We start from the raw sequence: 140,974 nt of genomic DNA on the forward strand, positions 1-140,974 counted from the left end.
AAAGTGTGGACATACATGAAAGATGCTTAGCAGGTGATAAGAAAGTCATATTTGTCTGCAATAATATTGCTGAAACTGCATGTGGTACTTTTAATGTTAATGGATGAAACAGTACAATAGGAGCACTAACTTCTACTGCCATAGAAGCAGCAATCACAGCTCTCACACAGTGAGGCAAGGCGCACGCCACACTATCAAGCTTGGAAGAGAAATATGCTATCGGTCTCATTTTATCACCATGTTGTTGAACTAGTACCGAGGTCATAAAATGACCTTTACAATCCACCATCTGGACAAAAGGTTTTGTATAGTCCGGTAAAGCAAGCGCAGCACTTGACACGAGGGCCTGCTTTATTTCACATAATGCTTTTTCTGCTTCCTCTGTCCATTCCAAAGAGGAAGACATTTTCAGATCTTTTTCATACATTAGTTTGTTTAAAGGAGCCACAATTTCTGCATAATTAGGCACCCATTTCCGACAATAGTTAGTTAACCCCAGAAAAGACATCATCTGTTTTTTTGTTCGTGGTTTAGGTGTTTGGAGAATTGTTGTTTTTCTATCCTCCATTATGGTCCGCCCTCCTGCACTTAAATTATGACCCAAATATTTTACTTGTTCTTTACACAGTTGGAGTTTATTTTTATTGACCTTGTGACCTTCCTCCGCTAGATGTTTTAGAAGTGCTAAGGTGTCTTGTTTACAGATTTCCATGTTTGGAGATGCTAATAAAACATCATCTACATACAACAAGACTTGGCTCCCTCCTGGGGGTTGAAAAGTTGACATGCTTGCACTCATCACCTGAGAATAGATTGTAGGGCTTTCACAGTAGCCCTGGGGCAGTCTGGTGTATGTGTACCTGTTCCCTTCAAAAGTAAAAGCAAACCAAAATTGACTCTCCTTATCTACTGGTATTGAGAAAAAAAAGCATTACTGATGTCTACGACTGTGAATACTTTTGCATCTGATCTAAGAGAGTTTAACAACGTGTGTGGATCAGGTACACAAGCTGCCCTCTGAATGACGGCACTGTTCACTGCTTGTAAATCTTGAACCATGCGCCATCCAACAGACGGTGGGTGTTTTTTAACAGGAAATATAGGAGTGTTACACGGAGAATTTTCACACTGTACTATGACTCCTGCTTCAATAAGGTCTTCAATCACTGGTTTTATACCCTCCTGTGCATCTGGTTTTAAAGGGTATTGCTTGACTTTTGGTCTAAACTCTGTTTTGGGTCTAATTTGCACTGGCAAGGCTCCCTTTACAAGACCCACGTCCGTGGGCCCTTTTGACCATAATTTATCAGGAACGTCCTTTAAGAGAACTTCCTCTTCTTCTGTAAGTAGCATTTGTCAGTGTTGTTTGGGGTGCAAATGTTGCCCGTTTTGCACCCTGCTGTCCAGAACAATGCTTTTCTAGTTAACCCAGTGGAAGCACTAGTTTCTATGTTTGAGGAAGTAGCCACCCAATCGGTAGCTGCTTCTCCTTCCTCAACAAGATTACCTAATTGCTTCCACTGTTCACCTCTTTGTTTAAACAGAGACACGTGCGGGGAGGTCCACGTTCTGTCTAAAGATTTTAATTCATCAGGGAGAGCGACAGCTACAACGGCGGTGTGTTTTGTGTCCGAGTATAGATAAGTCACTGTGATCTTAGCTGGAGTGACCTTGTTGAGTCTGTCTTAGTAGTTCTTATCAGACCCAGGCATATTCTTGTACCAAAGAGTTACGTGTCCCCAGGAATGTTTTTTCTACATGTTGTTCTGCATGCACCAGTGTCGCAAAGGAAATCTACAGGTCTACTATTTATGAAAAGAGTTATTTTCTGGTCTTACACTGTCCATAGATAATAAATCCTGAAGATTTAATTGTACCTCTTCTCTTTTTAATGCTAATTCTAACCAAAATTTAACATCATCATACCCTTCTTTGCGCATTTTCTTTGGGTTTGACTTTGTTTTTTTTTATTTTTTTAAATAAAATTTGGTCCAGTTTTTCCGACTCCTAGGGAATCCTATAAACTGGAGATCTGTTCAGTAGGCCAGCAATTAAAAATACCTGTAGTGGTAACCTCCACTTCTACTCTTTCGAGTGGGAGGTTCTTTGCCTCTGCATCCAAGACAGGTTTGCTGGTTACAATCCTACTGTTTTATATGAGATAAAACACCAAGTGGTATTTATACCTCCAATCACACTCACAGTCACACTTTCCACGGAATTTAAGCGCCTGTTTCTCGCAGGACTCCGCCATCCTTTTTCCACGGAACTTAAGCGTTTATTTCTCGCAGGACTCCGCCGTCCTTTTTCCAATTATAATTTAGTGAGAACTCAATTTAACGTTATTTTTAATTGTTAATTCTATGTTGAATCGTGTTTTTACAAATAAAATTTGATTTATTGAGTAATTTTATTTCTCTGAAATGTATTATCCAAATAAAATTTGATAGATCAATTTTATTTATTATTATTTATTACCTAATGGATTAATTTTTTGTTTACAACAGGACCGCACCAGGCTCCGTCCACCTATTTCCACGAAATTTTGCGCAAGGACTTCGTTCGTCCTTCACGGATTTTGTGCACTATCTTTTACCTGTTAGGGTCTAGAATTCACAGGGTTTTCTTATTCGCGCAATGACCCCCAGTCATTCGCCACACTTTTTCTATTCGCGCAATGACCCCCAGTCATTCGCCACACTTTTTAACCAAGAATCCACTCACCCTCCGTCTTTCCCTCGGAGTCTTCAACCTTCAGATCCCAGCAGGCAGGCCGAGCGCCAGCCCTTGAACAGGTTCTCATAAGTTTCCACTAGGAAACCTGCCGTGCGCACGGTCTTTACTGGGGTCCACCATACCTGCTGGAATCCTTCCGGTATATTGACCTCCGGCTCTCGAAGGACCAAGTTAATGTCAGGTTCAAACACCTAATCAAAGACAAAAATTAATTAAACACAAGAAAGACAAGAGAGATGGATTCTTTGTACTCGCGAGGAGAACAGACAGAGATGTGCTTTCAGTTACAATCTCCTACTGCTCTGAAATCACATATGCCTGCTCCTCTCTTTTATTGCATTTAGGATCCCTATCACATTGGGCGCTGCAACTCTCAAAGGGCGGGGAAAACAAATCATCACATAGTTGCAGCGCTAATGACAATCACTATCTAGACACATGTTATCTACACACTAGATTCTTCTGTTCCAGGCACAGCGTCGAGCAGACAAGTTGTATGTCTTCACGGCGACGGCTTTGTTGCTATCTAATAGGTCAAGGAGAGCAGAGTTTCCGGCCGGGCCGCAAACTCTGCTGGAAGCGGTTGTCACTGCTTTCTCTCAGGAAGGCCTCAGGAAGGAATCAAAGTTATTCAATACACAGAAACATTCTTTGTACTAAAATTAAAATGAAGTAAAAGCATATAAGTAAAGCATTATAAAGATATAACTATAAGACTACATGAACAACAAATAATTTGATAATACCAATAATACAATTTACCCAACAATCAGCTTCATCATGTAGTCATAACACCTTTAAGTTGAAAGTGAAAATTTGCTGACATGTTAAGGAGGTAAGCAATTTGGCAAGCAGAAGTCCTTGATGATGAAATAGATGTCCAGATGTCTATTTCCTCGATAGTCCGGCGAACTTAAGAGCAAATGTCTCAGACGGAGAAAATGCATAAAACGAAGCAAAAACCTGATGCAGCAACAGAAAGACCAACAACAACCTCCTATTGAACATTCAGACTTTTTGGACCAAAACAAAGAGCTTAGCTAAGAGGATGACCAATACGGACAAAAGAAACAAAGATGTTCAAGAAAACAAACAAAACCCCTGGAGCATTTTTACTGAGAAGACAATGAGCGCCACAGGGCAGAGGTGTGCTAGTTAGCCTCTGCTAACCAGAAAGCAGGAAGCCATTTTTGAGACGAGGAACCTGACTTGGCAAACATTGCGAGGACACAGAACGGCGTGGGGCACAAAGTTTCGTAGCACAAGGAAGAACATCAAGGTTAGAGGTGAGACACATCTAGAAATATTCATGTAAAAAAAAAAAGAAAAATCCACAGAATGAGTCCTTCTGCTTTGGAACATAAGAAGTGATTTCTTACGCTGAAGACAAAAAGCGATTGCAAGGAGGCCCGTCTGGTGTAGTGAAGAATAAAACTGAAAAACAGGCAGACAGTGAATAGGAATGCACCTCCTTTTGTGTTTTTCTAAGTTGTTTTTTCCCCAGTCCCAGGAAAAACCTGCAAGGACCAGAAACAGGACAATAGCGCTACATGTATGCAGCTGAAATACGAGTCTGCAGCACTGAGAATAGAAATGCTTCTAAATTATTCAACAAAACACACACTTCATTGTTCGCTTCATCAAATCTTATAGCACAGTGGATACAATAGCTAAACTCGAGCAGTGAAATAATGTGTTGCTATTACTAACGTGAATCCCTCAGGAAGAAGTCTCCACACAGTAGTGAAAGCAGAATGAGGAGATCTGCCACCATGAAGCACGGTGGTGGTAGGGTCATGCTGGAGGGGGAATTTTTTTAGCAGCTTATCAGACTTGATGGGTGGGGCTAAGTACAGTCGTACAAAATCTGTGGTAGAAAGGCGTTTATTTCAAAATACGTAATGCAATTGATCTGGATGATGTAATTAACACTTCAAACTTTTTAGATAATTCTCATGCACTATCGCCCAAACATCGACAGGCCTTGTAAGCAAAAAAAGAAACAAAGACAACAGAAAAATGTTGCTTCAACTTGCATTTTTACTTGTCTCGTTGAAAACACAACAAATTAAAGTGAATATAAGACCAAGAACCAGAACCAGAACAAATCTTGAGAGTTACAAGAGCGTAAATAAAAGGCAAACTTTAAGATGATCAAAGTGACCTAAGAAATGTTTTATCGGCTGCTGAGCTTGGCGTCCATCATGTAGTCTTCTTCGTGCCCTCGGCTCCCAGTGAGGTTGTGATGGATACAGTAGCATGGAGAGGGAGAACACAGTGGGAGGAGAACAGGAGACAGAAGGGGAGGAGATTCACACTCGTCAGAAAACAGGCACTCATGCCTTCTCCCCAATTTTCTCTCTCTCTCTCTCTCTCTTTCCCCCTCCTTCTCTCCCCGCCCTCTGTTAGTGTCGCTCTCTCACCTCTTTCCTCCCATACAGAGAAGTCAGCTGGTGCATCAGTATCCAGCTCATCCAGCGTCCGCTTCCTCCTCCTCCCCCGACTCAGCTGATACTTCTCCTGCCTCCGCCGCATCTTTTCTCTCCTCCTTCTCCTCCTCACTCACCATGGTGAACAGATAACCAGTTGGCCGCTGCTTGTCAGACCATGGGTGCCTGCCTCTGCAAAGGTCACAAAGGTCAGTGTCAGAGCCCACCTGTTTGTGTGTGAACATGCGAGGATTTGCAGGACAAGTTGGTGGATTTAAACATGAGGACCGCAGGTGAAGTTGTACGTTAAGTTTGCGAGAGTTTTGCCGAAATCCGACCGAGACGGAGAGTGTTACGGGACCGATTGCTTTGAAATGAGAAAAGCCCGCTCTATAACCAGCAGTCTGAAAAAGCCGTCATGTTCGGCCCCATGACAGCTTTTCTTTCTCAAAGCAGTCTGTAAACTTGAGCGCAGCAGGTTGATGACTGAGGGGGAAAAACAGCGAGAGCCTCATCTGACTGTCATCCCAGATTTGTCAGGACTTGAAGATGTGACTCGAGTTGCAATTTTCTCTTGCAGGAAAAAAAAAAAGGAGCGTTTTTTATTTATTTATTTTTTTTTACTGCTCGACTGTAATGGTTGGAAACGTTTAAGAAGAAACAGGAGTAATGTAACCGTGTTATCCAGAGATGATCAAAATTTAAAACTCGTTTGAATGCCGCCTAACATTCAGGATTACAATCTCCGGCATTATTTTCGGGTGGATTTTCTGTGAGCTGAAAAAAACAAAATAAAATGACTAATGTTTTAATTAGAAAGCACCCCTTTCAAAGAAGGTGGAAGGTTTTGAGCGCAGATGCGCTTTGGAGGCTGCAGACAAACAGATAAGAAGAGCACAGCAGGAGAAAGTGTGTGAGAGAGAGAGTGTGAGTCAGGGTGTGATGTAAATCTACAGAGACAAAGGATTGGTTGTGGAATAATGAAGGCAATTTCTTGACCTGCAGAACGAGGCTGGAGATCAGAGGGCGTGTGTGTGTGTGCGTGTGTGTCTGCTGACCTTTTTAATGATGTCAATTCTCCATAGCACTGGCCGCCACTTCATTTCCTCTTGTCATTCACATGAGCCTCATCGCCATCAATTATGAAGCAAAGAGGCAGAGCGTGAACCGATGCAACGCTAAATATGCAGAGGGGCCTCGGTTAAATGGCACTAAGGGGATTTAAAGCTCTCTCTCTCTCACACACACAGAGCCTCTTCCATTATGTGTGAGCCTCACCTGACCCCTGGTCACATATACGTCTATCCAACACCAGTTGTTTATTTGTGATTCCCCACAGAACTCCACCTACCATCATCATCGCTGCACCAGACTGAGGAAGGCCAGTCGGCTCCCATCAAGGTACGACTTGTCTGTGTCTGCGTACAGCTAATATCACGCTTTGTTAGTGTTCACAAATGTACAAGTCTTGCTGTTTATCACACGTCAGATCTAAAAGAAATTGATTTTATGGGGTGTGCTGTGGAGATGCAGGGGGTTAGCATGCACCACATTTGGAGGCCTTAGTCCTTGGATGTCGCGGGTTCGACTCCTGGTCCCGGCAACCTTTGCTGCATGTCTTCCCCCCTCTCCTCGCCCTTCTTCCTGTCTGCCTACTGTTGCAAAAATACGAGCCACAAGCACCGCAAAAATTCTTCGGAGAAAAAAGCAATTGATTTTATCCTAAGAATGAGTTATACTTTTCAGATGAGCTCACTGCCCCCCAAAAGAAGACCAGATTTCTATTTATTTTTGTTATGTTTTTGTTTACTGCTATCCCCATTAGCGTCAGCGGCCTGCTGCATCAGCTATTCTTCCTGGGATCAGTTTACGTAAAAAAAAAAAAGACAGATCATGCTTACAAAAACTCACATTAGAGATGAAGTCTTAAAATAACACATTCTATTTCCACACAGTCTTGAGTTTCAGACAGGAAAATAGACTCCCACCTCAGTTTAGCTTACAAAGGTTATTTTGCTGCGTATTCCTTTTGGGTACCGCTGAAGGCAGCACCGGTGCCACCAGTATTAAATGAACAATTAAACAAGTAAGTAAAGAAAACGTAGCCTCAGGCATCACATTTTGGTTTTCCAGATCGCATGTAAACACATGAAGGAAATTCTCTCTCACAGGCCGTTTGTCAGAAAAGAGAGGAGGGGAGATGTATTTAAGCTGTTTGGAGAGGGAGGAGATTCCCAGCTACAATCAAACATGATCGCCAACCAATCAGAGAAGGGCAAACCTACATTGGTCAAACAGAGAAAAGAGAATAATCAATCTGTAATAAAAACCGCTGATTATGCTCTAATATAGACAAACAAATCCAGACCTTGCACTTTCTTAAAATCCGTGAAGTCTTTGCAGTCAGCTCAAGAACATTCAATCAGAGTTAATCATTTAGGAAAAGCATTTCATCTCTATGCTCTGATTGCACCTACTCGGGTGTTGGGATAGAGCCTTCTGTCGTTAGCACCTGATTCAGGTTGAATGCGAATGCCGAAGGACTTCTGGCTGTTAACTTCATTAACATTCCTGTTTGCCTGAAAGAAAATAACGCAGCAAATGCGTGGGTCGAATTGTTAAAAGGGAGGGGAGATGCGAACGTTCTTCTTCTGGCTCTTGTTTTCATTTACAAAGTTTGCTGTTGCTTTGTGCCGAATCCTAATTTCTCCATTTACGTACAGATTTATACACCCACACAGTCCCTCGAGTCTCCGTAGTGATGTTGTTGTCCGTGGCTCGAGCTCACAAACACGAACAAATCAGAGGCGAAGTAGGGTTCAGGATCTTTCCCCAGGATACATCAATGTGCACCGTGAAGAACCCGTTTCACAGCTGCATTACTTTGTGTCGATAAGAAAACAGTCCAATTATGAAATAGAGGAAAAATAATACATGATTTTCAGAGCTGAAGACCGAGAACTGCTCAACCGCTTTGCTGTGATACCCCTAAAGAAAATCCAGTGCAGCTATTTTCAATCAAAAGTCTTCAAATTGGCAAATAAAGCCCTGATGTGTGACTTCTCTTTGGAAGAGTGGTAAAAAGGCAAGTAAGAGCAGATGAGAGCAAGATTTCACTTTGTGGCTTGCATTCAAAATAAAGGATGGAAAACTATGGCTAACACCTGACCATGAACGCACCACCACTTTTTGTATTATGGTGTGGGGTTGGATATGTTTTTATTTTATTTTATTTTATTTTTTTGAAGAAATAGGGGAAATTAGTCAGAGTTGATGGAAAGATGGGAGAAAAACCTGATTCTTCCATAAACTCCAGACTAGGGCAGAGGTTCACTTTCCAAAAAAGCAAAACAGAAAAAACACAAGTATAGAGCTAAATGGAAGGGTTAGAGCTACTTTTGTAGGAATGGTCCATTTACAAAGCTACAAAGTCCAGACCTATATCCGTTCAGGAACGTATGAAGTACAGACCAAAGGTTTGGACACAGCTTCTAATTGAATTCAATCAGAAGCTGTGTCCAAACTTTTGGTCTTTACTAAAAATGAATGCTTACAGCAGTTTGAGTGAAGTTAAGCTATTTAGCAAAGAAGAAATAAAAACCATTTGATTCTCTATGTGTGTGAAGCTGGAGGGAGAAAAGCAGTGCTTTGCCAATAACGATGGGCATTTCTTGTATCGTTTATCACTTATCGTGATACGTTTCTTATCATGATAAGAATTCTGATTCATTGTTGTCGTGAACATTCCAATTCATTTTGTTTAAGAAAAACCCAACACGGTTCTGGATGGTAATTTTTTACTATTTTCTCCTATGTTTGTTCAATGAGAGCATTGATAAATACCAATACATTTGAAAATACTATTAACTGCAGTGACTGTATTCACAGTATTTGTGTTTGTAGGGATGTGACTGAGATCACAGTCTGTTACTCAAAAGATAAACAAATAAGTTGGTATCACAATAAAACTGTAAGTCCATATTTCTCACCTTTATTCGTCAAATGGCTCTTATAAAGAACTTATTCCAAATTCAGTTCAGGATGAAATGAATCAATTCGATGTTGAGAGTTAAACTCACAGCTCCAGCTTCAATTGTCTCTTGTTTATCAATTATACCATGTAAATATTTAGGGAAAAAATGTCACTCAACAATTAGCATATTGATTAGCATATTAGCATAGCATCCTGATTGGGTATTTGTAAGCTCTGCTTTGCCAGCATATTTACTTTTCTATCTGTCTCTCTCTTGCCTCACGTGGTGCAGGATGGTCAGAATCCTTCCAACGGCACAGTGGCAGATAAATCCAGTCGCTATGACATTGCAGAGCTGGCTACATCCTCTCTGATAGGTGAGAAACACAAAGACAAACATGTCTGATTCATGTTGTGCGCTGTCTTGTAAATCAATACCGGGGAAGTAACCACAAGAGGTTGGAAATGCAATTTTCCTCCTTCCTTAATCTTTTTCTCTTACTCACCCAAACACACACTAATATCCATCTTCAATTGGATCTTCTGTCTTTGCCTCCGTGTCTCACTTCCTGATCTCATGTTATTACATCCTCTTCCTCCCCGCCCCCCCCATCTACACAGCGTCTCTCGCCCTCCAGGTGGCTCGTTATTTTTGTTAATGTGTTATGCTTTGATGAACTTTTCCAAGCGGAAGCTCCTTTGTTAGACTGACAGAGTAATTATCAGCGGCATGAGAACCTCATGAATATGTTAGATGAGTACATCCAGGCGCACGGCTGAGACGATGACAGATTCAATCCAATAAACTGCGTTTAAAAGGCTTTTTAACATTTACTCAGACATCATCAGCCCTCACGAACTGCTGCTGCGCTTTCAGGTGAGGCGTGACGGCTGCTGTCAAGCAACATGGCTGCTAAAAGCACATCGCGCAGCTTTAATACAAAACGACGATGTTAGTGTTTTCATGCACTTTTTTTCACTTTTATTCCACTCGCTATGCAAAATCATTGTCTCATGTGTGAAGAACTATTTCTACAACTACAGCTTTTCACATTACAAGTGCAAACTTCATCTATTTCGTTGGGATTTTGTATGAGAGGCCAAAGCAAAGTAAAACGTAATTGTGAATTAGAGGGACAGTGACACGTCTGTAATTTTATTTAATTGGTAAAATCTGAAGAGTGTAAAAGTTAATAGTATCCAATGCTTTCTATGAAAGAAAAGCCTCCACATGGCATGATGCTGCCACCGCCATGTTTCACAACAGGGACGGTGATATAACATCACGTTTCCCTGATATGTTGCGCCTATTTGTTGCTTTTCTAAGTCTGAATTCATCTGAGGTCATTTCTCGTTTATTCCCCACATCGAGGTTTGCTATTAACTACAAAAGTTTTTATTTTACAGGGTGTTTTTAGTTGTAGTTGTATGGTTATATTAGTTGAAATAATCGGTGTGTTACAATGAAAATTAAATGTTTACCCACAAGCGTAAATGTTGTGTCGTCTTTGAAAGTCACATTTTAGTGTAAAGCAAAACCAGGTTCTAATATCTTCCACTATAAGCGCTTCAAAGTCACATTTGCCATTTAAGTTTGAGGATCTTGCTGGATTTTTTTTTACATTTTAGTCTTCCTCATTTACTTAATTGTCTAAACCTCAAACAAACCCGCCATCACTTTTACCACCTTCGTTTTTCCCCTTGAACATTTGATTGAATGCCAAAGTCATACAGGTGCAGCTTCTGCATGTTTTGCTTGTTTGTAAACATATATCCACCTAATGTAATATGCAACTAATTTTACAAATGCCCCAGCTTATAACTATTTCAGTTCACTTCATTGAACTTCTGACCTGTATTTACTGCAGTGGCTTTGATAAACGAGTCAGTGAAACATTTCTGTACGATCATTCTTAACGTAGCTGGACTACAGTAGAACCAGACATTACCAGTCCTGATCAAAACCACATTTTTTAAGTCTAACTGTAACATTTAGCCTGTATGGTTGTCAAATATTTGTTGCTTGCTTACTTTCAGCCAAAACGGGTTCATGCCCATACCATCACATTTTTAATTGCTGATTTTAAGAGATAAGAAGTGAATATTGTAATATTGTCAGAAATGTTATGTTGTCTTTCTTACAGTTACATTTCAGCAGTCCTGTACTCTAGATTATTAACATCAATAATAAGCTATAAATGATAACTGCATGGTGTCTGTAGTAGGGTTATTTTTGTTGATGTGACATTTAATGCTGTCCTAGTGGAACAGGCAAGCAAAGGCCTAGTTAATGTAATTGTTGCGTTTGAGCTGGTTTACATCTCAGGCTGTGTGTCCGGTGGTGTTTAGAGTCCACTTAGTGATAATATTTGCTGAACACGTTACCCCTCGTCTCAGATCAAGGCTGATTAAAAACCGTGACCTTCACAGCACTTTGCTCAAGGCAGCTAAGCTAAATGAAATCAAATTCTCTTTAGACATTCAAGACAGCTTCTGACTGCAATACTAGTGCGCCATATACAATCCCACACACACACACACACACACACACACACGCACGCACACACACACACACACACACACAGTTGCATAGCTTCAATCGTCTTTGAAGCTTTCTGCAATGATTTCTGGATAATATTAGCTGGAAATATTAATAACATTGTTATTATTCGTAACAATTTTGAGCACATATTGGTGATAATGAACTCTCTGCATTTTAGGAAAAGCTTTAAAACCATCAAGTATTTTTATTTTATTTTTTTCTAGTTGTGCAGTGTGGTTTCTGAAAACAGGGAGAAAATTTTGTTTTTTTCACTTTGCCATTTATTTACAAGGCTTGTGAACCATTTGGGCTGCAGGATGCTGATACAAATATGTAACCTGTAGATATCAAGTTCTCTTTCAATATGTATCAAGGCATAAAAATATTTATGAAAATTCAGGTTAGAAAATTTTAAATATAGTGTTTACACTACAACACTTTCTTTTCAACTGCATATAGTCATGCAGCTCAGGAATGGTACATCGATTTCATTTCGATTTCAAGGCAGTTGGCAAAAAAAACGTATGACTTTAGTTTGGAACAAAACCACCAAATGTTGGCAATGTAGAAGCTCAAGAATCAGGCTGAATCTGAACTCATAAGGTAAAGATTTACATGCTGATTCATCCAGTTAAAAGGAGGAAGTAAGGACAAGGGTCTGAGCAGAGTATCTCGGAGGTCTAACAGACGGCTCCCACAAAATGTAATAAAAAAAAAAAAGTATTTTCCTGCCAGTATTTAAATAGATGTTTTAATGTGATGGTTTAGCTCCACTACAATACTGTAAATGTTATTTAGAGGAATTGACAATTTACAATTTCAATTAAATACATTTAAATAAGTAATTATTTGTTCAATGGAACGTGTAATTAGTGATTTAATTGTTTGTTTCATTTTGTCCCTCTTGGCCCTTCATACACCAGACATAGGTTCTAAAATCATTACTGCAAACATAGCAGCATCGTGTTCCCCATTTAGCTATGAATTCCTCTCCACAGGACTCAATTTTCTTGAGAGTCGAACTAATTCTGCAGAGTTTCAACATGAGAGATTCATTTATCATTCATCACAAGCGGGCTCACACCAATCGGTCCTCTTGAGACTAAACGTCGGGGAAAACGGCATATCTCCAACAACATAATAATGCAATAAGGTTTTTGTAAGGACTTTTCAGCCATATTCTTATGAAACGGTTAACAAATAAGCTGATTATGCAGTGCTGTTGACAAAATACCAGCTTTTTGAAAATCGCACTCGACACCTGTGAGCTGATTAACGTCTTTGTAGAGAGATTGCAAATCAGGTGTTTGCAATCATCTCGCATCCATTAAGTTGATGAGCACAGAGCACCGTTATGCTTAAGCCTAATTTTGACATGTGGAGATGCTTGTTTGTGCTTCACTTCTTAGCAGATGGAGAGCATCTTCAAGTCTGTTTTCTGTCTATGAAACAAACAAAAACAAATAAAAAAGAAAAGAAAAAAAAAAACGAGGAAAACGTGGGGTCCTTTTCTGGTGCGTTCACGTTGCCAACACTGACGCAAGCAGATATTTTCCCCACTTTGTTTTCACTCAACACCCCTAACGGAGCCGTCGCCGCGTGAAAGCGGGGTGAGGCAGCTGTGGGTAACACAACGCGCAGCAAAGCATGCTGTGAAAGCTGCAGGTATTGAGCTCAAACGAAAACAAAGTGGCTGTGATGTTTATCTCAGCTTCCCAGCACCGAGGCAACCAGCCTCCTTTTTTTAAGTTGTCTATTTCCTGCCATTACACTGCTGACATTTTTCCTCCCGTTTCCCCATCGATTCATCTGTTCTGTCTCTTATTTGACCTTTTGTCTTTTCAGCCTTTGCAATGTTTCCCCTCTGATATGGCTTTAATTTTCTCCTCTGAAATATGAGCAAGGCGTACTGTCACGTTCACTTCCACTCTTCATTTCCCCGAGACCTTTCTGCCCTTGTCTCCTGTGATTACATGAACCGATGGCTTCTTGTTGTTTTGTCCAGAGATTTCAGCAGGTCATGAATAACACACGTTTTATGTTTAATTGAAAAAGCAATGACGACGCTTCTGTTATATTTGTTTGTTAATCTTGTAAAGGTGGTTCTTCTTGGAAATATTTCATGACATTTATTTCCTCTATGCGGAGAAAAGAAGTGATGTGAACGAGTGACAAGGAAATAATTTGCTAGTCCAAATGTTTGTTTGTTTTTGTTTTGTTTTGTTTTTTTACAAAAAAAAAAGCTACAAGAAAATAAAGCAGCTTTTTTTTTGTCTTTAGTGAACAACTATTACATGCAGTGAATGTTTTTATTCCTTCCGATGTATAAAATGATAAAATATTGGGAAGGAAGAATTAGAAACCATCCTGACACTTTGGGCAACAGTATCACTCAGCTAGCCTGCGTTTAGCGTATCCATGGTAACTGACTGCTGCTTTGTCCGTTGGATGGACTCAGTTTCCACCATTTTTTTTTTTATTCAGTTCACTACACCATGTTGAGGTGGACATTTATTGTATTGATTACTATTTATCGGTACCGATTTCTTTTCATGATGAAAATTTGGGATTATTTTTCCCACAATAAATTTGAATTAGTGATTAAAAAAAACTTCTGTATTATCAGGATTGTGATTTTTACTATTTTCTCATTAAATTAGTTTGTTCATTAAGGACATCAATAAATACCAATAAATTTGAAAATATAACTAAATGCCATTACTGCGCAGCTTAGTGACACAAATCAGACCTTTTTTTGTCCTAATAGAGCAGTGTTTGTGTTTGTGGGGCCTTGGTTGCTGGGACACAGTTACCTAAAAAAGCAGCAATAAATAGTTATTATTGTCACTTTTATCAACATCGCAATAGTATCAAAAAATATGACGACGAAGCGTTAGGTCCGTACTGCCCACCCTGACACCCTGATATAAGAGTTGACTGACAGCCATAATTGGCAGCGTATTAGCAGTTTACACTGGTAATTATTTTGGTTTTGTTAAATAAACCTTAACAGAAATACTCTGTGGTGTTTCCCTGCAGATTAGATTTGACCCCAGGTTGCTAAAAACAAAAAAATGCTTAAATGGTAGCTCTCTAGGCAAACATTTGTATCTATTTGGTCTAAGGCGTTTTGACACGCACAAAATTAAAATCTGCCAACAAGTTGAGCTCGAACTCCACTAACAATCACACCCAGCTACATCCACAAATGACATATGAAATCAGACAAAGTTGCAACATGTTGCACAGAGATAAACATACACATGTCCTTTCTGTAACAGGAGACTCTGCTGCAAAATTGGATGATGCGGTTCTGTAAATAACATGTACAGTACAGACCAAAGGTTTGGACACACCTTCTAATTAGAAAGTGTATCCAAACCTTTGGTCTGTCCTGTACATGTTGCATTCAACTCTGTTATGTTTGAATAAGTGTCAAAACAGCATCTTATTGAGAATGGATTCTAAATTGTAAAAAAAAAAAAAAAAAAAAAAATGGGCAAAAGTTTTGTTTTCACTTTTATTCATGTATTCACAATGCGTCTTATACACACTTCATTTAGGAAACTGCTGCATTGTTGTTGTTTTTTGTTGCCAGTCTTAAGTTAATATTTATCATGCTATGCCATCATTTTTTCCCCTCTAAATTGTAAAAGTGAAATGAACACAGCATAACCCAACTGCAGCAGAAAAAGTCTTCCCCTTCTGCTTCACCTCCCTCATCAAATTATCCACTTTGCTCCTCTTCTTGGCCAGCCTATCCTTTTATCTAATAAATGCTATGAAGACGCATTTCTTCTTCTCTTCCTCTCTTTGTTTAGGCCTGGTGGCCACGATAAAGGAGCACATCACCAAGCCCACAGCGATGGCCCAAGGGCGAGTCGCTCACCTGATCGAGTGGAAAGGTTGGGGTGGATGCGGCGAGGGTGGAGGAAACAGGGCCGGGTGGAGCGGAGGCTGGAGCAAAGGAGGCGGCGGATGGGGGGCCATGGGGACGGAGCTGCAGGAGGATGAGCAGTTTTACTCCCAAATGACAGATGAAATCAAGGAGGCCCGATTTGCTGCAGGTGAAGCAAACGGATGGGTTTAATTTAGGTAAAAACAAATGGTGGTGGCAGGGGGATGGGGGGAAATGGGGGCTCTGACCTCTCTGGCATTGTCTCTGTTTGATTACCCCAGGCCACAAAGATCAATAACCCTAACGGCTCCCAAGGACAGTGGCTTAAATCTACTGCGCTTATTGAATTTTCTCTAATTTGTGACGTCTCTTAGACCTTTTGAGAAACGACGATGGGGGTGACTCATGAGAAAACCGATAGAAAACATGTTTATGTTTTTGTTTCCCAGGCGTGGCGGAACAGTTCGCCCTGGCCGAGGCGGCGATGAGCATGTGGTCCATGAGCGACAACGTGGAGCAGCCGTCCACCAGCTCACAAGGTTGGTGAGTCACCACAGCTTTTAAGCCCTGAGAGGTTTTATCAGGAGACCCTGCAAAGTTCACAGAATACAAATGAAGCAACAGATTAAAAAAACAAACAAAAAACAATCACAGGTCATTTCTTCTCTAATGGCTTTGGCTGATTACAATCACAAGCTCGTTACTTGAAGGCTTCCATTTTCTCTAATAGATTTTTGAGGGAAAAGATTTTCAAGTGGATCGGAGGGTGAAAGAGTCTTTAAAAGCATAACTGGATTGAGTGAAAACGAAACACACCAGCTGAAAATGTCACAAACGTTGCAATTTTGGACCCCAGTTGAATCTCCACTGGACTATCTGCTGTGAAAAACACTTAGAGTCGTTGATGGGTTCTACTTTAGGAGCAAGACAGAACCTTCTTTTAAAAAAATGTATTAATTACTTAAAAACTTAATTTTGTATTTATTCAAGTTATCTTTACCTGGTGCTAAAATTAGTTTGATCTGAAACATTGAAGTGTAAAAAAAATTGTATTTGTTTTCATTACTCAAAGTGCCGTTTGAGATTGCAGCCACGTGCTGTGCCACGAAGCGGTTGGCGCTTCTAATGCAAGCAATTTACTTGCAAATGTAAATCATTTGAACAACCTGAGAAGCTCCAGCTGTGATTGTCTTCACCACTTATTTGATCTTTTTATGCATTTTTTGACCGACTCACTGACATTGCCGTCGTTTTTCAGCGGCAGAGCGCCACTTCCTGTGCAAGTATTTGCTGGACGGAGGAAGCGTCGGCGTGCCCCAGCACCTGTACAGCATTCACACCCAGACTTACGGCGACAGCGATGCAACCAGCCTGTTTCGCCCACCGCTGGCCAACTCGACGCTTCCCCCAGCTCTCGGCGCTCAGCGGGACGCCGATCGTCCCTTTGAGGACAGGAGCGTGGCGATGGCGGAAGCCGCCGTCCGCCACGTCGACAGCAGCTCTCTGTCTGAGGACGACGTTTTTTACAACTAGGCTTGGAAACAAAAGACGCTGGTCACCACAGTGGAAACAAACATCCATGAGATTCAGTGAGGTCTCGAGCCTCGTCCACCAGCAATGATTGTTCTGCAAGACATTTCTAGAAGCGAAACTCTTCGAAATGCATCAAAGGGAAGGATTTAAAGGCCTGACTATAAATACTATTTTTTACATAACTGAGGGTAGGCCTATTCTTCGTGTGAATGTACAGTTCAAATGTGACATTTTAGTTTTTTATTCTATGTAGAAAACAACTGGAGCTGAGCTGTAAAGAGTCGGTGTAAATATGTTGTTATAAAGCGTTGGTTTTAACATATATGGGACAAATATGGCTGCCTGGTTTTGTTGGTCATTTTATTTCTCCTGAGTTCAGTTAAATTCGGTTCATTTCTACAGTGCCAATTCACAACAAATGTCACTACAAAAACATTTAAAGAATCACTTTAATCACACACAGATTCCCATCCCAGTTATCAAAAATTACATTATCTAAGAAAATCCAACAAATTTCATCGAGTCATTGACTTTACAGCAATCCCTGACAATGAAGCAACAATGGAGAGGAAAATTCCCCTTTAACAGGAAGAAACCTCTAGCAGAACCAGAACTACTGCGGCTTAGAAAAGACGGAGAAGAGAAGCACGAGAAACAGGTGAACTTATGTAGGATTATTTTCAATGTTCATGAAAGAATAAAGATAATATAGCAGGGCAGGGAAAACAATGAGTTCAGTCCTCACAGTTGAAGGACTAAAGAGCTGACCTTGAATAAGTGAGAATAACAGAAAAAAGAAAACTCTGTCCTCTAAGATTTCTCAACTGAAAAAAAGTCCTCCATCCAATTATCTGTCTGAGTCAGAAACATGATTAGCTATAATTCACACTTTTCCTTCTGAAAGCCCCAGGTGCAGCGAGGAGAAACGCCAAGGTTTAGGAAACACAGCGAGGGAAAAGAGCCGCTCACGCATCATTGGTGTGTGTTTCTGTACGAACGTCAGCAACCTGTGCTTGTTACAGAGAGTCAGACAGAAAGAGAAAGAGAGGGGTACGCTGAAAGGAGCGGTTGGTGCGACCTGTCATCGCAATCTTTCAAGGGACGTCTTTACAAAATGACGCTGTGCTTCCATCGTGGCTGCTTCCCCCCTGTTGTTAGAGGAGATCAGACGGTAGATGCACTTGAACAAATGGTTTCCAGTGACTCACCGCAGCCCCTCAGCAAAGTACAGAAGTAATGATGGTCTATTTCCCCTCTGCATCACAACATGTGGGGTTATTTAGGAAGCAGACATGACACTGAGAGGCAAAGGAAATATGTGCATAAAAATATTTCAGGAAAACATTGTGAAAACGTTTTAAATGATCTTTAGCATTTTTTTTTTAAATTCAGATGAGAACTTTTCCTGAAATCTTTAAAATAGTCTTGATCCACAACTTTTCCAGGCATCTTGAGGGTTTTCAAGCTTTTCCACAGACTCGTCTGCAGACTGCGTGAACGTCGCTGGATCGGTTCAGAGTTGGAAAAGCTCATGTTATCGTGAAGGCAATTCTGACACCGCTATGTTACCTCGCAAACTGAAACATCTCGAAAATGATATGAGGTCTCTGCACCCTCACAGCTACATTCAGCCAAATAAACAGAGGAACAGTCCACAGCAGAGCATACCTCTATTATGTTACAACCAAGTCCTTCAGTGCATTTCAATGGGATTTTATGCAAAATACCAAAGTAAAAAGCGCATAATTGTGAGAAATAATATATATATAATATACTTTATAAGAAAAGCTCTGTTATGCAATGTTCCATCACACAAATGTGTAGCACAACAGCAAACACCGAGTGAGACTTGGTTATCAGAAGAAGAAAACAAAGCACAGATTCACCGTGGCAACTGGTGTATAAGCTACTGAAATATCCTCGGTGTTCACGTCTGCTGAATATTATCACCACCTATTTATCTCATTACCATGTCAAAAAGCACAGATCGGTGAACGATGTTGTGCGCTCTCTCTTTTCTGGACCCATCACCACTGATTACAATTAAAGGCAAAAAAAAACAAAAAAAAGCTTTAATGAATATTTACCATCGGAGTCGACAGTTAATTACAGTTTTGTTGATGTGCAAACATTGTTACACTGTGATAGCCTTATCGGATGTGGGCTTTGCTGCATGTTAATCAGAGAGAGATGCTATTCGTGTGGGGTTACATTTTATGACAGGAAGTGATGATCCCATGTTGACGCTGCTTAGATTTCTTTGGCCAAACCTTCCAAAATTAGTTTCATCTGCAAAACAAAAAAAAGAGAGAAATAGTTGCAAAACTTTCACCGACTATTTGCTCCCGGATGATAAATGTGTCAGAGTATTTGTGGGGAACAGTAAAGATTCACATGTTCCTCAGTAGTTTGTACCTCTGACCATGTGATCTGTCCCACCAGCTTTCCTCTCTCAGCCACAAATATGGTCTGAGCTGGAGAAACGCTCAGCATGTTGTAGGCCTGAAATGGAAGAAAAAGAAACTACAGATTTAAAAAAAAGGCCATTAATTCTTAATATTTCTTTCCATCCCACCCCAAAGAGTAGAAATTGTTTAACTTATTAACAAGTGTTTCTGTGTTTCAGGTTAGTGATTTATGATTGTAGCAGTGTTTCCGAAGACAGACGTTCACTCTAAAAAATATCAAGACTATATTGTCCTTTTCCTCACGGATTTCAGACTAAAATGAGGTTGTTTTCGTCCAGCTCCTGAATACAATTACTCGTCTTTGTGTCATGCTGTTGGTCCTCAGAGTCCAGAGGGAAACGTGTGCCTCGTGCTAAAAGCTGCGCTGGGCTTTATCAATCTGCTGCGCAAAGATGTTTCTGTTGCTCAAAGCCAGCTGCCCGCCTGGACTGAAACATGAAACACTGCAAAAAAACCCCTGCAGATTCTGGCAATGATTCTCAGAAGGCTCTCTTAGAGTGCCACACTCACAGCGTTTTCATGTAACTCTGAATCAAGACCAAGTCAAAATGGCTTTGTATCAACATGAGAAAGGACAAACACTTGCAGTTGATGCCAAATATTCACACAGTGAATAAAATATTAGGAGGTATTTTTGGTTTCAGTTCACTTGATATTTGTTAAAAAAAATATATATAGGAGCTTGTTTTAAGTTAATAATTCCTTATTATTTATGAATAAGTACTAGCTACATTGGAATATTTACCACTTATGAGGAGACATTTGTCCCATTTTATAAGGATAACATAAGAACGACAACGTTCTGGCCATCACAAAACCCCGATTTGGTACCTGGTAATCCAGGTCAAAAAGTATTTGCAAACATTTCCAGATGCAACAGGAAAAGCTGCATCTGATTTCATGTCAGAGTGAGAGAAAATGTCACGTTTCTTTTTGCGCATCTTAAAATCGAAACTCGCCAGTAAAGTACTAGGAATCCAGGATTTAAAAAGCAAAGTTTGACTTATAGTTTTGGGTTTAGTGACAGGGGACAAAAGCATGACTGTACAGCACACTCGAACAAAGAAAGCTTTGAGGAATACAGGGAGATGCCGCTTGCATTATGTACTTTCTCTATCCTCTGCTGCTTTATGGCAATTTTCTGCTGTATGCACAGAGTTTCCATAAATGACTTGCTGTTGCTGCGTCTGTAACCTCACACTTTTATCCAAATGCTCTATATACGCTGAGTTTTTCATTTTGTTGTCCAAATCTGCAGTAAGTGTTCACGTGAACTCACATCCCACAGTTCCAGCAACGTTAAAAATAGAAATGCAAGCGCATTTTGTTTCTCGGCTTGATAAACGGGGACAATACTTGAAATCACGAGACGAACTGAAGAAGTCATTTAAAACGCATTCTGGTCATTTGTCACCATCTGATCACCAATCTGGGCCAGTCAAGGATCAGATCGACTCATTTTCTGGTGCGTAGCGACTGTTCAGAAGACGCCTAGCAGATACTTATGGTCTACTTCAACACAGCTGTTACTCAGTCTGTCCTATTCACATCCAGTGTGTGGTTCTGCTCAGATACAAGACATGACAGGACCAGACGGCAACAAGGAATCAGGTCTGAGGAGACGATCATCTGGGCTGACAATTCCCCCCCTTCCAGGATTTGCACGGGACCCCACACATCCTGGACACAAACTGTTTGGATTTATACCTCTTGATCAGAGCTACAGATTGCGATTTGCTGAAACAAACCACTATATAGAGACTGTTTCTTCGCTAAATTTGTCTCTGTGATGAGCACTTACGAATCCCAGAGTACACAGATTGATAATACAACACCCAACACTCTTCTTTAGTAAGAAAACTGTGCATATATACATATTTATGGGAAGAAAAAAATGTTTTCCCCAGCAGTTTTATCTATTTACACACCAAACTTCAATGAAGTTAGAAAATGGAGTAAAATGAGAGGATTTGCAAATCCCTGTCAACCCATATCCAAAGATTCTTGGCCCTAATAGTCTGTGAACTGAAGTTATACACCAAGAAATAACAGGAAAACATTCCACCTACAAAGCTTCAAAAATTAGTCCTCTGTTCCCAAACGCTTATTAAGTGTTACAGGAAAAGTGATGTAGCTCAGTGCTAAACATGCCTCAGTCTTTGTAGTGTATTCTATTAAATATAAGCTGAAAAGGATTTTCTAATTAACTTATTCTGTTTTATCCAAGTTTTACACAATGTCATAACTTCATTGGAATTGGGATTGTAATATGTTTTTGCATGTTTACAATGTAAACGTTCAAAATCCTACTAAGTATTTTTGTCTATTTCTACTGCAAATGTTGAAATAAGGCAAAGCTAACTTACAAGACTCTTCTCATCAAGATTTAGGAGCTTGTTTTTAGTCAATAATTTGTTAAAATTGATCAAATGTACTGGTTCCAATGGCAGATTTTTCCACTCATTACAAATTATTTTGCTAATTTTAAAAGTGAAATTATCTGCCAGTGAAACTAATGCTTTTTATTATTGACTTAAAATAAACTCCTGTACCTTGCTGACAACTTACGTTTAAGTCAGTTTTGTCTACTTAGGTGTACTAAGATAGAAACTAGAAACTAGACAAAAATACTTGGTAAGATTTTGTGTTTTTGTGGCATAAAGGTGGAATCCCAGACTCAGTCTGAAGTTGATTTAGTGTGTTGTGCATCTCCTTACCTCCTGCACTGTGTTGTGAGGCGACACCACGACTGAGTTTGGATGGATGCTGCATACCTCGTCCAGTCGTCCCTCCATGCGCTGCGCAAAAGCAATAATCGTTCAATTTGTGAAGTAGGATTCAGCCTCAGCTGTTCTCACTGACCTCTTAAAAGTCTCTTTTCATATATTCTTAAGCTTAATCCTTGACCAAAGCTGTGGCGCAATTATTTGATAAGCAGCGTTTCTTTGTGAACAGATGTTGCCTTCAGATGGATGTGAGCTGTAATAAAATGAGTTTTTACACCAGACTGTCTGTACATCATGCTTCCGTCCTCCATTTTTTTCTTTTTTCACCCAAGGGGATTTTAAAGACAAGGTCTGTTTTCTAAACAGCTCCTCTACGCTTTGCAGCAATCCCTGTGTTTGGATGCCCCGGTTTACCTGAGTCTGACAGCGATGCAGGAACAGCAGCAGCTCCGACCGCAGAACGGAGCCCAGAAAAACCTGCGACTCTGACAAAACAAAGCAGAACCAAGAGAGGTAACATTTTCTTCATAGGTGGTGTAAAAGTAAAAGTAAGGCAATCAGTATTTTGATGGTTCTAAAGTTCCAGACATAAAATTGGCCCCATTTGATTGCTGCTGAAAGGCTCAGAAGTCTATTTTCACAAAATTGTCTTCTCTGTGAGGACTTTCACTCTGCTGAACTGCTTCAGTCAATCTCACAGAGTAATAGTGACTTTCACAACACTTTCTAAAGAACGCTGCAGATTTTGTGTATGTCAGCCACCACACGTCTCCTGTCTTTGCTTTCTGTGGGTGTGGTCTGAGTCAGTAGAGTGTGTGTAGATCACAGCTCTTTGCGTACCGTGTGTGTCCACCACAGGGATTCGTGCTTCACTGCTGTTGCTGACAGCAGACTGAACCTCTGCTGGCCCAGCTGCTTTCTGAAGCTGCACTGATTTCACCCCCATAACCTGCCCCAGTGGTGTGGACGGAAGCCTAAAAGGACACAAATTACATAAAGCCTCAGACAAAACCATCTAGGGATGCTACAAGTGTACAATCAGACAGGGAAACAGAATATGTCTTCCAAACGTTAATTTGACTGAATTCAGATTTTGACACAACTCAGCTATAACAGCATATAACATATCTTATATTATATATTTATGTTTTTTTTTTTCCTTAAATAAAGAATAATGTGTAGAAAATATAAGACAAATAGAGGAACGGGGGCAGGCAGGATTAAGAGTAAGTTTATACTTCTGCATGCCTCCTTTTCAAACAACTTGCTATTAAAAAATTATACTATTTTTCAATGGTATTTGAATTGTGAAAATGTTTGGAATAAATAAACTACACGGTGCTACATTTTTCCTGTAAACTTCAAGTTAGAGGCCTCTATCTATCTATATACGTAATAAATATATTATAAATCAGTGAAGATGTGAAATTAAATTCTTACTGTGAAATACATTTATTATTTCTGTTATTACAAAAGTTTGCTTTTTAAAGAAACTTGTTCAGTGGTTTCTGCAGTGGTTCAAAGTGAATGAAATTATCTACAAAGTTTCAGGATGTTTGTGCTCTTCTCTGGTTAATTAAAGTCCAATTTCATTTTGAAATTGCTTATTCAACACAACTACCCATTTAGAGGTTGGATTTTTTTAAATCAATAAAAGTACTCTTTCAAAGCAGATTTAATGCAAAAACAATTTAGTTTATAACAATGTTTGATGTTTGGTTTACACAATCAATTTTTTTTAATCTTAATTTGTTATTGATTGATTAATTGCTGTGAGACATGCTGGGACTTTGAGAGTACAAATTTGGGAACATTTTATTCAATAGTAATGTCTGAACACATTTCACTTTTATTATTACCTATCTCTCCTTCAGTTAACAAACCAAACTCCAATGAAATTTATTTAAAAGAAAATACTTTGGAGCTTGTCATTAAATGAAAAAGCAAGCATGCATTACTGCTACTACTATTAATAACAATATTATTATTACTATTAGATTATTATAATTATAATTATTATTATATTATTATTATTATTATCATCATTATTATTATTATTTATGTTATTTGTATTTTTCTAGACATTCATGGACAGAATACATAAAATCAATTAAAAAATACAATAATAAAATAATCGCTTGACCCATGTGAAAGTCAGAGCACCTATCCTTTCACAGGCAGTAATAAACAACAAATCTGCTGGCGTCAATCTAAAACATTTTGACAGCATTTGCTGTTAGTAAAGTCTGAAAATAATGCAGAAGAAATTAAACAAATCCTCATCTCAACCTCTCCTCAGCCAATAATCCAGATCCTAGTTGGCTCTCAAAGTTTAAAATTGAGGTAATTAAGGTTAAATTTGTCGTTATTCCATAATTTCCCCTTTGGTTCTCCTTACTGTGGACACGCCTTCTTCAACGAGGGCAGGTGCGGGAGCTTCTTACTGATAGAAAGGCCATCGTAGAAAGACGGGCGGTTCCTAGCGCGTGCCAGGGCGTTGGCCAGCAGAGTGGACAGGAGGACAGGGAGAGCGTGGGTGAACTGCCCTGTTAACTCCACGGCCAGCAGGGCCGGGGACAGAGTGTGGGTGACAGCACCAGAGAAGGCAGCTGCACCTGCGAGGCAGAATCAGTGATCAAATTAACTGCTTATCAATGTTCAATGCAGCTTCCGCACCAGGATTGCAAGATTTGAGTTGAACTGTTGGCTACATTAAAATAATGCATGCAATTTTATGCATCCATAAAATCCATTTAAGTCTACAAACATACAAAAATAGAGGATAAATTAGATTTTTCAAATCTAATTATCAAATTTTTAAATCTGCTTGAAGCAGAAGATATATTTAACATGTTAAATATACAACATTAAGAATGGAAATGAACATACTTAATGATTGGCTGACTGTCTTGGGTTGAAAGTTCGATACTTAATACACAGTCTTGGCAATGCGGGTAAATAATTCTTGGCCACTTTGACTATGTTTGTCAAGCTAACAAGCATATTTTTCTATTTCTGAATAAAATTGGATCAAACGAATTCACCCCTCTAAATGAGTAAGTTTGTATTTTTCTTAACTGAGCTTCTGGGAGCTTGTTATAGGCAATCGTTTCCATAGCTGTCAAAGGAAGATGTCACATCGTACTTGTTAAAATTGTAATCAGTCCACAGAGTGGTGGAAGCTAATAAGGCTGTTGGAGTCATGCGGTCAGATTCATAAGAGGCTGATCTGCAAAGTCGACTGATGTTACAGAATGATTCAGTCTGAGTATCTTGTTAGATTCCACCTTAATGAGGATTTAGTTACATTCCAAAAAACTCACAGTGTCATGACATTTTTAATCTGCAGGTAAGAGAACTATTGACGATAACATCTCAGAATATCACATAAAAAAAAAAATAAAAGTCAGACAGACAGACAGATATAGGCTATAGATCTAATTTATTCTTAGTGACATTAAAAATGTCTGTTTTCCATTGGCTAATATTTACTAAATTATCATATATTACTACTTTTGTCCATTTCTAGTTATTTCAGTGACAACTGTGGGTTTTTCAGTCAAAAACAGAGAGGTAGCAACAATTTTGTCCTCACACGTATATCAGGAGCAAAGAAATATAGATGATATGGTTTTCCACCTGCAAGAGCATAGCCTCCAGGATTTACAGATGTCCACTGTTGTCCTGAAACATCTCTACCGGTGCTAATGTAGGCAACTCCCTCACCAAACAGACGACCCATAGTTGCACCTGAGGAAGAACAAAAAAGCTCTCTGAGATTTTACACACACAGAATATCTGAGGAGTTTGTACCCACCAGTTCCTGGTATCAACATAAACCAATGTTTTCAAAAGTTTGATTCAAATTCCACTTTTTATCTAAGACTACACATAGTTCCAAAACCTACTGCGTTTTTAAAGGTTTTCTGTCATTTTTACAGAAGTCAGTGGATTTTTCTCTGGCTGCATTAGACACAAATTAATACAGATTAATCCCTCCCCCACCTGTTGCTGCACGCTTCCAGTCAGATATTTGAATGAAGGCCAGGAGGCCTCATTCAAATATAAAGCCTTCTTAGTCTAACATCATGTCATCCCCTTTCAAAAATAATGGCCAAAAGTGACTTTTTTTCTTTTTTTTTTTAATCAAAAGATGATTTAAGCAAAAGAAAAACTAAATAAAATAAAATCTCTTTGGCAAAAAATGACATAGGCCAATAAGACCACTTTACAATAGGGCTCCCCTTCTTAATCTCTAAAGCCTTTATCAGTCAAAAATAATTTATTATGCTTTAATTAAGGATGAGAAGGAGAAAACAAATCTGCCTGTTTCTTGCCAGACAGTGAATCAAGTTTGTTCATATATATATCTTATCTATGGTTGTAATTCTAAACATATTACACTAATTTGTAAGCACCATTAACATTCATAAACATGTTTCTAGCATATAGTCTCCTTCTCAGGCTCAATTAATGCATAATAAACAGTTACTAATGGTTTTTGTAGCGTTTATAGATGAACGCATAACATATCTGCAAACTCTTTAGAGGAGCCTTATTGTAAAGTGGTACCCATTATTTTAGGAAAGTGACAATAAGCATTCGAAAATTACTGCTGATTTTGTGGCCGTTTCTGCTCTACATGTTGCTTCATTTCAGAATCCCAATTTCATGTTGACGCAGTGATACCGAGAAACAAGTATTTTCACGCAAGGCTGTCGTAGCGAGAGGATCTCAGTCTTAATTGGACTTAAATTTGAATATGACCCTTTTTTTGGAGGGAGGAGGGGAGGTGGAAGTGGGATTTCAAGCATGAACATTTTATTTAGGTTGTGTCCCGTCACTCACCACAGGCAAACACAGGCATGAAGTATCCCGCTGGCAGAGGCAGCGTGCAGGCCAGGACCAACATCCACATCTCCGAATCAACAACAGAGGAACAAGACGGTTAAATCCTTTCAGCTCTGCCGACACCTGCGCCGATGATGAATCACTCGCAACTTGCATGCATGGAAGTGTGTGTGCCAACTCAGTTTTTGCTCTCATGAATACTGAATCTGTCTCATTTCCATTTGGATGCAGTGCGAAGGAGGAGATCGTAGTAAACAAATCCCGAACAAACTGAACTCAAGTGTGTGTTGAATGTATGATTGAGAGGGCGTCTGAAATTCCTCGAAAGGAACCAATTTCTACAGTCGAAACATTTCCTTTGCATGAATGCATGAAAAGGAGTGAGTAAAATCAAACCTTGCATCCGCAGCAATGGCGTCTAAATATTATGTGTCGGACAACATTTCTGCCTGAAAGGTTAAAATGGCTTTTGTTTGCATTTTCTATTGTGAAAATGTTAATGCCTTTATGCCTTTGAGGAGTTGGAAGGCCGGTAGAAAAGAGCAGATCCATAATTGACCTTTAGATTATTCATACCTTCATGAGCAGAAAGAAAGCCAAGGACAGGAAAATGAGGGCGCCTGACGAGCCCCACTCCAGCGTCTCCAGCTCCAGTCGCACAGATGCATTGTGGGACTGAGAGCTCCATTGTCTGCTGTCCAGGAGGGAAGTGAGGAGCTGCTTTGTGGTGCACTGATACACAGATAAGTGACATTAAGATTACAGTCTGGCCTCAACCAACGCTGGTGTGAAACAAACAAACCCATGAGGAAGATGGTGCTTATTTTTCCCTGAGATTTCTTTGGGCTGTAAACTAAAATTAATTTGGGGTGCATCCTCCTCAGATCAGCTGCTTCATGCTGTCCATGTTCAAAAGATTATACATCACACAAACACCAGTCATTGATCATTTTTGAAAATGTTTTACAAATAAAAATCTGAGAAGAGAGGGATGCACATGGATTCAGCCCGCTTCACTCTTTAAAATCCAATTGTCACCTATTAGTAGATAGGATCCACTCGTGTGGTTTTTCACCTCATTGAAACTCCAGCTGGTCAGAAGTTTGTTAGAAAACAAACAGGAAATGGAAAGAGTCACGAAGACCAGGGAACACATTTGGTGAGGAGGCTGAATAAACATGTACCCCACACTTTTATCTGTAAAACAAACTTGAAAAGCACGTATCCTTCTCTAGGTATAGAAAAATCAAAGATTTTAAACAATTTACCCATAACAACCAATAAATCCAGCTCATTGATTGTGTGGCTCAGCTTTTAAATGCTTTTGAGTCTCACCTTAGAGGCCAGGTATTGACCTGCAGAGTGGGGAAACGTCAGCGATGCCAGGAAGAAAACAACAAGACCAGAGTACAGACCCTTCCTGCAGAGAGGTTTTCACACAACACAGACATTTGGTCCTTTTATCTCTTCCACTGTGAATCATTTAGAGGCTCTGTGTGTCCTAGAAAATGAGCTAGTTAATGAAAAATAAATTAATAGTGTCATTATGATGCTTTTAAAAGACAGTGCAGGTGACTCATCGCTGCCTCACAGTCACATTGTAAAGAAGACCCACTCTGTTGTCAGCATCGTAGAGAAGACCCGATTTGTTTTGGTGAACTTTAGGATCCAGCGGTGGCAGAAGAGGTAGCAGCAGCTCACAGCTCCGCACAGCAGCCTGTTTTCAGACAGCGACACAGTGCAGAATGAGAAACCTGGGAGTCATTTTCATTCAGGCAGCAGACATAGATCGGAAGTCATTAGACCTGGGGAAGGGTTGCAGAGGAGGCCAGGAAATGATATAAAAGAGAGGGGGAAATAAAAACTAGAACTGCTAATTAAAACTGAAGGAAAACACAGAGGACTTTACTCTCCATGCGACTGATATTAATATTAAAATCAAATGTCAGTTTTTATTAGGCGACCAAAGACAAACTGAGGTTTTGTTTAGCTAAGCAGAAGCTGTCATAGTCAACTAACCCCAGTAAAGCAAACAGCAGGATCTCCAGTGGGAAGAAAGGTGAAGCGGTGGGGAAATTGGTTTTGAACAACGCCTGAAGAGTCTCTGCAGACACAAAGCAAATTGGAATCAACAGTTGGGAAAAGATCTAATATTCACTCACATTATTGCACTGATGTATTAACAAAATTTACAGTTGGCCCAAATGTATTAGATAGGTTTTTTTTCCAGCTAGTTGACACTGCAAGTTATTCGATTATTTACAACACTCCTGACAAGGGAACATGTTAAAGTGTTTGTTTCATTTACCTGTAGATCAGACCTTGATCTTTGAAATAGACGACTTTTCTGTGCTCCGTTAAAGGAATAGTTTTTGGATTTTTGGATGCTACCCACCTGGTTGTCGGTAATGTCTTAGATAATACAATCATATATTCGGAGTATAAAGATAAACTGCAAAATCTACTGGTCATTTTTCCCCAGTTGCCCCGACTCCTTTTTCTTTCCAGTTTAAATGAACTTTTTACAGTTCTACTTTGTGTTCATTCTTTGTCTGACCCCTCCATTGTTTCACCAGTTTGCTTCCTGTGGTTCTTTCTGTCCTTTCCCCAGCCATCAATCGTTCATTTTTCCTCATTAAATACACCTTCACAATGATTCAATGATAAACCTTCTGCTTGCACTTGGACCTTATTCAGTAGCACAATGTAACACGACTGAAAACGTATCGCTTTCTACTTCCCTTTCTTGCTTGAATGATTGTTTGTACATAACTTTCCTGAAACAAATACGGTAACAGTTTAAAAGGTTACAAAAAAATAAATTTGCATTTCCATTAAGTTTCAACTTCCAAGAACAACTAAACAGGATTTATACGCAAAAAAGACACAGACTCATTTACTGCTTATGCAGCTTTTAACCTTAAAATAACAGAACCTTGGTTCAAACACTTAGAAAAGTGTAATCAAATTTGCTTTCTGTACTATAATCCCGTTGAACCCAGATAACACTGACGTTGCGTTTCGACTGACAGACCCTTCACCTCCATCTCTGCTCCATATTGACAGCAGGTGGAAGGTCAGAGCCCCGCAGGCAGCTGAGAAGAAACATGGGCAGTAATGCCTCAGGGCAAAGTGAGAGCTCATCACCTCCACGCTGAACAGCACACCTGCACCACAAATGGACAAAAAGATGTTACAAACATGTACATGTACAAAAAAATTATATAGGCACCCTTCTGACAAAATTTCATCGAGAAATTAAATTGATGAGTGATTGATGACCCAATTTTAATTTCCTGTAACATGTTTGCCGCCCCTCGCCCATCCGGTCACGACATTCGGGGGGGATCACGTCGAGGTCTGGCGTCGTCACCTCTCACGAACGTCTCCCGGTCGTCACCCGTCTCGCGTCGTCACGCCTCAGGAACGTCTCACATCACGAACGTCTCGCCATCACCCGTCTCGCCACCCGTCTCACTCTCCCTGGGTTGGATGGGTTGGGCTTAACTGGGGGTGGCTTAACTGGGTCCTGACATCCAGGTTCCTCCTATTTGCCGTAGCATTTATTTACCAATCTCAAGTCGTGACAGCAGTTGCCGTTTGCAGAACCATTCCTACCACAGTCTTTGCATACAACAAATCTTCAACTAGGAGCCTCCTATAACTGGAGAGGGAATATGCAAGTAGTAGGAGCATTCAAACTGACCCAATGTCTCTCATGGTATGAAGTAGGCAAATAGTTCAAAGGATCTTGCCTAAGGACCCAGAAAGAATAGCAAAATTTGGTTTCGACCTGGATTTGAACCAAACCGTCACGGGTGAAAGACTGTTGACTTATCCATTGAACTATCCAGTCAGCTACATAAATAGCTTTCTGTAGTGTAGTGATTATCATGTTGCTTAATAGGCAAAAGGTCTCTGGTTCGAAACCAGACAGATATAGTTTATGATTTTTTTTCAGAATATGGACTGGGAAAAAAAAAAGAGTCTTCCATATCGTACACTGATTACAAGCCAATTGACATACATGAAGATATTTTTGGAAGCAAGGCACCTTCCAATATTTCAGTAGTTTCTATGGTGTAATGGTTATATTATATTATATCATATTGTATCATATTATATCATATTGTTGTTTATACTTCTCAGAAGTTGGAGTGAGAAAGCAAGAATCTTCCACTTTGGTCATTGTTTGTTTGCATGTCAACTTAAATGAAGGCATTTTTGAAAACAAGGCATCTTCCAATAATTCAGTAGGTTCTATGGTGTAATGGTTAGCACTCTGGACTCTGAATCCAGGAATCTGAGTTCAAGTCTCAGTAGAACCTTTACTCTTTTCTCCTGAATTCTTTAATGTATTTTTGGATTTAAGGATGAGTTTATGGACTATAAAGTTAAATTAGGCACAAGTATAAGTCTGTCCTATTACCCACCAACTCACTGGGTTCTTTGGGTTCTTAACCAGAATCTGTGGTTTAACTTTTAAACGTTGTACCATGCCGATAGATGACATCAATGTTTTACAAATTTCGAACCCTCTACTGGGAATTTTCCAAAGTGGAGTAGTTTCTGTAGTGTAGTGGTTATCACGTTTGCTTAACACGCAAAAGGTCTCTGGTTCGAAACCAGACAGAAACACAACTTGTCTGTTATTGTTTTCAGAAGTTGGAGTGAGAAAACAAGAATCTTCCACTTTGGTCATCGTTTGTTTGCCTGTCAACTTAAATGAAGGCATTTTTGAAAACAAGGCATCTTCCAATAATTCAGTAGGTTCTATGGTGTAATGGTTAGCACTCTGGACTCTGAATCCAGGAATCTGAGTTCAAGTCTCAGTAGAACCTTTACTCTTTTCTCCTGATTTCTTTAATGTATTTCAGGATGAGTTTATGGAATATAAAGTTAAATTAGGCACAAGTATAAGTCTGTCCTTTTATTCACCAACTCACTGGGTTCTTTGGGTTCTTAACCAGAATCTGTGGTTTAACTTTTAGACGTTGTACCATGCCGATGAAATCAATGTTTTCCAAATTTCGAACCCTCTACTGGGAATTTTCCAAAGTGGAGTAGTTTCTGTAGTGTAGTGGTTATCACGTTTGCTTAACACGCAAAAGGTCTCTGGTTCGAAACCAGACAGAAACACAACTTGTCTGTTATTGTTTTCAGAAGTTGGAGTGAGAAAGCAAGAATCTTCCACTTTGGTCATTGTTTGTTTGTCAACTTAAATGAAGGCATTTTTGAAAACAAGGCATCTTCCAATAATTCAGTAGGTTCTATGGTGTAATGGTTAGCACTCTGGACTCTGAATCCAGGAATCTGAGTTCAAGTCTCAGTAGAACCTTTACTCCTTTCTCATGAATTCTTCAATATATTTTTGGATTTCAGGATGAGTTTATGGACTATAATGTTAAATTAGACACAAGTATAAGTCTGTCCTATTATCCACCAACTCACTGGGTTCTTTGGGTTCTTAACTAGAATCTGTGGTTTAACTTTTAGACGTTATACCATGCCGATGAAATCAATGTTTTACAAATTTCGAACCCTCTACTGGGAACTTTCCAAAGTGGAATAGTTTCTGTAGTGTAGTGGTTATCACGTTTGCTTTACACGCAAAAGGTCTCTGGTTCGAAACCAGACAGAAACACAACTTGTCTGTTATTGTTTTCAGAAGTTGGAGTGAGAAAGCAAGAATCTTCCACTTTGGTCATTGTTTGTTTGCCTGTCAACTTAAATGAAGGCATTTTTGAAAACAAGGCATCTTCCAATAATTCAGTAGGTTCTATGGTGTAATGGTTAGCACTCTGGACTCTGAATCCAGGAATCTGAGTTCAAGTCTCAGTAGAACCTTTACTCTTTTCTCCTGAATTCTTCAATATATTTTTGGATTTAAGGATGAGTTTATGGACTATAATGTTAAATTAGGCACAAGTATAAGTCTGTCCTATTATCCACCAACTCACTGGGTTCTTTGGGTTCTTAACTAGAATCTGTGGTTGATGGGTATTTTTAGTTGGTGTAATTTAGTGGCATAAGTTTTTTGTTAGGTCTTTGCTGACCTTTTAGTAATTGCAGTTTTCCCTTTAGGTTTCCCAACCTAAAAGGTCTCTGTGGACCCTAAGAGGATCTAGCAGTGGTCCTGCTGTACAGGACTTTTCAGAGTTTAGGACAAACTGAAAGAATTTGTCTAATATTGAACATAAAAGCCTCCAAGACTTTCTTTTCTGGCTAGATAATATGTGAAAAGGGTTAGTAAGAAAGCAAGTTTTCATTGCAATAACAGTGTATAACAACAGTATGTGTGATACACTTATCTTTTGATGTCTCCTTTCTGTCTCATTTCTCCCTCCTCCTCTTGGTTCTGGCGTCGCTGGGGTGCAATCCTCCCTCCCCCTTTAACTCACTCTGCAGTTTCTGGTGTTGGATCTTGAGTTGTCCAGACTGTCCCTCTGTCAATGTCCAAACATTTCACAAATGAAACAAGCATCAAATAGTTCAATTTGTTGTCTTCGTCTCTGAAGCACATTATCTTTCCCTTCTCCACGCTGATATCAGGGAGTAGATCAGCGGAGATTGTAAGAGTTCAGTTGCATTTTAGTGTCTGGAGGTGATGGAACTCTTCTTTGTCTTCTTGATCGCTGTCAGAAGCTGGTGATGAGGGAGGGACTTCATCTGATCCATTGCAGGACAGCTTTGAGTTGAGGTCAGAGGTCAGATGCACCGCAGCGAGGCTCAGACAGAGGAAAAGGAAAGAAGCAAATAGGAGTCAATGAGGGTTTATCTTTCTTTTTGTGTTTTTTATTTCTAAATATCTCATGTATATCTTTTCTCTCTTTTGATTTTATAGTTTTAGCCACTTATTACCCAACATTATTTATATTTTATAATTCTAAATCATTTAGAACACATATAAACATGAAACATGTTAAACCTGTAATCTCTTTATATTCTTTGCCATGTTAGATTTTAAAATGTAGACTGTAAGTTAATTTAATTAACTTAGGTCGAGTGAACATCTTATCAGAGACCAGTGAATTACTTAAGTTTGTTGATCCTTAATGCTGAAGCTGTGAAGCCAGCGAGCAGCCCTCCTCTCATTTTGGAATTTAAGTGAGATATGAGGCTGGATAAAGTCCAGGTCGGTACCATACTCTGATCGCTGACCCCTCCAGACATACAGCCAAAGGATCATAGCACCAAGTTGGTGTTTTAACCTTTTGTAATTATGCTACCCAGTAATCTATGCAGTATAAAACATTGTTCTCTGAGAAGAAATGTTTTTCCCTTTTTTTTATTGTTTCATTTAATTTCTCATCAAGTTGTTTTTGCACCTGTCAAAATTCATTTACTTAAACTTCCCTCTTTAGGAAAGTCATAACTCCTTTTCAAATCGTAGACGAAAGTTGTCCACATCTTCGCCAACTTTTTGTTTAATTCCTGACAGATGACTATAATTTGCCCTTTTACTGGGTTCTTTGGGTTCTTAACCAGAATCTGTGGTTTAACTTTTAGACGTTGTACCATGCCGATAGATGACATCAATGTTTTACAAATTTCGAACCCTCTACTGGGAACTTTCCAAAGTGGTGTAGTTTCTGTAGTGTAGTGGTTATCACGTTTGCTTTACACGCAAAAGGTCTCTGGTTCGAAACCAGACAGAAACACAACTTGTCTGTTATTCTTTTCAGAAGTTGGAGTGAGAAAGCAAGAATCTTCCACTTTGGTCATTGTTTGTTTGTCAACTTAAATGAAGGCATTTTTGAAAACAAGGCATCTTCCAATAATTCAGTAGGTTCTATGGTGTAATGGTTAGCACTCTGGACTTTGAATCCAGGAATCTGAGTTCAAGTCTCAGTAGAACCTTTACTCTTTTCTCATGAATTCTTCAATATATTTTTGGATTTCAGGATGAGTTTATGGACTATAAAGTTAAATTAGGCACAAGTATGAGTTTGTCCTTTTATTCACCAACTCACTGGGTTCTTTCGGTTCGTAACTAGAATCTGTGGTTTAACTTTTAGACGTTGTACCATGCCGATGAAATCAATGTTTTACAAATTTCGAACCCTCTACTGGGAATTTTCCAAAGTGGAATAGTTTCTGTAGTGTAGTGGTTATCACGTTTGCTTAACACGCAAAAGGTCTCTGGTTCGAAACCAGACAGAAACACAACTTGTCTGTTATTGTTTTCAGAAGTTGGAGTGAGAAAGCAAGAATCTTCCACTTTGGTCATTGTTTGTTTGCCTGTCAACTTAAATGAAGGCATTTTTGAAAACAAGGCATCTTCCAATAATTCAGTAGGTTCTATGGTGTAATGGTTAGCACTCTGGACTCTGAATCCAGGAATCTGAGTTCAAGTCTCAGTAGAACCTTTACTCTTTTCTCCTGATTTCTTTAATGTATTTTTGGATTTAAGGATGAGTTTATGTACTTTAAAGTTAAATTAGGCACAAGTATAAGTTTGTCCTTTTATTCACCAACTCACTGGGTTCATTGGGTTCTTAACCAGAATCTGTGGTTTAACTTTTAGACGTTGTACCATGCCGATGAAATCAATGTTTTACAAATTTCGAACCCTCTACTGGGAATTTTCCAAAGTGGAATAGTTTCTGTAGTGTAGTGGTTATCACGTTTGCTTTACACGCAAAAGGTCTCTGGTTCGAAACCAGACAGAAACACAACTTGTCTGTTATTGTTTTCAGAAGTTGGAGTGAGAAAGCAAGAATCTTCCACTTTGGTCATTGTTTGTTTGCCTGTCAACTTAAATGAAGGCATTTTTGAAAACAAGGCATCTTCCAATTAATCAGTAGGTTCTATGGTGTAATGGTTAGCACTCTGGACTTTGAATCCAGGAATCTGAGTTCAAGTCTCAGTAGAACCTTTACTCTTTTCTCATGAATTCTTCAATATATTTCAGGATGAGTTTATGGAATATAAAGTTAAATTAGGCACAAGTATAAGTCTGTCCTTTTATTCACCAACTCACTGGGTTCTTTGGGTTCTTAACCAGAATCTGTGGTTTAACTTTTAGACGTTGTACCATGCCGATAGATGACATCAATGTTTTACAAATTTTGAACCCTCTACTGGGAATTTTTTGGCGTGAAGGAATTTCTGTAGTGTAGTGGTTATCACGTTTGCTTTACACGCAAAAGGTCTCTGGTTCGAAACCAGACAGAAACACAACTTGTCTGTTATTGTTTTCAGAAGTTGGAGTGAGAAAGCAAGAATCTTCCACTTTGGTCATTGTTTGTTTGCCTGTCAACTTAAATGAAGGCATTTTTGAAAACAAGGCATCTTCCAATAATTCAGTAGGTTCTATGGTGTAATGGTTAGCACTCTGGACTCTGAATCCAGGAATCTGAGTTCAAGTCTCAGTAGAACCTTTACTCTTTTCTCATGAATTCTTCAATATATTTTTGGATTTCAGGGTGAGTGTATGGACTATAAAGTTAAATTAGGCACAAGTATAAGTCTGTCCTATTATTCACCAACTCACTGGGTTCATTGGGTCATTAATCACTCATCAATCATGCTCTCGATTAAATTTTGTCCGAAGTGTGCCTATATAGTTTTTTCAGGTATTACAACACAACCTATTTTAATGTTAGTTGTATCATGGCAGTGTTTTTTCTCTCACACTCTGGTGTTAAGAATCGGTCTGAAGGACAAAAACACGAGTAAACAGACAACGAGGGAAAAAATGTTGAAAGAGTGGATTTAGAAAAATACCTTCTCTTACTTGTAGGGAAGAAGTATAAAAGTAGTATATTTTCCCTCATTTTCTATAAGTATATTTTATGCATAAAGCAAGGTTTTCTTGTTGCGTATTAAGATTTGCTTTATCAATATTCTGAGTCCTCGGGTACTCTTTCAAAATTTTTTGATGTCTTGTGGCTGTTTGTCCTAACATCATTATCAGATGATCGGCTTTTGTTGTGTGCAACATGGTTCTCTGCCCAGGGCGCCACCATGCCATGGCACACTCGTTCAAAAAGAGCAAATGTTTTTAATTGATTACTTGCATATGTGAATGGAGATGGGGCGCCCCCTTGTGTTTTTACAGTGTAAGCAGAAAAAAGTTGCATTTATCATTCACAGCATTTAGACAACGTGAGACAAAACTCTGCACCAAAATAAATAACACTTTGACAGGTGAGACCTGAACCTGAGTGATCTGCTATGAATAGAGATTCTTTGAAACATATTTCCAAGTTTTTTCTAAACTTTTATCGGCACTGAAAAAAAGGAAATGGAGCTCCAAATTTAAAAATATATATGTCAATTTGCCACACATAATTAAATTAAGTTTGCTAAACTTATTTTATTTATGTTTTGCTTACCATGATCACTTCATGAACTTAATATATTTACTTGGATAAACTTAATTTGATCACTTTACAAAATTTACAATTTTTAAGTTGGATCACCTGGGTTTTTTTTCAATATGTCTTTTTTTTTTAAGCAAAACAAATAAATAAAATTCTCATTTTGTTTTCACATTGGGACTACCTTACAATGAGACTTGCTTCAAAGCTGTGAAGTGGATAACAGTGTAGTTACACCTGATTGTGTATTGTTACTTCACTGATTACAGAATATGTAAAAATGTAAAGCCAACAACAAAAAACAAGTGTACTGCACACAGTAGCAAGGGCTCAGATACCTTTCCTGCAAGAACCATCATACTTTCAGATTGATACGGTGTGTGTTGCTTTATTTTGAACTCAATACATTTTTCTAGAAAGACTAAATAGATGAGCAAATGCTACGCCAATGGAAAAAAAAGAGACAATTTATTAAAGAATCTGTTTTAAAATGGAACTTTAGGAATCATTTTAAGCAGCATGTGTTCACTGATCTATGCAAAATACCAAAGACAGAATCTGAGACATAAAGTATGTATTTAGAAGAAATTATTCACTACACACAGTTAAGACACTGTGTGTAATCCTCCAGAAGCAAAATAAATGTAAGAGGCATTAAACGTATATGAAGTAAACCAATGCAGCACATGCATTAAATATGCTCTTCACATCAGTTTATCTCACCGCTGATGGGCGCTCCAAAACAGCTTGCTACTCCAACCGCAGCAGCTACAACCATCATCTCTGTTCCTGCCTGCTGGAGATCATACAACACTTGTTGTGGTGAGTAGTTCTCATTCAGACCTCCACATTTACACAAACTAAATGCAGATGATATTGCAGAAAACCATAACTTTTATTGGTGAAATATTGAGAAAAAAAGTGGTGGGAAATCCTAAATGATGTGCGGATATACAAATCATATGGACTTACCAGGTGTACATACAGACTTACATAAAATGAAACTTATAGGATTTAAACATTTGAACACATAAGCTTGTTTTACCTTCTTTTTGCCTTGCACGAGTCTGCAAAGCCTGTCCAAATAGGCTCCTAACATGGTGGAAAGATGCACAAATGGACCCTGAATTTAAGAGGTTAAGAGGCAGAAAGTTGCTTGAGTACATCTATATTCTGATTGCTGTGTAATGAAATTGTTGCTCCAAGTCGTTACTTACAACTTTGCCAAGGGAAACAGTGCTGCCTGCAGCCAGTGTGCAGGTAAGACCCAGAAACTTAGTGAACATATTAGTGAGAGACAAGTAATGAGGCAGTTCAATGCCAGACAGCATGGTTCTCACCTCTGGTATACCGGAGCCTGGGCACAAATAATATAATGGAACCAAAAGGCAGAATAATGATCAAAAAGGTCCCACTAAGGGATAAAACAGATTTAGCCTAAAATAATACTTCAGCTATTCTGAGAAAGGCAGGGACATCAAAGACAGTTAAAGAGGCTGTAACTAGCTTTGTAGAATATTTAGTTTGCTGATGTAAAGACGTTTCCCCAAATTCCATGTCATAGTCTTTCACTGGAATAGAAAGATAAAGAAGGAACTACTTAATTTTGCCGAGATATGCTATATTGTCAAAAGTATTTGCCCACCTGCCTTGACTCACATATGAGCTTAAGTGACATCCCATTCCTAGTCCATAGTGTTCAGTGTGACTTTGGTCCACCCTTTGCAGATGGAACAGCTTCAACACAAAGCAGTCAGACAAGAACAGTTCTCCTTACATCCGCCAAACCCAGACTCGTCCATCAGATTGCCAGATGGAGAAGCGTGATTCGTTGCTCCAGAGAATGCTCCTCCACTGCTCTGGAGTCCAGACACGGTGTACTTTACATCACTGCACCCAACTTGGTGATGTATGGTTTGGATGCAGGTGGTCACCATGGAAACCCATTCCATTAAGCTCTGCTCACTGTTCTTGAGCTAATCTGAAGGCCACATAAACATTGGAGGTCTGCAGTGATTGACTCTGCAGAAAGTTGGCTATCTCTTCACACTATGTCCTCGCTCTGTCAGGTTACCACTTTGTGGCTGAGTTGCTGTCGTTCTCAAAAACTTCAATTTTCTCATAATACAGCTGACCATTGACTGCGGAATATTTAAGAGCGAGGAAATTTTACGACTGAATTTGTTGCACAGGTTCCTATCACAGTTCAACGTGGGAATTCACTGAGGTCCAGAGAGCGACCCATTCTTTCACAAATGTTGGTAAAAATAGTCTGCATGACTTGGTGCTTAATTTTACACACCTGTGACCATGGAAGCGATTGGAACACCTGATTCAGATTATTTGGATGAGTGAGCAAATACTTTTGACAATGTTGTGTATAACAACATAAACACTAACGTTTCAGCAACAAAGCCAGATTTTCTGGGATTACATGAAGCCATGAAAGATTTTGTCTGAAATCATCTTAGATTTTGGTTTGTTTGTTTTTTACCTCAGTGATATTTAATTTTGATCAGGAATAGATATTTCTAAAAGAAGCCAAATGGCAGGGAAAATATGCTTATTTTTCTTCTATTCATGTTTTCCAAGGCAACACTTATGGTGACCCTAACCCTGTGAATATGTTCATGGCGAAATCCCTAAAGGGAGTTCCATCAGAAATATAGGCAATGTATAGTAATTGCTTGTGAACAAACCTGTGGAGAAGGGACAGATGTTGTGGGAGAAAGTTGAGGCAAAAGCACAGATGCATGCTGGGTATAGTGTCCAGCAGAGGAACTGCAACAGAATGTGGCCTTCCAGCTTCTCATAAAGCCACAGATGAGCTGAGGATGTAACAAAAGAGCACATAGTCATCCTCCTCTGCATTTCCATTTTGCATTTGTTCAATATTCAATAAATATTCCTCCTTGTTAGATTGCCTTCCTCACCAATGAAGTCCAACCACAAATCAGGACTTTATGGAATAGTGTCAAGGAGAAACTTGTTGTCGAGATAAGGATTTTCAAAATACTGTTTCAGTTTACCACAGGTCAAGCAGGGACACGTTAAATGTGAAACAAACTTTCCTGGTCAGATGAGACCAAATATGGACTGTTTGAACACCATTCAAAACACTTTGCGTAAAGGATAATTGACACTGAATACATCATTCCCAAAGTGAAACATGATTCTTGTAGCATTATAATGTCTGGAGGCTTTTCCTCAGTAGGGACAGGGATGTCAATGATGTTTTATGGAAAGAGGGATGGAGCTAAATACCAGAAAATCTTGGAAGTTAACCTTGTGGAGGCCACAAAAGACTTAAGACTCTAAATCCAACAGGACAATGGCCCTGAACAGAACCACAGCACTGCAATTAATATTTTTGTTGTAAAAAAAAAATGTATTGAAAACCATTTAAGCTTATCCTCCTACCTCACAATTGTGTATTGCTTTGTGTTGATTTGTCACATAAATTTCCAACAAAATACCTTCAGGCTTGCATTTGTAACAGAAAAATGTGAATATTTTTGAGTTGTTTACCTCGTAGCAGCTTCGCTACACTGAAGTCCATGAGGAAACTTAGGACAGCTGCCAAAATGCCCATAGCGGCGAATCCATACCACTGAATCCCACAGACACTTTCCAAACAATCTCTCAGTTTTAACAGCTGCTCTTTAAAGACAAAAAGTCATGTGACATGTGACAAATCAAAACGCCTTTAATATCTGGGCCACACAAAGATTTCATTTCTATTTGGAAAATTTCTCTCTAACTTCTTGATTTGCATTATAAGGCAGTTGCAGACTGACATTTAGGGAGAGGACGACACGAGAGCAAGCAGAACAGAATGACTGACGAGACTTTTTCCCAGTTCTTCAATAAATGTTAATGCAGAAAGATGAGCGTTAGAGGCAAATTACCACTGTAATAGCAAAAAAGTAAAAGAAAAATAGAGGAAAGGAGATTCATGCAAGGATGCACTCTTGTTAGCAAGTAAAATTGTGAAAAGAATCGTTCGTGGTCAGAATCCTTAACTTTGTTATACTTGTGCATTATTTCTGAAAACATGATTAACCTCTTTTGACCTCTAGTCTGTTAGGAAAGTACACACTGACAAATCAAAAAATATTATTTCTCATCTTCATAAGTTCGATGCATATTGACTAACTTGTATTTGAACTTATCAATAGTAAAAATGAAATATTACAGACACTTTTCCAGATTGTTAGTCTTTGAACTAAAGATTTGCTCGTTTTTCACATCACTAACCTTTCACATTTGCACGGGTTCCCTTGTACGGCTTCCATGAGTCCAGCAGAAGTGGCGTTATATTATGGGATGCTTCGGAGTTATTTTCTTGCTTCTGGACATTATCTTCCTCCTCTGTTTCTATCTCCAGTGACTTGTCAAAGCTCTTCATGTTGCCCTGAAATATAGTAAAATGCAGCAATAAAAATCAGAAACATATATTCTACATGAGAGTGAAATATGAGTTCAGGAGGCAGGTAGACTTACCTTCAGCTTGGAAGTGCTGAGTTCTGTCACTGAAGTTGTAAACAGAAGTGTGTGTGGTGTAGCTAGGTGTGTGTCTGGGTTGTGACTGACCTCCATTAAGGTGTTTGCATACATGCGATGGAGCAGTCATGCTTGAAAGCGTAGCTAATATTAACTCTTTGCAGGAATATTTGAAGGTGACCTTCATTTAAATGCAGGAACATAGTCTGCTTGTACAGTTTTTCACAGAATTTTATTGGCTCCATCACTCTGCGATTTTTACTTATGTAGAATGTTATATTATAATTCCATCCATTACAGAAAAATAAATGTTTTGCAATCCTCCTTGTTTAACACAGTTATGTTTTGCTTTTTGGATCGTTCGAATAAATAGAATATAGCATGTGTTTGTTCATTCATTTATTCACTTTTGATTATTAAATTGAGAAATGTGACTAAACATCCATCTGCTCTGTCTGCATATTTGTCTTCATTTATAAGCTGAATGCTTTATATATATATATATATATATATATATATATATATATATATATATATATATATATATATATATATATATATATATATATATATATATATATATATATATATATATATATATATACATATAATTTATTCCAACACTTTTGAAAACACAGTCTTGGACATAAAGTATTATGCCTGGGCTTTTCCTAAAGTTATGGTTTCAAATACTTTTTTCTAAGAATAACCCCAATCCTGTAATTGTTTCACACTTCATAGGAAATCAAAGTTCAGCCTCAGTAACCTGTGGAAGGTCAATGTAATCATTGTTCACATCATTTGTCTTTTTTTAATGAGCTCCTGGCTAATGTTTATCTTCTATTTATTCCATGTATGCTTTCAATTAGCACTTGTGTTATTTTTAGAGCCTTGAAATCAGCATGCTGTGAGCACCAGCCCTCTCACATCCATATATACAAATACAGAGAGAGAAAGAGAGAGAGAGAGAGCTCTTCTCAGTGTAAAACTTGTTTCCATGGAAGCAGCACACAGAGTGTGATGAAAAAAGTAGTTTCTCTGCTGAAAAAGAGAATGTAAATCCAATTCATTTTGAAACATCTTTCAGTCTATATATATATATATATATATATATATATATATATATATATATATATATATATATATATATATATATATATATATATATATATATATATATATATATATATATATATATATATATATATATATATATATATATATATATATATATATATATATAAAGAAAGAAAAGTAAAAAAGTTTGAAATTTAAATACAAACTGTACCTATGATCAACCAAGCTTTTTCTGAAAGAGGGTATCAAATGGCATTTAAAGAAAAAAAAGTAAAATGGTACCACAATTTATAAGTTGAAGTTAACTATTCATTGCATTATAACAAGTATATGTGCCGTTTAAAACTGTTCATGAACTGAACTGCAACTGAGTGTCTAAGAGGGGCCAGAGGGAGCTTCTGGCTCTGTAGCTCCCCTAGTGGTGACTAAAGGACATGCAGACTTTACACTAGCATCAGAAAAGAACATATTTTGTCATAAGTAAAGTCACTCAATTTGCTTATACCAGCAGTTTGATTTGGGGTATGACGTAGATAAAGGGCAGGGTAAGCCAAAAGTTATTAATACCCCTGGTAAGTTTAGTTTGTAAGTGATTTGTTTTGTTTTAAAACCTTTTTCTGTTGATAGAAAGAAAAATGAGCATCTGGTGAATGGTTTGAGTGCTATAATGTCAATAAATGGTTTTCCATTGTAATGGAAAACCACATAAATAACTTTGTTATTGCTTTCATTTCATTGTTTCGTTACAGTAAGAGAGACGGCGGTCTCACTTTCTAACAGAAACAAACTTCCAAAAACTTCTTAAATAGAAAAAAAAATTGTTAAATAAAAAATAAAGAAAGAAAGAAAAAAACAAAAGAACTTGAATCTCATGTTGCTGTTTCTGTTTAGTATCAGTGCTGCATCGCAGCTAGCTGCAACAGGAAGCTAGAAAAGAAGCAGTTTGAAGCTCAAATGAGGTGTTGAGTAATTTGGGGCTTTCATTCCATCTCTTGCTTTTATTTCAGGACTTGCAGACCATTTTGGTAGATAATTACTGGTGGATGACCATATATTGATTTGCTGTTGCTGTCTTACAGCAAAGAAGCTGTTTACACAGTGACTATATAAAATTGGGTTTTGGTTACAGAGGCATAATGCAACCCTGTATAAACTCTTGACTACATGGATCAAAAAACAGGGAGCAGGTGGTGGTCCAAACGAGTAAACAGCATGATGAAAAGCAACAGTGCTTGAAACATCACTTGTTTGGTGAAGGAGATAACATTATTTTGGAGCCCTGTGATGTTTCAGCTTCTTATTGTTTTTTTTTTTCTTTGTACTTTTTCCAAGAGAAGCAATTCGACTGCAAATTATTGCAATTTAAAGGGAAGATAAATCACATCTGACAGTGTTTTTAAGCTCCTTTTCCTGAGCTGCAAGGCCAGACATGCGGGAGTTGGAGAGTGAAGGTGACATCAAAGCAGCTTGCAAGGACAAAGTGGTAAATGTAAAGCACAAAGTCATTTGTAGTTTGCTCAACTCAGTGTTTAATTTGAAGCTGAAGCTGCCGCTAATCAAGAATACACTACATTATTGATTTCATGCAACAACATGCACAATGTGAGGACTATTTTTAATAGAAAACAGAGCAGTGAGACATATTCATGTTATTTCAATCCTACTCAGTTCCGTTTGCAATCTGCCAGAGCTTCTTGATTAGATGGTTGTCAGTCTAGTCTAGGTTAGATTTTGCTTTTCATCCTCTGGATCAGATTTTTGGATAACTTTTATTTGCAGTACAGTGGACCCCTGTATGGAGCTAAATAGGGGCCATAAAAATTGTTCGAAAGAAACTTTTAACAAACTTTTTGCTCAGGACTTGGAATCATTATATGCTCTGTTTTATATTGGTGAAGCGCTCAAACCTTCACCAATGACAGCTTATCTAGGGTGACCATATTTTCATTTGGGAAAACCAGGACACCTTTCAGCAGAGGGGGGGGGACACCACGACACGTTGGACGGGGTCCTGCAAAAAACAGGACATTTCCTCACTTTCTAAAAATAACCCGGGACAGGACGTGAAATACGGACATGTCCCGGGAAATACGGACGTTTGGTCACCCTAAGCTTATCCAGACTCAAATATATGGTTCACCAACTCTGCCCAGATGTGTTCTTGGCTTGTCGTAGATGGTTGAATCTCTGGTCACAGAGGTACTCAACTCAATGGGCCATAATGAAAAGGGTAAAAATGGGCGTTTGGAAGAAGATTTTAATTTCTTGAATGAAATAATTAAAAAACTCTTTACAAGCATTTTGAGATAAAACTCTAGTACGGAATATGTAAAGTTGTCAAAAATATTAAGGATCATGTAAGTTTACTAAAACCTACTTAAAGTCAGTCTCCGTTGACATTATGAAAACACGTCTTTGTCATTGAGTATTTTCTCCCAGTGTATTATAAGCCTGGCAGGCCACCAGGCTTTATTTGTGCCCCCACCAGGCTAGTTTTCTGGGGGAAAATTTGCATAAGCACAAAGGAATGCATATACAGACACACACTTATAGCTTGAATATCTGATAACTGGATCAGGGTGTCTATTATATATCTTCCTTTTACTTAGTTGCTTTCTCATAAATGTTATTTTCTCTCCTTTTTTCCCCCCCAGAAACAATTGCTGGCCACATTTCAGCTTTATGTTTTTACTTAAAGTGATGATTTGGATCATTTCTCAGAAAAAACAAAACAAAATAAAACGTCCATCTGTTTAGTGTTAAACCTGATTACAGAATAAATAACCTGGCATCAGCCATGCAGTTTATGTTTATTTCCACTCACTCCAAGATACACAATCTTAACGCCTTCAGGTGGCAATCACACTGGCTGCCTAGATAAGACGAACCTTTTTTATTAAAGGTGTAATGATTTCCAGAGCTTGGCAACACACGCCTCTTGCACATTATGATTTAAAGCTTCCTTGAATCAGGCCAGTTGCTATGATACAATCTTTTCTGGCTTTCCCTCCAATTGCTCTTTTCTTCACTTCAACAGGACAGGAGTTCTTGTGAAAAGTTGAGAAACTCATATTTTGGGACAGTTAATATTTGTGATTTTAATTCAATTTGCGTGTTTTCACATTTTGCTAAAACTAAATCAGGATCACTGACAAAGCAATGCAACACCGGAGCTTAGGATAAATAATCTGTCTGTCTTTGCACCTTAACTACTGCAAAGATGTCATTTTTACCTAGCATTGTCCTTAACCCAGGCAAGGCCTGGGAAGGAAACATAGCAAGGTTGGATTTGATCCAACATGCTCGGTTATGTTTTCAAGACCCTCAAGAAGTGATTTAAAGTGACTAAAGTGCAACCGAGAGTGTTGAAAATAATAACCCCAAGCCATAATTAAATTAAAGTAAAAATCCATTCATTGTCTATATAACATTTAACCCTTGCAGGCTCACAGTTGGTACCAATTTCCAAAGGACAAGGAAATGCTCTGGCAGGATGCGAAGCCAGTATCTTAATGGTGGAAGGCAACGGTTCTAAGATGTCATATTATTGTTGAACATGACATTCAAACACCTAAACATTACACAAACATACTTGTTTTGTTGTTTTACTGTTGCAGTACCGATGGCCTGCTTCCCTCCAAACGGGAGATGAGCTCTTGTGGAATGGATAATGGTGCGTTCCAGTTGTAACCCAGTCAGAACTGGGAAATTCCAATTCCCAGTCAGAAAAAAAATCACTTGCTTATGTAGAGTAAAGCTAAAAATAATGTTCTTAAGAGGTGTTGCGAACATTGTCGATGTTGAAATCCTGACTTCTCCATCAATGTAGACTGGAACACAACTCCGACATCGGAGGCAACATGTTCAACATGGTGGATTCTGAAGAAGGGGTAAGCTTTTTCTAATCACAAATTTTCACTAACTGGTTAAAAAAAAAACACCCGACATCTATCCCAGCAACATAACCCAGCATTTGTTTTAATGAAATATCCCCGTAAATTTTAGAGTGAGTATTCTCAGAAACCATTCCAGCCTTTCTTGCTCGATTATCTCCCATCACTCACATTTGTCAGCCTGTCATTTTTGCTCAGCTTTTGAAGCCTCTCCATCAGCAATCATCTGATTTTTAAAAGCTTATTAAAGCTTTTAAAATCACTGGGATGATGACTGGGAAGGCAGCCTGGTCATGAGCTTGACAATGTACTGGAAAATATCCAGAGGTCGTTTGGATTCTGCATCCTGTCGAGTAATTTTTATGATTCAAGCACCGACTCGATTTCTGAGATAATCATGGCGGCTATTGAATTTCTATTTAAAAATGAACAAAATAGCAGTCAGTGTGTGATATAAATGTGGGAACCATGGCAGATGTTACTGATATAAGTGAGAAAAAAAATGTTTCACTCATAAATCCTTAATTTTCTGTCCACCTGATGGCTTGAATCTTAATGATGGCTTGAGGTTCTCAAGACGAAAGCCACAGAAAACCAACAATATTCTTGTTGTTAGGAAACCGAGGGGGGCCGGCATGTTCCCTGTTTGGGAGGAGGTGAGTTGCTAGGCTGGATTTAGAACCTGAGCAGGGGCCTCTCTGCTCTACGGTGATAAGGTTGAAATCAAATAATACTTAGCTGAGTGATCTGTAATGTCTGGTAACCTTAGAGCTATCTTCAATAAAGAGGTCTCTATTTGGCAGCAGGGACCTGGGGGCTTTTCAGAGATGATAATGGCAGATGTTTAATAACTGGTGGAAATCACTTGCAAATCAACGGATGTGTTTGCATGTCTTGAATTCTGTGCTCGGTACGGCATAATGAAACTTCAAAGCGCGACTCGTATACACAACATCAGAGAGCCCATAAATGGATTTAAATGGATTAGCAGTCAGCAGAGCTAACTAGGAAAAAAAGAGCAGCGTTTTCCAATCATGACCGGCTGCACACCTCACACAGATATTAATAGTCACCAAGTAATGTCACCACTAAGTCCTCTGTTCCTGCCTGTGGGCTTTGTTTTCAAGCACATTCTTTCCTTAACTTATCTGCAGAGATATGAGACAGGGCGTTCCCATTTAAAGAGACAGAGGAGACAGTATTTTTCCAGCTGATCGGTAACAACTAGCCTGTCGAGCTGGTGAAACAGAAACAGTCAGTCTTGTTTTGCATGCAGTTTTGTCACATTGTGTTAAGTTTTGTCATATTACAACAATTAGTTTATATAAAATTTGCAGTTTATGTAAACTACAATTATTAGATTATCTTGGGAAAAAAAATGAAAAGTTCAGATTAAGATGTCATAAGTTTCTGATCAGTTCCCAACATTTGAGTTAAATTTGTGGATGTATTTAAGGACAATGCCTGAAATTCGGTTTTCTTGTGAGGCATCATGGAAACATTAAATAAAACCAGCCATGACATCAGGAAGCATGGATGGTTCCAGACACAGGGACCAGTGCCTCTATAGAGCTGGTCCTGGCCAATGATGTGACCCCTGTACTGAGCGGACACTAAATAAACTTCTTATGATGATATTTGCTGGCCTTTGGAACAATTAAATGTTTTACTTTTATGGTTTTACTTTACAATTGTTTAAAAATTAAGGTTTTACAGTTTTAACTTCAACTGCACTGAGACAGAATCACAGCTTTCATTTGCTAGATTAAGGATCTGCACCTATGTAGCTTATTTAATATATTCAACAATGAAATATTGTCCTGTTTTTGCTTGTCTGTTTCATTCTTTTATTGTCTGCCCTCAAGAAAAAAATGTGGCTCTCCTGTAAATTTGATCTGAGACCACCACTGTCAGAATTCATTCTTGATTCCTCCTTAGGACCAACTTTTAGACATCTGAAAGTTTTATTTATGTCTGCTTAAGTAAAATATATTCAAGTTTGACTGACATTTCAGAGACCAGCCAATATGCTGTTTGGTGAGGAAGTTTCTATGTCCTGGAAATGGAAAATGTTTTTAGTGTGAAAGATGTGAATTAACACACAGAACAAAAGCAAAAGGCCTCGTAAAGTTGCTGGTTGAAGCGTTTAAGCTTGTCATTATTCAATGACTTCTTCCTAGCAGAGACAGGAAGATGTCATTTCAAAATATACTGCATGCAAAGTGCTGTGAAGTTTTTGCCTTTATATCTATGATAACTTCTAGTTCCATGAATCTGGAATAGAACTTGATTTGTCTCAGAAGATCTGTTGAAATCTGTTACAAATATAGTGATTATCTCTATGGTGTTTGCCATTAGAGGCTCAATATTTTTGCCTCTTATGATTTCATCAACCCAATTACGCACAAAGCAGAATAAAAGGTTTACTTTTTCTACAGTGTGATTTTTAAAAGCTAGTAAGCTCACCATCTGTTTTGACTGCCATCGTCTATTGTGTACAGCTTGAATCAGACCGGTGCATTAACTCCTGAAAATCTCTTTTTTATATCTCAAATAAATCATACTTTACAGAAACGCAAACAAAGTCTCTTATTGTTGGGAACAGCTCTGTTTTATCTTTCATTGCCAGAAAACGTCTTCTTCCCCATATTTGGTTACAGTGATTTTATTTACTTGAACGAACCATAGTGCGTTAAAATAATAGTAATAAAATTAAGCTATGGTGTATAACTGTTACCATCATACTCCACAACTATTGCATAAACAGTGCAGCCCCAAATGCCAGGGCCTCTGAGCCCTCAACCTGGAACCAGCTACAGCTCTGAAAGTCTCCAATCGATTCAGTCTTTAAAAGAAACTTGACAGTTTATTGGACATGTTTTATTGCTTTTTATGTTTTCATTGGTGTTAGTCTACCGGTTGTGTTTTAGGGTTGCTATTAGGGATGGATATTCATCGTATCATTTATCGTAAAAAAAAAAATTCTTATCAGGATGAGAGTTTTGATTTTTTTTTTTTGTTACAATAAATTCCCATTAATGATATATATTTTTTAAAAGCCTGCTGTCTATATTGTTGTGATTGTTAGCTTTAGTATTTTTTCCACTGTTTCTTCAATGAGAGTATTATTACATATAAATAAATTTGAAAATATGATATGCGAGCAATTTTAGTGATTCAAATCACTGTCATTTACATGGCCGGTGTCCTGGAAAAACATATTGCAAACAGATGTTTTGGAGTGCAGTATTTGTGTTTGGTGTGTCATGCAGTCTCAGCCATACAGTTACCTAAAAAATAAGTAACAAATAGATTTTATCATCACTTTTATCGTTTTCACAATAGTACGTCAAAAAATTGTGATGAATCTTTAAGTCCAAATCGTCCAACCCTAGCAGTTGTTTTTGTCCCTCTTGTGAATCTGAACAAAGCTAGACAGTACAAATAAAATTGATATAAACATCTAAAAATGGCACTTTTTAAAAATATTGTATTTCACAAAAGATATGGGGTTTTTTTTTGTTAGTGAAAAAAGACTCACTGCTGGATAGCATCTTTCATGTTATGTGTTCCTTACCCTCGAGACGAAAACCAATAAACAGACGATTAACAAGTGATCACAGAGATGAAATAAACCCTCTCTAATGAGATCACACTACCCTGTAAAAACACTGGACTGCAAGTCATTTGATGGCAGAGCCGTCTCGGATCCGGTTTCAGGTCAAAGACGTGGGGCTGAATGTTAAGAAAGCTGAAGATTCAGACAGAAGAAGCGATGGGGTGCAGTGAGAGTCAGAGAGTGGACGGAGAAGCTATTTTAGGGATGATGTGCCTGGAATGACAACTGTTGAGCCCCTCACTCCCCTCACCCCCTCTGCTCATTCCCTAACTCTCTCTACAAATCCCTCTCTCTCTCTCTCTCTCTCTCCCTCTCTCAACCTCAGGCCCTTCATCACGCAAAACTTTTCCAACCACAGATTCTCCTCTTCATCCCTCTGTGAGTCTCACGATAAAAATAGAACAATAATAGCCTTTTCCAAATGAACTGTGACACATGTGCCACCTCCCCAGCATGCATGAGTATATAACGTCCAGGAGTACTCTGCTGACGGAGAGCAGGACAATAAGTCCGAAAGAAGAAAAGAAAAAAACAGACATAAAAGGAAATCATCCAGGAGAACAAAGGAGTTGTGTGATTTATTTTTAATATCCAGAGCTGCTCCAGGAACAATCCGCTTCTCTCCGCCTCCTTCTGCTCTCCTCCTCTGTCTTATCCAGCACTTGCGACCATCCATGAGTGTGACCAACTCCTCTGCCTATCGATCGGAGCGCAGTTTCCACCAGACTTTGTCCTCGACCTCGTCCTCTTGCAACCCTTACATGGAGAAGAGCCGGGGGCTTTTCGCCGAGGATTTTGGATCCTTCATGAGGCCTGGGAGTGACGCCTTGGGATTTTCCAGTAAGTTGGGAGGGAACTGCAACTGGGGCTCATTTTGTCAGCAAGAAAAGTTTATAAAGAAAGAATAAAAGTGCAACTGGATCTGTGAAAGTGATTTTTTTCTTCTTCCAAACGGGCAATAAAATATGTAAGTAAGGCAGTCAGAGGCGAGAGAGAGTTTGATGTGGTTGAAGTAAGTGAACAAAAGCTTTTGTATGGGAGACAGCAGAAAAGATGCAGTCGATGCAAACAAAACAAATGCAGTAGTGCAGTTTGTCCTGCACTTTTCTGGCTGAAGTACAGAGTAAGGTCATGAAGTGTTTCACTTTAAAGTGTGTATTGGACTGAGCAATACCCCCAGGTGGTGTGAGCTAGTTGATTGTTACTGCATATACAAAACACAAGTCTCAAAATCTGACATGGGAACTTTAAATAAACTCACACCACAGGCTGTGTCCTCCGTAGGTCCAAGGTCACGATTGTTTGAAACTCTACACCTACGCCATCTTATAGGATGGGTACAAACTGAATAGTGATATAAAATGACATATTTAAACATCTTGACCTGGAAAGAGTGAAGGGTTTTTAGGGTTAAGTGCAACATAAATGTAAAGTGGAAGGACAAAAAGCTTTTTGATTCCCTGTGAAAAAGACCCAGATTGAAAAGTCATAATAACATAAGTGAACAAGCCACAACATGAAGACAAAGGAACACAGCACTCTGGTCAAAAATGAAGTTGTGGAAGTGAGAGACTAAAATAATGTCTACTTTTCCCTACATGCAAAACCTCTGCCGCACCTTAGGCATACCATCTCCATGGTGATATTTTGCCCTTACTGTACGATATTTTTATTTTTTATTCAGGTTGTTTTTAATATATATATATATTCTATCTTTGTGTGAGTCTATTTGATGTGTTGTCATTTTGCTGCTGTTGCACAGAAATTTCCCCACTGTGGGACAATAAAGAAGTGTCTATTCTCCCATTCTCTTCTGCATGATGGTGGCAGCATCATGTTGTGAGGATGTTTGTCTTGAGCAGAGACAAGAAAGTTTTTCACAGTTGCTAGGAGGCTAAATGGAGCCAAATGCAAGACGATGCTGAACAAAAGTCACTGTGAGGCTGCATAAGACTTGACTCTGGGATGGAGCTTTACCTTCCAGCATGATGAAGACCCAAAACATGTAGACACAGCTACATTAAGATTGTTTAAAGTACATTAATGTGGTGGGTCTTAGGTCTAGTCAAAGCCTAGACCTAAAATCCGGTTGTGAATGTATCCCAAGTCTTCTCTTCTCTGATGTGCGCTGCCTAATTTGACTTAGTTTGAGATACTTTTTAGAAGATAGAACAGGCAATAATTATTGCACATGGTAGAGACATTCCCCTAAGTCCCTGCCACTGTCATTGCAGCAGAAGGTGGTTCTACAAAGTATTGCCTCAGAAGGGATGAATACAGAATCACATTTTTTTTCTTTTTTCTTTTTTTATTAGAAAACCACAAATAATTTTTCTTCCACTTTGTGTTTATGCTCTACTTTACATTGGACTGTCACATAAAACCCAGTGCAATACAGGAACATTTGAGGTAGCTCCACTTGCAAGGCAAGAGTGTCTGAACGCAGCAGTTCTGGACAGACTCCTGACTGTTTGACTTCACATGCCGAGTATCTGGGATGACGCCTGCATAAGGAATGAGCAAATGGTTGCTGGGTGATCAGAGTCTACACACAACACACACACGTATACATGCACAGAGTTAAAATGATGTCATGTACTCAAACTGGCATGTGCAGTCAGAGTACACACACTGACACCAAGAGTCATGTGATACAGTACTTTAGTGAACCCAGAATCCAGCTGGTTTCTGGGTTCACTAAATAAACTGGATATGCCAGACAGGAAAAAATATTTTCTACTAAAACTAACCAGCTCTTAGTGTTTAGTAGATCAGTTCATAAAGATAAACGGCAAAGAGCATGCATAGTGACAAATCCTGAAACCTGGGTCTGACAATCCTTTCACCTCTCTAGATTTATTTTTGCTCTTAGCTACATTGTTTTCTATAGGAGCTTCTTTTAGACAGACAAGCAGTGCAGGTGCAGGAAAAAGTCTGTACCACTTTGACAGATCAACATTGGGAAGATGACCCATTGTTGAATAGTGCCATGGTGTTTGTAAGGTAAAGACGGAGAGAATGGGGAGTTGAAGCCACTGAGTTGGCGGCTGATTTATGCCTCATTTATGTTCGGCTAAACTTCACAGCAACTTTTATCATTCAGCTAATTGACACCAGCTTGTTGTTTTAATCAACAAGCACTTTGTATTGCCTTGTAGCTGAAAATGGTCTATACAAATAAAATTACCTTTACCTTTAACATCACGTCCAGTGATGGCTTTTAATACTGGTTATATGGGGAGTTGGAGAACTTGCATAGGGAGGTGCTCAAGTACCTAATTGAAAGAAATCTCTGCACTGCACCCTGAAGAGGTTTTTATTGCTCCTAGACATATGCAGTCAGGCAGTCAGAGGACAAAAGGCAACCCCTGCTTGCTGGAAACTATTTTATATGCTTTGTACAGCAGTGGACTGCATTGCATCCTGTCATAGAAATTAGTTGATTGTCTGGATTTTGATAGTTCAGGTGGCAACAGATAAAGGGGCTCATCCAGGGTGCGGTTAATGGCTATTTTTGGTTTGTGTGCACAAACAAGGACATAAAAGACATGTTTTGTTTCAACGTCACAGCCGTTTGAAATGTTCACAGAAAATGTAGTCCTCAAGGGCCGGTATCCTGCATGTTTTAGTTCTCTCTCTGGTGGCAGTGACAACCTCCTCAGCATGTCAATGTCAAAAAAGACTTTTTCTTGATATTGTAACAAGCTGCAATGTAGATGATGTCTAGAGCAGTGGTTCCCAAAGTGTGGGGTGCGATCCCTTGGGGGTGCGCAGTGCCATTGCACAGTTACACAAAAGTGTTTCACTGTAAAGATGGTTTGTAGTTTTGTTGCAACCTGAAGTGTGATAAATTCTATCTGTTGGATAGAATTTATCACAGCTTGGACTCTGATGATCCTCTAAGAAATCATGTCGACCAGGCATCTTGTAAATCCATAATAATCGGGCATATGGTTGAGGAAACAGACTTGATCATAAAGGATCAAGCTGTTTTCAAACTCAGTGGAGTTTGAAAACAAAATATGTGTATAGGTTTATGACTGGTTGAACTATGTGTGTGCCCAGTTGATTTTTCTTTTGTTCTTTTTTTTGGGGAGGGGGTCTTATTGTAATCCCTAGGGGGCCCCAGAAAATCTTGGAGAACCACTGATTCCCTATAAAACCAGTAAGTTTTATATGGAAACTTGGCTGAGTTGTCAACGGAGGATTTTATTTGACCTCCTTCATCATCTTGCACAGTTTAGGGTTTCAATAAAACTAAGTGTTCCTTATCAAGCAGATAGACCAGACGTTAAGCTACGTCATGTCATATCAATAGTACATGGTAACAGAACATGAATTTTCTATAAGTTCCAAGAAAAGTAACATTTTGCTATAGAAATTAGTGGTGCCTATAAATAATGCAATTGGCGATTTTATTAAAAACAGTTATTCCTTCACATGGTATTTTTTTTCCCAATGGCACAAACACCTGTTAACATATTTAACTGTACTTCCTTTTAACCAAACATATTTTCTGCTTTTTGTCTGGCGTTTTCAGGTGGGGCTGGAAATATCAAAACTATTGACGATTCGTATCAGTTTACAGTTGACGTCCGAGACTTCTCTCCAGAGGATGTGATCGTAACAACATCCAACAATCAGATAGAAGTCCGTGCGGAAAAGGTGAACAATGTGTTGGATTTTTAATGTGAGAAACAGAAGCATTGGTCCTCCATAACATCCAATATCTCTCTGCAGTTGGCCCAAGATGGTTCAGTCATGAACACTTTCACCCACAAGTGCCAACTCCCTGAGGATGTGGATCCGACCTCTGTGACGTCGTCCCTGGGCCTTGAGGGGACTCTGACGGTCCGGGCGCGCAGACAGCCGGCTAAACATGAGCTCGCACAGACCTTCCGCACTGAGATCAAAATCTAGAGGCAGACCGGCTTCCCCAGCACAAACTCACCACTTTTTGTTTTTTTAGAGCTAACAAATGTACCTTCAATGGATGAGGATATGATTTGTCATACGTAGACACAAAAAAGTCAAATTACCTGTTCCTACAAACAGGTTGAAACAAAAGGAGCACGTACATGAACTTGCAGGCACCAGGAGAATACATAACTTCACTGACTCACGAACATAATTCAATAGTTCTTTTAATACTTTATATCCCTGCCACACAGGTACATATCTGCCTTTTGTTTCAGTGACATCAGATGACACGAGTCCATTGAAAATGAATATTGTAGCAGACACAAGTTTGTCATAAGCTAATCTGTCCAAACACTGCTAAAAAAGAGAGCCACAACTTTCACACACCATGTAAAAACATACATACACAGCACAGTTACACACCTCAGCATGACACAAAAAGTGAAACTGATGTCATGACCTAGTTTTTGATTGCTTCAGCAACTACTTCTCTGACCACTGGGGCACTCACAGTGCCTTCAAATTTCATATCCAGATGGTCAGTTGATCCTTAAATATAAACAAAATTAATCTAAATGGTGATGTGTTAACAATAATCACCCCATCCTCGCACTGCAGGGCACAGCCTTGATCCCAACACACATGCCCTATTCAGAATCGATGCACACACTCCTCAAATCAGTCTCTCATTCCAAACAATATTAATTCTGATGTGTCATGTATACTAATTTATTGTATTTTTTTGTGTGACAAAACTTGCAATAAACATGACTACAAATAAATACAAGTTTCTGTTTTGATTTTTTTTTTTTACAGAATATATCAGCAAAAAAGTCACTCAAATGAAAATAAACTTACCAAATTTTATTTCATGATCTATTTTTTTTTTTTTTTTTTAATAAGCAACATCAAGCATCATTTTGTTTCTTCACGCTCTATTCTAGGACATATTTACAAATTTCTCATTTCAGCTCAGTAATTTAAAACTGCAGTATGTTAGGGTGACCAGATCGGCGGACACACATGCGCCAACGGGGTAATCACAATGCACTGTAAGCTATGTAATGTGTTTTGAGGCAGTTGACCAAAATCCCAGACGATTTTTAAATTCACCCCGGACATTTTTTTAGGTCTGAAAAGTAGGACATGTCCGGGAAAAAGAGGACGTCTGGTCACCCTACAGTATGTTGATTTTCATTTGAGTGGAGTCAGAAAACAATTGCCCCAAAGCTAAAGCTTATTACGAACACCACATGATTCTCTCCTCCATCCAATTTATTACAGTCTGCCTGGTACAGTTTAGCATAAACTGTACCAGGCATAAACTGGAGCCTTTCCTAGTTCACAGGAAGTGACAACCACAAGGCCAGCTATTTGCAAAATCGATCTGAAACTGAAGAATGATTTAGTAACTACTTTTATCATGAACCCTATACTCATGTTGTGACAAAATTGAAAGAAGCTGTTCAAAGTGAAAATGTTAAAAAGGTATTTGTTGCATAGCACCCTGGCTCCAACCTTATTGCCAACGAGAACGACTATTAAAACGGGTATGTTATTTATATATATATATATATATATATATATATATATATATATATATATATATATATATATATATATATATATATATATATATATATATATATATATATATATATATATATATCCCTCCATCTATTTTCTGTACACCCTTGTCCCTAGTGGGGTCGGGAGGGGTGATGGATGGTGCCTATTTTACGAATATACAGATGACTGATTTTATTAACAAAAATTTACGGATCATTTTTGCGCCATCTTGTGGTCTTTGTTTGCCTAACAAATGCTCCTACTGCGCCTGCTCGCCTGGCACATCCGGTTGGTCCCTATCAATCGATCAGAGAGAAGAAGATGGCGGTGGATGTACTACGCTAGAAAGGATCGATCACCGAAAAACTCGATTGGATTCGTTTTTTTCTTGTGAGTTAGAAACCAAACACTACCACGTAAATTACTACTGGGAAGCCGAAGTGAAGAGGTCGTAACAAATAGGTAATTATGGCATTTTTCTTCTCATGTAATGATGGCGCTGAAAGAGTGCTTAGAGACGGAGCTAGCCGTGAAAACAACAAGACAGGAGGACAGGCCTGACTCTCAGCTCCGACATCTTGTTTCTTCACTACATATGCATGTAGGCACGCTAAATTAATCCCTGATAGCAAAGCTGCTAGGATTGAGGAATTGTAATCGATGCGTTGCACTGTCAAACCTAAACAGTTTACTTTAATGTACTGTATTCATGTTTATGTCTGTAAGCATGTGCTTAACCACCAGGACAAAAGTTGAAATTTAGTGTATTGCCACTCGTGTTTTTGCCGGTATTTCTCACATTTGCTCTATGCTTTTGTTGGCTGTATGTGTTGTTATTGTTCATTAAAACTTTCATTATAATAAAAACAACTAAAGAAAGCCTGCATTCGTTCCACTAATTTGTGTGGTATGAATTATGACTAGGGTTACTACAAGATGTTCAGAGCAATGATTGATCAACGATGGTTTTTGCTCCTCTGTTGGCTGTTTAAATCAGGGATGTCAGACTCCAACTTTTCGATTTGCCTAGTCTGCGCCACACCTGAATAGAATAATTAGGTCAATAGCAAAGCTCTGGAGAACTGATCTACACAGGGAGGAGGTAATTAAGCCATTTCATTCCAGCGTTTTGTACCTGAGGCACATCTAAAAACTGCAGAACAGCGGCCCTGGAGGACTGGAGTTTGACACCTCTGGTTTAAATGATTTCCAATGTAAAATTTATTTAGTCAATTAATTTTGACTTGTTTACCTGTATTCTTTAGGCTACATTATAGTTTATTATTAGCATAAATTTTCAATCATTTGTTAAACTTGTTTTCTTTTGGCTTTTTTTTTTTACTTGTTTATCTATTTTTTGTTTTAGAAATATTTACTATATCATTGTATTTATTTGTCTTTGTTGTGTATTTTTATTCAAATTTATACCATTCAGATTTTTTCTTAAATAAATATAGACTCATACAGAGTGAACAATTCACATTAACTGAAATGATTTCAGGTAAAACGAAGAAGCTTTAGCCTTTCTTTTGTTGCTTCAGATACACAGCTGCTCTGTCTTCGCCCTTTGACCCCGACAGCAATGGAGTTCCCGTGGCACAGCGGGGAGGTTCTGGAGCAGCTCAACCGGCAGCGTAAGCAGGGGCTGCTTTGTGACTGCACCTTCGTGGTGGACGGCGTGGACTTCAAGGCCCACAAAGCCGTGCTGGCAGCATGCAGCGTCTACTTCCGAACCCTTTTCTTGGACCAGAAGGATGTGGTGCATTTGGACATCAGCAATGCCGCTGGTGGGATCCGATTGTGATGTAGAAACTTTCTGACTATTTTAGAAGCAACTACGGCTGCTTATACGTCATCGGTTCCTAACCAAATCTTGTATTTCTCTGTTTTCTTTTCCTTCTGCAGGTTTGGGTCATGTCCTGGACTTCATGTACACCTCCAAACTATGCTTAAATCCCAACAATATTGAGGACGTGCTGTCTGTTGCCCACTTCCTGCAGATGCAGGAAATCATAAATGCTTGTTCTGCGTATCAGTCGATGTCAAATCAACCTCCATCCATCATAACTCTGGATCTTCCTGATGATCCACCAGGTCTTTAAGTATTTGACTGTTTGTGTGTGTTGAGAAGCTGAGAATAATCAGATTAAGGCTGCACAACACGAGTTGTAAAGCTAATGCTGAGTATTAGGATGATACACTTCTTTAAGGCAGTCATATAAAGAGGTTTGTATCACTAAACAGTAGAAAATAACTGTTTTTAGTCATATTTTCAAATGTTTTGACATGACGCTTTTGTTGGACAGCGGAGAAAATTGTAAAACTAACAATCCTGACAATACAAACCGTTCTAAGAAATTCATCATGATAAATAGTAATACGATGAGTACCAATTGCAGTAAAAGTTGCATTTGATATATTGTGCAGCTCTACATTAGATGACTTTTTTTGCTCTGAAGCAGAAAACCCTGTTGTCATGAAGACTGAGTTTGTTGATGAACCAAAATGCAGAAAGAAGTTGGAACATGGATTGTGTTGAAAGTTTTAATGAAAAAACAAAAACCCATGGAGGACACATGGAGCAAGAGCAGAATTACATTAACAGGAACAACAGGGAGGCAGGATAAACAGGATTTAACAAGAGGAACCAGCAGGGCATGTGAGCAGGAGAAGGGTTTAAATACTGAGGGTGAAATCTGGAACCAAAGTGCCTGGGCTGATAAGCTAATGGGTTGCAGGTGTGAGTTGAGACCAGTGAGGTGGACAAAGGAGGGGGAAAGAGGAACCAACAGGGAAACTGACTAGAGCTAGGATGGGAGTCAGTGGGGCTTAGTGAAGTAAATGGATGCAGGAAAAAAAAAATTAATACTGGGACATAACAGCAGCAAAGTGTCCAAATAACACAGGTTATGACACCAGTAGATGAATGTTTTAAGCTTGAGACCACTTGGCTTTAAGTGGCCTCTAAAAAATCTGGACTTTGGCCCACTCAATGTCTGGAAAAGTCAGAAAAGTCAGTTCATTCCTGTAATCCCTTAAATTGAATTACAAACAATGCTTTAAAGAACAGTTGGTTCACACTGATGCCAGTTATCGCCATTGCTGCTGCTCAGCGCGGCACAACAAGGAGAAATTACGTTTTCAAAAGGGGGCAGGATTTGTTGTATAGCTGTTTTCTTTAAACAGTAGAAGCAGTATTTGAAAGCCGCATTTTGTATTTACTACGTTTGTTTAATCTGAAGTGTATAGGTATAAAAACGTGTAAATTTTTGTCTTTATATTAGGTCATCTTACAGTCTGCGGCTTAAATTTGAATCTTTGTTTTTCCATCATATTTTTATACCCTAACACATCTGGTCTCATGTTTCTTAACAAACCAGATGAAAAGGCAGGTGGAAGAGAACAGAAAGAAAATCAGCTGTCAGAAGTTGCAGCACCAGCGGTGGAGTTTCCTTCTGGCACACCGACAGAAGATCTCAAGAACTCACACAGTGAGGATGTGAACGGAGACATTTCTGCTGATCCGCAACAAACCGCTTCTCGGCCAAGTCCCATCAGAAAGCAGCCGGGCCGGGGAAGACCCCCCAAAAGCTCTCAGGTTTCTGCACAGAAGACGGTGTCGGTGAAGGAGGAAGAGGAGGGCTCTTTGGCGAACGGGACAGGATTTCAGGACGACCCCTCGGATGCTGACTACGCACCCAGTAAAAACATTTTCATAAGATTTTGAGGTCCACAAATTTGCACGTAGCAAATCTTATAACCGGGTCATTTATCTGCAGAACCACAGTCGAGATCTTCAGGCAGCTACTTGAACTCGCGTGGAAGAAGGATCAGAAAACCTGCTCGACGTAGGAATTCACCTGGTGAGCTGTGTGCTTGTACCAGCTTCCTTTGATATTTACCAGGCACTACATCTTAAATCAAGCGTCATTAAATGAATCTAAGACCTTAAAGTGTCTTAAATTTATTTTCAAAAAATGTAAGTTGACCTTGAATACGTTAATTACAGGTCTTGTCATGGCAGGATTATTTAATCTTGTATGTATTATGTAGTTTTTCATTTTCTCGCTGCACATTTATATATGACAATTTTTATAACATTAGTCTTAAATTTCATTCATAATGGTCTTAAATAGTCTTCAGTTTGAGTTGGTGAAACCTCCAGAAACCCTGTCTAAACCCAGGACAAAAATATATAGCACAGAACTGTTTTACGTTTTGTCTTTTGATTATAAGACAAAACGCCTTACATGCTTTTGATTATAATCTTTCCAGAAAATGACTTGGAAGACGAAGGTACATCGAAGGAAAAAAAGGAGAAAAGGGCGAGGGAGGAGGAAGAGGTGGCTGACAGACAGGAACTACATGATGGGGAGGCCAGTGAGGGAGAGGAGGTCGAAGAGGCAGAAGACGACATCGAACTGCAAGGGGAAGGAGACAGCGAGGAAGACGGAAGGCCAACTCAGGCATCATCAATGAGCAACCGAACCGAATCGAAGCCGTACAGCTCTGTGACGCACAAATGTGGGGTGAGACATAAAGCGTTTGTAGGAAGCGGCGTTCTGACCGTGTCTGCCTTTAATCTTTCTCAACACTATTCATCCAACTTGAACTTTTGTATTTTATTGGGAACTTAGATGAGAGTATAAAACAAAGTTGTGAGTAATTGTGACGTGGAAGAAAATTACATCATGGTTTCCCAAATTTTTTAGAGTCTAAAAAAAAAATAAATAAATAAAAAAGTCATGCACTTATTTTCAACTTACTCAAGTCGATGCTATCTGCCTTCCAGTTCACAGTTCACAGGCTGTGTCTACCACCACTGGATGTCTTTAATGGCTTTTTGTCTCTTATGGTTTGCTCTGTCAGATTGGATAAGGAACATCTGTGAGCATCAATTTTCAGGTATCAACGCAGATTCCCAGCGGCATTCAAGTTTGGACTTTGACTGGGCCATTGTTATGCATGAATATACCTTAATCTGAGCAATTCTACACCTTCTTAAATGTATGCCTTAAACACCTGACAGCAAACTCTCACTGTTTTTTATCTTGCTGCTTTTCCATGAGGAGTTGGGCCTTAGAAATAATGATTATGTTAATAACTTCTCACACTTTAGTTTTGGATCTCTCCAACTCCCCCAGAGCCACTTCTCTGATTAATGTTCTCCTTCACTGGCTTTACATTTGATGTGGACAGTTGGTTATGTTCCAGATGATGGATTAAGAAGAGCTAAAGTTTTTGGGATATTGTTTTGTGACCCCACCCTGCTAGAATTTACACTGAGAGTTATTTTTAGATTTTTATTTGTTAAAAAACATCGAAAACCATGTCTAATTTTACTACTACAAATATGCATTACTTCATGCTGATCTATCAACTGTGTGCAGATGTCAGTCAGGGTGTATTCACAGGCTAGAAAGTTCAGTTCATTTGGGGTGGTGTGAATGCACAATCAATCTCTGATTCAAAAAACATGGGTCTCTATTCAGTTGAAGTGAACACTGAACGCCAAGCGGACCGGAGACCGCTCCAAAAGCAAAATGCGCTCCAAAAGGCAGGGCATTCTGGGTGAATATAACCAAAGCAAAAGCTCTTGTCTAGAGCGTAAGCAGGAGAAACAGCTCGTGGTCTTTTACCAAAGGCTAAAGAGAAATCGTACAACAGCTAAAATTTGACTCTACTCCATTTTTGTTTACATTTTGTGAAGAAGGAAGTTGCGCTCAGTGTCTTCTTCAGGGGTTTTTGTGTCTTTGTCTTCATTAATTCTTGGTGCAGCGCCACCACAGGCGAGAAGGGGAGCAGGTTTTTCAAAGGGACTGGGTTATTTGGCACAGTGCAGAGAATGTGTACTGCACCAGCTAAAAATGTGGCAAATGTTGCAAGTTTAGTTGCCTATGAAACTGAGTCAGCCGGGATATCAAGATTATTATTATTATTTTTTTTTAAATGTCGGTTTAAAAAAAAAAGCTATTTGTTAGTTTAAACTTCATTGAGTTTTGCACACTGTATCATTCAGTTTCAGTGTCTTGTTTTTTTTATGTCGGCTCTTTTCTTTTATTCTTGTAGGACTGCGGGAAGAAATTTACCCACACAGGTAATTTCAAGAGACACATGCGCATCCACACTGGAGAAAAGCCATTCAGCTGTCGGGACTGCAACAAGGCCTTCTCTGACCCTGCCGCTTGCAAAGCCCACGAGAAAACACACAGGTGAGGTTCACATTTTCATACATTCTTCCACCTCTTTCTACTCAGTCAGCTTCATATCCTTTGTCGCACCGTCATCACCTCCTGTAGCCCTCTGAAGCCGTACTGCTGCTCCACTTGTGGGAAGAGCTACCGGCAGGTCAGCCTGCTTAACTTGCACCGGAAACGGCACACGGGTGAAGCGCGCTACAGCTGTGACGTCTGTGGCAAGCTTTTCACCACTTCGGGGAATCTGAAGCGCCACCAGCTGGTGCACAGCGGGGAGAAGCCATACCACTGCGACTTCTGTGACAAAGCTTTCTCCGACCCCACCGCCAAGATGCGACACCTGGAGACCCATGACACGGATAAAGGCAACAAGTGTCCGCACTGTGACAAACGCTTCAACCAGGTCACTGTATTCCATTATAAAGTAAAATAATTACATCTGCAGCTTTTTGTGACGCATATTTTATTTTGTTTTTTTAACCAGGTTGGAAATCTGAAAGCTCACCTAAAGATTCATATTGCAGACGGGCCCCTGAAGTGCAAGGAGTGCGGCAAACAGTTCACCACTTCAGGTAAAGAAAGAAATAGCTTTTTAAGAAAACATTTTTAAATAAGTAAAAAAAAAAAGTAAGAAAATCTTTACTAGGAACATTGGTGTTTTTGTTGAAACTGCATTGTTCCTGGAACTTCATCGTGTTTTTTTTACACCATTGTAGGGCTGAAATGTGAAGTTTAAGGTTAAAAATACAGGATATTCAAAAATATGTAAATTGTGGATTTTATTTGTAATTAGCTCCCTGAGAAGAGGTTAGATGAAACACGACCCAATCCGACCTGACTAACTTTAATTACAGGCTCACACTTAGTCTCTGCTCGCTTACGAAACATGGAACTTCCATGTTCCTTCCATGTCTGAGCGCGAGGAGAAGTTTTGATTACAATCATTGCAAGTTTTAAGAAGAAAGACATGGAGTCCTGGTTTCAAAATAAAAATGTAAGCAAAAGTATTAAAAGTTTTGAGAACAAAAGACATAAAATCCTGCTTTGAGACGAAAAGTGTGTGCTCTTGGATTATGGCAGAAAAATTCCCCCATATGGGCTGAATATTATTCAGTTTATTCCAGTTTACTGGTGCACCCCTCGTATGTGTATTGATCAATGAACCAAACTTGGAGCCAATATTAAGGGGGCGGGGAATGTAAACCATATGTATTCATAAAATCAGCACGTTTCATAATTGAATGTCTCATATGTTTAAGTTTTCTAAAATGTCATTTTTAAACAAAGTTGGCATCATTGTTTGGTCTCTTTGAATCATCTGATCTCTCCTTTGTGGGTTGGTGTGTGCTTTTTAGGCAATCTGAAAAGACACCTGCGTGTTCACAGCGGGGAGAAACCATATGTGTGTTCGCACTGTCGGAGAGCTTTCAGTGATCCCGGAGCTCTGCAGCGCCACGAGCGCATTCACACAGGTAATCCTGTCACGTTCTGGACTGTTTTTTTGTTTGGTTTTTTTTGCTTTATCAGCTACATTTTCTCATTTTCTTTATTCCCCAAAGAAATTCCAAATTACTGTTGATTATTTCCCACCAACATGAGACAGTGTTGTATGTATTACAGGAGAAAAACCCTGCGTATGTCTTGTGTGCGGCAAGGCTTTTACTCAAGCCAGTTCCCTCATTGCTCATGTCCGACAGCACACCGGAGAGAAGCCCTACGTCTGTGATCGCTGCGGCAAAAGGTGAGATTTAAGCCCTACGTCAGTGTGGAAATAATTTGTGCGTGTTTTATTCTGCATTTAACTGAGCTTGGAAATCTGAGATTTTTCAAAAAGAGAAAACAGGAAAGTAAAGACATCTTGAAATATTCTGTAAAAGGACAGAATGTAAACATGTTTTTTTCTGAACCAAAATTAATATCTGTATTAGTCCAGATATTGATAAAAATTCTAGATCGGATATTGTGACAATAGGGGTAGATCTATTCAAGCTTTGTGTTTTGTTCTCTGAACAACTATTTACTATTTATTTTACATTATATTTAGAATTTCCAATGTCACTTTCTGAACCTTTTGAAAGTAGGTTTGTTGGAGTTTAGTTTTTACATGTTTGATCAAGGTAGTCACCCAATTGTTTTAGTCAGTTTCAGTTTTTTTATTTACTTTACATTGGCTATTATGCTCCTAATTGCACTGACTGAACAAATTAAAGTTGAGCTGATTTTACATTTTTGACCAAGTTTATGCTTGAGTGTGCTGTACTGGCACAGAGGCAAATAAATTTGTAATTCAGTACAATTATGTCTTTATTTCAAAAAAGAAAAATGTTTTAAGTCGATTCAGCTTTTCAGTATCCGATTGTATCGGCCGATACTAGACCTCAGATATCGTATCGAAGTGAAAAAAGTGGATTGGCGCATATTTCTGTTTAATGATATAATAATTCATCTTCTGTAATAAAGAGTAGGTCAAATTGACCCCAACAACACTTCTACAGCTATGTTCTCTCTGCCCAACCTGTCACAGGAATACTGACCTGTTCCCACTTAATTCCTGAACAGGTTTGTGCAGTCCAGCCAGTTGGCAAATCACATTCGACACCACGACAACGTGCGACCACACAAGTGCCAGATGTGCAACAAGGCATTTGTGAACGTGGGGGATTTATCCAAGCACATCATCATTCACACAGGTAAGAACTAACTTGGCCACGAAACTCAGTTTAGAGTAACGCTGGAAATCTGTAGGCTACTTCCTCTGAAAATATTCTGGCTTGTCAAATTTTGTCCGTCTGGTTCCAGGTGAAAAACCGTTTCTTTGTGATAAATGCGGCCGTGGCTTTAACCGGGTGGACAACCTGCGCTCCCATGTTAAGACCGTTCACCACGGCAAAGCCGGCATGAAGAGGCTGGTGCTGACGGGGGGAACCATCGAAGAAATTGGCGACGACTGCGCCGAAGCTGGGTCTTCGGACGAGATCAAGATAGTCACTGTTACCACAGAGGACATTGTCACCCTTACAACCGAGGCCCTGGCAGGAAGTGCAGTGGCTCAGCTCACGGGTCAGTAACTTTCTCTGAACAATGCCTCAGACATTAGGCGCCATCTGATATAGGAAATGAAGATAGACGCTTGTCCTGTTCTGGTTAACAGTCCTCCCAGTGGCTGCCTCGGTGTCTGCAGATGAAACGGAGGCTTTGAAAGCTGAAATCACCAAAGCAGTAGAGAAGGTGCAAGAAGAAGGTAAAATCTGAACTGTTCTTTATCTCTTAAAATCTGAAAAACTTTGGATAAGATGTAAACAGTGATTCCATAATCCTATGATTCTTCCATACTAAGTTGGTTCATGTTTTGTGGGGAAAAAGTCAAAATTTTCTTAGACTTGCAAAAGAATTCATATTAATTTTTCCACAGTTTGCCTGGATACAACCAGTTTTACAGGGATTTTACGTGATATACTAACATGTGAAAGGGACACATGGTTTTCATTATTATTATTATTATTATTTTATTTTATTTTTTTTACAAAAATAAATGCAGTACTTATACTTATTTTTACGGGATGTGAAATGAAAACATTTTGTGGTAATAAATAAATATGTTAGCTCTTTTGAGGGAAAAATAATTGTTTAGAATTATTTATTATTTGAAAAATTTGTCAGTACATAAAATTGTTGAAAATTTTGAATCATTTTGCCGTTTCTACACTACATCAACCTAATATCTAAAGATTTCAACAAGAAACCATAGTCTGCATTTTACTACCATTATATTGTACGGTAAGTTACTACATTTAACATAATTTGATTTAATCACCAGCTTTAACCATAAACACAGGAAGCTGGAGGATGAAAACTGGTTGAAAATTGCGATATTTCAATCTATGTTTTAAAATAGATTTTAAAAAACAAAACTTAAGAATAGGCCTTTATATCTTACAAAATGACATACAATTAGAGACATGATTTGAAATGACTTTGCAATTTTTCTTCTGCTCAGACCCCAACACCCAGATCTTGTATGCTTGCGACTCATGCGGCGATAAATTTCTGGACGCCACCTCTTTGGCTCAGCACGTTCGGATCCACACGGCCCAAGCCTTGGTCATGTTTCAGGCAGATTCCGACTTCTACCAGTACACCGCGGCAACCGCCACCGGAGAGGGGGACGATTCTGCTGCCGCTGCAATCTGGCAACCTGCGCCCGAACAAGTTATCCAGCAAGAAGAGCTGATCTTCCGTACGGACGAAGAAGAGAGGAAATCAGAGGACATGATTTCCTCTGAGCAAGTGTCAGAGACTGTCATTCATGTGGAGGAGGCGGTGGAAGTGGAAGAAGCTACTTCTGAGCACCAAACAAATGAGAGGCATGGAGACGAAGAAAAGGAAGAGAATGTGAAAAGTAAAGATTAGACGTAGTGGAACAGGTTCATCTGTGATGTATAAAATGTTGCTTTTGTTAGAAATCTAATTTATACGAGAGGAAATTAGAATAATATGTTTCTTGATGAATTATACATTAGGTTATAACATGATGTTTAAAGAAAACTAATCTGGATTCAATCATTTTAAATAAAATTTATTTTAAACTAATTTAATCTTTAGTGATGCATTTGATTTACTCTGTACAGCAATATTTTGGTAATGAATTGCGGAGATGATTAAACAAGTTTGTATAGTTTGTTTGTTTTAAGACTGAATTGTAGGACTGTGTTTTGTCCTTTTATGCTTGATTGTAAATCTAATAATTAGAGACTCGTATTTTTATATTTTTTGATGAAATATCTGCTCTTTCTTCAAACGTGCACTGTGTTTCCCTGTGCTTAGTGTACAGTGCTTCATTTAGGATTGGTAAATAAACACGAGTCTACTAAAGACTTAAGTGAGAGTTAAGATCCTTAAGCATACAAGGTTTGAATTTTTTTTTACTTGTATTTTTTTCTTTTCAACAGCTTTCACCAATCCTGTCCTTGCATAATTGCAAGAAAGTCTTAATATATCAGATTTATAATCCTGTAGTTTTGAGCTGATTTCAAGGCGTTTTATTCTTTATTTGATATGTTTATTTTGCCACCTGTGAAAATTATTTGCAGTAAATATGTGTAGACTTGCTCAGACTTGGTGGATTATTAAAGAATCACTTCTGTTTGATATGCAAAATTCTTTAATTTTATTTATTTATTGCTTAGTTCAAGAATAATATGTACAATTTGAACTTATTTCTATGAAATTATGCGACAATAATATTTTGTAAGTGTGGCAATTTAAATTCTTTCTTTCCATATTCCTAATAAATATCACTAACTTAATTTCATTGGTGAAGTGGCTGTCAGCGCCGACGCGTTCCTTCCTGTGATTGGCTAAATGTTGGGGTCAAAGTTGAGTATACCTCCGCTAACGCTGACGTCGACTTGTGTAGCAAAATGGCGGCGTTTACAGCAGTAAGGCAGGCGGACCGGTTCGGTTCTTTATTATCTAAAAAGCGAACCGGAATGAAGACTAGAAGATGTTGGAGGCTTTTGGACTGCAGTGTCCTCGTGTTGCTTTCGTTAGCCTCCATGCTGCACTGCGCTATGGCTGACGGGAAAACGCTGGTGCTACTGGACAGCCTCAACATCAAAGACACCCATTCAATCTTCTTCCGCAGTCTGGCAGGTCAGTCAAACGATGGCATATCTTTACATTTGTAGTTTTAGCGTCATAAACCCAATTAGTCCTACCTGTGTGTGATTTTATAGCGTTTCCTATACCGTCTGAAAATGCTTGCACAGAACTGCTTCCGTCATTCAGCACGACATGGCTGCTAACCTTTGCTAAACCAGTTTTGATTGTCATCAAATTCCATAAAAACACTATTAAATTTCGGTAAGAAATGTAGCATAACTAAGCTCAAACATACTCGATCAGGGTTAATGTTTCCGAGTGCAACTGAAAGACTTACTCACAGATAAATCTCAATTTATATCATAAACCATATAATTTACTGTGAAGTTTCCTGCTAAACCACAAATGAATTACATAAGGATATAAATGTCAATATCAGCTAATCACCTAAATATTTTGTAATCTTCTTCATTCAAATGCTGAGTGCACAGAGTTAATCCAGCTCTGTTTTTGTTGTTCAAAACATTTCCAAAACCAAACGGATAATTCAGAAAGGAAGAAAAAAATACTACTTGTTATGTTTGTTACAGTAATTACTTAGAGGCATTTTTATACATTGATTGCTTTTAGCTGCAAAATAATGGTTCAGGGAGATCCAGAGGTCTCCACAAACCTTAATTTATCAAAGGAGTACAAAAAAAAGGAAAAACTGAAACATGTTTTATTTTTTTCAGATCGTGGATTTGACCTCGCATTCAAGACCGCTGACGACCCCTCTCTGTCTTTGATCAAATATGGGCAATTCCTCTACGACCATCTAATAATCTTCGCACCGTCAGTTGAAGGTAAATTTCACTTGGCTTCCCCCCCCCTCATGTTAACTTTTTGAAGTGGTATAATGTAACATTTATTTTTCTGGTTGTTTTTGTAGACTTTGGTGGAAATATAAACTTGGAGACAATAACATCCTTCATTGATGGTGGAGGCAACGTCCTGGTCGCTGCAAGTTCAGATATTGGTCAGTCGACAGATAAAATATTTACTTTATAATTAATATATATACTTGTTGAAATGCACATTATTCATAGTAATTTCTGTAATACAGGGGACCCTCTGAGGGAGCTGGGTAGCGAGTGTGGCATTGAGTTTGATGAGGAAAAAACGGCTGTTATTGACCACCACAACTATGATGTTTCTGATCCTGGAGAGGTAAACGGCTTGGTTTTCACAGTATTTATATTGATGTTGTTCCAATCCCGAGTTTTGACTCTTATTTTCTGGTTATCATGCATGTTTCCAGCATACCCTTATTGTTGCCGACCCGGAGAACCTGCTCAAAGCTGCCACGATTGTTGGAAAACCAACCAGCAAGCCTGTTCTATTTAAGGGTGTTGGGTAAGTAAAAAAATAAAAATAAATCTAATTGCAGTGTCTGTTTGTAAATTAAATAAATTATTTTAATTGGGGTTGAATATACAAGAATGTTGGTTGAATAGTTTTCCCTTTCATGGTGGATTTTCAATTTGTTTTTATTTATTTTTTCACCAATAAACTTGTAACTAACTTGTCACTTAATTGGACATGTAACTAATTTGTTGGTTTTTGTATTCATTTGGAACTATAACTGCTTATAAAAGAAATAAGACTCTTGTTTAGGAATGTGAAGCTTTAAATGAACCTTGTGATGTATCATTCCAGCATGGTCGCTGACCCAGACAACCCACTCGTCCTCGACATTCTCACTGGTTCTTCAACCTCTTACTCCTATTTCCCCGACAGACCCATTTCTCAGGTAACACCACCTCTTACTGTCTGGTCAGATTTATTTTTTTTAATTGAGACATTTCCTTAAATCTGAACTTTGCTCAAAAACACTGGATATATAAATCCAATATGATTACCAAGCCACATCACCTAGAAACTAAACTACATCTAAACATTGTGGTCCGATTCAAACTGTTTTGTAGATTATTTGCCCACGTACATAATATTCAGACTCTGTCCTCTTGTAATGCTTTCTGAGATTCGTTTGGATATGCAGAATTAATATTCGACTGTTTATTATTTAATATTTTCAGAATGTCATATAAGAGAAACCTTTGCATAAAGATGCACCAGTCAGTCTGCAAGAGAGCAGAATCATTATATTTTCCCTTGACGTCCTCAGTTTAGTGATCAGGAGGTAAATTGCTACAAAAACAAAAATAAGCTTTTTTTTTTTCTCCACAAATGAATTAAATTAATCAAAACTAAGAACTCCCAAGTGTTTCGAGTTTTTAAATGCATCAACAAAAAGCATATACTTGTATTTTTTGAGGATAGCAACATTCAGATGAAGGTTAGTGATGAATGCTTTGGTGTAGAAATTGGCAGATCCTGATATTTCTTGATTTGCTGTTGGACTCGGCTGCTAACTCTTTTGGATAACTTGCAGGACTGTCGCCTTCGTGTTTTATTTTTTTGAAAACGCAAAGTATGGGCAGGTTAAGCCTGCCCATAGAAATCAGTGTCAGCCAGGAAGAAACAGATCAGTTATTCTTTTATTTGTCCATGGAAACAAATGTCACTTGAAATCTTTTTACATTAGCATTATGGATGTTTTAAGATGACTAGTTTGTGGTTTTAATTCTTGTGACTCCAGTATATGTTGAAGGGCGTGCGTCAAAGAGTGCACTCTAGTTTTGAACTAGATTTTATTTTGTTCTGGTCAACTACAAAAGGAGAAAGTAGTGCACCTTATTGGATATAAAACAAAAAATCTATCTGTCTTGTAGCAATGCTGCTTGGCAAAAAATATATTTGGAAAGCTTGTGAGTTTTCTGGGCTTTTTTTTTTTTTCATTCATGTAGGGAAAGTACATTTGCTGCTTGAGCAGCAGCATTTAATATATAACAATCTACTGATGCCACACTGCTAATTCTGCTATTGATTCCTGTTTGGTGTCATTTATGGGATTGGAAACTTGAATAAATGAATCATATCATATCAAATAGGATCACAGCAATGTGTGGGACATTCATACACCACCTTGGAATGAAGCCTGGTTGCACTTTTGCAGGGGCAACATTTTGTTCTTCAGCTTGCTACAAGCTGTTTGGCCTTACCAGTGACAAGCTTTTCCTGGGTGCAATCAGCACAATGCTTCTCAACCCACAAATAATCAACAAAACATTTAATTTCAGTTTTACTTCATAAAATATGCCTTATTTGCTGTTTCATTCTCATAATCAGCCTCTTTTTTTTAGGTTAAAGCTAATGATTTGAGGAATTTAATTTGTTGTAGATGGCATGATATTCTCTGTTAGAAACTATGGGGTTGTTGAAGGAAGCGTTTTACCTCTGCAGTACCCCCATGCTGTGGGGAAGAACACACTGCTGATCGCCGGGCTGCAGGCCAGAAACAATGCTCGAGTGGTTTTCAGTGGCTCCCTCGACTTCTTCAGCGACGCCTTCTTCAACTCTGCAGTGCAGAAAGCAAGACCAGGCTCTCAAAGGTACACATCAATTATTTTTGTTTTTTTGCTTGTGTGAGACATTACTTAGATTTTTGGTCTAACCCCCCACACCCCCAAAAAAAACTAACTTCCCTGTTGTCTGGGTTTCCAAGGCACGAGCAAACAGGAAACTTGGAGCTGGCTATGTCTCTGTCCCGCTGGGTGTTTAAGGAGGCGGGAGTACTTAGAGTGGGAGCCGTTACCCATCATCCTGTGGGAGAGACGGCTCCTCCTGCAGCGTACACAGTTACTGACCTTGTGGTGAGTTTAACAGCAATCAGTACAGTTTAAGGTTTGCATCAGTGAGGAGCTGTGGATGTGAATACAACCTTCTTTCAGGAATACAGCATTGTCATCGAGATGTTGTCCGAGGGCCGCTGGGTCCCCTTCAACGGCGACGATATTCAGCTCGAGTTTGTGAGGATCGACCCCTTTGTCAGAACTTATCTCAAGAAAAATGGTAAACTTGAACACATTCCATTATATAATGTATTTTTATTGCAGAAATCTGTACGTTTTCTGTTGATTTTTACCAATGTTTCATGGTTTTTCATCAGGAGGTAAATACAGCGTTCAGTTCAAGTTGCCCGACGTGTACGGAGTCTTCCAGTTCAAGGTGGACTACAACCGACTGGGATACACACATCTCTACTCATCCACTCAGGCAAGCTCAATAAACTTAACCACCTGGGTTTACACTCATCAAATTACTTGGATTGTTTGCGCTTTAAGAGATTACGTCACAAAGATTTTATTTGAAGTAATTTTCTGTTGGTTATCTTGGCCATTTATCCATAAAAAACTATTAGGATTGAATTATTTTGTACGACTTGTCCTCTGCAGGTTTCAGTCCGGCCCCTGCAGCACACTCAGTACGAGCGCTTCATTCCCTCAGCCTTCCCGTACTACGCCAGCGCCTTCTCCATGATGACAGGACTTTTCGTCTTCAGTGTAGTCTTCCTGCATATGAGAGAGAAGGAGAAGTCAGACTAAAGCAAAGATGACAAAAAGTGAGACATTTTAAATTGCGAGGGGAAGAATTGAAACTGAATGTCCTTATGGCTCAAAGGTGTCATTTTGAGATTTTGACTGTTCATATTTTGTTAAGGGCATGTGGATGGTGTGTGTGTCTGAGGGGTGCTGGCTGCAATTGAGTGCAGTAGTTTTTCATTTTTTTTTTTTTTTTATTTTTTTTTTAAAGATGCATTTTAAAATCTCCCAGAGTCCCGTTTGTTGTGAAGTCAGTCCACTTTTGTATAAAAGTTGCTCCACATTTGGCTAAAATATAAGAAAAAGCCGTTGCAAATCACTTAAATTTAATCTGCTGTCTTCTCAGAAAGTGCACTGAAAATGCCAACAATTCTTTTGTTTTTGAAAAAAAGTTTTGAAAAAGTTGCAGGCCTCTTTGAAATAAAATAACCACATTCCACTTAATATGAGTTTGTGTTTTTATTACAGAACATACTGTGCCTTTGAAAAAATATTTATACCCATTGAGCTTCTTTTTACATTTTTGTGTCACCTGTAATATGATACCCAAATTTAGTGAACCAGTTGTCTTTACAAATTGCCATTCCATTATAAACAAAGGAAAGCATCAGCCAGGAAGTTGCAAGCATGGTTATGTTATAAACATTATCTCAAGTTTGGATATCTCATTCATTTCAATTAAATTATACTTTAGTTATTCCATATGGAAATATGTCACTTTTAATAACGCATAACGCTTTGTAAATGCTGATGGTTGTGGGCAGAAAGGACCTTTTGTAATAGACAAGAAAATCATAAAATGTCAAATAAAGTACTGTGGTGTTGATCTCAAATAAGATAAACACTGAATGCTACAGTTTTAACCATAATTTAAAATATGGAAATAGAATCCAAATTAGATAAAAATGTGACCAACCAGAAAGTTATTAGTTCTAATAAAGGGAAGTCCTTCATAATAATGTTATGCATGTCGTAAAGGAAAATGCAGGATAATACTTCTTGCCTTTCACACAGAAGTCACATTCAGGTGACGTAACCCTCAGCCGGTTGGATTTCCGTTCAGACCTTCAGGAGATGTAAAACCTTAGCATGCTGTGTTTCATTCATCGACTAAATAGGCAAATGCTCCCAAAGGTAACATTTAACAATTTCCCACCTGAGTGACACCGGTTTTATCTAAAGAATGCTCTACGTTATCCGTTTTGGGACGCCGAGAAGTCACTTATTAGCCTCAAAGAAGAAGAAAGTGCAGGTTTAAGCTAACTCGTAAACATTACTCCGCTAACGCTAAGTTGAAGCGACGCGCAGTTTGACGGGCACGAGCGTAAACATTTTAAACTAGCGAAAGTGTTTCCAGAATTGAAACCACAAGCTGTGTTTAGTTTAACGTAAAAATGCCACTGAGGGTTTGTTGAGCAGCTAATGTGGGCGGTGTTAGCTTTAGCAAAAAAAGAGCGTAGCTTTGGGAGAGTCAGCTGACAGCCTTCTGCTGCCAACAGCCCCAGTGATGGATCAACTCAAAGTGAAGGACCGCATATTGGAAAACATCTCGATGTCTGTCAAGAAGGTAAGCTCTAAACAGTCGGAATTTGCCATTTTTATGTACTTATAGTAGCAACATCTACTCCACATGCTTGAGCCATTCTAGCTAATATTAGGTCATCTTCTGTTTGCGAAAGAGGGCAACTTTCAAGCTGGGAGGACACCACCAGTTCATAAGGGCCCTGCCCCTGCGGGAATAACTAATCAAAGTGCGAACTAGCTCAAACGAACCCTCGGTTTGACAGCTAAAGCTTTAATTTGAACGTTATAGTTTGTGATTTTTGTCCACGGTCAGCAGTAGTGGCACTAACCCTCCTTGTGCTCGCACACTGCGGCAATAAAGAGTGTAAACAAAGCGGCAATCGCTCTACAGATGGATCCGCGACATCAGGATGAAACATTAGCTGTTTCCTCCTCCTTTCTGTTTATAAGAACATACTCCGTGATGAGTGTAATGCATGCAGAAATGCGCTTTTCGTCTTCTTTCTGCTGATTGTTTTTGGGATTGGATTAGAAATCTTCTTGTTTGGTAATGCACCTAGACAAGCTTTGACTAACTACCACCTTAACCTACCAAGGATAAAAAAGAAATAGTCAAATTTAAGTGTACTTGCTACTTAATTGCCTTCATTGCCCCTCATATTAATTTGGTGTTTACTCTAGCTTTCAAGGTTTACCTTGTGCGCGTTACGTGTCACATGATGCAGTTGATCTCCCATGAATTTAGAATTGAAAGGTTGCATTGGTTTTCTTGATGTCCTGTTGTACTGTCACCTGTGAAAATATTCATATCCCTTGCAGCTATTCAAACTTATTACAAAGTCGTGCAGATTTGCACTTTGAAATACCAATAGCTATCCCTCAGCCAAATTGAATACAGATTATTTAACAACAGTTAAGTCTTCCCACATATTCTAAGTTAGGTTCTAAAAGTCCCTTGAAGCATAATGAGCAACACTGGAACTTTAACTTGATCAGGTATAGTAACACCTATTTTCATTTAGCCGTCATTACTTTTTAGAAATCAATTTTCACTTTGAAATTCAGGGGGAGGGCTGTATTTGATTTTATTTTTGTCAAAAAAATATATATATATTGATTCTGATTGATTGATTGATTGATTGATTGATTAATTGATTTGTTAAAGCAATAAAAAGAGTAAATCATACAAAGGGATGAATATTTTTCATACGCACTTAATCTTTCTCTTAACATTCCACCATAGACTCTGTAGTGGGAGTGTGATCTATCTATGTTTCCAGGGACATAGGGCAACTGAACCGAACAGCAACTTGCTTAAATCTACAATCCACAGACAATAGTTGGCATTTTGCCTGTTTTCTAGCGATGCTGTTTCAGGTTCGTGTTGCAGATTGCTTCGTTTACTGCTTGTATGAGTGCTTTCAAATACCTCCCTGGATTATGTGCAAGTCAAAGTGATTCCTCTGCTTAGACCTGCATTTCTTGTTTTAGTTGTTGTCTAGCTGCGCAATTGAAATATGCAGCAAGCATCATTAAAACATCTAATTCATAAAGTTATCATTTTAACCTTGTGCTGCAGGGTTAAAAACCTACCCACAAAGTCAGTCTTCTGCAGATGACCTGTTGTGCAAATTCACCAACTTTTTAAACCCACCGTATTAAGAAATGCTTGGAATTCCTACTTTGAATGCCTGAAAGACTTGCACCTTCTCTCTCTGTAAGAGCAATCTGATCTGCACGTGTCTCAACAGTTACAGAGTTACTTTGCAGCCTGTGAGGATGAAACTCCGGCTATCCGCAATCACGACCGGGTCCTCCAGCGTCTTTGTGAACACCTTGACCATGCTCTGCTGTATGGGTAAGATATTTACTGTAAGACAGCTGCAGAATGTTGGAAATTAAAGAAACATTTCTTCAAATTCTTTATGCTATTTTACGTGGATCATATTATTCTGATAGTAGTGTTACATATGTTTGAGAGCTGTGTATGTGTACTTTTGTTGTGAAGTGTAATTCAGTAAATGAGACTTTTTCTGCAAAGCTGACATTTCTAATGAACTTTTAATGCAGCTTTGCAGTTGACACTTATAATGCACTTCTAATGCAACTTTTATGGCAGCTTTGTATTAAAAGTGTCATTATTTACCAAATATCACTTTATGACAATTCATAAACATTTATGAAGACTGCTTCGTGTTCACAAGAGGTGTTATTACATGTTTATGACGGTGTCATGTGAGTCTTATGCACACACCTTCAAATAGTATTAACTGTTATGTTTTGCATCTAAGGTATTATTATTACTAAATACTCTGTTTCCAGATTTAAAGACTAATCTTGATTTCTAAATGTACTGCAATAACAGTTTTTGCAATTGTTTCCCATTTTTAAGTAGCAGCGCTTTTAAGTGTATTTACTTTGAAAGGCTTTCATGTGCCTGCAGTACCATGTAGATTTTAGGAAATACCCAGGTCTCAGAAAAACATTGTCAGTCATCAGATTAAACAGCCTCAGACATCAGACACAAAAGCATCACTTTTCTTTGAAAATCCCATCAGACTTCTATCTCTGAGGCCATTTGATGGAATGTCTGATAAGTTTTCCAACTATATGTCTGGCACACAGAGAATGACTGCACTGCGTGTGCATAATACGTTATATTTATTTCTTTCCCACTCTTCTTTGCACACACTGACATGTTAATATGCATCCATTTGTGTCATGTTTCATCTGATATCATTTTTTGGTTTTCTTTATGTATGCATGTCTTCCTTCCTGTTTCACCACTTCTCTATTACTGAAAAGTGTTGAGCCATGTCTTGCTTCTTCAGATTTTGCTTTAAATTACCAGACTTTTGTAATCTTTTACAACAGGGGTGCTCAGGTCCAGTCCTCGAGAGATACCATCTTGCAACTTTTAGAAGCGTCCTTACCCCGACAGACCGGGATCAGCTCTGAACAGACCTGCTACCGAGCCAGTCATTTGAGTCAGGTGTGTTGGAGCAGGGAAGCATCTGAAAGTTGCAGGATGGAAGCTCTCGAGGACTGGACCTGAGCACCCCTGTTTTACAGTAACCTCAAGTAACACATTTCTAGATTTTTTTTTTCCATGTCTTTATTTCTTCTACCACCGTATTGGTTGAATATAGTCAACTAAAGGGTTAGTTTGTATATTTTAAAGTGAGGTTATTAGTTCTCTTACCTTTAGCAGAAAGACGTCATATCACCAGGACCTTGCTGGAAAAATAAACACATCAACTGAAAGCTAACACACACTTTATCAATTCACCTTTTCAGCTGATTTAGCGGAGAAGCTGATTGGGAGTCTTCTGGGACATTTTTTAAAGCACCTAAAAAAGCACAGGAATGTAGCATCTTCAATGCTGAGAAAAAGTCTGAGGTCTGAAAGTGTTCCATCATTTTATTTTGACAGTTTCTCATTTTTCTGCAAATAAATGCAAACTTTTTGCTGTAAATTTTATTCAGTGGTTCACAGAATAAAAGAACAATGTTCATTTTACTCAAACACATACCTATAAAAAGTAAAATAAGAGAAACTGATAACTTTAAGTGGTCTCTTAATTTTGTCCTTATCTGTATTTATCCACTAACAATGATGACAAAATTTTCACTCTGAATTGTTTTAAGTTGCCAACATCAGCTAAAGCACAATGGTTTCTAAATGATTATCTTGCTAACTTTCACTACTTGGAGGATTTCTTTACTGTTCAACAAGCTCACAGTGATATGACCTAATGTACTATAGTAAAATCAGTATTAGACAAAATAGCTTTACAAGACCTGCATAAATCTTTAACACTGACTGACAAGCCATAAAACATAACAAAAGTACCTACTTCTAAAGATATTCTTGGTTATTCTAGGTAAGAGTCCGTTTGTGTAAAGAGCTTATACCATTAGCCAAACACTCAGAAGATAAAGGATATTGCGTATATTTATCTTAGCTGAATTTCTGGAATATTTTCTTCAAAACATGTTAAGGTGCTTTAAATTCTTTGTTTTTGACATATCTTATATTTGCTCAATATCAGTAACAATATATAGCACTTATGGGCATACATAGTAATATTTTTTCACAATTCTAATGTAAACTGTCCTTAAAAAGTCCTAATTTCATTCATCTAAAATTAAGGCTTTATTCTCTTAAATTCATTTTTAAAAAGTAAGTTGGCCTTTAATGCGTTTATCATTTTGTTTCGGTAGGACTATTTAATCTCGCATTTTCTTGTAGAAAATTTTTGTTAGGCAAAAGTTTAAGTCACACTTGAAGATCTTTATTGCGTTCTGTAACTCAACAGTTGAGGCTAACTCTCTGCTAACATACCCTTGCTACCCAGCTAGCTGGCTGGCCTTTTTGTGTCTATCATTGTAAGCGCAAATTTATTGCCATTTGGCTGCATTAAGTTCGTACATAACATTTCTAATAAGTCTTAAATTTATGCTTGGTTTCACAAGCATAATGACATTAAAAAGATCTCAAGTATAAAATTTAAATCTGCAGGAACCCCAATTAGTGCTCTGATCTTCTCAGGTCAATCTGCCTGAGGATAGATATTATTTACACAATGTTTTAAACAACCTGTTATACGTTGCCTATTTGTGTTGTTGTTTTAGGCTGCAGGACATATCGTCAGGCTACTGGGTGCTGGTGGTTCACTTCACCAGGAGGGAGGCTGTCCGACAGATAGACGAGCTGCAGCACATAGCCACCAACCTCGGTCGAAGTATGACATATTTACTGCAAAGGGAATTGCATTTGAAATAAAAGGAAACATCATTTATTAGACTGTCAGATGCTGTTCTGTGCAGGTCGAGCATGGTTGTACCTGGCGCTCAGTGAGAGCTCTTTAGAAAGCTATCTACGCCTCTTCCAAGAGAATCAAGGATTGCTACAGAAGTATTACTTCAAGTATGTTAAGATTTTTTTTTTTATTACCATTTTTTTTTAAATGCATGTGACTGCTGTTAAAGTTTTGTGCTTGGACTTTTACTGTTCACTTCATATGTATCATATGCCTTAAAATATAATATCTTTGACTTGTAGAAATGCATTGGTCTGCAGTCACGACCACCTCACGCTCTTCCTTACACTGGTGTCTGGCCTGGAGTTCATTCGCTTTGATCTAGAGCTGGTCAGAATAAGCTTAATCACAACATTATTATACACTGCAGTCATCTGTGCGTCCTTAACTTGTCAGACGCCTCTTCCTGGTTTAGGATGTGCCCTACCTGGATGTAGCTCCATACATGCCAGAGTACTACAAACCGCACAACCTGCTGGACTTTGAGGAAAGACTCCCCAGTTCGGACAGCTTGTCTCTGCACTCGTTTACCTCCCTGACCTCCACCAACCTGGAGTGGGACGACAGCGCCATAGCTCCCTCCAGTGAAGGTAGAGCATGCTGTATTTTTTCTCCCCACCCTGTTTCTTATTATACGTCTTTGCCTAAATTAGTATAGTAAAACCTGGCAGTGAGATGCAGACTGGTTTTCAATTTCGTTTTTTGTTTTTTATGCTTAAAGTAGGACTGGGCAATATTTTATTCTCCCTTTGGTTCATCTGTCTCAAGAACATTGTTCCATAAGTTGTCCTCTTTGTCTAGGTTCTTTCTGGCAAACTTCAGTCTGGCCTTCATGTTTTTCTTGGAGAATGAAGTTTTCTGTCTCCTTGTATAGATATTCACTTCTACATCCATTGATGACGTTTTAGGGTTTTTCTATATATGCTTTATCATTTTATAGAGTGAATATATGAGGTTTATTCAACAGGGTAAAAAAATGCTGACTTTGAATTTTCTAATCAAGTGCACCAAATGTAACAACTAGGCGTGTTTAAGCCATTTGAAAGTGGAAGTAATGTGGGGTTGCTTTAATTTATTCATCACCAGAAATTGTTGTTTTTTTATATATAGATTTGGCAGAAATTTTAAACTATTCATTTGTTTTTGTTTTTTAATTAGTTGATTTTTTTCTGTATTTTTACAATTGGTGATAAATATATGTCAAAAGATGTTAGCTAAACATACAGGCTGTCATGGGTTGTGCTATCATTTCTTCACATGACTACATTTCATTTCATATGCTCACCGATGGTGGCAGAATACCTTCACTGGGGTAATTGCAGCGCTCAGCCCCCACAAAGCACTGAGCCAGTTCCCTGTTTTAGTTCCCATTTCTCATTTTTTGACCCTCATTGGTTTAGTTGTTTCACATTCCATGTATCATGTTATTTTACTGTTTCTCTGTCAATTATTCAGACTCATCTGTCTTTTGTTTCTTCAGTCAGACCTTTTCTAATTTTCAATGTTATCCCTCCTTTTCTTTTTCTTTTTTTTTTAGATTATGATTTTGGTGACATGTTCCCCGTGTTGCAGTCATTGCCAAGCGCAAACTGGGAAGGTGGGACAATGGTCAACCCTTCCTTCCTGCTTACTCATTCCATATTTTCTCTCCCTCCCTTATAGCATGAGTTTGAGCACAACTTGGGATTAAATGCATGCTGGGAACCTGAACTGTAAAACAGCCACTGATGCAAGATAATGTATCTGAATTTGAAAAAGAGGAAGTAAATGAAAAAAAGAAATTAAAATTTTTTGGCAGTTGGTTCTGAAAGATTTAGTTTTCTGTGATATTTAATTTAGTATATTTAATGTACTGTGTTTACATCAGAAGCAATTATGTAGTGGCCAGCATCAGATTATTATGATCAGTTTACTTTCTGGAAGAATACCACAGTTAACACTTGTCAGTCATAAAACTATGTTAAAACTATATTATAACTTAACTCAGATTATTTTTTTTAAATAATTTGACAGAAATATTTTTTAAGTGATTGATTATATTTACAAAAAGAAGCACATTATTTTCTGATGTTTATTGGATTAATGATACAGTTGAAACATAGATTTACATAAACTTTATATAAATACATTTATTCCTTTATTTTTTGGCATCAACTCACTGTTCATAGTTTAAGTTAATCAGTATTACCTAAAGTACATAAGAAGGATACAATTATTTCTGAGAATTTTGCATAATATTCATCAAATACTGAAGGTTACCATTACTGTGCCTTGTAAACAACTCGGTGCAACTTGTCATGATTTTGTGAGATGAATGTGTGTTGATGCAAATCAGCTCCAGAACAAAACATGAAACCTTGTGAAGATGCTGGCATAAGCTGCTTATAGAAAGAAAGAGAACATCTGTAACCACAGTCGACATAAATAGCCAGATTAAAATTTTTGAGAACATGTCCCGTGGTCTGGTGCAATTTAACTTTTTACAAAGATTGAAGAACCATTGTTACATTTGGAGTGATAAGGGGATGAGCTTGCAAGCATGAAAGCAACATCCCAACTGTGAAATGCACTGAAACGCTTCAGGAAGAAAGAACTAGATATTGGAGGGTATCTCAAGAGGTCAACCAGGAAGTTGAAGCTTGGGCTCAAATAAGTTTTCCAAATGGAAATTAGTTATAAGGTGGCTGAAGGATAACGTTAGTGTTTAGAAATGGACATCACAAAGCCCTGATCATAGCTCTATGTGCAACTAAGGTGGCCTACAAACCTGAGTCTGTTACACCAAAGCTCAGTTAACTATTGTGAGAAATTAGTGGCAGGATATCCAGATTATTTGTCTCAAGTCTAAAGGCAACTCCATTAAATACAAAGGAAATGTAAGTAAACTTCTAAATTTGAAGAAATGTAATATATGTTACCAAAACACCCCTGGCAACACTGCAAAAGGTTGTTGTTGTTATTATTACTATCATCATAGGAACATATTTTTTATGTTATTTCCTAAAAGATATAATGTTGCCAATATTGAAAAATCTTTATGCTCCTCTGGCAAATTTCATAGTTGTTTGACTTGGATGTTCCCTTTATTGCTATATTGCATACAGACTATGAAATAAATCAAATTTCCGACAGAGCGAGATAAAAAGTTGTTCCATTCAGTTAAAACAGATTTTATTAGATGAGGAGAAACATTCCTTTGGGGATGCCTATGAAACCCAAGGGTAAAATAAATAGAAATACATTTATATTATTTCATGCATTTGTAGTCATAAATCAAAATAGAAAAAAGTGAAACAAACTGTGTTTATGCACAATAAAGTGGATCATTAACCTGGGAATTTATTGCTGGGTGGGTTACCCGTCTGTCATGTTCTGCATGTGTTGCTTATTTGGGGAACTATCTCATTCAAGCTTACTCTGCGTAACTGTTGACACAGCATTTGGAAAGCCCAAAGCAGCTGGTACTCACCTTGTCCTTTCTAGGCTTCTGTTTTTACTGCGTATCTCTGTGTTGCATATTATGGTGTATCTTCTTCCTGTTGATGTCTTTCACTGGCCTAGGTTCAGCTAAGCTGTAGTGTTGGTTGAAAATCAGCCGATCAGTTTTACAAGTGACTTATTTGAAATATCTAAGATTACACTTTAGGTTCTCAAATTGCTTGAGAATAAGCAGTTATTTGTCCGTTTCTATCCTTGCCTGTTACCTGTAGCTGCTGCAGTAACACTGCTTGACCTGGGCCTGTGACTCTGCAAAGAAACCCGCTGCCTGAAATGTCTCGTATTGTGTGGTGCCTTTGTTTTTTCTTTTTAACCCTTAAAAGAATTTAGATTGCTTTGCCCTAACACTGGCTGTTTCTATGCTAATGAGGAAATGCACAGTACACTTGCTTGGTTGGTCAGCATTGCAACACTGCAAAAACGCACAAAAGAAATTACAACCAAATCAGTTCCTTGTAAATACGGTGCTGGTGAGACGTTTATACACACCTGACTTGATTGCAAATCTTCTGGGTTGGTAAAAGCATTACCAACTGAATGCTTTTTTTCAGTTGGCAATTACTATATAACAAACGCATTTTTTGACTTGGCAGTAGTGAATACTTAAATGCACTTTTTTAGAAATTGTTGAATTTTTTAGTTCACATAAGCTCAAGGGCAAAATATATTCAGTATATATTCTTGCTGGATGCTTTCTGTACAACCATTCATAGGTTGCAGAGAAACCAAATAATTCATGAGCCATCAACAAGCTCCTGATAAAATTGTGGCTGGATGTTTGACCTCCTTATTATCAGAAATGTTACCTATTTTAAACTGACTGATTTACTGACGGGGACCAAGCTTTTAAATATATTAAACAAATTGCCCTTCCATCGCCTTAATGTTGCATGGACTGGTTGTATTATTTTCAAAAACAGTTTTGAAGCCTGTTGGTATACCTGGTTTTGTCAAAGTTTCCAACATCAAGCTGTTGGTTTGAGGCAGGTGTGTCGTGATACAGTTTATTCTTTTTCCGATACAATACCAACATGGCAACTTTGACTATTGGCTGATACAGATACTGACTCAATACATTGTCAGGACGAACCATACATACATTTATAACTTATTTTGTAGTGCCGGATGTTAGAAAAGGCTTGATTAAGTGATACTACTCGAACAGAGAACAATAGTCAACAGCAATAGGTATGAGAACAACTAGCTAATATGTCTGACAGTGACATACAAGCACTGAAGTATATAAATGCTGGAGTGGATTACGTCTATCAGCATCCTTATATCAGAGATTTTAAATTTCCAGAATATGCTTAAAAGTGAGTTCTGTGCCAAACAACTCAACCAGTTTAAACAAATGTTCAACTCTGCCTTTGAAAACTCTGCTGGAAGCTTGTTGATGCTTCAAAAAATTTTTTATTTTGCTACAACTTTCAACACTTAAGCATATGTTTTACCATGTAAATTCAAACTTGTGAACACAGCACAGCTCAAATATTCTTTTAATAAGTGTAATAAGGTTTTCATTAGCACTAACTTTTGTCAACAAGCCAATTGACATAAATTCTGCTGCCACCAATGCAGAAGAGGCAGTCTGTGTATTTCCTTTACTCTTTAGATATAAACCTGGACAACAGCTGCATTTGCATTTACTCAGTTATCTTTTTGCATCTCTTGACAATAGAGGGTGACTTGACCGACCAGGCCAGCTGCCCACGGTCGGCTGGCTCTGATCCCCAAACGGTAGTCAGTGACACAGTAGTTGTCAAAAGCACAGCGGTGGGGAAAACGGCTGCTCGCCTTTCCCCGAACAGCCCCACATCTCGACACAACCCGTTCAATGAGGACTCTGACACGAACACCTCAGCGGACGTCACACCAGTTCATGCAGCCAGCCGTCGCAACACCACCGAAGATGAGACCGAGGTCAACGGCAATGAGCTTGAAGTCATCAGGTACCGAATGTTTTTGGGTCCTACCTTTAAGAAGCATCTTCTGCGTGAAGCCAGATTTACCATTGTCATTATCTGTCCTAGGATGGCTAAACGAAAGAAGCCAGCCAAGAAGCGACGTGGCAGGGGATCTACGGATTCCAGCAGCAGCGTCCATGCCTCGCTCTCCTCTGAACATGTGGAGATTGTGAACCACAGCACGTCGCTAGAAGTTGACTCAATAAGCTCCACTGTAGCACTACTGGACAGTGAAGGAGAGCAGAGCAGCAGCAGAGTGGGGTCTGCGATTGTAGAGGAAGGGGCCGAAGAAAGGGTGGAAGGCTTGCTTCGGCTCCCAGAGATGACAGACACCTCCATGGACACTGTTGGACAACCCCTCCGTGATGTCATGGAGCGGCTCAACGGGTCCTGGGTACCCCCTGAAGAACAGGAGGACAAAAACAATCAAAGCTGTGATCAGAGGTCCCTGCTTCCGGTGCAGCAGCCCTTTCGCAACGATACTGAAGGAAAACCTCCTGACCCAACTCCACAAGAGACGTTTGACTCCTCTCTGGCCGACAGACCAGACTGCCTGCAGACCTCTCCTGTGTCTGCGGACCTATGCTGCATTACCACCGACAGTACAGACTCTGCTGACACAAGTGGTGGCCACAATGACTCTACAGAGCAAAGCCAGTCACAGACTCTTTCAGGTAGCCTTGAAGATGAGGAAGAAGCAGAAGAGCCAGCAGGACGGAAGCCCCACATGAAGGAGGAGGTAGAGAAAGAGACCGTAGAGAGAGATTCAGCAGGCAGAACATCTGTAACGGAGGAAACGGAGCAACAGGAGAAACTCAGTCCTTCTGAGATTTCTCACCCAGCAGAGTTCAAGTAAGAAGTCAAGATATTACCAGATATTTGTTCTGGTGCTGGTTCTCATTGCAAATCTAATCCTCTTCAACCACGTTGCAGGGTGGACAACAATCACCTGCTTCTTCTCATGATCCATGTGTTCAGAGAGAACGAGGAGCAACTTTTCAGAGTGAGGATGGACTTTTTCAGACTTTTTCTAAACCTTAAGAGAGTCACGTCTCCTCAGTTTATTGTTCAACAATCAGATTAACAGATTGATTTGGCATCACCAATCAAATCTGTAGAGAACAAAAATTCCACTGTGTCCCTTTAAGGAAGTTGAAACTTATGATGTTATTATGTCCTCTTAGAAGTGGCTATGAAACAATCTTCTTTTGGAAATGTTGCAATGCCCAGTTTGTCAATGGCTTTTACACTCCTTCCTTGTAGACTGACAAATTACAAAAGTTCACTCTTTTTCACCCACGAGGTGCCTTTTATCTTAACGTCTAAAATTCATTAATGTAAAAGTAAGGCTTTAAAATGTCTTAAAATAATTTTAAAAAGAAGTAAGTTGGTCTTTAATACGTTAACCATATGTCTTAAATTTTGCCTTGACAGGATTATTTCATTTCATATATTCAATGCATTTCTTTTTTCTAGACTTTTCTGTCAGGTAAAATCTTCATAGCTTTCTGTCTCATGAAACAATTGAGGCCACCAGTAATTACCTGCTAATACCCTTCCCATACTATCGTGGCTGAGTTCAAATGTATCTCCTGGATGACATTCACACTTCTTCCGTGGAGATGCAGGTCTTAAACTCCATTAAAATTGGTCTAAAAGATTTCTTAAAAAGTCTTAAATTTGACTTGATGAAACCTGCAGAAATCATGTTTAAAATGTTCTAACTTTGCCACATTTGCTTTTAAATCTCCTCAAACAGCAGAAAGATCAATCTGTCTATGAGGACTACCTCTGTATATAAAAATTGTCTGCTTTCCTTCGCATTAAAAAAAGAAACGTCACAGTAAATTCTCCATGGAGATGCGAACAATAGTAAATGCTTCATTAGAGACAAAAAATTTCCCTAAGGATTTCTCTGCCATTTCTTTTGTGTTTTCCAGATGTTGAGAATGAGTACAGGTCACATGGAGGGGGACCGGCAGCCTCTTTATCTCCTGCTGACTGACTGTTACATCTACTTACTAAGAAAGGGTGAGTAAAAAACAGAATCAGCCAGCACCTCTGGCTCTGGTATCCAAAACTGACACCAGCCTTATGTCATGGGAAACCTCAGAATTTGTGTGTTGCACAGAATTTTGTTCATGGATCATATATTTTGCGATTCATTTGGCGTACATTAATATCTGCCTATTATTTTTAGGTGCAGCTGAAAAACCCTACACAGTAGAAGATGCTGTTTCCTATAATGAGCTCGACTATCTCTCTGTAAGTCATCTGCACCTCACAAGTTTATCTCATTCTTTCTAGATAGATTTCACTACATTTATATTTTCTTTTTCTTCTAAACGTATTGCTTTTGTATTACTGCTAATGAAATGTTTGACAGTGATAAAACAGGAGATTTACTTAGTATGTTTTAAACAAGATGGATCTAATTTTTCCCCTTAGGTGGGCCTTGACCAACAGACAATAACGCTGGTTTGCACCAACAGAAGAAGGAAGTTCCTGTTGGATACAGCTGATGGCTCGCTGACTGTGTAAATTCACTTATATTGGCTTTTATTAATATTCTTGACTTATATGTTTTCTTTGTGTATTCAAAGAGGTAGCAAATGCACAGTTTCATTCTGTTCCTTTTTTCGGACAGATATTTACACCATTGGCTAAATTGTCAAATTCATTTTTGGTTTTCTATTCATTTCTTGCAAAGTGCTCCTTTTTATTGTAAAATGATGATCTAACAAGATTTCAGTCTAAAAAATTTGATTAGATGTCCTATGGTGACCTACTCCTCACCTTTGTCACTTTTTCTGGCCGTTGACAAGCTTCCAACATAATTTAGTCTAAATATTATCCACTGCTAGCAATAGAGCTTATAAAAGCCAGATGTTTTGCTGGTGTGTGAACCAAGTCTTACGTTCACAACTGCTCAACAGCTAGTCCATTGCAGAAGTTTAATATTACACTCCTTTACATGTTATCCTTTATTTATACAGGAACAATCTCTTGAGTCAATGTCTCATTTACAAGAGAGATCTGTTACATACATCACAAAAACATAAAAATAACAACACAGTCTACTAAACACTTATGCATTCTCTAAAGTTTGGAATCATTTTTCCTTGGACACAACCAATTGTGTCAACGTTTCAACTATCTCCTCCAAACTGTGACCCTTACATGAAAGGAGATGGATTATAAAGTTTAGAAACGACCAAGTATCCGGTCACTATTTTGAAACTGCTGGAACAAAGCAGTTCCAGCAGTTTCAGAACCTACAGAAAAGGTTCTAATCTGGGAGATCTTAAACATTTCTCCATTCATCTTTCCCTCTTTTCTGACTTGTCTCCTACTTTCTGCCACTGAAAAACATTCATCTAGGAAAAGTGTTGGTTTCCTTCTCACTAAGTGATTGCCTATCCACTGGCATTCAATCTCCTTTCTCCTTCATTTTTAGCTGGTTCCTGTCTGTGCTGAAGTCCGCCATGGTCCAGGGTTGTCGAGAGCCTCCTTATCCAGCTGTTCTGACAGATGCCACCATGGAAAAACTAGCCTTGAATAAGTTTGTCTCTCAGGAGTGTCATTGTGAGGTAGAATATTGTTACAACTATTTTGTGCTGTAGCAGCTTTCGACAACCAAACCTTCCAAACATCATTATGACATTTGTTGCTTATTATTCTCAGGTGTCCGAAGTGTCTGTCCAGCTTTATTCACTGGTTCACTGGGAGGACCCAATGGATATGACCATGTCTCCCCAAGGAGGCACACCCACATCTGGAGTCCCTTCTAGTATCAAAGAAGGTTCTCTGCAGTACAGAGCTGGGATCACGTACCTCGGTAAAGAGATGTGGAAGAGCTGCTACGTCATCCTCAGGTGTAGACCATATTCATGCTCATATTCTCCATATTTGTTAAAATTGTTACCATGTCGTGACAGATAATATGCGATAAAACCTAGTTCTGTCATCTTCTCTCCTCTCCGTGCTAACATCACCGACTACAGAAGTGCACCGCGCTTGGTCAAAAACAGCCAATCAGAACCAAGAGGAGGGTCTTTGCGCTGTCAATCAAGCTTGCAGCGGCACTGCTCAGTATGTTTATGGAGGATTACAGGTTACAGTTAGAAAAGCTATTTATTCTCTGCCATTGGTGGTTATGCTAACAACGCTGAGCATTCATGACGGGGAACCAGCTGTAGCGTAGCAGAAAGAGAGAGTGTGAACAGCATTATTGACAGCACTAAGACCCTCCTGCTGGCTCTGATTGGTTGCTTTTGACCAAGAGCGCTGCATTTCTGCAGATGACGGAAGGAGCACACAGGGAAGCAGAGGAGCTTGATTTTATTTTTTTTGCAGATTGACAAACATATTACTTATTAAAGCTACATATTGCACCTTTAAGGCTTTTTACACATTAAAGAGGGGTACTAATGATAGAGAGTGGCGATGTATTATTTGAACAGGTTTTATTACATAATATAATTTCTTGTATAATTTCTTTCTTTCATGTTTTGCTGAAAATATCAATCTGACAGTCTGTCCAAATGTCATCCGGTATATGAAGCTAAATGTTTGTTCTCTCTTTGTGCAGCAAAGGGATTCTGTACTTGTATGCAGAGAGGACAGATGTGACCCCTCTGATGTCTGTCACCATGGGGTAAGTCTCAGAAAGCTCAACTTCCAGATTGAAAACGATGCCCCCTGAGGGGCTCTCCCTGTTCTGACGCCTCTTTGTTTCTCATCAGGGGGGAACACTGTGGGGGGTGCCGTCGCTCCAACAACACAGAGCGTCCCCACGCCTTCCAGGTCATCTTGACAGAGCGCCCCCCACTGGTACTCAGCGCCAACGATGAGCAGGACATGGCCGAATGGATGCAGCTTCTCTGTCAGTCTGTTTCCAAAGGGGTAAGCGGAGAAAGTTGGAATAATGCACCGTTCATATTACAAATTTTGCATCCATTGGTTTTAAGTTAGAGATTTCTATGGATAAACATAGGAACAGTGGAAAAAAACCTTATTATGGACAGGAATTATTTGATGTTTGTACAATTTTCATCTGTATCAGACATTATTAGCAAAGGTCTCTCATTTTCTTCAGCTACCTTGCTAAATAGGGTATTTCTAAAGTGTTTGACCCTTTTTGAACCTTGTACTCTTGTTTTTTTTTCGTTAAACATTTTCATTTGCTTCTGGTTTTTTTATTATTATTATTATTTAACAGACTATTTTGGTTGCATGATTTCCTATTAAATATGGACCTATGTAAACTACAACCCCTTTACCACAGGTTATCCCTCAGGGTGTAGCCCCCACTCCGTGTATCCCATGTTGCCTGGTAGTGACGGACAAGAGGCTGCTAACTTGTCATCAGGATTGTCAGACGAGCTTTTTCCGTTCGCTGGGCAGTGTCGATATCTGTGATGTGACCGCTGTGAGCCTGGAGTCTGACAAGGAATACTGTGTTATTGTGAGTGATCTTCTGCTTACCTTTGCCTGCGATTGGTACGTCAGAAAATGACAATGTGCATTTTACTAATACTTTAGGTAACGGCTATTTCCACAGCCAAGTGTTCTTCCCCTATCATGTTGATTCTTTTTACAGAACAAATAAGGACTGTTAGGGATACTTCATTTAAACAGTTTCTATGGTAACCATATCTACCTGAGTTATCAGAAAATAAAACAGTCAGTAACCAATTCCTTTGTATTCAAATATTGGTTTACATGATGCCTACTGAGTTTACAGGGTTTACACATAGGTCCTGAATTGTCTGGATCTTTATTTGATGATTTACCAGGACTTGAAAATGAAATGGAATATGGAAAATTGTTTTATTTTTCGAGGCGATACATCTAATAATGTTTATTACGTGCACACTAGAGCTCTACATTAATTTATAACAAATTGACATTCTTCAGCTCCTATTTGCAACATCAAACCTTGTTTTTTGGCATTTTATTATTTCGGTTTCTTAACTTCTTCACTGAATTTGCACTCAGTCATGAATGAAAAAGGGCAATTACTTTATTTTTAGGACTTCAGGCAACTTCAGGCTTAACTTGTCCTATGATCCTTCGACTTTGGCTTTTTAAAATACAATTAATACCAATTGACATACGCTACAGTAAAGATACCAAGGTTCTAGCATATGTTATCCCAATCCATAACTGATAAATAAAAACATTACAGATTTTGAAATAAAGCTTGAACTCAACCATGCAATGGTGCTAATCAACCAAACTGGTTGAGATTAACTTGCTCTTATGGTACAGATTTACATGAGAAGCAAATTCTTCTTTTACTTGTACGGCATGTTTTCTCATCTAAGGAAAATTGTTGTTTTTTCCCACTGATCAAAAATACCCAAATTAAAGATCAGATGTGTTGATGTTTCAAAATTTGTTTCTAGAAAATGAATTCATTTGAAAGATATTACACAGGAATATCTTTCAAATGTTTCTTGGTTGCTTTTGACCAAGAAACACCTCTAATAACTGTGGAGTTGTTTCTTGTCTTTGTGTTGCTTTTCCTATTGAAAATCTTTCCAGTGGGCTTTTTCCAGTGCTGTAACATCAGCTTTTGCTCTCTACAGGAGTTTGCAGCAGATCGAACTCAGTTCCTCCCTCCATGGGTGTTATACTTCTGCGGCTGTGAAGAGAGGGATCGGCTTCTAAATGCATTGAACAAGACATGGAAAGACATTTTTCAGGTCAGAATGAACTGACAACCTTGTTCTTGACGGGATAAAATGAACATGTAGTGGTTTTACAAATCTAGCATTGGCTATGTAGAAAAAAGAAAAAAGAGTTTAGAAGATAGTTTATCAGGACTTCCTTCAGAAAACGTGCTAAGCCTGTTGGCTGTTAGGCCACCTCACAGCCAAGATGACAGAAAATGTAAATATATGTCTTGTTATTGGAAGATATTATTGACAATACTTAAACACTAACTATAGATTTTAAGAAAAATGCAAAAACAAATAAAATTTCTTTAATATTTTTTTTAAATAATTTTTTATTTTTTGCACTTCGCTTAAGCAAGCAAACAGCCTGCCTCTTGCGCTGTGTACTTAAACGTGTTGCCTGTTGTCGTCGTACACAGGTTGACCTCCCCCACCGAGAGCTGCTGGACCCGCTGGTGCAGAAGCGCTGCGGCGAGGCCCTGGAGCTGATGAAGAGTGCCTGGCAGAGGGCAGACAGCCTGGCTCGAGGCCGAGCCCAGCGGGAACCCTGGTGCTGACACACACACACACACCCATCCACGCAATCATCTGTGTGTGCTTCCCCGGTACGACACAATCCAATGGAGGGTTGCGTGTCAGAATACTCAGAAGTAACATTCTGGTCCATGCAGAAGTCATTTTACTGAAGCCAGGTTTCAGAACTGCTTTCATTTAAAACACTTAATGCTAAAGTTGTGGTGCATGTGCACACAGAGATGTTGATTCCACTAAAATAGCTACATTTGGCAGAAACAGTGAAGATTTGTTGTCACAAACCTCTGACCTTTAACTCTGAAGATTTTAGCTAAGTCTAAAGCATGACGAGAATCAACAGCTAGGAAGTTTTATTTTATATTTCTGCCAATCTGAGTGCTTCATATTATATACATCTGGATGGATTTGCAATTTTATCCTGTGCACAAATTTTTTTTTATAATACTCACCGCCTGTGTGAATTTGAAGGTCTTTTTACACTGATGCTAATGCTAACTGTTAAAACGTGTCCTGATAAAGCTGACCTGAAGTGCAAACTTAATGCAAACGTACAACACTTTGCGGTGTCGGTGCACGGCCGCTGACGCTGGTCTGATATTCAGATTAGCTGTGAGTTAGAGCACACACTTTCACAAGGAGTAATTCTCACATAAACTTCAGACAGGACCTCGCGGGAATGAAGATCTGAAGCAGCTCTTGATATTTTACACATATCAAGCACTCTGGGAAACACACTCATGCCTGAAATTTGCTGTTCTAGAAGTTGAAATGTTTCCACCTAAATTTGCCTTTTTTTTCCACAGTGTGGAGACAGATAGCATTTGCACATTATTTTTGCTCCTTTTTTTTTTTTTTTTTTGGTACTAGGTTTATTTTTTTCTCTTTCCAGAAGTATTGGAGGAGGAGGATTCAGATGAATTGTTTAAATTGCTAGTTGATTAGATTAGTTGGGATTTTTCTGATGTTTGCGTCTTTGTATATAAGTGTTGCAGTCTGTTTGAATCATATTTCACAGAATAATGTGTTATTTGACCAGACTTCTTCCTTTGATTTTTGTATCAAGTGTCGATAACATTAAACATTTATTTATAAGTTTATCATTATGCTCACTGCAATGCATGATTTCTAAGGAAATTCTCACCTTTTTCTGATTACTTTCTTTTTAGATCTAATACTAAGGCTTGGCAGAACATAAAAATTGCAAAGGTCCGAGATTTGAAACTCAATACAATCTTTCCTACCCAATAAAATATTTAAATAATGTTTTGCTTGTGTTGACAATTTTGCCTTTTATGATCTGTCATGGGTAAATTGACTTATTTCAACTAAATTAATCCTTTTGACATTTTAAACAGATGCCTTTTCAAGTATGTTTGCATTCAGATCACTGAAATTTACATTTTGTTTTCATTTTATATCAGCTGTTCACTTCTTTCAATAAAATTTTACGTTAAACAGGCACTTGGATGTGAAACCTAAACGGGCTTTGAAGAACTTCCACCAAATGTTGCATTTTAGGCTAAACAAGCTTTATCAGAAGTGCTGTTTTTATATAACTCTTAACTCTGTGGTTAAATATGCACAGCATTAACATGCCTCTTAGCCATATACATACATGTGTACATCTTGAACAATTTACACTGTGTTACTCCTGTGTTAGCGTTAGTCAGGGCAGTAAACCTTTCTAAGTGCCACTTGGTCTTGCTTTTTTCTTTTCTTTTCTTTTTTTTTTTTGGTAACAAAGAAATCTCAGGTGAATAAAGGTTCCAAAACCTTAAGAGTCACCTTGTGTGTTTTTGTTTTGCTACAGCGTCTCTTGAATCTCAGTGCAGTATTTTATAAATCACCGTTTTCTTTAAGCTTTGGGACATTGCGACGCTCAGTTCAGCGTTACAAAGTTATTTTTGCACACACACGTGGTATGAACATTTGAAGAAGGTTTTATGAAAGGTTTTGCTCTTTGCAAGAAAAATAGAGTCTGAATTTCTAAAGGATCCGTTGATTTGGGAGCGTAAAGTTGGAGACTTGAAATGTTTCTTCTGTGCTTTGAATTGTGCCTGTGGACTGTATATGAAGAAAAAGTCAAGGAGGTGTTCTTGATCGTTTGAAATTTAGGAAATTGCTGGTCAATGATGGATAATACCTTGTAAACGATGTACTGTCAGAGTTTTTCTGTTTTTTGTTTTTCCTGTTTGTTTACATGCACAATGCATGGAATATTTGTATTATTCATTGGATTTATTGAAATGTAAATAAAGCACTAATTATAATGATAATAATAATAACAGTCAAAGTCCCACTTAAACATATGCATGTTTTGAAACTTTTATATTGTTCTGAATCAGAGAGAATGTACAAACAAAACTTTGGAAAATGCAACTAAATAAACTGCAAAGAAAGCTGACTCCTGCGGTGACTCTTTGTGGGTTTTAAAGATTCTCACATTTGGTTTCAAGACTTGCAAATATAATCAAAGATGAAAGCTGCGGCACCCATGTTAAAGCAGGACCAGAAACTTCACAAGTTACTGCAGCTCAATCGAAATGTTTTTTTTTTTGTTTTGTTTTGTTTTACTTATTTAAATGCACCATTGTAATCTGGAATTACACTGTTGCACACAAAGCAGAAGCTCCCTGTCTTTAGGGCAACAGGACTTTGAGTTTGTTGTTTTATGTCCTTAAAAGATGAACATGCACTCTATCGGTTCTACATCTTTTGTTGAAGGATCCCCTGTAATTATCTTTTCGGTTTTTAAAGAAGGCAATGAACAGAAAAGTCTAAATCCTACGTTGTCGTCTTGCATGTAAAACATGGTGATAGAAAAACAAAAGAATAAGATTATTTTCACTTCTGACATTCAATATCTCATTAAAGCTTTCTCATGCCGCCACAGTGGATGGACAAACAATAGTTATAGCACTACAACACAAAGCAGGTTAATTTTAAACAGGCACTTTTCTAACTTCCTGTACTAGCTTTGCCGTAGTACTAGTGTGACAAGACGACCTTTAGCGGTTGGGTTTTTGTTCAGAGAGAAAGAGTCTTGAACCAGAGTCAGGTGGAGAACAGCAGCAGTTTATTTGTCACTCAGCATCAACACACCTTCACAGCTGAAACTGCAGTCTTAAATAGTCCCAGCTGTGACGGACCAAACCATATTAAATTCACAGGGGAATTACTTCATCAATCTCCACCTATTTACATAAAATACATTTTATTAAATATAATACTTCTATTTACTTTTTATAAATATTTTCCATTTTACCATTACACCTTAAATAAACACCATAAAAACCCCTAAACAATTCCCCCCCCTAGTCCTTTCAATGGCCTCTCCCAAAGCTATATATGGCGTCTGGACCCCCGGGGTAGAATTTGTCCAAACACCCTGGAGAGGACACAGAAAAGACAGGTGAGTCACTTTACCACAGCACTCCACACTCAACAGATTATGCACACCTTTGCTTAGTTTTTCCTCACCATTAGCTCATTGCTCTGAGTAACAATTGTGCTCCTCCACAGGCAACAGCAACCAACCTCACTCATCAATGAGGAGCAGCTGTGCAGAGCCCAGAACAAAGGCTACATACCAATTGCTAAAATGTTCAATAAATATAATTAAAACTTCTTGTGTGCAAATTTCTGCTTAAAGTGCAAATGCTAATTAAAGTGTTTGTTGTTAATACAGTGCAAAAATACCTTTTTAAGTGCCATACAGTGATATATATAAAATAGTCCCAGTAATGAAGATCTCTTCATTACAACTAGCTTGTACAAAAGCAGAAACAAGTAAAGATTTGGTTTCCCTTCTCTATTTAGTTACTGTTTTTGTGCTGAAGTGGAAAATTGTTTTGCATCTGTCCGTGTGAAGCAAACTATTCTCTGGAGTTGAGTTGGTAAGTTTCTTTTTAACACAAGAGGGCGCTGCATATCATTTTACCATATTAATTAGAAAGGCAGTGCCGTCTGATCTGTACTTCAGATGTCATTAAAGATGCATCAGGGGTCTTTTTATTTAAAATTTACGACTTTCCATTTTTTAAAAATGTGCTTTTCTGCAGCATCTATCCGTATCCTGAGCCTTCTCTAAGGACTCTTGGATGTTTTCTTAATCTAAACAGCATAAGCAGACAGATTTCTTTTCTGCTTCAGTTAATCAAAACATTAAAATGAGAGTTTTGTGGCCTAGTCAAAGTCTAAACTCAGCTGCACTAGTGCCAACGTAAGCAGGCTGTTTGTCCAGGAAAACTCGAGGTTAAAAAAGAAAAGAAAAAGACCCGCATGTCCACAGCATGCCGCCGCCACCACCACAAGAATGTTTTTATTTTCCCATCAAACTTACATGAAATTCTCTAAAGTAGACACAGATCAAATTGCATACAGATTAACTCTGTTTACAAATTCAACAATTTTTCTATGTTTATATTTGGGGGCATCAGAGTAAAGGGAGTGGAAAGGCTTTCCTGCATTTTTCATTCATGATTCATTAATTTCATTAAAAGGCCAAAGTTAAGATTTTTGTTGAGATCTTTTATTAACTTTTTCCTTCACTAACTTTATGGATCTCACCAAACTGAAAAGTACAATGTCATCTGATTTCTCTCTTTTTTTTCCCTTTCTTTTTTACTTCCCCTCACTCCTGCGTTAAAGTTACTGCCACGCAGGGCGGAGCTCTCCTGCTGATGTTCATACTTAATAAATTAAGCAAATGTACGTCACGTTCAAACCTGGCTGTGAGAATGCATTAAATCTTCTCTTGTGGACACAGGAAGACGCACTCAACAGATGCGTTTTATCTTCTATACAGTCACAGAGGGCTTCTGCTCCTGACTCCACATTCAATTATTTATGCCTCTGAAATGTGCAGGGTGCATCTCTCATGCTGAGATGCAGCAATAGCAGAGAATGTGCCGCTGCCCCTGAGTTAGGTGCATTACGGTACTTCTCTGCTAATGCAGTGGCGCTGAAGGTGGGGGTGGTGTGCGTGAAAGGGGGAGAAGTGGAGTCGGGGGGGACTTGATGGATACTGAGATGAAGCGGAGGAAGAGCACAATGGAAGCACAGACTGTTGTAAATCCCCCAGCCTAGTTTTCACTGCAGAGAAGAACGGATACCTGCAGAGAAGGTATCCGTTCATTTATTTGGCATTGCTATGTTCTTTCTTTAAGATGCCGTTAGCAAAATTCAACTTCAGAGAAAACTACAGATTTTGTTTGTTGTTGCACAGTTTCATGTAAGTCATCAGTATTCTGTTCCTTTTAATTATTATTATTTTATTCATATTTTTGTAGCCAGCCAGCAGTGCGCGTTTTTTTTTTTTTTCGTTATGATGAAAAAGAGCTGGGAGGTGCGGAGTGGAGACAGAGAAGTCCTTCTGGATTTGGACGCCAGGGGTGAAGCACACGCCACAGACGGCTACGGCAGTCTGCAGAACGGGGACTTTTTCCCTTTACGATGTGTAAGCACCTTTCTTTTTTCTTCTTTTTTTTTTCTTTTTACTTCTTCCACGCAATTGCATACCGTGCAGCACACCCGACATGTGGCCAATACGTTGCTCTTGTTCTCTGCATCATCTTTTCGCACTTCACTAACTTCACACGTTTACCTGGAAATCTGGATCTGCAATCTCTGCTGCTGGAAATTGTGATGAGCACACTACAAGTTGCTTGTGGGCTAAATGACTGTACCGTATGTAGTGTGTGTGTGTGGGTGTGTGTGTGTGCGTGTGTGCGCGCGCGTGTGTGTGTGTGTGTGTGTGTGTGTGTGTGTGTGTGTGTGTGTGTGTGTGTGTGTGTGTGTGTGTGCGCGCGTGTGTGTGTGTGTGTGTGTGTGAGAAAGCACAGGGACTGCTTTCTGTCTCCATGTTTCCGAGCTCATTACTGCAGAGTGCAGGCTTTTATGGTGCAGTGTCTTGCACAGGAGTGTGTGGTTTAATCTCATCCAAAGGCAGGGAAGGGTTCGTCAGCAAAGCCTCAGATTCGTGATCTTTGAAAGCCAAAATAACAGTTTCCCGCTTTAGAAGGATAATTATGCACGGTCTTCAAAACACTACAAGTAAAAAAACCTGAGAATCAGGTGCCTTTGTATTCAGCCCATTTTACTCCAATACCTCTAAATCAGTAGTGTCCAAATTTATTTATGTATTTATTTATTTATTTATTTATTTATTTTTTGCGCCTTGTGCCAAAACTGCCAAATTTAAATTAGTGGAGAGCCACAATATTCATTACATTAAAAATTAAAAAATATATTTTATTGTGATTTTTTTTTTTTTTGGTTTACCTACTTCAAACAATTTTTTTTTTTAAATCTATAACTCCTTAAAGATCCAAAATATAAAAAATGCCTATATTCACTCAGTTCAAACTGACTGACGGAATGCAATGGTGTTGCTTTATAGACAATGAAATGTTTATTAATTGATTAATTGATTAATTGTCAAAATAATTGATAGATTAATTAATTACTAAAAGAATAATTATTTGCAGCCCTAACTGCACCAGCAACAACCTCTTCAGACTCACTGTAATACTGACTCCTATCATGATACGAGTTACAACAACATTCAATTTCCCTTTGGGATAGATAAAGGTTCTTTGAGTTGAATTGCATTGATTTGGGGGTGAAGGCTTACTTTCCAGCTGGACAAAAACAATAAGCTGAGATCCAGCGCAGCAATAGGATATTTAAGATAAAAATAAATTAGTTTTAGAACAACCCAGTTCAGTTGACAATCCTTGGCAAAACTCGACAATTTCAGTCTCTTCCTGCTCAGAGCTGGCAGAGCCGTATCTTGAAGACTTGCTGCTGTAACTGCAGCAAAAGGTGACTAGAGAGGAGGGAGCTCGATACAGAGAAAAATGCCAGGGTTCATTTTTATTTCTTATTTTTACGATGCAGTTGTAAGCTACTTTGTTTTGATATAACACATAAAACTCCAAGAGAATACGTTACAGTTTGAGGTTTTACGTTGACAAAATGTGAATCAATGATTTGTTACGTGTTTGACATATTGGCCAAATCACATTCCTTCTCAGTTTTCAGCCGCAGCTTCAAAGTGCCACGTCCACGGTGATGATCCAATTAATTTGCACTGTACTACAAGAGATAACCAACCCGTCTCAAAAATGGGCAACTACTTCAGAGATGGACGAACTAAAATTGGTATGCATCACCAGTGTTGCTTTGAATCATGTTTTGGCTTCCAGTTAGTTATTTTAGAATTTAATGTTGGCTTTCAGATTTTGTGCTGGTGTGGGAGATCCGGTCACGGAGCAAGCGGCGAGGGAAGGGGAAAAGCAACGGGAACTGTGAGGATGGGGAGTCTGCACAACTGGCAGAGTGGAGGGACAAGTTTGTCCAGAACCTCCAGAGTGCCGGACTGCTCTTGGAAAAGGTGCTGTTGTTTATTTTGTTAGTCCAAGAGGACTCTCAGAATTCATTGTCTTTAATATCACCTCACCAGCTTTTCTCTTTCCACTCTCTCCATTCAGGAGGAATCTGCAAATGAAAAGAAAACCATACATTTTCTTAAAGTCAGCGCCCCCTGGGATGTGTTGGTTTACTATGCTGAGGAACTTTGCCTCCGAGCTCCACTGCAGGTCAGCAAAGCTGTTCCTTACAATCATTTAACAAGACCATTTAAATATCTGTGTCCCTTTTTTGGAAACTAATTCATATTAAACCCAATTGCCGTGGAGAACACGTTCATTTGCTACAGAGAGATGGTATTAAGGAAAGATAAAGCTTGTCTTTTTAATAAATGCACTGCCATCCAAAACTATTTATATCCCCTTAACCTTGCCCAGGGACTCTGTAGGTTTCACTAACTCAAATTTAAGACTTTTAAAGACCCATTTAAGATCATTATGAATGGAATTTAAGACCTATAATCGCCACAACAAAGCTAATTGTAACTCTCTCGGGATTTCCAGGCCCAGCAACACCTGGACCTGAACACATCTTCCGTTGTTCTAAAAAGACTCTGCGTTCCCAACATAATGATGGAATCAGTGCCAAACAGGCCGCTGGACTATTACACATGCGCCTTCCACAAGTCAAAGATGAACAGGTGAGTTCCACTTGATATCAGCGACCCCAAGCACATCGAATTCAGACCCAGCGTCTGTGTGTCCATGAATGAATTGCTTTTATGTAGATTCCTCGGCTCCGAAGACCAAGATAGCTACTTCACTAATACTCAGAGACACCAGGTTGTAAGTAACACCCTTTTTACCGCATAGCGGTGTTTTGGGATGCTTGCGTTTCCCTCATCCTACAGATGTAGTCTTGTGTTCTAACGTAGGTTTATGAGATTCTAGCTCGGACGGTGTACGGCAAAAGAAAGAGGACGGAGGTTGGCGTGGACAGACTGGTAAATGAAGGGGCCTACACAGCAGCTTATCCTCTGCATGAGGTGAAAGATCGTTATCTGCTGGGTAATGTTTACCTTAGCTGTGTTTCCCTCTCTAATCAGCCTCGTTGTTTTGGGCTTGCAACAGGGTCCTTTCAAGCTTCTGAGCCACGAGATAAATCCTGACGAGCTCAACCAGAGGCAGGTCCTGCACTACTACTGGGCTCGCTGGTGCAAATGGTTCAAGTACCAACCACTGGATCACATTAGGGAGTACTTTGGAGAGAAGATTGCCCTCTACTTTGCTTGGCTAGGTATAAAATCATTCTTATTTTTGGAAATATCTGAGTTACTCTGTATACTTGCTGGAGCTCCATTTCCAGAGTGAACAACTTAACTTAAAGGTGCAGTATGTAACTTTTAAAAAAATTAAATTAAATTAAAATTGTCACCATGTTGGGACATTATAGTATGAAACAGATAATATGTGAAAAGATTGATCTCCTACACCTCCTCCCTGAGCTACTATTGCCATCTAAAGAAATGCACCGCTTCTGACTAAAAACATCCAATCAGAGCCAGGAGGACGGTCTTAGCGCTGTCAGTCATCCTCCTGTACTTGTTGCTAAATGTGCTAATGGTGGAGAAACAACTTAATGTTTCAGGAAAACAGTTTGTTTGGCCATTCTGACTAGCCTGAGCAATCACAACAAGCCACACAGACGGTAATTGACAGCGCTGAGACCGGCCTCTTGTACCAATTAAAATATTTTTTTTAATAAAAGTTACATACTGCCCCTTTAAAGTGAAGTATTTATTTAGACATCTTATTGCTAATTCCAAGGCATTTGCTTTCCCAAGAACCATGAGAGCACACACCCCTCCCCCCGCCCTGCCTGACATAAGCATAATGTAAACCCAATAAATAAATTATTAAATCTATAAAACATATCAATGTATTGATATAAATATACATAAATATTCCAAGAAGATTTAAAGTTCAGGCACTTAATTTATGTTCCATTTCATCTCCTTTTGATGATGGTAAAGATTTTCTGCTTTTGTCATTTAATTGTATTATTTGGTAACTGTATCAAATTTTACTGAAACACACACACGCACGCACACACACACACACGCCACAGATGAAAACTTTATCTTTTTAAAGTGTCTAAGCCAGCTCACTTCAAATGGCCAGAGATGGGGCACCGATATGTAGAAATATTAAAAATACACTGCACTGTATTAGTGTTGCTGAGTTATTTAGTGTCGTAATGAACTGGCGTCTTCCTGCTAAGCTATCTTTATCTCTTTCTCTTCTGCTCAAAACGTAAACATTTTTGAGAGCTCTTGAAAGCAAAAGGAAATTTGTCAATTAATCAACTTTTTCCTTCAACTGATGAACTAAATCAAAACTTCAAATCTCCTTTTAAAACCTTGAAGGGACGACATTGCTGAAATAAAGAAAATAAATAAAAAAATCAAGCTTATAGCCTACTGCAGCAGCCGTCTGGCAGATATCGTCGACAGAGAATTATGTGTTGAGCAAACAAACAGCAGAAGGAAGTACCTTTCATAGGAATAGATGAACAACAGGAGCAGTGCAGCATCAGCAGAAAACATGCGAATGTGTTTGGGACAGTTAAACGATTACGACCGTCTCTAGCAGCGCAGCATCAACCTCGGAGCAGCTTTGTAGTTTCATTTCCTCTCCCTCCATCAACTGAGAGCTGCACTCTAAATGGAGCTCTGTGTCCCTGCAGGTTTCTACACAGCCTGGCTGCTGCCGGCGGCCATAGTGGGAACGCTGGTTTTTGTGTCAGGAGTCATGTCCATGGACACTAACACACCAGCGTGAGTCTTCAATGAAAACATCAAGAATACCACAGGAAATACTACACTTGCTTCACTGAGACATAGAGCAGAGCGGCTTTATATGAAGCAACATGTAGAGATGATTAGTAACGATTATTAATTTAGCTGAGGTAATGATACGACCACAACTTCTGTCAAGAAAGATCTGTTCGTGCACAGAAGTTGATGGATTTTCTACTTCCGAGGCTGTCGAGTTCAATATTTGGCACCAGCTGCGGTTGAGCACCTAATATGCAGATATGAGATAAGCATTGATCCTCTGAGGAAAAAGCATGTTGTAGCTTTCCACCAAGGAATGCTGTGATTTCCAGGAAAGTAAACCTTTCTAGAATCTTCAACACTTATTTGCGAATTAAGCGAGACACACTGAAAGGGTAACTTTTACCAAACGATAGTAGAGCTTTGCAAACTCACAGTGACAGCCCATAAACATTTTCTCACTCGATGGCAAACTATAGTGTGTTTTTTATTCCAGTTTTAAGGCAAAGTGATGTGCATTTTTGAAGATTATTTGGGACTGTCAACAGGGAGGACATTTGTAACAGTGGTGCGACGTATCCGATGTGCCCCCTTTGTAAAACATGCGACGCTTGGAACATGTCTGATATCTGCACCATGGCAAAGGTAAGCTGTATTTACTCCTTTAATTGCTGTGAAACTCAGTTTAGAGTCACAACTTGAACAAGCTCAGAGTTTAAACCTGTTCCTTGCCACTGTGTGCTACAGCTTGGGTACCTGTTCGACCACCCCGGTACCGTGTTCTTCAGCGTTTTCATGTCCTTCTGGGCCGTGACCTTTCTGGAGTTCTGGAAGCGCAAGATGGCTACTCTGGCCCATCATTGGGACTGCATGGATTTCCATGAGGAGGAGGTTACTTGTTACATTAGCATGAGCATCCCTACGCTGATTTATTCTCATGGTTCCTGCAAATGGAAAGACTGAGAGATGTTGTGGTGGAGTCACATAAGAAAATGATAGTATTTAAAAAACTTGACCCATCTATTTCCTGATGTTAATTTATCATAAAACACCTTCAGCAGTATCTTTTCATGTAGAGAATACACACTAACAAGACTTTGATGAATAGAAACCTGACCTGCGGTGTCCTCTCAGGAACGCCCCCGTCCTGAGTTTGCCGCCACGGCCCCAACTGTGGAGGAAAATCCTGTGACTGGAGTCAAAGAGCCGTACTTTCCAGAGAAGACGAGACTGTCTCGCATGTTCACTGGCTCCATGGTCATTGTCCTGATGGTGAGTCGTGTCTGATGGCTTCTTACTTGACAAAAATGTAGAGGTGTGCAATACTGAGAATTTTGGCATTGATCTTATTCCAAGAAAATTCAGGGATATTGTCGTCGATTCTAATACTTTTTAAAAATAATCTCATCGTTGTCACTGAGCGTTTTGGCAATCTGACTTCAGTAGGTTAATTTTAAGTGTTAGCATAAGTCTTTTTATTAACTAAATACACTAGAAAACAATGTGTAAGTATAGAAATAGCACAGCTACTGAAACCTTCTTATTGGCAGTGTCAGAACAGTGGAGTTGTTTCTACTCAGTGAAGTTAAGTAGAGGTGTAATGAATTGAAGTGATAGCCTCATTGAACTAAAGATGATCTGATTATCTTTGTCATTGTTCCTACATGCTTCTAAAGAGAACTGGGACAATGGAAACAAAAAATAAATAAATAAATAAAAAAAGCAAGCAGCTCCACCATAAATAAAAACCTCAGAGTAAGGCACAGGGTAGATAATGAAGATTGCTCTTCAGTCAACTTTCTGGTTGTGAACCATCATGGTAGATGAAATGCACCTTCTGAACTTTTTTTTTTTTTTTTTAACCAAAACAATTCCTCTGCAACATAATGTCTCCTCAGCTGTGTGTGGTGATCATCTTCCTGGTGACAGTGGTCATGTGTCGAGGAGTCATCAGCGTCATGATGTACCAGAGCGGCAGCCCTGTGCTGCGTACGGAGGTATGTCAGACCTACGCAGAACATGTCAGATTCATTTCTTTGATTTAAAAAAATATGTTATAAACATTAGCGCCGCTGTCATTTCCTCCTCAGGCTGGAACCATAGCTAACATCTGCAGCAGCATTGTGAACCTGGGCTTCATTCTGGTAATGGGTCAGGTTTATACGGCCTTAGCTGAGCAGCTCACCAAATGGGGTAAGAGTCAATGCAGAATTGGGAAACATCTGAGCTGTAAACGATCAACGTTGCATTTGTCTGCAAGGAAATGTAAGCTGAAAGTTTTCAAAAAAGAAAAGATAACATTCTGGGTTGTTTTTTTTTCTATAAATAATGAAAACACCAAATTCATTCTTTTAAAGGCTGGTTTTTATTAGAGTGAAATCTGCTAGAACCTTATTCAGATACAGTATTTAGCAATTCCCCTTAAACCTTTTTACATTTCTTCAACTTCATCACCGCATTTCTCTGTTCTCACATTACAGAGATGCACAGAACCCAAACCCAGCATGACAACGCTTTCACCCTCAAAGTGTTCATCTTCCAGTTTGTCAACTTCTACTCGTCTCCCTTCTACGTGGCTTTCTTTAAGGGAAGGTAAGACATGGCCCAGTCACATGAAACACTTGATAAAATGTTCATTCCTCTAGAAATATAAGCCGTTCTCTTTTTGTCTCCGTGAGTTTAGGTTTGTGGGTTACCCTACAAACTATGGAACCTTGTTTGGGATGAGAAACGAAGACGTTAGTGCTTTTTTAATATGAATTCTTGGAATGTATCACACTCTCTTCCTGTGTTGCTGAGTTGAGTTGTTTCTGCACACCTTGTGATTTCAGTGTGGTCCTGGTGGTTGCCTCATTGAGTTGGCTGAACAACTCTTCATCATAATGGTGGGGAAGCAGCTCATCAACAACATCCAGGAGTTCATCATACCGTATGTTGCCTCTTGTACAACCATGCTGCTGCTGTTAGATCAAGCTGAATTCATATCTTTTTGGTTTCTATAAAGGTTATCTTGTTCATTTACAGTGATGTTGCTTTTCTTTACATCCAGTCAGACTGATAAATGATTGTTTGCATGTTAACCCATCTATTATTCCTTGTATGCAGCAAAGTAAAAGCCTGGCGGCAGAAAAGAACCTTGGCCAAAGTGTTGGGAGATAATGAGCAAGATGAGCCTCGGCGCTGGGAGGAAGACTACAAGCTGGTACCGTGTGTGGGCCTGTTTGAGGAATACCTGGAAATGGGTAATTAGATAAGACCTTGCTTTTTTTTTTTTTTTGGATCAATTCCCAGATCACTAAAGATGTTATTAATACACAGCCCTTCTCACTTATTGGCACAGCTGGTCATTACGAGAGGAAATGGGATAAAGGTATAGAACAATCTCCCAAGTTTTTTAAACGTGTGTTTAAAAGGAGAGTAGTTCATAATTTAAAGGACCTGAAGGTCATCCTGGGTACAAATAAGAACCAGTTTTTTCCTCAGTCAGCTGGAGAAAGCTAAATGGAAAAAGTTCATGTAGTTTACATGTTGAATAAGGTTTAATACCGATTAAAAGATGAATATCACGAGTTCCCAGAGACAAGAAAGGCCATGTGGCATCCTGTGTTTAGCAGTAGTTGGCTCTTGTGATTAAGATTTGCCAGGAAAAGTATTTTTAAGGATAAATGAATGACAGACCAGTGCAAAGTTGTGCAAGAAATGCTTGCCTTACCTCACAAAATTGGAAACAGAGCCCAAGGGTTTATGTTCATGGCAAAATACCATGGTAAAAAAAGATTTTCACAATCAATGGGGGCATGTTTATTGGCACTAATTGGTAGTAAATAGTTATGTAGCTGATTTGGTTGTTAAAAAAAAGAGTCAATGTCTAGGATTTTTTAATATATAACCCATGACTGTCTGTTTTCCTTGGGCATTACTATGATGTAAATAGAGAGGCCTCTTTTTCATATAAATAGAAGAGATAAGAAGTGTTGATCCTCACTTTATTAAATGGCTGCAAGAAGACAGAGAATCTCCTAAATTTCACCAGATCTACAGTTAGCAAGTCACCAAGCCTCCATAACAACCCTTTATTTAAGGCCTTTGAACACATCTTCCCCAGCAGGGCCCATACTTCTGGAGGGCATTAGTTGTAATTTTATGTTTGGCTGCTCAAAGTAAAACTGTCTCTCTGTCCTCCAGTCCTCCAGTTTGGGTTCATCACAATTTTCGTAGCAGCGTTCCCCCTCGCGCCGCTCTTCGCCCTCCTGAACAACTGGGTGGAGATTCGCCTTGACGCCCACAAGTTTGTGTGCGAGTACCGCCGACCGGTGGCTGAGCGGGCTCAAAACATCGGCGTTTGGTTCAACATCTTAGAAGCCTTGTCCCATCTGTCTGTCGTTGCCAACGTCAGTAGATCTGTAGTTATGCTTTTACAAGATGTTGCATAGTTATCACTAAGATGAATATGTGTTTAACGAAATGGTGACACTTTTATTTTCTCAGGCCTTTCTAATCGCCTTCACATCAGATTTTTTACCACGCCTGCTCTACCAGTACAAATTCAGGAACGATCTTAATGGATATGTTAACTTCACCTTGGCCTATGCACCACTCAACTACACCGACTACCCTAGGTGCAGGTATGGTGGCAACATTTCAGTTTATAAGTCTCGAAAACAGTGCAAATAATTTAATTCAGAAAGTTTTCTACATTTGGTGTATTTTAGAGAAGTGTATTAACAGGGTCAGTGTTATTTTCTCCTTTATTTATTTTAGCTAAGGTTAACATTGGGATGAGTCTGAATGCCTTGCCGTGTCAATGGCAATTACTCTTTACAAAAGCTGGAGGAAAGTAAGATATACTTTCTGTGGCATTTTAACTTTGTGGTTTGTTGGTCATTTTTGTTAGATGATTTATTTACTAAAACTTGAATGAAGATACTCACTCAAGAATGTAATTTTTTTTCATAATCTCTAGTAAAAGTTATTCAAAGTGTTTGCTTTTAGCACTTACTTCTAAACTTGATTTGGTTTTTGGGGATTATCCGAAGAACCCCGTGTTGGTATTTTATGACTCAGATTCGGGGGGCCGTCGACTTAATTTGATTGATTTGAATGTGAATAAATCATTATGCCACTTATACTTTTTTTTGTTGAGATCAAATATTGTTGAGTTCATTTGAATGTAAATGTTTAGCTGTATCAGGATTATGTGTTTAATTATATTTCTGTTCAAAGCAGAAGTTGCATTTTCCTTTTGCTTTTTTTGGAATCCTAGACTTGACCAGTAGAGGGCAGTGTAGGTCGCGTTCCAAATTGAATTTGTTATGACTTCTTGTTCTGCTGCTGTACATGCTCTGCATTGACTGTGCTTCATTTATTTCCAGATATAAAGCATTCAGAGACAATGATGGAATGTATACACTCTTCTACTGGGAACTCCTTGCTGTGCGACTTGGTTTTATTATTGCATTTGAGGTTTGAATGAAGACACTTGAAATCCACTAATGTTTAGCATAAAACTATCAGTTGAATCATGTTGTCCCTGTATATTCGTCTTCTATCATACAAGTTTGAACAGATCATTTCCAATAGTCAGTTCAGAGGTTAGAAATGATTTAATTCTTCCCCAGTGTGAAGGGAACCATATTGTTGTCTTCTTTCTGTTTTTCCTTCAACATAGCATGTGGTATTTTTTGTTCTGCGAGCCATTGACTGGATCGTACCCGACGTACCCGAGTCCTTGGAGCTGAAGATCAAGCGAGAGCGCTACCTGGCTAAGCAAGCGCTGGCTGAAAACCAGGAGGCGCTGTTGGTAAGTTGAGGTCAACGAGAAACCAACACTGTCCAGCCAGATCCAACGCAGCTCACTGAGACAGTGAGGCACACAAAGTTTTATGTATAAATAGTAAGAGATTCATATTTTACCTAATAATCACTAAAGACCAAAATCCATCAGCTGAATGTTTTATGGAAAAATGTTAAACCTGTGTTTTTGAGAACATGTCAAGAACTGTGTTGCTGTGTTTATGTTCTAACATCTGAGGAGCTGTAGTAGTTGTAAGTCACAAAACACTGGGATTTGCTAATTGTTGTTGTGCTAACTAAAAGTCAGATTCAGATATACTGTCTAGTTTAACTCTAATTCTTATACAACAGCCACAGTGAATATTTACACAACGTGTTCCAAATTATTATGCAACTTATTTTTTCTCAGATTTTCTTAAATGCTCAATGCAAATGATGGTCAGTATAATTTTCAAGTCATGAACCCATTACAGTATAAATCTAATTTTAATGAACAAAGCTCCCCATGAGAACAGTATTTTTTTTCCAAAATAAAAAACTCAAAATGAACTGTTCTAAATTATTATGCACAGCAGATTTTTTTAACATTTTATGGATTATAAAGAACTGCAAACGGTCATTCTTTGAATGTACAGCATTAAGTGGTCACATGTACTAAAATCAAAAGCTGTTTCAATCAAAAACATCTTTACAGACATATGTTGTCATATTGACAAACTAACCAACCAGCTCTCTGAAATTAATTATAGTGATTCCAAGAGCCCTGACACACAATACCATCTATACATTTAATAGCACAACAAAAAAATAAATCTTTACGACACTTAAATCCAATTTGTATGATAATTTGGAACACGGTGTAGTTGCTAAAACATTATCAATGGAAAGACCTCTGAATCATTGACTTTGCAGCAATCTTTCATTCCCTGCAAGGATGTGGCAACTGTACGGAAGAAGAACCACTCCATTATTTACATTTAATTCTGAGTCTGAATCAGAGTCTGTGACATCTCTTTATAGAACCTGGTACTACCAAGTCACTTATATCAGAAAAGCAAAGAATTGACAGGGTGTGTACTTTCACTTCAGAGTAACTGCAGATTTCACAGTAGCATTCGGGTGTAGCTTTATGAAGCTATAAAACAAAAGAGTAAAATCAATATGCATTTAGCTTGGTACACACACAAACACAGGTGAGTATAAGAGTTTTACAGGAACTTGATTTCAGTGAATGCATGGACAGAATGCTTAATGTTCCACTTTAAGCTACAACATAAACTATCTGCATAAACAACAACTAGCTTAGTAATCCACCCAAAGCTAAGTACACATTTGATCAGACATACACACCCACAACCAGACCCGATAAGGAAGCGAAACCGTCAGCTTTTTATCATCAACAACAAACCTCTAGCGTAATTCTTTCTGACTGGACACTTCACCACTCTTATCAGAAGTAGAAGAGTAAATTCAAATTGGTTGTCGTCCTCGAATGAACTTGAGTTTTAACAAGGTTGACGTCAGGGCTTTGGTAATTCATTCCCGAATGTTAAAGTAGGCTGGCTTTATTCATTCTAAATCCAGTTTTATTTATTTTGAAGCCAAAAGACCTCAGAAATATACAGAGCCAAGCGTGCACACTGTTAGACTTTTTATTGTAATTTTACAGTACCTTACTGGCAACACTGTTGCCAGTAAGTTACTGTAATTGCCATTCTACAGTACCTTACTGGCAACAGTGTTGCCAGTAAGTTACTGTAATCACCATTCTACGGTACCTTTACTGTCATGATATTTCACAGTTAATTTTTACTGTGAGTGTGCTTTGCAGTTATAACTGCTTTACTGTAAATGTAGTTTATAGCATAAAACTGTAAATGTATTTTATAGTAAAGCTGGTCTACTGTAAACTTGTTTCACAACATAATATCAGTTTTACTGTAAATTAAAGTTTACATTTTTTAATACAAGAATATTTTACCATAAACCGAAAAATTTCATAAAAGAAATTTTAGTCCAAGTACTGTGAATAAAAACAGGTATTTATTTTCAGCAGATTTGTTGAAATAAAATCCATTTATATATTCACAATGTCATAAAGAACAATGTCACAATACAATATAATGTGCTATAAAACAACAAAACCATAGAACACACTACAGGTCATGTCAATATTTTTTATGGCACATGTATGTAGCAACATGAACGTGTGCATCAAGTACCAGCCATAAACTATTAAAGACTGACTTTTAAAAATATATAGAATATATAACTTCATTTGAATATGAACTGTATTTCATTCAATATGGACACTTGAATGCATCTGGATCCAATAACAGTAACAATCTTTACATAACCTTTTCTATTTGTTGCACACTGTACAACAAAAGAACAACTAAAAAAATTGGGCACTACAAATTTTATGTACCATATCAGGTATGCACCAACATGAACACGTATATCATTCAAATGGTGAACAGTCAAAAACCAGCAGAGGCTGCATTGTCAGAAAGCAGTTAACAGAAGCTTAAATGTGCACTGTTACACAATACATCACAAAAACAGTGCAAGTGTGATAATGTACTGTATGGTAGGCATTCATATCAATAAATATTGTTATATCAGATGCATTTCCTACATCAGAAGAACTTTTATTCCATTCGTCAAACAAAATCAGTGAGATCCATCTTGTGGAAGCTGAACTGTAAAGAATAAGACAGACGATGTGGGAAGTCATGAGATGGTCAGGAAGTTATCTACATTTTCAAATCGACAGGAAGGCTGACAAATTAAGCTGAAGTGACAATGTCCAAATGCATAAAACCATTGGTATAAAGCAGCATTAAGGTGATAATTTGTTTAAAAAAAAAAATCAATTGCACTTAAGTGATAATAGAAGCTGCATAAAGAATGAGCAGGACTGGCTTCACTTCAGGTTTTTGGATTGTTTATGGCAAAAGCAGTCAGTCAGTCTTCACTAATTCAAACGATTGCGTACTGTATTGAGACCCTGCAAATGTCCCCAAGGAGACGATGAAATACAACATGTCATAACAATCTTTTTAGTCATTTTGTTGGTGGACAATAAAGACAATAAAATAATAAACATTTGGTAAAATGCTTACCTAGTTGGAAGTCCTCCATTCAAATTCAGCGAGTCGTTGAAGGAAGGTGTTGATCCGGGAGTTGACACTGACTACTTTCCTCTTGACTTCCCATCTTGCGGCTTGTACTGACTGGCTGTGCATTTGGTACCAACATCTGGATTGATGCTCACAAAGAATCTTTTAACAGAAATAAAATATATTAATTGTATTTTTTTAAATGAAGACATACAATACAGCAATCAGCTATGGATCTTCATCATCAGTCAAACTGTCATTAAATTTAATTCATAAATGGCTTGGTGTAGAGTACTTACAGTTGTATCATCTCCAGTGTGGTGGATGCTGACTCCTGATACTCCAGATTGAAGTCATAATATGACCTAAAAAAGACAGCAAGGACGCTGGCAAAGTCATGTAGTTGCTCAGGCTTGAAAAATACCTTCTTCTCCATACTGACCATCCACCGGGTTGCAGACATCAAGCTATTTCCTAAAATAGACAAACCCTTGTCAGGCTAACGCTAGTGAGTAAAAGTACAGACTACCATAACTATTACATACATTGCTACAAAAAATTATAGTGATAGAAAATATTCCTCTTACCAAGCATGATTACCCTTGGTGTAGTGGGTAAGGTCATTTCCATCTCAACAGACATCTTGGTGGAAGATACCTTTGAAACATAAAAGGAAAATTCTGAATTATGAATTACTGGTAGTAATTTATATTTAAAGGGCCAGTTCACCCAGATTACAAGAGGTTTTTGAGAACCTCACCCCAGAGACTAGACTAGACTTTACCCCTACATCCTGCTACCACTCTGAAACAGCGGATGTGAATGACAGTTTGTGAGGCTAAATGAATTTTTTAAAGCATTACATTCCACAAATACAGTATCTGAATGGCTAAGTACAATATGGGTTAACAAAATGTTTGTGATTTGGGTGAAGTGATACCTTTAACAAATTAATTGAACAATTCTGATTTAAGATGTGTGTTTTAAGTTAAGAGTCGATATAAAATTACATCAACCAAGATGAAGATTGAGTCTTTTTCTTCGAAATGTTTTCTTTTTCTCTGACGGAAGTAGGACATTGCTCTATTCCACAACAAAACTGATAATTAGCTGTGTGTTGATGTTTCTTCACATGAGTACAAAATTCTCTAAATTATGAAGTACAAATACTGCAGAATTTACACCTGTACATAATTGCACCCGTTAGTACTGACTTAACTTTAAATTTGTAAGAGCATGGTTTAAACAGGTGAACAGTCCTTATATGGAACCAGGCTTGGAAATTAACTTTTTTGTCCACCTGCCACTGTGGCTGAACCAACTCAAAAAATAACAGAAACCACTTGAATGTTTTCCACCTTTGTCCTCATTTACAGACTCTTATACACTATGTTGGAGATGTAATGGTACTTTAGCAGGCTAACTAGCTGTAGCAAGCTCAAAGTTATAGATTAGGTTAGCTGCTCCTCTACATTTCCAGACTATTTTGTGGCTTCAAATATGTTTGAAGAGCTGTCTTTTTACCTGTTGTCTTGTCTTTTCAAGAGTTGAAACTATGTTAGCACTCAGCAGGACAGAACTGCACAGCCACTTGGAGGGAAAAAGCTTGGGAGTTAAAAAAAAAGTCATCTGACAAAAAGAAAAAAAAGAACAAGTTAGAATTCATCCTTGTTGACCTAGCTAATCTGCACTCTTAACATTTGCAAGGTCATGGTTTAAACAAATGAACAGTTATTAGATTATTTTATTATCTAATAAAATAATTAGATAATTAGTTATTAGTTATTTTTTTTAAAAAAGGGGGATCAATTATCAGTTAACGTTATATTGTTCGACAAAGGATGTAACAACAATGCTAACAGACACTCAGCACTGAGCTTATCTCAACCCAAAGCTAGTCGTTCGAGGAAGATTTAGCGGCAAAAGTCAAGCTAAAACCTTCGGTAAAATTAGCACCTTAGCTAACGTTAATTCCGAACCAGCTCAAAAAATAACACCATCATATTTTTCTATCTTTCACCTCATGCTAAGTTATAGCATTACAGCATGATGCTATAAGTTACGTTAGCTCCATCTAAAATGTACATATCCAGATTAGGTTTTCGCTTCAAACAGTTTTCTAAGAAGTGTTTTTTTTACCTGTATTGCGAAGAGCTGAAGCAGTGTGAGCCCACAGCGACAGAGCTGCACTTGCACTTGGACGGAAAAAGCTTCGGAGTTTAAAACAAACGTCATCAGAAAAACGTTGGAAGCGAAGCCACCCTTGATGACGTAGCCAGATAAACTGCATATTAATGTTAGCTAGGATGTGAAAAAAACAAAAGTACATGCTCTCTTTCTGCCTTAAAAATATGTTAACCACTAAAGGAGTAAAAATACAGAAACAGGGAACCACGATGAAACATCTATGATGACCGTTGGAAATCAAATAGAATTCTTACATGGCCAGCGCAAAGACATTATTAGTACAGTACCACTACTGCAATGTGTAAACAGTAAATTACAACTTCAAAACATACAGTAAGTTAATGTAATACTATGTACTACACCCATAATGCAATGCAAATTACAGTAACTAATTGTAAAGATGTTTTATGTTAGTTTTACTGGGCATTTTGTGGTATTTAGCTGTAAAAAATACAGTAAAGGCTAACAGTGCAAGACATTATAAATACAGTACCACTACTGCAATGTGTAAACAGTAAATTACTGCAACTTCAAAACATACAGTAAGTTACTGTAATACTATGTCCTTTACCCATAATGCAATGCAAATTACAGTAACTAATTGTAAAGATGTTTTATGTTAGTTTTACTGGGCATTTTGCGGTATTTTGCTGTAGAAAATACAGCAAAGGCTAACAGTGCATGACCTACCGCGGCCACCAGGGGGCCCCAAGAACAATTTGGTTTCCTTTTTGTCCATAAAATGTAGATTTATACATACATCATCAAATATATAATATTGTCAAAACCAATCACTTCATGATGATTGTGTCCTTTTTTTATTATAATGACAGAAATCATTACTAAAAAACCCCAAAACAAAACAAAAAAAAATCAGCTCCACTGAGGGGGGCCCCTTGGTGGCCCTGGGGCCCTAAGCGGCTGCTTAGTTTGCTTATGCCTGGTTCCACTGTATGTAAGTGATGAAAATCTTTTTAAATGTTATATCAGCTTGTGCGTATGTTTGACCTCAAATAATATGACTCAATCGCTCTGAGGTGTTTTATTGAACTGTAACAAGATTTGGACTGGCTGCTTCCGTATTTTCAGCCTCCTGAGATGAGTTAAACCGCCACTGCAGCTTTAGGTTTTTCACATTTCCATAATAGGAACATTCTCCAAGGTTTCCCATTTACTGATACTAGAGTTTTTAAATTATAGGGTTTATTAAAGTTGCCAACAGCTGAAAATTACAGCATCACAGCAAAAAATAATCTATGCCAGCACTGTTCAGCTTCCATAGAGCAGCCACAGTGACAAAACTAACTCTCATCTCTCCTCCTTCTTTTTATGTCTAAATCAAATTGCGCCGCCCCACTTGAAGCAAGCGACATGTCCTTTGGATTGATGAATCGGGACTGCAATGGAATGCTGGGAGGAAACATTCGAGGAAGACGCTCCTTTGAATATAGAAAGATAATTTTTTCATCATTTGAAAGTCGAAAAGCCAGCTCCAGATGAGATTGTTGCTGCTGCTGCACGCATACTGAGGCAAAGGAAACTAAGGTCACTGGCTGGCTCTTTCACCAGGAGGATTCTAACTTCAGTTGTTGGATGTTTGAGCTATAATTTAAGATGGGCTTTCCTTTTTAGAGCAAGGCGTAATTCATCAAGCATGAGGAATAATGACGCAGCTTCACTGCAGATTAACTTGATTTATGACTACCAGCAGCTACAGCATGCATTGTTGATGCAGATGTGTACAGATTCTCGCAAACGTACTCACAGCCCCTTTATCTTTATATTTTTTTACATTTTGTCACATTGCAACCACAAACGTCACTGTGTTTTACTGGGATTTTATCTGTCAGGAAAAACACTTGTAAAGTGTTTTTAACTTGGCAAGATATATTCAAAGTAATGTAGTTTATCATATTTTTTTTGTCTTAAAAAATAAAAATCTGAAGAGTGTGGCCTGCGTTTCTTTTCACCCGTTTTACTCTGACTCCCCTGAAGATACAGTTCATGAGAAGAAAATAAATCTCTTTGACCTAAAGGCACAACACTGTCCACCCTGAACACACCTCAACACCACAATCAACCCTCTTTCTAAACTCTGGACATCCGTTGACATCTTTGTTAGCAGAGATCAGTTGGCTAATCTTTATTTAGCCCAGAAACGCCACATATCCGGTCCAGATTTAGCGCAACCAAAAGCTTTATTAGCTCAGCTATGGTTTCAAACATGATTAGTCTCACCACAGTTCAACGCTGTTTTGGTGAAACCGTCTTCCTAGCAAAATAGTTTTTTGGGGGGGGGATATCAGTGGCAACATCATGCCGTGAAATGTTTTGAAAAACATTCAGTCAAAAATCAGAATAATCTAATCAAATCCACTACTACTCTAATGGAATCTAATTTCATCGGTGCTAAAACAGATATACTTACTGATGTTCTGCGGAAGGTTTGAGCTACAGAATGAGCAAAAAGCTCTTCGGGTGGCGGAGACATGGCCTCGACAACCATATTTTGTTTGCATCAGAGTACAGGTGTCTGAATATCTTAGTTTATGAAGCTTTTGGTGTTTGTCTATCACATACAATACCAGTAAAATACTATGAAGTTTGTGGTCTAACACGACAAAATGTTCATTATGAAAACATTCTTGTGGAACTCTTTGTTGATGACAAGATGTAGTTTGTGTCAAACCGAAATATTTTTCACTGGTAGGAGTATTTTTTTTTTTTCTGAAGAATCTGTCGGGTGAAAACCTAACTCAACCTCGGTCTGCAATGTCAGCTCTGTTAATCATTTGTAGTCTTTAACCTCCAGCAGAGATAACCCCAATTTTTCCTCACACTTGAAAATGCCACTGCAGAGACATGAAAGACGATAAACATCCGACTTCTTGGACTCAGTCGGGTTTCCCACTGCTTGAAAACCAACCGCAATCTATAAATCGGAGTTTGCCTTCCATTTTATTGTTGGCTAATACTGTAAGGCTGCACAGAGAGCAAGCTTTTCTTTACTCTCCTTGTTAACTTTCAGAAGGTTGTAAAATTTGTTTTGTTTTCCCGCATAAGCACGTCAGTTTTTTTTTTTCCTGCACAGTATTGTATTAACAGTAGGCCTATGTACTGTTGAACAAGAAAGCTTTTCACTTCAGGGTTGCTTTTTTTTCTTTTTGCATTTTAGACCAGAATAAAGCTAGTTTGTCGAACGCAGCACACTGCTGCTTGGTAATTGTCTCTGCTGAGCGAGGAAATGCTGCAGGGACGAACGTTCATTGATCATCCCCGAACCAGGCTCCTTCCTTCCTTTCTCCTTTTTCTCTCCATGTTGCAGCTTTCTCTGCTCTGCAGAGACGTATGAAGAAGATCCTGATTTATGAGCAGACAGAAACAGACAGCGTTCGTTAATGATTTCTCTCTTCCTCTCACACTATCCACCAATGGCTCCAACCCTTGGGCAATTTCTGACGTTTGTTTGATCTCCTCTTCTCCGCCTCACATTTTTCTTCACTCCTTTCTCCTCTTCCCTCTTAGAATTGTTTCTTCTGCTGCTTATTTAATTCCAGCCATCATCTCTCTTTAATGCCCTCCCCTCCTCTCTGCCTGTCCTCCCTCTTTGCCACGTTCATCTTTTGAATTGTTGTGATTGCTGCGCGTTCCTCTGCCATGGCCTGCAGGAAGAGTGAGTTAGTACATGTCAGTGAGCACAGGTATGCGCTGTGGACACTGGCTGGATCGCTACACCGCCTGCGAGGGCGAGAAAGCCAACGCTCGCATGCAGGAGAGCTGCTGAAGGAGAGCTGCAAATGAATCGCCTGCGGGGCAAAGATGCAGCACAGCCAACAAAGTATAAGACACACCAAAACTCTGCTCTGTTGCATTTGTGCTGGTTTGAAACACACTGTAGATACTAAGAAATGACTGGCATCCACGCCGTATCTGTTGCTGGTGCATGCAGACTATTTTTTTCTTTCTTCTTTTTTTTTGTGCTACAGCGAAAACGCAAAAACAATCAGAGCATCCAGCACTGCAGAGTGAGCTGCTGTCCCGATTTAACCCGCCACCCTCTTCTTCACCTTATCTTTGATAAGTGAACGCCGTTGACACACAGCAGCGAGCGCACAGGAATAGACGAGAGTTGAAGTTCTCTGCAGAGCTTCAGCAACTTCTGCAGCTCCTTCCTGTCGCAGCATGACGTTTGGATTGGGAGCAGGGTTGTTTTTTTTTTTTGTTTTTTTTTTTGGGGGGTGGGTGGGGGGGAGTGCTTTTATTCTTACAGTGCATAAAAGCACAAAGACATGCAAATAATTTTTCTGCAAAGTTTTTATGTGTTAAATTTGTTAGTGTGTGTGTACTTGCAGTCAGATGGCACAAAACAGTTCCTCCTTGAATGTAAGAGCTTTGCAACTTTCATGTGTTTTGATTTTATCCAGACTACTTTATATTAGTAGCATAATTACAGGGTGAATTGAGAAGATAAAAATCCGTAATGTGTGGTGTGGATTTATATTCTGCATCATTACCATACTCCAATATTAATACATCAAATCCAGACATTTTAATTTAATCCGTAGGTGTTAATATATGGTTGTTTGTATTCTCTTTAGATAATTTCATAATCAACTGTGCTGATGGAACAATATAATACATAACTGTGACAAATGGCTTCCCAAGGTTTTTACAAACACAAATCTCAGGGATCCTAATCAATTATTCACGTCTGAAATTTCAGCTTTGTCCAGACTCAAATCTACACTTTCTTGTCCTTCAAGTACTGTTTTAAAAGAGCAATGCAAATGTTCTTCATAAATCTTTCTCAACATTTAAGTCTTGAAAGAGAGAACATGGAAACACCACAAAAACACAAACAGGAACAGAGGAGGGAGAAGGAAAGAAGCAAGAAACAATAAAGGAGGAAGAAGAAGATGGTAGAGGGTGAAAGGACAAAAAAACAATCAAAAAGAGAACAACACAACAAAAGAGAGTATAAAAAGAAGGATAAACAAAATGTGGAGCAAATGAAAGAAAGACGTGAAAGACGGGAGGACAAAAAGTAGGTATGAAAGAAAAAGTACAAACTAAAGAGATGCAAAGACACAAGGAAGGAAATCAATCTTAGAGCATGAGAATAAATCCTATAAATGCAAATAATTTTCAAGACTTATCCAGACCTGGAAAATCTTGAAATCAAACCTCAAACTTTTCCAGTCTGCATAGGACTCGGTTTAATTTAGCCCCCATTTAATCTGACACATCTAAATAAAATGAAGGTCTGGCTTCACACGAAAATAGCAGTTTCAGGTTAAACAGTGCAGATCCATTCATGGAGTATGAATCCTTTTTCAAGGCACTGCAAACACTTTCGTATCGGTGGGTCATCATTTTCATCCCTCTCCCTTTCTCCTCTTTCTGTGTCAGGGCAGGTGCTGAAACGAGACACTAAATAACTATTAGAGGAAGGGCAAGAGAAAGGGAGGAGAATATGAGGAAAAAAAGGAGAGCTCTTCCCCAACAGTAGCAGAGAGAGAGGAGAAAGAGAGAGAGAAGGAGGGTGGGAGGGTAAAGAGGCAGAGAAGCTGAGAGAGAGAGTGGATCTGCATTATAAGTAGCTATGAGAGCAGCAAGTGTCGGGTGTTTTCAAGCTGATTTTTAAAAGGCTCTTATGCGAGGAAAAGAGTAAGCGGAGCAATAAGAGGAGAAACCAAGAAGTGGGACATCAGTTCTGAAAAGTCTGCTGTGATTAGGAAGAAAGCCAAGTGCAAAGAAGGGAGGAGGGGAAGCCGAGAGGAACACAAGGGAGCAATGGATTGCAGAAAGGCTCGGCCTGACCCCGGGACGGCCTGCTGGATTCACAGACTGCCGCTGGACGCCGTCCAGCACACGCTCTAGGCTGCGAATGCCGGAGAGGTACGGGACCGGTCGTCCCCCAAAATAACAAGCTGAGCACATAAATCAACATTTTAGCACCTTGAAAACACGTCATCTGAGCACTTTGCTGCAGCAGCAGGGAGTGAAAGGTGAGCTGTGCTGTTTGGGGCCGAGGCTGTGCTTCCTGTTGTGTGCTTGGTGAAAGCAAAGCTGTGGAGCTCATCCAGGTGACCTACAGGAGGAAAATTTAGGATCTGTATTTGGGGAAAAAAACACTAAATTAAAGTCCCTCTTGGATGGAGAATGTCAACTTATCCAGCTCAAGCAGATGCATGTTTGCTACATGAGAAATTATTAGCTTCCCTTTGCATTTGATTCCCTTTGAAGACGCTGTTGCTTCTTGCATCGGTAATGTTTCCAGCAGCTCCTTAGGCAGTGAGGCTTTAAATGCGATGGCTGCAGCGCAGCAGTGAGCCGCTGCAGAGCGAGGCAGGTAAGTGCATGCCTGGAATATGTTAGATGAAAGGTTGTTGGGGGAACTGTACGTGGCTAAAAGTTGGCGCTCGCCTCTCCTCTGTGGAATAGTTCAAGGTAAGGCTGAAACGCGAGCGCTTACCTGTGGGCACTGCCAGGCAGAGCACTTTACTCACCTGCGCGCGTGTGTGTGCGTGTGTGTGTTTTGAAATGTGGGAGTTCGTGTCAAAAGGTCATATCTTCACTCAAGTTCTCGTCCGGTTGTCGTGTGCATCATCAGGAGGTGCCTTGTTTGTTCAAACTTTGTCAGAGAAGGTGAGCTGAGGTGAGACCGTCTGCCCACCTGATGACTAAGAGGTTTGTCATGTGAGGCGTCTGCAGCCGTGCCTGTATAAAATAGTCTGGCGGTAAATAGGCTGGTGCACAATATGGTGGTGTAAATGGTCGGATTTACTACCTTATGTCCAGAGATGTGTACAGTGAGTGAAGTAAGAATAGTACTACTTCAATATATATATATATATATATATATATATATATATATATATATATATATATATATATATATATATATATATATATATACATTAAAGTATAAAAGCAGCTGTCTAAGAAATTACTCAAATAAGAGTTAAAAAGTATTTGGTACAAAGAATATTCAAGTACAGAGTAACAGATCATAGCATAAAGCATTCAATAATTAAAAATAACATCATCAGAGCAACCAAAATATAAAGTTAGAATGTTGGTATTTTAAGGACCAAAATGAAAATAATTCCTATAAATAATTATAAAATAACACAGTCAGGCAAACGTTTATTTTGTTTACAGATTCATTTGTTTCAATACAAAACTTTAACAAGAATTGAAGTTGTGTGTGTGTGTGTGTGTGCGTGTGTGTGTGTGTGTGTGTTTGTGTCTGGTAATGTTTTGGTTAACCAAGCTTGTTTTTCATTTAGTGAAATTACACAGAGTGGGTAGAATAACCAGAATATTTTTTTCACTCAAGTAAGATCAACAATATTTTATAAAGTTACTTAACCAAAAGTAAAAAGTGCAGTGTAGGAAAAATGCTCCTAAAAGTCAATTTTTTTTCTTCCCCAAAAAAGTTACTCAAGCACGTGTAACTAGACTCTACCTGAACATGGTTCGGGTTTACCTGCATGTTGGGTAAATGTGTAGCAGCACAACGTATAAATCTGGACCTTGAACCATTTAACTGCCGTTTATCACAGCCAGTCGGTCCTCTGCATGATCACTGACCGCTTGATAACCCTTTGCTTTGAAATCCTCTCTTTGTGAGAAAGAGATCAGAACCAGGCCAAAACGCTGGGAATGAACTTCTCCCCTATAGGCTGCTTTAGATTTGATTTCTTTACGCATGTCTGCTCACATAACACTCAGATGTAAAGTATGGCCGCCCTCCCACTTCCTTCTTCCCCCGCGAGTGTCTGGAGAGCACCTGCCCCCATCACCTGCCAGTCAGACGGTGGTTGTCTGAGCATGTAGGCGTGAGTCTGTGTGTGCAACATATAGGAAAGCGGGCGGGACACACACATCAACTCAGTTCCGTCATTTAACTAAAGCTGCACTTCGGTTCACACAACGCTTTCTAACAGTGTCGTATGTTAAGGATGTTTGCAAAAATACTTTGAAAGATTTTGTGTTTTTTGCTGGACGTATGTCGTTTTCAAGTCCTACCTTAAATTCTCTCTTGGATTTACGTCTGAACTTTGACTAGGCCGTCCAAACATATAAACATGCTTCAATTCAAGTCGAGTTTATTTGTGTAGCACATTTCAGCAACAAAGCAGTTCAAAGTGCTTAACATCATAAAAAGGTGGCGCAGCAACCAGTTATGAAACAGTAAACAATGTCTCTCGTCTAATGTCATCATCAGAGTCAAAAAGCAAACAAATCGGATATAATGATCAACGTTCCAGTTGTTATGAATCAAAGGCAATACTAAGCAGGAGGACTTTCATTTGTGCTGGTTTTTAAATGGAGGTATCAAAGTAAAGGAGTCTTCGATGCTTTTCTGAATTTTGTTTGTAAGACATTTGAAAAACCATTTAGAGTTTTCACTCCACGTCAAAGCGTTCCACTATTATTCCCACCTCACAGTTTTCCAAACCATTACGCATCACCGACTTGAAGAAAACAGCAGTTTTCCGGAGTTGTTTTAAACAAACTCGGTCACTTTCTCGCCGTGTTGGCTCGCAGCCCAGATGCCAGCAGCTTTAATAGTCCATAATAGCAGCTTTTGCTCCTGCGCGTGCATAGTTTCGGTGTTTTCTTGCTTCCTGTCTCAGCCTAGAGTTCAGTTTCAGAGGAATTAGCATGCCAAGTCATTTGGGGAATGTGGAAAAGAGTCTCAGTGTGTCAGAGAGTCTCATCTGGGACGGTAGCTGGACATGCCCTTGTCATGAAGCCAAGACTGTAAAGCAGACCACCTACTGAGTTAAGAACCTTGTGCATTCAGGTGGTAATTATTAAACCCTGTAGCAGCAGATGTAAAAAGGTTTGCTCTTATCTTCCAGAAAGCAGGAGCTTTGACACATTCTAGGCAGCATGTTCTCCTTCTTCTCCTCTCAGGATTATTTTGTCCATGTGTGAAGGCTGCATCAGTCAGAATCTAGACATTCGAGCCTCCGGCCGTGAACGCTGCGGACAGCCTTGCACACCTGTCTGGCTCTGCAGCCCTCAGGTTATTTCACATTCAGCCTCGGCCAATTTAATGCAGCGTGTGCTGCACTTTTTTCTTTTTTTTTTCTACTCAAACAGTTTGCCTTTTTAGGTTGACTAACACTTCTTCAGAGGAATAGGTTTTTGTTTTTCCCCCTGTGTGTCTTTGTTTCTCAGAGAAAAACCAAAACTCCAGACGAGTCGCTACTGTCATATCAAAACACTTCTAGCTTCTTTTTTCCATATTCTTTCCAATTGAAGCTGTGCAGCACCCACAGCTGTAAGGTTGTCAGTTGTGTGTGTTTGGTCTTCATATTTACCCGATCGCATTTAAAAAAACAACACATGACTTTTCCATCCATGTCCAGATAAGAAACGTTGGGAATGGGGAGTTGCTGATAGCGTTGGAGCGAAATGGAGTTTGAAAACAGGAAGGAAGAGCCAGAGTTAAAACTTGAGCAGATAAATGCAGGGGCTGCATCAGAAAAGTAGGTCACGCTTTTGGAAGCATCTGCTGCACAGGATCAGATTTGAACCAGAATGCTGTGACTGACAGTTTGAGCCCAACAAGCCCAGTCTCTTTGTTTTTGACAGATCAGGACTGAAATAAGGAGCATTAGAGTCTAACAAGGATACAGCTTGAGAAAAATAAGAGATTGGATTTTAGAAAAGCTTTCACAGAAAGCAAGCTGTATTTTAAGACACTTGTAACTATAGAAAATGATCAATTCCAGCTGTCATTAGTGCATAATTTGCAGTTATAAATTGAAGTTGCTCATAATGCCGAAAAGGATGTAAATCACTTGCTTATTGTTTTAGCAAAAAGAAAGATTTAATATATGTCAAAGTATTTTTAGATAATCTCTATTCAACACAGAACCGTCTACGTCAAACCAACGCAGATGAAACTGGAGAAACTGTGAACTAGTCCGGTTTTTTACAAGTAATAGAAAGTTTGACTTAGTTCAGTTCAGTTTAGTTTTTCTTATAAACCTGTTTAAAAAGAGTAGTTTTTTTTTTTTTTTTGCTAAGCAAAAAAATGTAACAAAAAAACGATTCAAATTTAGAAAAATATATAAAGAGCTAAAGTTGTGAAGCAGTAGTTTGGAAGCCCTTCCGCCCACCAATGTTGTGTTTCCGTGTTTCAGATCAGCAGTCATGATTTTATATCAGACCCAGAGATAACCTGAGGAAACAGAAACACTTTCTTCATTTTCAGATGGTGGAAATTAAGAGATAGAAAGCTAACCAAGCCAACCGTGCCCCATTGTGGGAAGTAATTTTCTCCTAAAATCTAATAACAGCTTTTGTCGTTCTGGCAACAGCCACCACCGTCACAAGTTTGTGATGACAGGCAGTGAGTTTATTACACTGTCACTCCGACTCCTCGTTGCAGAATTGACTTCAAGCACGAACACTGTCTTCATTTCATATCCATCACACTTTTCCAGAATTGTACTAGATCTGTTTTCTTTCTGTTTTTTCCTTTCCTTTTTCTTTTGGGAGCCAGTACGATGGCACAATGTGTTTGGTTCTCAGTCTGGGGTCTTTTTGTATGGAGTTTTCATGTTCTCTCTATGTATGCACTGAATCTTATTGGGTACTCCAGCTTTCTCCCACAGCCCAAAACATTAACTGGTTTCTCTAAATCGTCCCTTGGTATGACTTGGTGTGTGTGTGTGTGTGTGTGTGTGTTTGTCCTGTATCTCTCCATGATGCACTGCAATGGACCGGCGACCTGTCCAGGGTTTCCCCCCCGACTCTCGTTCAATTACCACAGGAGAAAGTCCCTGGCAACTCTGTGAAATAAGTGGGTATAGATGATAGATGAGTGGATGTTTTTGTCTGATCACTAAGTTGCGTGTTTACTGGTGTGTTTCAGACGGTGCTCTTTAACCCCTGTGTGTTTGACCTTAAGGTCACAAACAGATTCTCCTTCCAGATTTGCTGCTATAAAGCAGAATTCAATACTTTGTTAATTACGATGAAGAATTTAGTTCCTGAAGAAGCTAAGAATACCCGGTCATCACTCTACCACCACAATGTAAACCCATTGGTTTACATGAAATATTTCTCTGAAATGTTGTTAGTTTTACAGCTGGTGTATCTTGAGACTACAGCTTCTTGTATCTGCTCAGTCCGCTGCACGTCTTTCCAAAAGTCTAAAGGATCATCAACATGTTTGGAATGTGAGAAGAGGCTTTGTTTGCGTTTATGTCAGCATTTAGTGTGATTGTTTCTTATTGTCGTGTTGTGAACTTTGACCTTAACTGACACGATTAGGTCTGCAGCATTTTCTCCTGGATGAATTGTCAATGTGGTCGTTAAGTTAATTTTGACCTGGGAAGATCCTATGTAGTTCCATGTTTTCACCGCGTCTCTGTGGTTTAAAATCCTTAGAAATGTCTCCGTGAGGTTTGCCAAACTTTAGGCTGGTGAAACTGGACCTGATGCAGATCATTAGCCAAAACATGCTAGTCTGCTAATGAACTTGTTTCCTTGTACTTGTGGAGTCTTCACTTCACCAGAGTTTTCGCCCTCTCCATGCCGTGAAGTTGAGCCAGAAACTTTTGGCTCTAAACTAAACACACATTTCTAAAAACAATTAGTGAATTTATGATTTAACAAGATGTGCAATTACTTTCTATTCATGCAGCGACAAGTTGGTTTGAAAAGCATTTTTTCCCCTCGGTACATGAAAATATTGTCTGAACTCTGTTTATATAAACACACTTCATTTTTGAACAATATTAATTTTGGGGGGGTTTGGGGAGAGGGATCAGAAACGCTTGTCTCAAAAAAAAAACAACCTAAAACAATGAAATTATTTTTCAAAGCACTGTGTTTCCTTTCTTTCTTCAAAATGAGGGCTTCAACCAGGCATAACAGTAAAGCACTCAGCAATCCAAAAACATGCAGGATCTAATTATACCTCTATAGTTGTTGATGATTCTGTAATTTCTAAGCAAACGTCATGAAAACAAACAAAAAGCCAGCCATTAGGCATTAGTGATTATACCATCCCAAAGCTTCCTGGTGCCTGACAGAAACTTCAACCTTTGAAAAATGGATCATAAAAAGCAGTTAAATCATTCACTAAAATAGCAAAGCCACTCATGGCTTGCGCAAACATTAATTTAAAACAGTAAACAAGGCATATGTTAGACTCCATTTTTAGCAGCGGGGTAATACAGTCTGTGGTATTCTACTACTTACACTGATAAGTGCACTCAAGAGATGGCAAACAATGGAAACGTTGAGATTTATGAAGGTTTTTTTTTTTTACTTTTTCAGCCAATATTGTGTAAAAATGTCAGCGGCTGTTGCCACACATGTTAGAAACTCCAATGACACAGGGGACGTTTCTGCTGAAATTTTATTTCTTACTTCACCCACGCATGAGATAAGACCGGCAGAACAGGAGTTAACCAAGTATGGCGTCCGAATTGTAACTCAAGACGGAGTTTCATCATTCTTCACGGTTCAGCGCAACAACCTGGTCAGACTTCACTGGAACTCTTTCACAGGATAAAAATGGAAAATTGTAAAATGATGTGGTATAATGACGCTAATACCAGTTTTTTGTCTTGATGTCTTCAATCCGATCAGGCACCTCTCCACGGTTCTGGCCCAGTTTGGAGGACCCCAGTGCGGTCTGTTCCTCATAGCTGTGGTCGACTCTTTGATTATGTTTGCAGCGACACTCGGCAGTGGAGAACCTCGAGGTTGTGTTTCTGAGGTTGGGTCAAATAAACCCAAATATTGCATTTTGTTTTATAGACAGTTCAAGCCAGCCGAATAGTTTGCTATAAATATATCTGTATTACCTTATTTCTTTACAATGTGAAATCATTAGTGCAACTGAATTAAAGCAATCCTGAGAAGAAGAGTGAAAAGACTCGTTGTCAAGCCTGTCACAATGAGCAATTAAATAATTAGTGATTAATAGAAATGAACTTGATCATTTCTGTTCTGATCATTAATATTTTTCAAGGAAAATACAGTGACAACATAACGTATTTTTTGTTTCTGTGGGATGTGTGTATTTTTTTCAGTTGTATTTATTGTTTTTGATTGTCGTGTTTTACTCTGGATATCATCACCTTCATAAAATAATAGCCTTAGTCTTTTTTTCAAAAAGTGATTTAGGCCAAAAAAATAAATAAACAAACCCCTGATTTATGCCAATAGATGGCAAAGTTAAAAAAATATATCACTCTTGGCAAAAAGTGACTTAGGCCATTATTTTAGGAAGGTGATGATATTTAAAATGTCTTCCATTTCCAGTGCTAAGTGTTCTTCACAAAATTGCATTATTATTCCATTATCAACGTGTCACTTGAAAAATATTTCAAAACAACAATATTACCATTTATCGCAATCATTTCTGGAACAATTTATTGATTTATCGCCCAGCAGTCTTTATTATTGTGACAGCGCAACAATTGCTAGTTTGTAAACACTTAATAGTAATTGTGTTTGCAGACTATTAGGTTTAGGAGGCTTTGTCTTTGTTGCATAGGGATTGTTTTGTGTAGGTTTGCTTGTTTTTTTCCTTTTTTCTAAATAAATGTGTTTATTCCTGAAACTAAATATGAGTTATTCTGGCAACCTCTATAAATTCAACTTGTCTGAGATATAGACTTCTGGCTAAACAAACAAGGAAATCTTAGAGCATTACTTTGGATGCAAGGATTTGAATTATATTTTTTGAACTCAAACATCTTATTTAAATAAACCAGGTCTTTAATGCCAGAAAACATCTTCTTCCTTTGAACCTCATTGCTTACAGACACGCTGAGTCTGTCTAAAACTACTGATTATGGGATTTTTCAGGCTTTACTACCTGTTGAGCTCGTTATTGACTTGGTAGCTTTCGTGACTTATGACAAAGCGCCATAATTGGATCAGGTTGTTCCAACAGGTTTTGTCAATGGCTCCTTTGTGTCCTTCCTAGTGCATCTTCTGAATATCTGGCTGCTGCAGTGGAAAACTGCAGTCGGGGTTAAAGGTCCCGAAGCTCTTGCGTTTACGTGTGAGATGGTCACCATTTTTCCGAGTCTGGAAGCGAACTATCGCTGTTTGTCCAGCACTGTAAGCTGGAATCCCCTTGGGCAGGTCAGGGTCAGCTTGTTGCTCTCAGTCAGAAGCTGATGGATGCTCATGCTCACTGTCACCCAGGTGGACCTTGCAGTGCGGCGTTCTGTGGGTGTGTAGGCAGGTACCATCATGGTGTCCCAGAAGGTTTTGACTACGTAACCTGAGGTTTTGGAGGAGGATTAAGACAATCAGAGGAATATTTGAGCATTTGGGTAACCCTCTCCTCGGCCTTCTCCATAGCCATGTTCGCCTGTCTCTGTAGGCGAAAGCTGGAAGGCAAATGAAGACGTCCATGACCCGACACAGAAGAGGATGTCCAACTTCAGGCGGAAAAGGTGGACACCAACTTGACATCAGGTGTGACTTCTCTGATTGCAATTACTCCATGAAAGGTTTTGTTGGTTTTCATTAATCCATTTAAGCCAACTCATATCTACAAATCTTTGCATGAGTTAGCATTCTCATGAAGTTCAAGTAAACAGACAAAGGTTGAGTCGCATTGTTAATTAAGAGGCCAACAAAAGGCGAGATTCAGATTCATGAGGTGGTGGAAAGTTACCAGAACCTCACAGCTTATCACCCGTCAATGAGGGCAAAATGAATCACAAACGTGTCTGTGATAACGGAGCTCTTTTTCCAACAAGTGAGGCTACATGACATCATGTCTTGTCTCTGCAGACAGAGCTGGGCTCCTTAAATCCACATCTCGGCAATTAGTGGTCTAACGTGACCAAGTAAAACTGCGATTTTGCACATCCACACCAGTAGGTCGCACCACACTGTGAGGACACTCAGCTTTGTCTGACCAAACACGCTCAACCTGAGCTCATGGAGAAAGTTGTGTGCCAACAAAAGAACCAACTGTGAGATTTCTTAAAAAAGGATTTGCTATAACTGTTTGAGTGATAGGATTTGATTATCTCCATTTGTGCATCGTACACTCGTGTGAATTGTACCAATTCGTGTTCAAAGTGCTAGAAATATATTGCTCTCTAATGTTATCTTTGCTCACATAAACTTGTGAATAATGGGAGGAGTTTTTTGTGTATTCTAAAGTTTTTGTTAGAAAACAAATTATTCTGAACATTTTAACTGAAAAGGTAACCAATGTAGTTTTCACGTCCTCTGCACATTTACGTTTGGTGACCTGTCAGATCCAGTTTCAAGTCTTCTGCATCCCTTTATCAATGAATTACAGCTCTACTGACTCTATGAGAAACCCTTTGATCAAAATGTGAATGTTAAACACAGGTAGCCCTCTTTTTTTGGCTCAGATGGCTTTTATTTGAGAGTAGATGGACAGAAAAGTGGGTAATGAAAGAGGGGCAAGGCACGCGGCAAAGGTGATCAGACCGGGAATCGAACCTGCGACTGAGGTCTCCTTATGTGGGTTGTGCTCTACCTCGGAACCACCACAGCACCCCGGTCGGTACCGGATCTGTCTCTGGTGAAGCTTGCATCATGACCTCAGATGTAAGATACAGACACGGCATTTAACTTAATTGTTTCATCCATCCATCCATCCATTTTCTTTACACCCTTCTTCCCTAATGGGGTCAGGAGGGTTGCTGGTTCCTCTCCAGCTGCGTCCCGGGCGAGAGGCGGGGTTCACCCTGGACAGGTCGCCAGTCTGTCGCAGGGCAACACAAAGACATACAAGACAAACAACCATTCACTCACACACTCACACCTAGGGAGAATTTAGAGAAACCAATTAACCTGACAGTCATGTTTTTGGACTGTGGGAGGAAGCCGGAGAACCCGGAGAGAACCCACCATGCACAGGGAGAACATGCAAACTCCATGCAGAAAGATCCCGGGCGGGAATCGAACCCAGGACCTTCTTGCTGCAAGGCAACAGTTCTACCAACTGCGCCACTGTGCAGCCCTTAATTGTTTCAAGCAAAGTCAAAGTAAAAATGTCCTTTAGGTTAAAAATGTGTAACTTTTAAGTTAATTCAACGCAAAAAGTAATATGTCATCACTAAACTAAAAAAATTCAGTGAGATTACTGTAAATAAGTCCATGATATGAACTACAGCTCCTTTACACTTTTTAGAGTGCGGTTCAAAATGGTCTCCTGTGAAGAGTGACACACCTGCAAGTCTTTTTGCGTCTGAACCGTGTTCAGACCTTGAGGCTTGTAAGGATACTGTTTGTGCAATCTAATCTTCAGTTCTTTTTGCATTCATTTTCAATTAAATAGAAGCTAGAAGATCGACTGAATGGGGGTTTTTTTCAGCAGTTTTACGTTCTTTCCTCAGAAACAGTTAAGAGCTTTATTGGCTTTGTGTGTTTGTGACTATTTTCTGCCTTGGAATCGTCAGTCATTTCATCTTCACAGTTTTATCAAGAGTGTACATTTCTCCTTTCATCTTCTTCTTCACTAGTAGGAAGTCTGCCGGTGCGCTTCAAGGCAGCCCACACAACTGTGCTCCCACCTGCAAGCTTGTCCTTTGGTTCGGTGTTTCTGGGGTAAAGTGCAGAGCCACTCTTCCTTCAAACATGGTGTGTGGAATGACGTCCAAAGCTTTCAGTTTTGGTTTCATCTCAGCAGACTAGATTTTCCCAGTTTTTCACTGGTTTGTCCAAGTTTTCTGCAGCTGATTATAAAGAAGGTTCAACATCCTTTCTGTTCAAAAGTGTGCATAAAGGACGTTGTTGTTGAGTTATTTCTTTGTTTACTTGAGGAAAAATAGAGCTGCGATTTTGTTGACTTTCTAATAGTCTCGCTGCCTGTTGGACAAGTTCTTTGGCTTTTCTTTTGACTGCCAGAAAGTTTTTAAGAGGAGGATTTAGTGAAATGATGCTCTTTCCCCTTTCTGATTGAGGCTTGAACTGTTCAGATATTTTAAAGATGTTTTGATTTTCCTATTGTTCAGATATTATTAGGCACAAGGAAACTTAAGGCTATCAGTCAACATTTGACTGATAGCCTGGTCAGCTGGTATTGTTTTGCACATACCAGCTGGAATGTTTTCTAAAAATAACTGTAAAATGACATTTTTGCCAAATCAACCCTCTCTGACAGCGAGACTTGTTGCAAACTGTGGAAAGAATATATTTTTTGGAACTTTTTAAAATTTTACTTCAGAATTAAACGCTTCTTCTTCTCTGGTGGCTATTTACCGTGGAGTCATGGAAGATGGAATTACTTTAGTCAATGGTGCCTTTAATCATAGTTGGATTAATCTATTGTCTGTGGCTGGGTGTGTGTGAGCGTGCACACGCATGCGTGGGTGTGTGCGTGTGTGTGTGTGTGTTTTTAAACAAAACACAACCTTTGATCTGAATAGTGAGGGAAAAAATATAGCCTAGAGTCAAGGTAGGAAGAGCTTTGTGGAGCATGAAGAGAATATGAATTAGAATTTGAGCTAAAAATAAAAATCTGCAGGTAAGTTGAGAAATGTCATTGATGACCAAATATACAAGGATTTCTTTAAGCAGGGGTTTCTTTTCTATCTTGGAATAATACTTTAGAGCACATATGTCAGAGTCAAGGCCCGCGGGCCACATCCGGCCCGCGAGAAGATTTTCTACGGCCCCTGGGATGATCTTGATTTATTATTAGAACCGGCCCGCAGCAAGCCGGCACCCCGTCTGAAAAAATGCGAGATGCACCCCCCCCCCCCGTTCGTTCCTCACAACGCACGCACCCCCCCCCCCCCCCGGTCCGCAGGAAATTTAAAAAAATCTCAATGAACATTCGATCAGTCCGGCCCTCGGCTTGTAGCTAAATTTTTTATTTGGCCCTCCGTCCATTTGACTTTGACACCCCTGCTTTAGAGTCTGATCGTCAGACATAAGCAAAGGCATTGTAATCCATTTTAACTATGTGGAGGATTAACATGATTATTTTCCACTCACATGTTGCCTCTTTAAAACGCTGGTAATGTAATTCTCCCAAATGTTTGCAAAGTAAACAGGGCAGACCTTTACGTTAACATTTAACATTCTCCCCACTGGAAACCATGAAATGCACTTTAATTATGAGATTACGAAACATTTTGCTGTGTCAAGGAGCTGAACCAGCAGCGGGTTTGGGGTCCCTCACGTGATCCGCTTCTTCAAAGGATTATTTGAGGTGAAAATGTAAAATATTGAAAAGTGCTCCTCATGCAACTGATGGCATTAATGACGAGTCAGAAGGCCGTTCGTTAACTTCCCCACGCCAGACATGGCGTCTTATATCAGCCTGGTGAAATTACAGGGGATGAAACTATGGCAGCAAAGTCCTTAACAGTCACAAATAACAGCCTGGTGTGACAAGCAAAATTACCCGTCTTAGCAGTAAAATTTTAATGGCGTGATATAATTGTATCAATGTGAGGAATGTGCAGTTTAGCTTGATGCTTTCATGTCTCGGTGGTGAAGCTTACTATGATTTTTTTTCAATTTTTATGATCTTTTGAAGCTTTTGATCAAATAAGAAAAATGGCTAATTCTGTCTTTGAGACGGGGTTGGTTTATGATGGACTTAGAGTTAGTGCAGGATTGAGAGAAGAGGCATTCACTTAGATTGCAGCATTTAAATCTTTTGCTCTGGATGATATATTGTAAATAACTCGGCTTTGATCTCCAGGTTACAGACGGTAGCTGCAGTAAAGCTAAGTTTGCATAATGCTGAAAACAGAGCAGGATTACAGCGAAAGCAGTGGCTGATCACCTGCCGACACCATTAAGATGGGATCATTATGCAGCCGTGGTATGGATGTATTTATATGGCTCAGTGGCTGCACTATATGAGTGGATGATTGGAAGTAGTTCCCACACCCTCTCAGGTGTCCGGTGCTCGGGGCAGCCTGGCACAGGTAAGCGCATAAAGGTTTTCTTTGTGTGCAGCCGGGAACAGGTAACCATTTGTGCCAGCCCTGCACTGTGCATCTGCGTGTGTGCGTCTTTCTGAAACAAAGACGGATAGGATTTTCTGGCCCGCCTACCCCACAAGAACAGGTGTGGCTTTTCGGGGGCTTCGTATTCGCCGAATGTGGCACAAGTGCACTCGGTAAACAGAAAGATCAAGTGTGACTACCACCCTGCGATTCTCAAGACAGCTAGCAGCATACGTAGACTGATATCCTTTGAGAACCAAACGTTTAAGTTTGCTTTTGTGCTCTTCAGAGACACTATGTGAATGAAGAGATTTAATATAATACTAATAAAGGTAAAAGAACAGGAAACAGTCATAGTTTGCTAATATTTGCGGCCTTTGAACATTAATATGAACGGCAAATGATAAATGACAGGTGTGGTTTAATAGCTCTCAGGTGCATGGTGGCAGGACCAAATAGTTGAAAGATAAAAAGTTAAAAATTAACATTCAGTCGGCCTTTTTGTCTTAAAACTGCTCACTGTACACTATTCACTCTGTTTGAAGCAACTGCAAAGAGAAATTAAAAGGAACATTTGCTTTTATTTCTTCATTGCAGCTCTTTTAAAATTACAGGTTTACTAAGGAATACATTGTAAAATCAGTAGATCGACCAACATGAAGCTTTATGAAAAATATCTGACTTTGTTGTGTTGGGTGTTGAGCGGATTAGATTCACAAAGAACGAAGTTGGATTACGTCATATTCAGAGTCCACTGCATATTGTAAATTAAACTAAACATAGAGTAGTATGAGGGGCCTCTTAAGACAAAAACTTTGTTTTGTTTCTCACACACTACTAAGGATTCATACACACACAAAATATTAAAATTGCACATATATAGCTACTATTAAAATGTCACACACACATACAATTTTTCTGTCACACACACACACAAAATACTAATATTTCGCAAATTCACTGTTAAAATATCACACACATACAATATTTTTTCCTCACATGCACACATTAAAGACTAAAATTGCACATATACACTACTAAAATACACACACACACGCACACACACCCACACACACACACACACACACAGCATACAGACATACTATTCTGAATGATAGGTCGAAAATGTATGTGTGTGTGAACTAACACTAGGCTGAATGAATGAATGAATGAATGAAGGGAGATGAGACTTGTATTTGTGTGAAAGACAATGTTTTATGTGTGAGAGTTGTCACAGAAGAGGCGGGGCAGGATTTGGAGATCAGATCGCGCATGCGTTGATACCGCAGTGAAGTTAGCTTCAGGTTGGATGTTGGCGCTCCACGGTGTCAGAGTTTAGCTCAATGCTGATCCGATTTATGAGCGCTAATTTCGGCCAGCCGTTCTGTACCGCTCCCTACCGCTGTGTTGTTTTGTTTGTATTTCCTTCTTTCTTATTCATGTAAAGCACTTTGAACTGTTTCGTTGCCGAAAATGTGCTATAAAAATAAAATTGTGTTACCTTAATTGCTTCATCACTTCAGTTGTAAAAAAACAAAATGAGTCTGAAAAGTTGGCTGATAATTTCTTCTATTGGAACTAGAGCCACAAATGTGACCAAATGTAGCTCTAATAACATCTTGAATATACTTAAGCACATCAGCTAATAAACGTCAACAAGTTAAGCTATTGGCATTTGTTCTGTCATTCTGGCTGCTTGTGTGATGGATGGAGAGAAACTTATGAGTTAAATTATATAGTAGGCTGCAGCTTCAATCCTCTGTTTGTCTATGCAGCAGGCTCTGTAAGGTGACATCAGTTTTGATGGTTAGAGCCCGAACCTTCAATAGTCCAGTAATAAATTGGTTCATTTTAAAGCAAGAGGAAATGCGTATATTAACAAATACTTCCCACAAAGACAAATGAATGTGCTAAAAGCCTGAGCTAAGCCTGCTAAGGGCTCTGGCATCTACCTCTTCTTGTCACAGTCTCCTAGATAAACTTCTGTGTGTAAAACTATTGAATGATTGGTCAGAATTTCGTGGGCGTGTTTGTTGCTGAAAACAAAACCCATGTTTTATTGAGTAACTTCCAGAGGTGGAGTTTTTTCAGTCAGAGAGCAGGACGGATAGTTTTGAGAAGCAATTATCCGAGACTGGCAGAAAGCATTTGCTGCTGGACCAAACACTGAACTTCCACTTATTTGGTTCCATTTCGATGCAGAGGGTCAACAGCCCAGCGATGCTGTTTATTTTTGTTGTTTTTCACTGAAAATAAAATTAGATGTTGCAGGTCATCAGTAATTATTTCCTTCTCCTTTAAGCCTGTGAGCTCTAACTTGTAGTAGTCATCGTTCCTCTCTGTCATGATTTCTGTGTTTATTCCACTGTTGTTCAACTTCACCTGATTCTGTCAGTCACCGAGCTCTAGCCTTTGATGGAAAATATTGACTGTTTTCTGGATAAAATAGCCAAAGTTTGTCTTCAAACGTTCTTAGGGTGCATAACTATTACTCTCCAATAGACAGTTGCTAAATGTTGCCAGATGAGCTGGGTTCAGCTTAAGTTTCAAATTTAAGAAAACGAGATTGTTGAGGCCAGTGTTCTCCTAACAGGTTAACGTCTTGATTGACGTCGTGAATGTGCTGATTTTAACATTTGTGTTTGTGGTTTTCTAGTGACTTGTTGTGATTTGTTTTTGTTTTTTTCCCCCCAAGTCTTTGTTACAAGTCTGTGCAGATCTTTTTTAAGATCTGGGTAAATTGATATAAATTTTGTTTTAAGTATTATTTGTTTTTTTTTCTCCTTTTGCCGTTTCCTTTTGCTTGTTTTGTTGTTCAGTTATCTGCTCGTTGCTTAATGCTGTGAACCAGGGCAACTTTACGTCCTGTTTCACAGCATTACTTTTACGTGCCTCTACAGTTTTGCCTTTCTCAGGCACGTCCTTTCCTTAAAAAAGCCAAAGAGAATAATAGCTGCTTAAAAATGGAAGAATTAGGTTCTCTTACTTTAATTATTTAACAACAGCAGCCAATCAGAAGACAAGAATCTTTGCCTTCTCCTGTGCATAAGACTCTGTGGTGATGTACGTCAGAGTTCCTGTAACAGGTGTTTAAAAGCAGGTCTTGAGGATTAGCTGCTCAGGAAGCAGCGGCGTAAAACGCAACAGAGTGTGTGTGTTTGTTTGTATTTCTGTCGTGTCATTTTCCTCCATAACCAATTTCTGGCTTTTAATAGAAGTTCACAGCAAGTATTCAGTCGAGCAGCGATAGCTGCCATAAAGACACTGACAGCCTTTGTGATTGCTTGGTGCAGGTGAAAGGCGAGAGCGTGGAGGACGTGCCGTCTTCTTCCTCTGTCTGGGGCTGCCGTGTCGCTGTGTTTGTAGATGTTAAGTACAGGGGCCGGATGCCATGTGGAGAAGTCTTTAATTAGAGCAGGTAGACATTGCTCAGGAGACACACCAGACCAGACGTCATTGTGTGTGCGTGTGTGTGTGTGTGCGTGTGTGCGTGAGTGTGAGTGTGTCTATCTGTGAGGACTGGGCCTGGCTGTTAAACATCCTGCACATCTCAATAGTTTTTGTTTCTTTGTTTGTTTTACCTGTGAGTCTTTCTATAATGTGTGTGTTTTAATGATGTAGCTGCATGCTTTCAAAAATGCACCAGTGTGTGCTACACTCCGAATCAAAATCTACAGTCTGGGAAAAAGTTTGAGGTATTCACGTTTAACACTACTGGACTTATAACCAGTAAGAACTTTTAGGCTGAAACTGGCTGCTCATCACCTGATCAAAACTTTGAGTCCGTTTGTTAAGAATTTGACTTGTTTAGGTTAAAACTAAATTATGTAACTTTTATTTAAAAATATGTTCAGTGAAAAGAAAATCAAGCTCCTCTTCCTCCCTGTGCTACTATTGCACTTTGAAGAAATCCAAATATGTCAAAAACGTATTTTTATAAAAGTTACATACAATACCTTTACAGTAACTGTATGTTTTATCACAGCAGTACAATATCACACTGATTCCATTTGGGATCTTTCACACTTGCATGAAAAATTAATTCCATTTTTGTTTTATATCTATGTTTCTGCAGCTCCTATGTGGCTGTCTAGCCATGCTCCCTGGGTATGGATTCTCACCTTTTCCTGATTTTCATCCCCACCTTCACGCTTTTCGCTGCCGAGGAGAGAGCCCCAGCATGTGGATTCCTGGCTCCGGAGAGTCCCACAGTCCCAGCGAGTCCAAGGAGGGTCGGCCTCTCCTCCATCCCATCCATCCCAACCACGTGGCGGTGTGCCAGCAGGAAACGCTGGCGTTTATTGAGCTGCAACAACCAGCATCTTCTAAGTTAAACGGTCTTGGCTCTCAGAGGCAGAGCATTGATCCAGATGGACACTCCCAACCTCTAAATGGTTTACGACAAACTCTTAATGAACTGAATGACGTGCAAAAAGGCAAACACAGGACACACACTGATCATGGAATGAATGTAAACTCTCCGTCACACGCTGTGGATGACGCTGAGGTTGTTCAGCAGAACAGCACCAGGACTTCTTGGCAGGACCAAAATGAGAAGCCTCGGACAGTAACGACAGTTTGCCGGCCACTCCATGCAGCTCTCAGCCTCCCTCTGTCCTTTCCTCTGTCCTCTTTGTACACAAACAGGGACTCCTGGGAATGTCAGGTACCTTATTCCTCATCCTCACCAGAATGTCCAGAGTTTCCAGGCCCACACGCCAGCCAGCCTCAGAGGAGAACATCACAGGGATCTCTGAAAGAGAAGTCTATTCGTGAGTTGACGGAGTAAATCAGGTTTTTGAAACTTTTAACTCATTTTCATTTAAGGTAAAATGGTTCTTTTCTTGTCCTCAGGGCGAAAGGTGCAGATTTATTCTCCAGACAGCCCAAGCGATGAATCACTCAGCAGTCCAATCCTGGAGGCAGACTACATCTTCCCTGGACCTTTTGCCTCTTTTCTGGAGGAAGACCTCAGTGGATTATCTTCTCTGGATGCAGCTTCAACTCCCTCGTCCACAGCTGGCACGCCAGATCTCCCAAGCATCAGCCACGGAGATATTTTCAGTGTTCAGTCAGAACCTTTGCAGATAATAGAGGACTCAGAATCTGGAGCGGAGGAAGAGGAGGGCGGCATCGTAGAGACATCGCTTCACCCAGGAGTGAGCTTTTTGCCACGCAGTCGACAAACTGACCAAGAGCGCCGGCGTTTCTCAGCTTCAGAGCTAATATCAAGACTGCAACTCACCCAGAGGAAGAACTCGTTCACCTTAAAGCTGGGCAAGTCATTGTCTGCTCGGGTGGCCTCCAGAGACAAGCAGAGCTCCAACAGCCTGAGCCCCAACCTGGACTGTGAGTGGATGGATGGATGGATGGATGGATGGATGGATGGATGGATGGATGGATGGATGGATGGATGGATGGATGGATGGATGGATGGATGGATGGATGGATGGATGGATGGATGGATGGATGGATGGATGGATGGATGGATGGATGGATGGATGGATGGATGGATGGATGGATGGATGGATGGATGGATGGATGGATGGATGGATGGATGGATGGATATTATGGCTTGTTATGACATCACACAGTTGTTGCAGAGGTTTTGGATGCTCATCTATGATGCAAAATCTCCCTTTCCAGCACAACTCAAAAGTGTTGTGTTGCATTGAGAACATGTGACTGAGGAGGTACAGTGAGCTCAGTGTCATGTTAAAAAACTCCCCAAAAAAACAGGTTGGGAAGATTTCAGCTTTATCCTGCTGGAAGAAGGCATCAGAAGACGGGTACAGTGTCAGAAAGGGATCAAGGTGGTCAGCAACAACACCCTGGTGGGATGTTCGGTCAAAACAAGGCTCAATTTGTACAATTTGGTCCAAAGTGTGCAAAGAAAATTTCACTGCCACCACCGCTCTGAACCATTCCTTGGAATGCAATTTGGATCAGTCCTTTTATGAGGATTTAGCACTGTCCTTTCTTCTTGAACCAGGCAAAGTTTTTTCCGTTACCATCTAATGTTGGTGAACTTGTGTGAATTGTTGCCTGTTTGTTACTAACAAGAGTGCCACATGGTTTATTGAAGTAGGGCTCAATCTATTTGCATTGAATTATTCAACTGCTGCGAGTGTCTCAAGTTTGACACGTTTCTTCACATGTTCAACGTATTGTCTTTATTCGCTATAGATAAGTATAACTCTAGACATCGCAGCTCAGGAGGCTCTAGTGACAGCGGCACCTACAGTCCTGTTGGAACTGGGCTTCCGCTGCCCAGTGGCGACAATGGGATGTCTTCTCATCGGTGGAACTCTAAACTTGGGTAACGAAAATCTGGCGTGAGAATATGTTTCTCAGTAAATCTGTTGAGTTTAAATAAAATTTGTTGGTGTTGTTTCACAGAATACGAAAGAAATCCATAGAGGAAGACTTGAGCATACCTTCATCATTTTCCACTTCAAATCGCCTGTCACGTTTTCTGCCAAGCTGTAAGTTTGCCTAAGTCTGCCTGTCTTACCATCTGTTATTCCCGTATAAAAAAATTCTCCTGTCAACATTTTTGATTTTGCAGCGATCCTCTACCAGGAGTACAGCGACGTGGCAATCAACCGAGAGATCCAGAGGCAACAAGGGAAGGATCCAGGAACAGAGGAGGAAGGACTCAGAGATGAAGGCTCAGATGGAACTCCATCTCCGTCAAATCTTTCTCCATCCAGCTCGTTTCGCTCTTCTCGAGGCTCTGCATTTGCTCTATGGCAGGATATACCTGATGTGCGAACGAGCGGCCAGTTAGACACCTTCAGCAACGAGGAGAGAAAACTACAGGAGGTGACGAAACGTCATGCTTGCCTTTCCTTTGGGGTTTGTTTCCACCCTTCTTTGACTTCTTCAATTCTTTGTGTTTTCCCCCTTCAGGCAAAGTTTGAGCTGGTAACTTCTGAGGCGTCATACATTCGTAGCCTGACGATTGCTGTGGACCATTTCATGTTGTCTCAGGAGCTCACCGAGTGTCTTGGGGCTCAGGAGAAGCAGTGGCTCTTTTCCAAGCTGCCCGAAGTCAAAGATGTCAGTGAGAGGTGAAGAGATCTGCAGCTGATTGCCTCCTTTGCACTCAGACTCTGTGTTTTAACACTTTCAGCCGTCATTCCTCACTCCCTGAGAGTGTTTTCTCCTCCGTCGCTGTCTGCAGGTTCCTTCAGGACCTGGAGCACAGGCTGGAGAAAGACATTCTGCGTTTTGATGTGTGTGACATAGTCCTGGATCACTGCCCAGCTCTGAGAAGGGTCTATTTGCCTTATGTAACCAACCAAGCTTATCAGGAGCAGACATACCAGCGGTTGCTGTGAGTAATTGTTTTTGGTTTATGCTCAGTCGATCTGTTTCAGATCTGAGTACGCACTCTTGGTGCAGTCTGTGCTTCTTGGTTGCTTTTGTGCAGAAGCTCTAAGCCAAACCTTCGGCTATCCAAACACAATAACAAAGAGGCTTTTGCAAAAGTATTCATCACTCTTGAATTTCTCCATTTTTCTCACCATTAGGACCACAAACATGATTGTCTTTATTGAGATGTAACATGCTAGCCTGCTAGAAAGTAGGGCATGATTGTAAAGACTAAGGAAATAAATACATATTTTTCAAATCTAAAATGAAATCATATTTAACATCACCCATAAACTCTGACCAACTTTCCTCTCTCTATAAAGAAATGTACTCTCACAAGATAATGCTGCATCACCCTTGATTCATGGTGGGGATGGTGTCCCACATAACTTTCATTATATCGTAACAAAAAGAGGAGCTTTGGTCTCATCTGGCCAGAGTTCCTCCCTCTCCAGGTTTGCTTTGTGGCAAACTCCACGCAGGATTGTTTTTCTGGTTTTCCTTTATCAACGGTTTCATCTTGTAATTCCTCTGGCAGCATGCATATTTAGTTTTCTCTTGTAGTTGTAGGAATGGGAACGTCACAGCATTCTGGGTGCCATCTTGTGGCAAGTTGCCAACACTTTCGGGTGTCTTAGAGGCTTTAATGTGTTGTTCTCAAGCTTTCAGATTCATAACAACATAATAATTGTGACAGAGACTTGCGATTCAAGCTGTTTGAACCAATCAAATGAAACAACACAACCCTGATTACTATGCACATGCAATTAGAAACCTGAAGACGCCTCAAGAACCCCATTCTGTGAGAGTGAGAGGATTAATGTCCTCTGGTGTTGAAAAGTCCAACTTTATCCTGCTTCTATTCAGGTGTAATTTTTCCCCTGCATGACTTAACTTGTAGGCGGCTTTTCTTGGCTGAGTTAAACTTTTTTTTCCTCTCTCTCTCTCAGGAGTAAAGACAGCTG

At 39.1% G+C, this 140,974-nt stretch overlaps 8 protein-coding genes and 15 non-coding genes across 34 annotated transcripts in view; 22 read left to right on the top strand and 1 right to left on the bottom strand.

Moving 5' to 3' along the window:
- The first annotated feature begins 3,517 nt into the window (after positions 1-3,517).
- Positions 3,518-18,845, top strand: fam131c (family with sequence similarity 131 member C). Of its 3 annotated transcripts, none has more exons than XM_044110660.1 (7): positions 3,518-4,022; positions 5,178-5,374; positions 6,505-6,566; positions 9,431-9,515; positions 15,502-15,747; positions 16,028-16,121; positions 16,837-18,845. In XM_044110660.1, the coding sequence occupies exons 2-7, from the start codon at positions 5,344-5,346 to the stop codon at positions 17,024-17,026; spliced, it is 708 nt and encodes a 235-aa protein (XP_043966595.1). In that variant the 5' UTR covers positions 3,518-4,022; positions 5,178-5,343; the 3' UTR covers positions 17,027-18,845. The 3 variants fall into 3 exon arrangements, with proteins under 3 accessions (XP_043966595.1, XP_043966586.1, XP_043966579.1); XM_044110651.1 differs by having other exon boundaries at positions 5,146-5,374; positions 16,028-16,117; positions 16,837-18,818; XM_044110644.1 differs by having other exon boundaries at positions 16,028-16,117; positions 16,837-18,818.
- Positions 15,787-42,057, bottom strand: clcnk (chloride channel K). The gene is made up of 21 exons (XM_044110633.1): positions 41,985-42,057; positions 41,739-41,895; positions 41,010-41,141; positions 40,181-40,309; positions 38,699-38,838; positions 38,527-38,604; positions 38,205-38,277; positions 30,198-30,323; positions 29,176-29,260; positions 28,772-28,873; positions 28,492-28,576; positions 27,733-27,888; positions 27,154-27,223; positions 25,945-26,055; positions 24,704-24,920; positions 23,146-23,279; positions 22,720-22,790; positions 22,297-22,377; positions 19,527-19,613; positions 19,323-19,400; positions 15,787-16,168 (listed from the first exon to the last, which is right to left on the bottom strand). The coding sequence occupies exons 2-20, from the start codon at positions 41,887-41,889 to the stop codon at positions 19,362-19,364; spliced, it is 2,067 nt and encodes a 688-aa protein (XP_043966568.1). The 5' UTR covers positions 41,890-41,895; positions 41,985-42,057; the 3' UTR covers positions 15,787-16,168; positions 19,323-19,361.
- Positions 31,413-31,484, top strand: trnaq-cug. Its single transcript has one exon. It is a non-coding gene; the product is annotated as a tRNA-Gln (tRNA).
- Positions 31,722-31,794, top strand: trnav-aac. The gene has a single exon. It is a non-coding gene; the product is annotated as a tRNA-Val (tRNA).
- trnaq-cug lies at positions 31,926-31,997 on the top strand. Its single transcript has one exon. It is a non-coding gene; the product is annotated as a tRNA-Gln (tRNA).
- Positions 32,223-32,295, top strand: trnav-aac. The gene has a single exon. It is a non-coding gene; the product is annotated as a tRNA-Val (tRNA).
- Positions 32,423-32,494, top strand: trnaq-cug. Its single transcript has one exon. It is a non-coding gene; the product is annotated as a tRNA-Gln (tRNA).
- trnav-uac lies at positions 32,728-32,800 on the top strand. Its single transcript has one exon. It is a non-coding gene; the product is annotated as a tRNA-Val (tRNA).
- Positions 32,932-33,003, top strand: trnaq-cug. Its single transcript has one exon. It is a non-coding gene; the product is annotated as a tRNA-Gln (tRNA).
- On the top strand, positions 34,745-34,817 carry trnav-uac. The gene has a single exon. It is a non-coding gene; the product is annotated as a tRNA-Val (tRNA).
- On the top strand, positions 34,945-35,016 carry trnaq-uug. The gene has a single exon. It is a non-coding gene; the product is annotated as a tRNA-Gln (tRNA).
- Positions 35,250-35,322, top strand: trnav-aac. Its single transcript has one exon. It is a non-coding gene; the product is annotated as a tRNA-Val (tRNA).
- On the top strand, positions 35,454-35,525 carry trnaq-cug. The gene has a single exon. It is a non-coding gene; the product is annotated as a tRNA-Gln (tRNA).
- trnav-uac lies at positions 35,759-35,831 on the top strand. Its single transcript has one exon. It is a non-coding gene; the product is annotated as a tRNA-Val (tRNA).
- Positions 35,963-36,034, top strand: trnaq-uug. The gene has a single exon. It is a non-coding gene; the product is annotated as a tRNA-Gln (tRNA).
- Positions 36,264-36,336, top strand: trnav-uac. Its single transcript has one exon. It is a non-coding gene; the product is annotated as a tRNA-Val (tRNA).
- trnaq-cug lies at positions 36,468-36,539 on the top strand. Its single transcript has one exon. It is a non-coding gene; the product is annotated as a tRNA-Gln (tRNA).
- Positions 42,058-50,956: 8,899 nt separating the features above from the next.
- Positions 50,957-56,275, top strand: hspb7 (heat shock protein family, member 7 (cardiovascular)). The gene is made up of 3 exons (XM_044107580.1): positions 50,957-51,413; positions 55,114-55,238; positions 55,314-56,275. Exons 1-3 carry the CDS (start codon positions 51,248-51,250, stop codon positions 55,491-55,493), a joined length of 471 nt encoding a protein of 156 aa, XP_043963515.1. The 5' UTR covers positions 50,957-51,247; the 3' UTR covers positions 55,494-56,275.
- A 1,076-nt stretch (positions 56,276-57,351) lies between these two features.
- On the top strand, positions 57,352-68,369 carry zbtb17 (zinc finger and BTB domain containing 17). 5 transcript variants are annotated; one of them, XM_044105328.1, is made up of 15 exons: positions 57,352-57,524; positions 58,604-58,849; positions 58,968-59,156; positions 60,443-60,763; positions 60,842-60,925; positions 61,338-61,591; positions 63,132-63,274; positions 63,362-63,662; positions 63,744-63,831; positions 64,615-64,731; positions 64,880-65,000; positions 65,819-65,949; positions 66,059-66,319; positions 66,411-66,500; positions 67,257-68,369. In XM_044105328.1, exons 2-15 carry the CDS (start codon positions 58,645-58,647, stop codon positions 67,667-67,669), a joined length of 2,718 nt encoding a protein of 905 aa, XP_043961263.1. In that variant the 5' UTR covers positions 57,352-57,524; positions 58,604-58,644; the 3' UTR covers positions 67,670-68,369. The 5 variants fall into 5 exon arrangements, with proteins under 5 accessions (XP_043961263.1, XP_043961429.1, XP_043961345.1 ...); XM_044105494.1 differs by having other exon boundaries at positions 58,643-58,849; XM_044105410.1 differs by lacking the exon at positions 57,352-57,524 and adding an exon at positions 58,196-58,276.
- Positions 68,370-68,582: 213 nt separating this feature from the next.
- Positions 68,583-73,788, top strand: ddost (dolichyl-diphosphooligosaccharide--protein glycosyltransferase subunit (non-catalytic)). The gene is made up of 11 exons (XM_044105612.1): positions 68,583-68,911; positions 69,595-69,705; positions 69,792-69,878; positions 69,966-70,069; positions 70,161-70,255; positions 70,559-70,652; positions 72,206-72,354; positions 72,468-72,615; positions 72,694-72,814; positions 72,912-73,018; positions 73,198-73,788. The coding sequence occupies exons 1-11, from the start codon at positions 68,680-68,682 to the stop codon at positions 73,345-73,347; spliced, it is 1,398 nt and encodes a 465-aa protein (XP_043961547.1). The 5' UTR covers positions 68,583-68,679; the 3' UTR covers positions 73,348-73,788.
- A 561-nt stretch (positions 73,789-74,349) lies between these two features.
- Positions 74,350-94,777, top strand: plekhm2 (pleckstrin homology domain containing, family M (with RUN domain) member 2). 4 transcript variants are annotated; one of them, XM_044119918.1, is made up of 21 exons: positions 74,353-74,478; positions 74,844-74,911; positions 76,620-76,726; positions 79,504-79,613; positions 79,699-79,798; positions 79,934-80,021; positions 80,107-80,281; positions 81,229-81,288; positions 84,871-85,141; positions 85,223-86,008; positions 86,090-86,159; positions 87,097-87,187; positions 87,357-87,421; positions 87,605-87,693; positions 88,614-88,746; positions 88,841-89,031; positions 89,748-89,813; positions 89,902-90,061; positions 90,444-90,623; positions 91,750-91,866; positions 92,259-94,777. In XM_044119918.1, exons 2-21 carry the CDS (start codon positions 74,852-74,854, stop codon positions 92,394-92,396), a joined length of 3,057 nt encoding a protein of 1,018 aa, XP_043975853.1. In that variant the 5' UTR covers positions 74,353-74,478; positions 74,844-74,851; the 3' UTR covers positions 92,397-94,777. The 4 variants fall into 4 exon arrangements, with proteins under 4 accessions (XP_043975844.1, XP_043975861.1, XP_043975853.1 ...); XM_044119909.1 differs by having other exon boundaries at positions 74,350-74,911; XM_044119934.1 differs by lacking the exon at positions 81,229-81,288.
- Positions 94,778-97,373: 2,596 nt separating this feature from the next.
- ano11 (anoctamin 11) lies at positions 97,374-116,853 on the top strand. 2 transcript variants are annotated; one of them, XM_044126949.1, is made up of 24 exons: positions 97,389-97,498; positions 97,665-97,831; positions 99,411-99,537; positions 99,615-99,769; positions 99,867-99,974; positions 100,308-100,444; positions 100,532-100,589; positions 100,679-100,789; positions 100,875-101,040; positions 102,490-102,580; positions 103,129-103,225; positions 103,328-103,471; positions 103,715-103,852; positions 104,479-104,577; positions 104,671-104,773; positions 105,061-105,172; positions 105,264-105,318; positions 105,412-105,509; positions 105,686-105,822; positions 106,766-106,971; positions 107,069-107,205; positions 107,953-108,043; positions 108,249-108,380; positions 115,046-116,853. In XM_044126949.1, exons 2-24 carry the CDS (start codon positions 97,700-97,702, stop codon positions 115,067-115,069), a joined length of 2,658 nt encoding a protein of 885 aa, XP_043982884.1. In that variant the 5' UTR covers positions 97,389-97,498; positions 97,665-97,699; the 3' UTR covers positions 115,070-116,853. The 2 variants fall into 2 exon arrangements, with proteins under 2 accessions (XP_043982894.1, XP_043982884.1); XM_044126959.1 differs by having other exon boundaries at positions 97,374-97,831.
- Positions 116,854-119,241: 2,388 nt separating this feature from the next.
- arhgef19 (Rho guanine nucleotide exchange factor (GEF) 19) overlaps positions 119,242-140,974 on the top strand; it is a 28,157-nt gene continuing 6,424 nt past the window's right edge. Inside the window, exons 1-8 of one of the 2 annotated variants that reach the window (XM_044126972.1) lie at positions 119,242-119,690; positions 136,708-137,404; positions 137,487-137,981; positions 138,819-138,951; positions 139,032-139,117; positions 139,201-139,457; positions 139,545-139,705; positions 139,819-139,971. In XM_044126972.1, the coding sequence (XP_043982907.1) occupies positions 136,729-137,404; positions 137,487-137,981; positions 138,819-138,951; positions 139,032-139,117; positions 139,201-139,457; positions 139,545-139,705; positions 139,819-139,971 (1,961 nt within the window). In that variant the 5' untranslated portion in view covers positions 119,242-119,690; positions 136,708-136,728. The remainder of the gene's footprint in view (positions 119,691-136,707; positions 137,405-137,486; positions 137,982-138,818; positions 138,952-139,031; positions 139,118-139,200; positions 139,458-139,544; positions 139,706-139,818; positions 139,972-140,974) is intronic. The other variant, XM_044126980.1, reaches the window with a different exon arrangement.

The sequence above is a fragment of the Gambusia affinis genome, linkage group LG01, assembly GCF_019740435.1.
Source record: "Gambusia affinis linkage group LG01, SWU_Gaff_1.0, whole genome shotgun sequence".
Taxonomy (NCBI): domain Eukaryota; kingdom Metazoa; phylum Chordata; class Actinopteri; order Cyprinodontiformes; family Poeciliidae; genus Gambusia; species Gambusia affinis.

Bases quoted from the DNA above. Each gene is read 5' to 3' on its own strand.
- hspb7 (XM_044107580.1), top strand. From the start codon at position 51,248: ATGAGTGTGACCAACTCCTCTGCCTATCGATCGGAGCGCAGTTTCCAC. The intron at 51,414-55,113 runs GTAAGTTGGGAG...TGGCGTTTTCAG, and splicing joins TGACGCCTTGGGATTTTCCA to GTGGGGCTGGAAATATCAAA. The intron at 55,239-55,313 runs GTGAACAATGTG...ATCTCTCTGCAG, and splicing joins TAGAAGTCCGTGCGGAAAAG to TTGGCCCAAGATGGTTCAGT.
- ano11 (XM_044126959.1), top strand. From the start codon at position 97,700: ATGATGAAAAAGAGCTGGGAGGTGCGGAGTGGAGACAGAGAAGTCCTT. The intron at 97,832-99,410 runs GTAAGCACCTTT...ATTCCTTCTCAG, and splicing joins ACTTTTTCCCTTTACGATGT to TTTTCAGCCGCAGCTTCAAA. The intron at 105,823-106,765 runs GTAATTAGATAA...TCTGTCCTCCAG, and splicing joins TGAGGAATACCTGGAAATGG to TCCTCCAGTTTGGGTTCATC.
- plekhm2 (XM_044119909.1), top strand. From the start codon at position 74,852: ATGGATCAACTCAAAGTGAAGGACCGCATATTGGAAAACATCTCGATG. The intron at 74,912-76,619 runs GTAAGCTCTAAA...GTGTCTCAACAG, and splicing joins TCTCGATGTCTGTCAAGAAG to TTACAGAGTTACTTTGCAGC. The intron at 87,188-87,356 runs GTGAGTAAAAAA...TATTATTTTTAG, and splicing joins CATCTACTTACTAAGAAAGG to GTGCAGCTGAAAAACCCTAC.
- ddost (XM_044105612.1), top strand. From the start codon at position 68,680: ATGGCGGCGTTTACAGCAGTAAGGCAGGCGGACCGGTTCGGTTCTTTA. The intron at 69,706-69,791 runs GTAAATTTCACT...TTGTTTTTGTAG, and splicing joins CTTCGCACCGTCAGTTGAAG to ACTTTGGTGGAAATATAAAC. The intron at 72,355-72,467 runs GTACACATCAAT...TGGGTTTCCAAG, and splicing joins GCAAGACCAGGCTCTCAAAG to GCACGAGCAAACAGGAAACT.
- fam131c (XM_044110651.1), top strand. From the start codon at position 5,344: ATGGGTGCCTGCCTCTGCAAAGGTCACAAAG. The intron at 15,748-16,027 runs GTGAAGCAAACG...TTTGTTTCCCAG, and splicing joins GGAGGCCCGATTTGCTGCAG to GCGTGGCGGAACAGTTCGCC. The intron at 16,118-16,836 runs GTTGGTGAGTCA...GTCGTTTTTCAG, and splicing joins GCCGTCCACCAGCTCACAAG to CGGCAGAGCGCCACTTCCTG.
- zbtb17 (XM_044105239.1), top strand. The intron at 64,732-64,879 runs GTAATCCTGTCA...TATGTATTACAG, and splicing joins CCACGAGCGCATTCACACAG to GAGAAAAACCCTGCGTATGT. The intron at 65,001-65,818 runs GTGAGATTTAAG...ATTCCTGAACAG, and splicing joins TGTGATCGCTGCGGCAAAAG to GTTTGTGCAGTCCAGCCAGT.
- clcnk (XM_044110633.1), bottom strand. From the start codon at position 41,889: ATGAAGAGCTTTGACAAGTCACTGGAGATAGAAACAGAGGAGGAAGAT. The intron at 28,874-29,175 runs GTTAGTTGACTA...GTCTGAAAACAG, and splicing joins CTGCTGTTTGCTTTACTGGG to GCTGCTGTGCGGAGCTGTGA. The intron at 22,791-23,145 runs GTACGCAAAGAG...TTGTTTTGTCAG, and splicing joins CCCTGTGGTGGACACACACG to AGTCGCAGGTTTTTCTGGGC.